The 128900-nt window shown below is 41.4% G+C and overlaps 2 protein-coding genes, 1 non-coding gene and 1 pseudogene across 4 annotated transcripts; all 4 read right to left on the reverse strand.

Moving 5' to 3' along the window:
- Window positions 1–18126: 18126 nt before the first annotated feature.
- Window positions 18127–29038, reverse strand: eri1 (exoribonuclease 1). Of its 2 annotated transcripts, none has more exons than XM_003224640.4 (7): window positions 28744–29038; window positions 26060–26247; window positions 24544–24754; window positions 23759–23842; window positions 22794–22903; window positions 21558–21672; window positions 18127–19581 (listed from the first exon to the last, which is right to left on the reverse strand). In XM_003224640.4, exons 1-7 carry the CDS (start codon window positions 28825–28827, stop codon window positions 19342–19344), a joined length of 1032 nt encoding a protein of 343 aa, XP_003224688.1. In that variant the 5' UTR covers window positions 28828–29038; the 3' UTR covers window positions 18127–19341. The 2 variants fall into 2 exon arrangements, with proteins under 2 accessions (XP_003224688.1, XP_062827779.1); XM_062971709.1 differs by lacking the exon at window positions 28744–29038 and adding an exon at window positions 28126–28681.
- Window positions 29039–45894: 16856 nt separating this feature from the next.
- On the reverse strand, window positions 45895–46085 carry LOC134297202 (U2 spliceosomal RNA). Its single transcript, XR_010003957.1, has one exon. It is a non-coding gene; the product is annotated as a U2 spliceosomal RNA (small nuclear RNA).
- A 1076-nt stretch (window positions 46086–47161) lies between these two features.
- LOC134297201 (U1 spliceosomal RNA) lies at window positions 47162–47269 on the reverse strand (annotated as a pseudogene).
- A 2989-nt stretch (window positions 47270–50258) lies between these two features.
- mfhas1 (multifunctional ROCO family signaling regulator 1) lies at window positions 50259–99631 on the reverse strand. Its single transcript, XM_008116636.3, has 4 exons — window positions 96177–99631; window positions 60879–61161; window positions 57774–58138; window positions 50259–53519 (listed from the first exon to the last, which is right to left on the reverse strand). The coding sequence occupies exons 1-2, from the start codon at window positions 99373–99375 to the stop codon at window positions 61031–61033; spliced, it is 3330 nt and encodes a 1109-aa protein (XP_008114843.2). The 5' UTR covers window positions 99376–99631; the 3' UTR covers window positions 50259–53519; window positions 57774–58138; window positions 60879–61030.
- Window positions 99632–128900: the final 29269 nt, after the last annotated feature.

Raw genomic sequence — 128900 nt, forward strand, 5'->3', positions numbered from 1 at the left:
GATGCCTGTGACTTCTTCCTAATGACATGGATTGGAACTTGATGCCTGTGACTTCTCCCTAACGACACGGATTGGAACTCGATGCCTGTGACTTCTTCCTAACAACGCGGACTGGAACTCGATGCCTGTGACTTCTCCCTAACGACGCGGACTGGATGTGGTGGCTGTGACCTCCTTTACGACGCGGATTGGCTTCAAGGACGTTTTGGGGCACGGTGTGGCCGCTGGTTGCTGCGGGTTGTTGCTGGTTGCTTTCCTGTGTTTGCTAAGCTCCAACGACTAGGTGGAGCGAGTTTCCAGCCGTTTCAGCGTAGTTTGTTTTAATCTGGATTATTTTCCAGGATAATCCGGATTATATCCCAAGTTGAGGTTTTTTGAGTTCTTTTTGGACATTGTTATTTCACACTGAAGAGAAAGTATTTTGAGCCCTTTTTGGTTACTTTCTAGGCTCTTTTGTGTTGTTTTGCAATAAACAGAGTTTTTTATATTGGCTGGCGTCTAACTCGTAACAATGCCAGTCATCGCATCCAGTAAGGAAAGGTTTCTAAAATTCCCTGCTTAATGCATTGTGTGAACCAGGTCTATATATACTGAAAAAAGAAAGAAAACATTGCTTCACTTTCTGTTACACCAGTGATTCGCAACCTGTGGTCCATGGACCACCAGTGGTCCCCAAGAACTAAAATATGGTCCGTGGCCTCACCGTTAATACATTGTTACGAGAGTAACTGGTCTTGCGAAACTCTTTTTTATTGCTGAGGCAAGAGGGCTGTCGGGAGGGGAAAGGCTGACTATGCACAAAAGGTGTGAAATAAGCCTCCTGACTGCTGCTTCTCTTCCCCCCCCTCGCCCTGAGCAGAGCCGTTCCATGTGGCACCAGGAAGCGGGGGCGCCTTGGTGTCTTTGTTTTTAGGCCTGTTCCTGGGGTTATTTGAGGTGCTGATTCAGAAAATTGCATTGGATAGACCATATCAGTTCCAGATTATTAAGTATGGTTTTCTGTGGGTGAGCAGATGGCGACTACTGGATGGCATATGTTTGTTGGACGAGTAGGCTTACAAACAAAAGACCCACCTCGTAAAGAAATTATAGTACAGTTTAACAGCAGCAATGTAACCCAGCAGTGAACCGAAAGTGACCAAATGAACAAAAACACACAGACCATGTTAATTTGCCTTTCACTTCCTTTGGAGGCTTTTTCATGTTACAAAAATAACACTAAGTCAGGGGTCCTCAAACTTTTTAAGCCGAGGGCCGGTCCACAATCCTTCAGACTGTTGAGGGGCCGGATTATCATTTGAAAAAAATACAAACAAATTCGGATGCACACTGCATATGTCTTATTTGTAGTGCAAAAACAACAACAACAACAATGAAAGAACAATACAATATTTAAAAATAAATTTTTTTAACCAACATACATTTTTCAGGATTTCAATGGGAAGTGTGGTCCTGCTTCTGGCCAATGAGATAGTCAAGTTAATTAGGGTTGTTGTTGTTGTTGTTGTTATGTGCCTTCAAGTCATTTCAGACTTTGGGTGAGCCTAAGTCTAAAATTTATTTATTTATTTGCTATATTTATTTACTACATTTGTATCACACCCTTCTCACCTCAAAGGGGACTCAGAGTGGCTTACAAATTATATGTACATACAATATATTATATTATTAGCATAGCACAATATTAGCATTATATATTACTATATTGAACTATACCACTATAGTAAAGGTAAAGGTTTCCCCTGACGTTAAGTCCAGTCATGTCTGACTCTGAGGGTTGGTGCTCATCTCCATTTCTAAGCCGAAGAGCCGGTGTTGTCCATAGACACCTCCAAGGTCATGTGGCCGGCATGACTGCATGGAGCACTGTTACCTTCCCGCCGGAGCGGTACCTATTGATCTACTCACATTTGCATGTTTTCCAACTGCTAGGTTGGCAGGAGATACCACTATACTGTAATATTATTAGTAATATTATATGTAATATAGAATATATTATTAGTAATATTATATGTAATATAGAATATATCATTAATATTATTATATGGTATTATTATTAGTGTTATATTGCATTACATTATAATATTATTATCAATATTATATGTATATATATTATATTATATTATAAAACTGAGGGCGGGGGCCAGGTAAATGACCTCGGAGGGCCGCATCCGGTCCCCGGGCCTTAGTTTGGGGACCCCTGCTCTAAGTATTTACAAAATATGGTTTCTTCCAACACAAAGGAAGTTCATTACATAGGCATAAATCCAATGCCTTATCTTCACCTACTCAATCCAAGGCTTTTTCTTCTTTCTTCTATCTTCAGCATCGGCTACGCCGAACACAGCAACCCATTCCTTCAGTATTTTCCCTCTCCCTCTCTCTCTCTCTCTCTCTCTCTCTCTCTCTCTTTCTCTCTCTCTCGCAACTCCACAGGCACACCTGCTTATAACAACCTACTCTTTAAGTGCCTGTACACAATTTTTGTAATTAAAAATACATTGTTAATTTTCAATATTTCTGACAATGTCCTGTATCAGAAACTAGAGCTGATGTGGTCTATCCAATGCAATTTCTGAATCAGCACCCCAAATAACCAAACCAAATCTAAAGTTGACTAAAATGGATTCATAACCCTTTTGGTGCTAATATTGGAGAATGGTCCCCGGTCAAAGTGGACCCTGGTGAAAGCAGTCCCCGGTCAAAATGGTTCCTGTTCAAGTGGTCCTTAGTCAAAAAAAAAAAAAGTTGGGAACCAGTGTGTTATGCAATAGCACCCCAAGGCATCGTGCTATTATTGTTGTGTGCCTTCATGTTTTTTTCTGTCTTATGGTAACCCTGTTGCAGGGTTTTCCAAACTTACAAGTATGAGACTTGACCTAGGGTCACTTATGACCTTACCACGAAGGTCCCTTCGCCTGGCTTTGCTGAAAAAAAGGAAGGGCAGCGGGGTGAATCTGTTGCCCCACGTGCAGCTCCCTCATGGCAATGCTTCCCCCATTACATATGGGGAAAGCACCCAAGCACCAAGGATCCATTCTGGCTCCATTGGAGCCAGCACAACACGGGCAGGCTCCCATGTAGGGAGAGAGGCATCGTACAACTCTTCCATTTTAGTTGTGGGCAGGACCTCTAGAAGTCCAGTGACCTCATGGGATGGGCAGCGTTCCCGATTTTGGGAACTTCCCAGTAAACAGAACAGGGGTGCAGCTGAAAACAGGACCGAAAATGGCAGAGGTTTTTGCCAAGTCACCCACACCTAGTGCATATGCAGACTGTGAATCCCTAACTTTAATTGCTAGAAGGTCCAGACATTTACTTTGAAGCCTGAAGTTGCACAGCAGGTAAGGGATTCAAATAATGTCTGAACCTGGAGAAAAGAATATTCCCTTTCAGTAAATCAGATGACAATTTCCCAGGTCGGAAGTGGGGTGGTGGTGATAAAGGTGATAAAGTAATATAAGATAAAAAACAAGTAAGAAGTTGTTCAGTGGTATAGGTAAAGGTAAAGGTTTTCCCCTGACGTTAAGTCCAGTCGTGCCCGACTCTGGGGGTGGTGCTCATCTCCATTTCTAAGCCGAAGAGCCAGCGTTGTCTGTAGACACCTCCAAGATCATGTGGCCAGCATGACTGCATGGAGTGCCGTTACCTTCCAGCCGGAGTGGTACCTATTGATCTACTCACATTTGCATGTTTTCAAACTGCTAGGTTGGCAGGAGCTGGGGCTAACAGCGGGCGCTCATTCCGCTCCCGGGATTTGAACCTGGGACCTTTCGGTCTGCAAGTTCAGCAGCTCAGCACTTTAACACACTGTGCCACCACCAGGGGCCCTGTTCAGTGGCATACTACATTAAATAAAATATTGCTTAAAGAATTGCTTTGGTCCTTTCTTTGATTTAAAAGAAAGAACCAAACATATGTGAGAAAACCACTTATTTTTCTGTGTGGAGATTAATTTTTGTGTGGAGAGTAATATAGGAGGGAAAGAAAACAGCCTCATAGGCATAAGAACACAACTGGATCAAGTTAAAAGGCCATCTGTTCTTTCCCTCTTAGCCTTGCAATGGTCATGCAGATGGCTTTTGGCATAGCATCAACTGGGCAGTGGGGAACAATAAGTCCATAACAGCAAATAATGAGAGAGTTACTGCCACACCACAAAGGGTAATGGTCTAATTTAGCTCTCACAAATGCCTCCAGAATTCATCTTCATACTGGATGTCAAGCAAAATGAGATAAGGGCCATTGAAACAGATTGTACATGGTTTTGTGTTATGCCGGTGGCCATTACGCAACAGTGAATTCTGTTTCATTTATTCACTATGTCAAAATATCTTTTTTTCCTTTTCTTGTAACCATTAATGATATTGGATACAAGGCTGGCTCAAAGTGTTTTATCCCTACCTCATACATGTCTTAACTGTTTAGTGAGCAACATAATCACAGCACACTGGATAATTAAATTGAGGCTACGGTTTTCTCATTTGCAGTATATTTTACTTCACCATTTCCTACTCTTTATGCCTGTGTTTATACTCTGGTTGGGATCAGGAGGCTCTTGATCATGTTCTCTAGAAGACAAAATATGTTGACCCAGCTGGCAAGCTGTCTTTGTGCAGCTCCTTCCCAAAGCACAAGGTCCATTTCAGTGTTTTCCCGAAACATTTACACAGTTGGAGAAGAATCCAGAAGTCCAAGAGTCACTTAGTTTGCTTCTGTAGCACAGGCCATGAGCGGATTCCAATTTTTAAGTATTCTGGGAGAGAGAAATGAGTAATTCTTTTCCACCCAGATCATCATTACTATATTTCTTCAATTGTAAGGCATCATCAATTGTAAGATGCCCCTTAATTTCAGTACCACCACCACCAAAAATACATAAGATATGCGCTTCTAAGATGCACCACATTTTTAGAGATATTTATATGGGAAAAAGTGAGTCTTAGAATTGGAGAAACACAGTATTTCCCCACTTACTGTATATTACTCTATGTAACACGATTTTTGTTCCTGGGTTATAACTGTTGTTTCCTAATTGGTTCTATCATAAAAACATGGAAAATTTATTAAACTGCAAAAAAATGTATTAAACTGTAGCTCATTTTGCTATAGTTTTTCAATGAATATCTCACAGATTCTCAACCAATTCAACATGTTTTTTAGCACCCACAAAAATGAAGTTTCTGGAGTATAACAACTACTTTCAAAGTAAGTACTGCACAATTAAACGGGAAATAATACTTTCAAATCAGAAACAGACTTTTTTTTTCCAGATTTTGTTACTTAGTATTTAGAGAGGTCATATTATCCAGAGAGAGATAAGCTTTTAAGCCTTTCTTTATATATGACTCTTCCACCTTTCCTGAAATTGTCAGTTTTTCTTTTCTCAGGGACCCCTCAGTAGCGCAGTGGATTAAATCCTTGTGCCGGCAGGATTGATGACTTGAAGATTGGGTTGCTCACCTGAAGGTTGTCGGTTCGAATCCAATCCGGGGAGAGCGTGTCTCATGTCCAATCCGGGGACATGAGAGAAACCTCGCACAAGGATGGTAAAAACATCAAAACATTTGGGCATTCCTGGGCAACGTCCTTGCAGAAGCCAATTCTCTCACACCAGAAGTGACTTGCAGTTTCTCAAGTCACTCCTGAAACACAAAAAAGGGGAAGCTGGCTCGAGTCTCATCCAAATGCTGTATCAAACAGAACATGATCCAGGATTCCTATTATTATTATTATTATTATTATTATTATTATTATTATTATTATTATTGAAATGAATATTAAAGTCAATATTTACTTAACAACCCTCTTTAGCATTAAATCCAGCAAATGCTTCAGAAAAATATCAACCATTGCTTTATCAGCTGACACGAATGCCTGTGGAACATTAGACCAATACAATGCTTTAGTAAAATATAACTTACGATCTCATTACACGCAGTCCGGGCTCAGTTTCCATGCTCTTTGGAAATTGAGGCTCCTTCTTTGGAGGCTTTTAAGCAGAGGCTGGATGGCCATCTGTTGGGGGTGCTTTGAATGCTTCTTGGCAGGGGGTTGGACTGGATGGCCCACAAGGTCTCTTCCAACTCTATGATTCTATGGAGGCCATCACATGAAGGCTCATGGGATAAGGTCATTAACAAGACATTTTTGTTGTTTTTTCTTTTGCATAGACATCAGTGACTGAGGCCCCTTCCACACAGCTGTATAAAATCCCACATTTTCTGCTTTGAACTGCAATATATGGCAGTGTGGACTCAGCTAATCCAGTTCAAAGCAGATATTGTGGGGTTTTCTGCCTTGATATTCTGAATTATATGGCTGTGTGGAAGGGCCCTGACTCAACAGTGGGTAAGGAAACATGCTGCATTTATAGCAATTAGCAAAGAAGTTTTTGGATTAGATAAATAGATCATATACTCCCATGATGAATGAGAATATTCCCATGCTAGAAAACTGAAGAGTTTCTTCCTTTCTCAGTGGGTTTTAAACCTATGACCTAGAAAGGCTGTAATTCCTCTCTGCAAAGTCTCCTGCGAAGCGGCCTACGTGGGTGCTCTTCTACAACTGGATAAAAGCAACTCCCTGTTAAGAGCTTTGCTGGCAACATCACTTATGATGAGGTCACAACAGGGCACCCAACCCTGTGATCAGCAGAAATAATAATAATAATAATAATAATTATTATTATTATTATTATTATTATTATTGTGCGGTTTTCTGGCATTGTATATTTCTGCCACTTCTGTGACTGTTGCTTTGTATTTTGATTCTGTAGCCCACTTGTCAATGGATGGCCGGGCTGTGGCTATAAATCACTACAGACCGAGAGGTCATGAGTTCGAAGTCCGTGTCGGGTTAAGCCTCCGACCATTAATAGCCCCAGCTTGCTGTTGACCTATGCAGCCCCGAAAGACAGTTGCGCCTGTCAATTAGGGAAATTTAGGGACGCTTTATGCAGGAGGCTAATTTACAACACCATAAAACTGCCAGCAAAACATGAGGAAAGGAATGAGGAAGTACAGCCACTACTGGACAGTGAAGCAACAGCTCCCCCTGTGGCCGGAATCGTGAAGCTGGAAAAATGTTAAAAATGCCTCTGAGTCTGTCTAATGTATGTTGTTTGTCTGTTGGCATTGAATGTTTGCCATATATGTGTTCATTGTAATCCGCCCTGAGTCCCCTTCGGGGTGAGAAGGGCATAATATAAATACAGTAAATAAATAAATAAATAAAATGTCCAGAACAAGCAGCATCCACCATGGTCTTTTTTAATCTCCAGTATACACTTCATTTGGGGGGTGCCACCTTGCCAAAAACAACGATCTGTCAACTGCAAAAGGTCACCTTCTTTGGATCTGCGAGCACCATTTGAAAATACATCACACAGTCCTAAACGCTTCGGAAGTGTTTGACTTAGGATTTTGTGATACGAAATCCAGCATATATATCTCGTTTACTGTGTCATACTGTGTTTTTGTGTCAGTAAAATAATAATAGCAGCTGGTTAGTAGCCAGCTGCAATAAATCACTACTGGTTGAGAGGTCATGAGTTCGAAGCCAGCCTGGGTACGGGTGAGTTCCCAACCATTAATAGCCTAGCTTACTGTTGACCTATGCAGTCTGAAAGACAGTTGCAAAGACAGTAGGAAATTTAGGTACCGCTTTATGCGGGGAGCTAATTTAACTAATTTACAGCACCATTAAAAAAACCTTCCAGCAGTGTTAAATTGTTAAAGTGTTAGTGTTAAATTGCCTCTGTGTCTATCTATATATGTCATCTATCTAATGGCACTGAACTTTTGCCATGTACAGTAGAGTCTCACTTATCCAAGCTAAACGAGCCGGCAGAAGCTTGGATAACCGAATATCTTGGATAATAAGGAGGGATTAAGGAAAAGCCTATTAAACATCAAATTAGGTTATGATTTTACAAATTAAGCACCAAAACATCATGTTATACAACAAATTTGACAGAAAAAGCAGTTCAATACACAGTAATGTTATGTTGTAATTATTGTATTTACGAATTTAGCACCAAATATCACAATATATTGAAAACATTGACTACAAAAATGGCTTGGATAATCCAGAGGCTTGGATAAGCGAGGCCTGGATAAGTGAGACTCTACTGTATATGTGAATTTTGATCCGCCCTGAGTCCCCTTCGGGGTGAGAAGGGCAGAATATAAATACTGTAAATAATAATAATAATAATAATTTTTATTTCTTTCCTGTCTCTCCTCACGGCTTGAGACGGGTTACAACATTGCTAAAATATACATTCATCTAAAAGCATTTTTTTAAATACACATATTAAAACAAGTTTCCACAAAATACATATTAAAATACACAAAACAAAGTTTAAACATAAGATGCAAGTTTAAAATTCGTCATTAAAACTGTCTAGGTTGGCCCCCGGAAGAAATGGGTCTTCACTTGTGCCTTAAATTGCGACAGCTGATCTAGCTGTCAGAGCTCTTTCAACAGGTCATTCCACAGTCTTAGGCCAGCTGGTGAAAAGGTCCTCTGAGTGATGGTGGCCAGTCGGACTGGATGCCACACACAGGACCTAAGTGTTCAAGGCGGATTGTACAGAAGAAGGCGACCCTGTAGGTAACCTAGACCCAAACCATGTAAGGCTTTAAAGGTCAAAAGCAGTACTTTATGCTTTGCCCGGAAACTAATAGGCAGCCAGTGGAGTGACTTTAGGATAGGTGTGATAAGTTCATTTCTGGATGTTCCTGTAACCAATCTGGCGCCAGCAAGGCTTTGCCAGGGAGCTGCTAGTTGCTGGCAAAACAGAGGTGTGTCTCTTGACATGTGGATACTGGACTGGGCTAGCTCTAGCATGATGCAGCTGCCCACACCTCAAAAAACACTAGGATCACCCCAGAGTTTCCTGGAAACTTTGGAGTAAATTGCAGCTCCCAATTAAATTTGGCTGCACTGCATGTTTCAGTAGCTGATATTAGGCCAAAGACTTGACATTTTACTGATGGGCAGGAGGACAATACATTAATGGCTACAGCTTGTGTGTCTTTAGTTCCCTTACACTGCCATATAGTAAAAGGTAAAGGTTTCCCCTGATGCTAAGTCCAGTCATGTCCGACTCTGGGGATTGGTGCTCATCTCCATTTCTAAGCTGAACAGCCGGCGTTGTCCGTAGACACCTCCAAGGTCATGAGGCCAGCATGAAGCACTGTTGCCTTCCCGGAGTGGTACCTATTGATCTAATTCAAATTTGCATGTTTTCGAGCTGCTATGTTGGTAGAAGCTGGGGCTAACAGCGGGAGCTCACCCCACTCCCCAGATTTGAACCACCAACCTTTTGGTCAGCAAGTTCAGCAGCTCAGTGGTTTAATCTGCTGTGCCACCCGGGGCTCTGACACACTGCCATATAATGCAGTTTCAATTCCCAAGTCCCAAAGTGCATTAATTCTGCAGTGTAGGTGAATCCTATGTTATGCAATAACTATTTATTTTTAAATTTAGAATTGCAGGCATTAGAGAAGCTAACCAGCTTTGTTACTGCTGTCCCTGAAAATCGTAGGCCTAGGAAATACCCTCAAAAGAACACATTTGTCCTCCCATTGTAAGTCAGCTTATTGCAGTAGCAAAGATAAAATCTTGTTGGAAATAGCAACCTTTTACTAGCCTCCTATACTAGTTATTTGTTATGTATATAATTGAGATTGCTTACTATATTGTATGTATATATTGGTATGCAGCTTTTCCCCTAACTCTATGTTGTTTGAGGGACTATAGAACATGTGGCCAGATCTGGGACGATTCAGACTGAGACTCCATTTTAGAAGTGAGCATGCCTTAGAAGTACAGTTGAGTACAGGATAACAGTCAGTATGCAGAAGTCAAGTCACTATGCATTAGAAGTTAGTTGAGTACAGTATGCATCAGAAGGGAGTGTTAGTCTGTATGCAACAGAGAAGAGACTGAAACAGAATGGTTAAAGAACAGACCTCACAACCTTTGAGGATGCCTCCATAGATGTGGGTGAAATGTCAGGAGAGAATGCTTCTGGAACATGGCCATACAGCCCAAAAAACCCAAAGCAATCCAGTGATTCTGGCGACAAATGGAGATGTGCATTCAGATTATTGTCTCAAGGGTAATGCTTGTGAATTTCTTTCATAATGCTTGTTGGTCTTTCATGAGTTCACTGTTTGCAAAATATTTTTTAAACTTAAGACAATGATGATGAAGGAAAAAATAAAGTGATTTGCATCCCAACTCCCCCCCCCCCAATACCTTTACATTATAGTAGATACAATATAGCAAAAAGATCAATATACCCAGGAGCCCCGGTGGTGTGATGGATTGAACTCTTGTGCCAGCAGGACTGCTGACCAACAGGTTGGCGGTTTGAATCCGGGGAGAGCTCCCTCTGTCAGCTCCAGCTGCCCCATGCGGGGATATGAGAGAAGCCTCCCACAAGGATGGTAAAAACATCAGAACATCCGGGCGTCCCCTGGGCAACATCTTTGCAGACAGCCAATTCTCTCACACCAGAAGCGACTTGCAGTTTCTCAATTCACTCCTGACACGAAAAAATAAATCAGTACAGTAGAGTCTCACTTATCCAACATAAACGGGCTGGCAGAATGTTGGATAAGCGAATATGTTGGATAATAAGGAGAGATTAAGGAAAAGCCTATTAAACATCAAATTAGGTTATGATTTTACAAATTAAGCACCAAAACATCATGTTATACAACAAATTTGACAGAAAAAGTAGTTCAATACGCAGTAATGCTATGTAGTAATTACTGTATTTACAAATTTAGCAACAAAATATCACGATGTATTGAAAACATTGACTACAAAAATGTGTTGGATAATCCAGAACATTGGATAAGCGAGTCTTGGATAAGTGAGACTCTATACGTAAAATATACAAAAAGTTAACAATAAATTGTAAACTTTCAATAACATTAGAAACAATTTAAAACATCCAATTAAAAATATTAAGCAGTTTGACAACAGCACAATTAAAAGTTGTACAAGGTCCTATCAAAAAACCTTTCCTGTAAAAATAGTGAGCTTTTGAAAGACTGTCAGAATAAAAAATGCCTGCCAACAGAAGAGCAAGTGCCATTCTAGCCTCCCTTGGGAGGGGCAGCCACTAAGAAGGACCTGTCTCATGTCCACACCAGGCATGCATGTATGAGACCAAAATCCCTTTCCTGAAGATTGTAGGGCCTGGACACATTCATATGGGAAGTGCAGTCTATTGGATAGACTGGACTTAAGCCATACAAAGCTTTGTAAGTTATAGCCAGCACAAGCTAGCAGTTAGTGGAGCTGCTATAGCAAGGAAGTCGTGCTCACTGTAGCCAAATCTGCGAATTTTATCATTTGAACCTCCAAATTATGAAATACAGTAGAGTCTCACTTATCCAAGACTCGCTTATCCAAGCTTCTGGATTATCCAACACATTTTTGTAGTAAATGTTTTCAATATATCGTGATATTTTGGTGCTAAATTCGTAAATACAGTAATTACAACATAACATTACTGCGTATTGAACTACTTTTTCTGTCAAATTTGTTGTATAACATGATGTTTTGGTGCTTAATTTGTAAAATCATAATCGAATTTGATGTTTAATTGGCTTTTCCTTAATCCCTCCTTATTATCCAAGATATTCGCTTATCCAAGCTTCTGCCGGCCCATTTAGCTTGGATAAGTGAGACTCTACTGTATATCTATCTATATATATAAAAGAGTGATGGCATCACGGCAATTCACAAAACAACAAAACTACAGGCCCCCCAACCTCAAAATTTGACAACACAACCCATCATCCACGCCTCAAGGTTGATACAACAAAAAGAAAAGAAAAATAAAGTCCTAATTAGAGGGAGAGGAATAATTTTTTTTTATCCAATTGCTGCCAGTTTAGAGGGCTAATCTCTGCCCACTTGGTTGCCTAGCAACCAAGGGACAGCCAGGTTTCAGTTAGGGGACAGGCAGATTTAGGCCTCACTTAGACTTCTTCCACAGATTATCTAATTTGCACTGGATTATATGGCAGTGTAGACTCAAGGCCCTTCCACACAGCTATATAACCCATTTAGAATCTTATATTATCTGCTTTGCACTGGATTATCTTGACTCCACACTACCATATAATCCACTTCAGTGTGCATTTTATACAGCTGTGAAGAAGGGGCCTCATATAATCCAGTTCTAAGCAGATAATTTAAGATTATCAATATACAGTAGAGTCTCACTTATCCAACGTAAACAGGCCGGCAGGATAAGTGAATATGTTGGATAATAAGAAGGGATTCAGGAAAAGCCAATTAAACATCAAATTAGGTAATCGTTATACAAATTAAGCACCAAAACATCATATTATACAACAAATTTGACAGAAAAAGTAGTTCCATGCGCAGTAATGCTATGTAGTATTTACAGTAGAGTCTCACTTATCCAACACTCGCTTATCCAACGTTCTGGATTATCCAACGCATTTTTGTAGTCAATGCTTTCAATATATCGTGATATTTTGGTGCTAAATTCATAAATACAGTAATTACTATATAGCATTACTGTGTACTGAAATACTTTTTCTGACAAATTTGTTGTCTAACATGATGTTTTGGTGCTTAATTTGTAAAATCATAATTTAATTTGATGTTTAATAGGGTTATCCTTAATTCCTCATTATCCAACATATTCGCTTATCCAACGTTCTGCCGGCCCATTTATGTTGGATAAGTGAGACTCTACTGTACTGTATTTACAAATTTACCACTAAAATATCACAATGAATTTAAAACACTGACTACAAAAACATTGATTATGAAAAGGCAGACTGCGTTGGATAATCCAGAACATTGTATAAGCAAATGTTGGATAAGTGAGATTCTTCTTTAATATGAAATAATTACTGGGATAGAATAATGCAGAACAATATAATCTCTAAAACCAGGACAGTAAATAAACAGGGGAATTCCACACAGGAAACAATCGGGGCCAGCTAACACCTCCCAACAAAGTATTCCCATCATCAAAGTCTGGCAAATCCTGTTTTCTCAGGGCCACAGACAGTAGAAGCACATAAAATATCACAAACAACATCACTCTGAAAACAAGGGAATTCCAGACAGGAAACAATCAGGGCCAGCTAACACCTCCCAACAAAGTATTCCCATCATCAAAGTCTGGAAAATCCTCTGTATTCTCAGGGCCACAGACAGTAGAAGCACATAAAATATCGCAAACAACACCACTCTGAAAACAAGGGAATTCCAGACAGGAAACAATCAGGGCCAGCTAACACCTCCCAACAAAAAATTCACTCAGGGAGGAAACAGCCAGGCTTTAAAGCTGCAAGGCCATTACATCCTAATCATTTTTCCTAATTGCAGCATTCATACTTGCCTCCAACAAACAAAAAAACCAATCAGAAAGATTGTATATTCACAACCTTTAGGAAATAATATCCCCTGATGGCGCAGCGTGTTAAAGCGCTGAGCTGCTGAACTTCTGGACCGAAAGGCCACAGGTTTGAATTGGGGGAGCAGAGAGAGCCCCCACTGTTAGCCCCAGCTTCTGCCAACCCAGAAGTTCGAAAACATGCAAATGTGAGTGCATCAATAGGTACTGCTCCGGCGGGAAGGTAACGCCGCTCCATGTAGTCATCCCACATGACCTTGGAGGAGTCTACGGACAACGCCGGCTCTTTGGCTTAGAAATGGAGATGAGCACCAACCTCCAGAGTCAGACACGACTGGACTTAATGTCTGGGGAAAACCTTGACCCTTGACCTTAACTACCACCAATTCCTCAATACTTTATTTCCCAGACCACCAGGCTTCGCCACAGCAACGCGTGGCCGGGCACAGCTAGTATATATATAAAAGAGTGATGGCATCACGGCAATTCACAAAACAACAAAACTACAGGCCCCCCCAACCTCAAAATTTGACAACACAACCCATCATCCACGCCTCAAGGTTGATACAACAAAAAGAAAAGAAAAATAAAGTCCTAATTAGAGGGAGAGCAATAATTTTTTTTATCCAATTGCTGCCAGTTTAGAGGCTAATCTCTGCCCACTTGGTTGCCTAGCAACCAAGGGACAGCCAGGATTCAGTTAGGGGACAGGCAGATTTAGGCCTTACTTAGATTTCTTCCACAGATTATCTAATTTGCACTGGATTATATGGCAGTGTAGACTCAAGGCCCTTCAACACAGCTATATAACCCATTTATAATCTTATATTATCTGCTTTGCACTGGATTATCTTGACTCCACACTGCCATATAATCCACTTCAGTGTGCATTTTATACAGCTGTGAAGAAGGAGCCTCATATAATCCAGTTCTGAGCAGATAATATAAGATTATCAATATACAGTAGAGTCTCACTTATCCAACATAAACAGGCCGGCAGGATAAGTGAATATGTTGGATAATAAGAAGGGATTCAGGAAAAGCCAATTAAACATCAAATTAGGTAATCGTTATACAAATTAAGCACCAAAACATCATATTATACAACAAATTTGACAGAAAAAGTAGTTCCATGCGCAGTAATGCTATGTAGTATTTACAGTAGAGTCTCACTTATCCAACACTCGCTTATCCAACGTTCTGGATTATCCAACACATTTTTGTAGTCAATGCTTTCAATATATCGTGATATTTTGGTGCTAAATTCATAAATACAGTAATTACTATATAGCATTACTGTGTACTGAACTACTTTTTCTGACAAATTTGTTGTCTAACATGATGTTTTGGTGCTTAATTTGTAAAATCATAACTTAATTTGATGTTTAATAGGGTTATCCTTAATTCCTCATTATCCAACATATTCGCTTATCCAACGTTCTGCCGGCCCGTTTATGTTGGATAAGTGAGACTCTACTGTACTGTATTTACAAATTTACCACTAGAATATCACAATGAATTTAAAACACTGACTACAAAAACATTGATTATGAAAAGGCAGACTGCGTTGGATAATCCAGAACATTGTATAAGCGAATGTTGGATAAGTGAGATTCTTCTTTAATATGAAATAATTACTGGGATAGAATAATGCAGAACAATATAGTCTCTAAAACCAGGACAGTAAATAAACAGGGGAATTCCACACAGGAAACAATCAGGGCCAGCTAACACCTCCCAACAAAGTATTCCCATCATCAAAGTCTGGCAAATCCTGTTTTCTCAGGGCCACAGACAGTAGAAGCACATAAAATATCGCAAACAACACCACTCTGAAAACAAGGGAATTCCAGACAGGAAACAATCAGGGCCAGCTAACACCTCCCAACAAAGTATTCCCATCATCAAAGTCTGGAAAATCCTCTGTTTTCTCAGGGCCACAGACAGTAGAAGCACATAAAATTTCGCAAACAACACCACTCTGAAAACAAGGGAATTCCAGACAGGAAACAATCAGGGCCAGCTAACACCTCCCAACAAAAAATTCACTCAGGGAGGAAACAGCCATGCTTTAAAGCTGCAAGGCCATTACATCCTAATCATTTTTCCTAATTGCAGCATTCATACTTGCCTCCAACAAACAAACAAAAAACCAATCAGAAATATTGTATATTCACAACCTTTAGGAAATAATATCCCCTGATGGCGCAGCGTGTTAAAGAGCTGAGCTGCTGAACTTCTGGACCGAAAGGCCACAGGTTTGAATTGGGGGAGCGGAGAGAGCCCCCACTGTTAGCCCCAGCTTCTGCCAACCCAGAAGTTCGAAAACATGCAAATGTGAGTGCATCAATAGGCACTGCTCCGGTGGGAAGGTAACGCTGCTCCATGCAGTCATCCCACATGACCTTGGAGGAGTCTACGGACAACGCCGGCTCTTCGGCTTAGAAATGGAGATGAGCACAAACCTCCAGAGTCAGACACGACTGGACTTAATGTCTGGGGAAAACCTTTACCCTTGACCTTAACTACCACCAATTCCTCAATACTTTATTTCCCATACCACCATACTTCGCCACAGCAACGCGTGGCCGGGCACAGCTAGTTAAATTATATGAAACAGAAACCATGGTTCTGCAAAACCTAGTAAGCCTGTGCCTTTCGCCTTACATTAATCAGGTGTATAAATTATCTCTAGAATGTTGTCAGGTCACACCCAAAACTTTAATTTCCAAAATCCCCACACAATGGACTAGGAGACAGGGAAAATTACTCAATGGACGTATGTGAATTCCCTAGGTCCGTTTCCTGCTCCCATTGATAAGATCGAGGCTATCTGTGAGAAAGATTCGGCACCCATGTCCCAAGCCGGTTTCACCTATTGAGATGGTCCATCCCCATATAACCATTGCGTACACTGGACTAAACCTATTGTATTTACCAGAGCTAATACATTAAACCTATCAAGGACTCATTATAATATTGGCACGCCACATTCCACGTCCCTTTCGGTGGCAGACACTTCAAATGATCTAAGACAGTCTATTGAATTTCTTGCCATATGAAGAGCCAATCAGCAAAGTCAGTCAACAGAGTCCTGAGCCATTTGGGACATGGATCCTAGCTGGAAAGTTTTTCAGCTCGGATGGGTTTTTTGAATATCTATCAAATGAAATAAAAATGCTCTTTATTTGCAATTGCGGTATATCAGTACTTTGGATGCTTTCTCCACTGATATCCTCTCTGGTCAGTGAGAATAAACCACTGCTTTTGCCTTCTACCCTGTCTGTGTCAATTTGACTTTCTGGAAAGCAAGATATGCTGGGCTTTCGAAACCGTAGCTTTAGCGGGTTCAACAAGTTCAGCAGGAGATCTTTGGCCCAACTAAAGCTTCTATGCAATTTCCAAAGACATCCCCACATGAAACACATGATCCAAACACGATGTGACTAAAACACATGTTTATATGGTTTGGTCTGAGATGTCCATTTATTCAAAGTGGAGGATTTTTATAATCCATTTGTTTCAGATGGAAATGAATTTATGCCTGAATTCAATTACTAGTGCAAAACAAAGCATATCTATTAACTCAATAGATGAATAAGTCAACACATATATAAAAAATTACTTGATGGATTTACTTTAGCTGGGAACTGCAACTGAATTTGAGGCAATCTGCTCACAGATCTTTTGCTGTAACCATGAGAATTTAAAACACGATTAACTGTGGCTGGATCCTAGCCCTTAAGAAGGGTTTAGCAACTAGTTTAACAAATAAATCAAGGCAACGTTGGGGAAGTATTTAAAAGCCTTTAACATACATATAGCATGCAGTTGTCTGCCAGCACTCTATTACCTGGAGTTCAACAACCTGCTGCTGACCTGCTGCATGTGATTTTTTATACAGTTTATTCGGTTTCATAAGAGAATGTGCCACCATGCTTCAGTGAGTGTGTGTGTTTTCAAATTCCCCTTTATGTAAGAATACAACGTCCAGAGGCTAAATCAGGGTTTCTGCAATGCAAAGATAACGGAGGAACATCAGTAAAATCTGGTTCAGTCAGACAAAAGGTCAATCTAGATTAGCAGTGGTGTCAAAGTTGTGGCCCTCTAGGACTTGTTTTGGACTTTAGCTCCCGGCATCCCTGGCCATTGAACAAGCTGGCTAGGGCTTCTGGGAATTGGTGGGAGTTGGGGGTCCAAACATCTGGAAGGCCACAAGTTTGATATCTTTGTGGTTAACCAAATGGTGTAATTCAGGCACTCTCAAGTTGCAGCCCTTCAGCTGTTTGGACCTCCAACTCTCAAAATTCTTGACTATTTAACAAGCTGGCTAGGGCTTCTAGGAGTTGGAGGCCAAAACAGCTGGAGGGCCATGGTTTGAGGATGCCTAGTGTAATTCTTATGTAAGTAAGAATTACATACCTCACAACCTCTGAGGATGCCTGCCATAGATGTGGGTGAAACATCAGGAGAGAATACTTCTAGAACATGGCCATACAGCCTGGAAAACATACAACAACTCTTATGTAAGTTGTAATTTAAATCATAGCTGTTTCTATCAGCATGTTTTCATACCAATTATGTGTTACCAGTAGTGTGTGCCATGAAGTTGGGATGGGGGATGCAGAGAGACTGGAAATACCTATTAGACTAATTGGAGTTGTTACAGTTGTGGTACACGAAGGCTAAGGCACACAAAGTGAAAGCTATTCTATGATTTTAATAAAAGAACATAAACCTGTAACCTGAATACTGATAAGATACACTGAAGAGATAGATTAGTGCAATAAATCTAAACATGAGCTGTGAATCAGTATGTCCAAGATTAAAATCCTAATCCAAACTCAAAATACAGATAGAAAAAAACTCAAGTAACATTATCTTAATATTCAGGACAAGATTCTATATTACACACTGAAGCATAGAACAAATACGGCGGACATGGAAAATCTATGCTAAAAGTGCTACTCAGACACAAAGCTCATTGGATGACCTGAGCCAACAACTTTTTCTTTGTTTATCTTGCTCTCTAGATAAAATAGGGTTGGTATAATCTTCTTTTAAAAGGGGAAGAATAAAAACATAATAAACAAGTGAGTGTAAAAGGCTAAATCAACTGTTTACGGCACAAGCAAATGCTATGCATTAAGATATTCAAATATTACATATGTAATGTTTTTCTGTATTACTAGAAACTGGATTTTTTAAATTAGGGCAGAACTTCCAAAATGTGACCTGAAACTTCAAAATAAGAGTTTATAGTCTCTTCCAACAATATAGTTATCATACACACATACACAAAACAGAGTAAGAAGTTATTTTGGTCATAGGAATGAGCTAATAAAATATTCACATCCAAATCATTTACTACATTGTCTATTAAATTATTAAAGAGATACGCCTATTCTCTTACATTTTTACAACAGAGGTAGAGTGGCCCTGAATAAGTCACACCACATCATATGTGTTAGCTGAACTTAATAAGTCTAAAAGGTGCCTAATTTTGGCTTGGCAGAACTCTAAAACAATTTTGGGAAAAAAACACCCTGTTTTTAACTGTATGAATTTTTTGTTAATTGGGTTAAAGATGGACAAAAGTAATCTGTGATGTTGCATCAAATAAACAAAGTTATTGGATACTAACAGATGGTAAGGCTCATTTTGTTTGGCAGTCAAGCATAAATAGTACATTTCAAAAGGGCACACCGTGCTTCATTCCTTAGTTTAGTTTATAAAAAATGTTCACAACCACCCGGATAACTTATATTAGACTTATTATGACCAACTGAGAGAGGCATAAAAATGGACAAACATTAAAAATGCTGGTGGCAAAATTTTAAATCCATGGAAATAGTCTTCCAAAGTCCTTGCTTGTCTTGGATATGAGCTTTAATAGAGTATAGCTCAAATATAGCCTATCGAAACCCAGGCATCTGTGGTACAGGAGCGCCTCCTATTGGAACAGAGGAAGGGACTGTCATCAGCTGTCCATCGTACAACGTCTCATTCACCCGGAGCTCACATCCATCCTGGAGCATACGAATTGCTATTTGTGCAATGTTCCTAGAATCATCAAGTCCACTGTGAGGCCGGCCATCATAGTCCATTCCAAGCTTCTCAAGCATGGTTGATAGTTTAGTTTGGTTTCTAGGAACCTGACAAAAAGAAACAAACCATTTTGAAGCAATCATTCTGATAGAAGAAAGAGCTCATATATGCACATTATTTGGTTGTCTTGTCTTAATAGATGAGGTCTAACTATAGGCTAATGCAAAAACAGGAAGTAAATCAAACTCTAATACTGGACAGAAGGGAACTGAAGCTGGAGTCACAGGTAAGACTTGACAACCTCTTATAGTATGCTGAATAATGAGGACACTCTATTTTAACTCGTGTCTCCACTAGAACAGAACATGGGAAATTCTTGTAAGCTACAATCCCTTGAAGATTCCCTTTCATTCTTCCTTCCTGGAATTGCAATGACCTCTCTTTGTGGGACTAGTAAAATTTTGAGTATTTGAAGGAGTTCTGATGGCATGGAGTTTATAAGTTAACTCAATGTATTTCTCAATACAAGGTGAGGTAGTACAGCTTGGGAATTAAGCAGCAAATATAAGCTTGTATTTGCTCCAAGATGGACTATCTCAGATTGGAATGCCTAACATCAGGCAAGACTTGTGAGCTTCCTCTTATTCTTTTTATGACCTTGCCTCTGTGCACAGGTTGAGATGTGTTTCCTTGTGCTCCCCTCCCCCTGATGTGAACTTGGTCTTATGCAAGGAACTGCTTGTAGGTGAATCAAAAGCTTATTTGGGCAGCAGGCACTGGAATAGAGGTAATACTTCTAGTAAACTACATTAATGTCTTTTTATTCTAATGTTAATAATTTTATTGCTATTGTGCTACTTCTTGTGTCATATTTTATGTTTTATATCGATTGGATGTGTTTTAGTTGTTTATCCCAGTCTATGGAATTTTCTGTATTGCAGTTATTGTATTGTATTATTATGTTGTAAGCCGACCCGAGTCCCCAGGGGAGAGGGGGCGAGATATAAATAAACTTTTGTTGTTATTATTATTATTATTAGAGCTGCTAGTAGATGGGCAGACATTACTTATAAGCTTTAGTGCAGTGGGTCCCCAGGTTTTTTGGCCTACAACTTCCAAAACTCAGAGGCAGTTTACTTGCTGTTAGGATTTCTGGGAGTTGAAGGCCAAAACACCTGGGGACACATAGGTAGAAAACCACTACTCTAGTGCCAACTTCTGAAAGACTGGTCTGGAAACTTTTCAATTACAGGCAGACCTCCTGACCAAACTAAGCTTTACCATCATTGAGCAGATATGTAAAGCTTCCATAAATTTAGAAGGCACAGTGTGAGAGATAATTCTGGTTAGGTCAAAACTTACTTTACTACTTCAAAAATGCATTATGCAAAGCTTACTAAATAAAATTGTTTGTTATGTTTATTAAGTTGAAAAACATAAATGCTTCAGTTTGAAACAGCCACTAAAAATATATCCTGGGCTGTAGAGAGAAAAAAACTACTGTCTTTAAGCCAACTGGAAAAATAGATGGGGATAAAATTTGAAACAGAAATCATTCACAATGAAGTAAACAAGTGTGTTTCTACTCCCAGCATTATGTAGCAACAGATAAAAATATCTGCATCATCAGTAATATGACAATGGGATAACTGTACATACTACAAGAAAAGCTTAATCTTTCTAACTGTTTCAAACTCTTTGAAGAACAAATAATGTCTTTATTGTCATGCTAGTACTGAAACCGTGTTCTTTCAGATGCCTTATTCTAAAATCCCTGAAGTTTCAGACAACATGCCCAATGATCAGGGAACCACTATGACGGTTGTAATTACTTGAAATGCCTAATAAATTAGGAATTGAGAAAATTCATCCTCCATATTTCTTAGGCTTCTACAATCGCCAGCTTGCACGGCAAAAAAGAATACTGGGAATTAACAGTCTAAAACATTTACAAGGCCAAACAATCTATTAACTTACAATTAGGTTCTTTGCTCTAACAAGGAAAAGAAACTTTGTGGACTTTGACATTTTGCATCTACTGAATGAAAAATAAGTGACCAAGATAAGTGACCAAGACACAAACCTTGTAGAAATTCCCATAGGATTTGCGAATATTAATCCACTTCTTAGCAAATGCAGGATATCTCAGACGGTTTACACGACACTGGATATTTAAAAATTTACTCATATCCCAAGATCTTTCAAAAGAAAAAGGAATATTTTAGATATTTAAAACAATTGATATTTTAAAATTTGCTTGTATTCTAACAACTTCACTTGAGAATGAGGCATGCTTCCACTTTGTTGAATTTCTGCTATTTTAATCATCATACTTCTTTTGTACAATAATTTGTGTCTCACTAACTAGTAACTATGATTTAGCATGCTGCAATCTTACTGGTGTTTTATTTTAATTTATCTCAAATCAACCATGAGGATTTGTGTTAAAATTTACAAAAGGCAGCGTACAAAATGTTTAAAAATAAGCAGACATAGGTAAAGGGTAAAGGTTTCCCCTGATGTTAACTCCAGTCATGTCTGACTCTGGGGGTTGGTGCTCATCTCCATTTCTAAGCCGAAGAGCCGGCGTTGTCCGTAGACACCTCCAAGGTCATGTGGCCGGCATGACTGCATGGAACGCCGTTACCTTCCTGCCTATTGATCTACTCACATTTGCATGTTTTCGAACTGCTAGGTTGGCAGAAGCTGGAGCTAACAGCGGGTGCTCACTCCGCTCCCCGGATTTGAACCTGGGACCTTTCGGTCTGCAAGTTTAGCAGCTCAGCGCTTTAACACACTGAGCCACCGGAGGCTCCATAAGCAGACATACAGATGAAGAATTGCTACATCAGAGGGAAAAATTACATGCTCATATACCTTCCCCAAGATCCTATAATTACCAAAGTCAAAACTGACAATATTCAAATCAAGCTATTTGAATCCTTACATATAGATCAACATGGAGTTGATCTATATGTAATGATCAACATGGAATTGATCAGAAGGTAAGTCTGTATTTAGCAAAGGATTTTATTCTAGATAAATGTTCCCATAACCATATTCTTATCCAAATATCATATGTCATGTCCCAAAGATTTTAATCAGATACAATATTTTCTGTTCAAGAGAAGCACTGTATAGCAAGGACTGCATGGATGGGTGGGTTGACAGCATACAGCAACATTTTGGGATTCCTTTTACCTAAGTATCACTTTCAGAATCTTATATACACCAAAATTAAAAGAGCTGCTTACGAGAATTTTTGTAATATACTCCCTCTATGGGTAATGATCCAGATTAAAATGTTTTCATTACATACCCATCAGTTAATATGGCATAGCTATATCTGCTTCCTAGTTCTTTCTGTTTCATCCAATCTATGACTGACTGCAGAACCTTTGGGAATTCATCGGCTTTGTCTACACGTTCCTGTAAATATGTAATACAACTGGTAAATGAAAACACAAATATTATACACTTAGGACCATTAAAAAAAACAAAATTGAGAGAAAAATACTGAAACCAGAGAGTAATACAAATTAGATTTTAGATACATTTCCGAAAACAAATAATCTTAATTAGTTTATTACATTCAGTGGGCAATATATACTTTCAAAGACTTCCCGTATAATGACAGACTAATTCTTCATGAAAGAGCTGCATGCATTATCCAGCAGTTTTAGGGTAGGAGGGGACATATACTTCTGTGAATGAGAACTACCTCTGCCACCATCTCTCCCATTTTTTCACCTTTCTTCCTGCAGCTTCTCCTCTACAGCCCATCTTAAAAGGGAACAATCTGAGATGTGTATGCCATTTCCCCCTAAGTCTAGTTTTTATGTTTGGAGAGGGAAAAGAAAGCTGGCGGGCCACACCTGATGACAATGTGGACCCACATAATATATGGACTGGTGGTTTCCTAGCTATCTTGAGAAGGGAAGAAATATACAGTGCTCCCTTGCTAATCCGCGGTTCGGCCTGCTCTTCCTCCTCAGCCGCCTGCAGGCAGTGGCAGTAGGCCCTGCCTGCACCTCGTCGTCTCAGAAACAACAAGGAATACAGAACAGTACATTTAAAGAGGAAAAGAGGAAGGGAGGGAGGCTATATTTATTGAAATAAATATAGTACCGCTATTTCACGGTTTTCCACTTTTCGCGGGCAGGTCTGGAACCTAACCCCCGCGAAAAGTGAGGGGGCACTGTACTCTGTTGCAGATTCCTGTCCTAGTTTTATGAACATCTTTCTTTTATGCTCATGACTTTAGTCAAACGGGGAGAAAGTTACCTGAGAAATTCCAGTCAGATTAATGCAGAAATCCGAAAGCTGTGGATTAATCACTGGTTTCACATATTGCTGAAACGTATCCTCCTACAAGTTAAATAAAAAGGTATCACTTGACAGCCCTGCAGAAGCAACATGTAACATCTATTCTTACATAACACAAAGATGTTGCAATTTCCATACAACTTTTAGAAAAGAGAAGTCCTTATACACCTGTTTTATGGATAATAAATTCTAAAAGCTTACACCTTAGTTATCTTTGCTGGTTCAAATGCAGTCTCAAGATTTTGACTATACTGCAGTCCTCCGGGAACCATCTATACTTTGTCATGGCCCCTGTGTGCTTTCATATCCAAATATCGGTACATCTTTTTTCCTTTCCGCTCTCCAGAGCAAGCTATACAATGTATACAAACTATAGATCATAAAACTAAACCTTTTTGGGAAAGATTAGACAAATCCTCAAGATGTTGCAGTTTTGAACAGATGAGTGGCAGAATGGGGTAGATAACTCATAATTATGTATTTTTCAACACAAAAACGTTTCCCTTTTTCTAAACTGTTTTCTTCCTGTGATGTTCCAGAAATCTTCTGCAAATTTACTCTTGTTGCTGAAACAAGTATAACACTGTTTTTATCAGCTAGATAAAACTTCTTTAAACTGAAAATGAATACAAATTAAACATTATTTTCCTTTGAATATAATTGCATTTTGAAAAAAGGTCCATGCTGCTCATATGTTAACCTTGGTTCTTGATACTTAAAAGCAAAGAAACGGGATCACTTACTATTTCTAATGTCCGGGTGTTTATTAAGACAATAGGAAATTCAATTATTTCATGTGTAAATTCAAGCTGATTTCCTTCTTCACATGTTGCTTCAAAGTCAATAACACAAATGTAATCATAATAATTCTCTGCATTTGCAGGTTGCTTCTGCATTAATTTCTCTTTCTTATAGTAATTTTTCAACCTTTTCTTTAATACATCCTTTTCTCCTCTGTCAAAGGAAACAAAAAATATCAGTGCTTATGTCTGCAAGCTACTTAAGAAGCAAAAATATTTATCACTCCATATATAGGCAGTCCGCAAGTTACGAACAAGATAGGTTCTGCAGGTTTGTTCTTAAGTTGAATTTGTACGTAAGGCGACCTAGGTTCATTTTTAGGTGTATATCCAGCCAAATACACACACACACACACAAATATGGATAGCACAGGGAAGAGTTAACTGGTGTTCCCAGTTCAGAAGATTTCACCTCACTTTCTGTCCCTGTGATAATTGGATTTTGCAAAATTTGATTTGTGGAAACAAGGAAAGGTGATAAAGCTTCAGTGGAGACACCTTTTCCCCATTATAATTTTATCAGGAATGAATTTCCCTTTCAAAGGGTAGATTTCTCTCACTTGCTGTTGTCTCACTCCTGTTCCTCACTATGTGTCTAAGTCGGGTGCTTGTAACTCGGGGACTGCCAATACTGGCTGTCCCTTGAAAACTTTAGTATGGTTTTGATAAATTACTATAATCTGCTTGGATGTAAAAGCCCATAAAAGTTGTTCCTAATATAAAATTTCTCCTGGGAAAGAAATCAGTCTTTAGATGACATTGAAAATAACCATATGATCCAAATAAAGCTGAAGAAGTCTAAGGACAGAGAATGTGCAATATAAATTACAGGAATAACAGAAATAATATTAATAAGAGATATACCATGACAGGATGACACCCAACTGGCATGTCAACCAGAGGACTTTCTCATCAGGTGCCGCTAGACCAGTGGTGGCAAACCTATGGTGCAGTGCCCTCTCTCCTGGCATGCAAGCCATCACCCGCCACATGCCACCTCCTCGCCTCATGTTCTCCCCCCCCCCCCCAGTTGCCCCTCCTCCCTGGTTTGGGCAGCTCGTTTCTAAAAGGTTTGCCATCACTGCCCTAGACTATGGAACCCACGTCAATCTAGTCATAGAATACCAGATTATGTGACAATTGTATTATGCTAAGGATCCCAGAACAGATCCCTTATGTAGGAAACATGTCAGATGGAGAGACCACATTATCTGTAGCTGTCCGATAATTCAAATTCTTTATTTCTAAGAAAAACAATCTCAAATTCTTTACGTCCATAAAGCCTTCAGTGTTATTCCAATCATACCGTATTCATGGTCATTCATAACTTCTACTCCAAATTGGAGATGCTTTTTAAATTAACCCCTCACAGAAAATGAAAATACTGGTCTCAGCCTTACATATGTAAATAGATTTATGTTCTCAAACAACAACAACAACAACAACAACAAATACTTACCTAGTATCTAGCTTGAATTCAGCAAGTTTAGCTCTAAGTTCAGGTCTGCTCATTCTATTGATATGACCATTTGTCAGAGAAATCTCTTTGTAAATTGGGTCACTGAAGTCACTTGAACTGGACATGGATTTCTTTTGATTATCGTCTTGACAATCCAATCTACATCGCTGCTTACGTTGATAAAAAGGCTAGGAGATAGGATTAGAAGAGAGAGAGAGAAAACCCCCACAAAAATGATTGAAATGAGTACGTTTCTTGCCTTCAAAAGGTTAAAATAATTTTACTGAAAGCACATATTGATGTACTGATACAAAAATAAAGACATTAAACCAGGAATATGCAGGTTCCCAGTTTCAGAGGGCCATAAACGAGATCTTGAATCTTCTGGAGTATTTTTAGGTGACTAGAAGGGATGATCACCTTGTCAGATTTCAGAATGGGTTAGGGAGGTTTTTGGTTGTCTGGGGACGGAGAGCTCCACGAAATGTTTTTCAAAGTAATTTCTGGTAATTTCAAAGTATTTTCCAGACATAAATGGGACAGGGAGGTGGGTGGGCACTCAGACTTCAGAAAGGTTGGAAGTCTCAAGATCTGAATCCACTAAAGATCTTCTTGTGGGACTTGGGACGCTCACTTCCAAAACTGTCTTATCTGGATTTAGTTTTAGCTTGTTGGCCCTCATCCAGTCCATTACTGATGACAGAAACCGATTAAGGACCAGGATGACATCCTTGATATTAGGTGGAAAGGATTAATACGAGTTGGGCATTGCCTGCATAAATTCAACACCGAACAAAACCCCGGATGATCTCTCCCAGCGGTTTCACGTAAGTATTAAATTGTATGGGGGACAAAATTGAACCCTAAGCGACGCTGCAGGCCACTGGCCAGGGAGTCGAACAGGAGTCCCCCAGCACCACCATCTGGGTGCAGCCTTCCAGGAAGGACCAGATCCATTGTAAAATAGTGCCCCTGAACCTCCATTCCAGAGAGCCGACTCAGAAGGATACCATTGTCAAGTTATTATTTGAGTTATTATTATTACTGTTTTTGTTCTTTTGAAAACAAAATAAAATAAAACTTACTTATAAAAGAAGGACACGCAGAAGTAGATTGCCCACAACAGAGGACCACTCAAATTAACTGACTTGACCTACCAAACAGGGCTGCTGTGAGGCTAAAGTGGAGGAGGAGGAGAACAGACATCTACAAGCAAGGCTCTGAAGCTGGGGTGGGCCATTAAACATAAACATATAAATAAGCCAACACTGATTCTTCCACTGCAGGAAACTTTTCCTCTGAAGGCAGTAAGAGCAAACCTACATGAAGTCCTTGGGAGAGCTCATCCAGAGTTTTGGAGTTCAATGTCATCTGTATGCAGATGAAGTTCAGCTCTATCACTCCTTTCCACCCTCTGCTAAGCAGGCTGTTCAGGTCTGGATGAGGGCAAACAAATTGAAATTGAATCCAGACAAGACAGAGGTACAGTTGGAAGGCTGAACAGGGTATAGGGTTACACAGCCTGTGTTGGACAGGCTTACATTCCCTCTGAAATCACAGGTTCGCAGCTGAGGAGTGTTCCTGGATTTATCGTTGAGCCTGGAATCCCAGGTCTCTGTGGTGGCCAGGAGAGCTTTTGCACAATTAAAAACTGTGCGCCAGTTGCACCCGTACCTTGAGAAGCCAGATGGTCCATGTTCTTGTTACATTTCAAATAGACTACTGCAACATGCTCTACATGGGTTTGCCTTTGAAGACTGATTGGAATCTCCAAATGGTCCAATGGGTGGCAGTATGATTCCTCACTGGAGCGGTGTACAGGGAGCACACAATCCCCGTTATGTCAGCTCCACTGGCTGCCAGACTGCTACTGAGCACAAGTGCTGACTTTAGCCTATAAAGCCCTAAACCAGTACTTCTCAACCTGGAGTCCCCAGATGTTTCTGGTGTACAATTCCCAGACATCCCAGCCAGTTTACCAGCTGTTAGGATTTCTGGAAGGCTAAAAACATCTGGGGACCCCCAGGTTGAGAACCACTGCCCTAAACGATTCCAGCCCAGCTTACCTGTAAACATGTATCTCCCTCTATTAACCACCATGGAGATTAAGATCTTCTGGGGAGGTTCTGCTCTCAGTCCCACCGGCTTCGCAAGTGTGGTTGGTGGGGATGAGAGACAAGGCCTTCTCGGTGGTGGCCCCTCGGCTATGGAACTCCCTCTCCAGCAAAAATATTGCATCCCCTTCCCCCTTGACTTTCAGCCAGAAAGTAAAAACTTGGTTATGGGACCAAGCTTTTGGCTAGCAAGTTAGTGCAATATGAGTATATGGAATAATGGAATTACTAATGGAACGGCCTTGGATTTTGATTCTGGATGACGTGATTTTAATAGTTGTTTTTAATGTTATTTAATTTTAGTTTAAATGTATATGTTTATTTTTACTGTGTGTATGCATGTTCATGGCATCGAATTGCTTGCTTGCCTTTCTGAAAGGCCGCTCCGAGTCCCCCTCTGGGGTGAGAAGGGCGGGATATAAATGGAGTAAATAAATAAACCTTTCCTGCGCAAATCTCGCGATAGGTTCGCCTTGGGTCACCACAACGAAACCGCGGCCTTGGACCCCTCAAAATGCTGACAAGGAGCCAGGAGAGAAGGCCTATCGTTTGAGCGGACGACTGACTCACCGGCGATGCGGCCGAGCCAGCGACGCCTTCCGACTCCTTCGCCTCTCCGGGAAACTCAACGTTTTCCTTCTGCTCCTCCATCATTTTCTTCCGGACCGAAACCTGCGCGCGTACACCCCCCACTTCCGGGTTCCCTCCCGCTCTCCCTCACCCCGCAGCGACGGTGGGCGGGGCCTTGAATGGAAACAGGGAGATGAGCGCATGCGCAAGGTCGCTCTGTATCTTGCCTGCTTTCCAGTCCTTTCCCTTTCAAGTTCAAGCCTGCCGTTTGGGACCGTTGGAAGCGCGCGCCATTCCTTTTGAGGCCCCGCCCACCTCGCCCCGCCCACTAGTCAGTCTCCTGAAGAAAACAATGCCCTCTGAGGGTTTATTACAGGCATGGTGGGCTGTTCGGAATTGTGGGAGTTGAAGTCCAAAACACCTACAGGGCCGAAGTTTACCCAGGCCTGCTTTATTATCTCAACCAGGCAGCCTCAATCTGTGGCGCTGCAACTCTTTGGGCCTCCAACCCCCAGAATTCCTGGCAATTCAACAAGCTGGCTAGGGCTTCTGGGAGTTGGAGGCCTTAACAGCTGGAGGGTCCCAGGTTAAGGATACCTGCTATAGACGAGTCTCACTTATCCAAGCTAAACGGGCCGGCAGAAGCTTGGATAAGCAAATATCTTGGATAATAAGGAGGGATTAAGGAAACGTCTATTAAACATCAAATTAGGTTATGATTTTACAAATTAAGCACCAAAACATCATGTTTTACAACAAATTTGACAGAAAAAGCAGTTTGTTGTAATTACTGTATTTACGAATTTAGCACCAAAATATCACGATATATTGAAAACTGACTACAAAAATGGCTTGGATAATCCAGAAACTTGGATAAGCGAGATTCTACTGTAATGCAATTTTTATCCCACTGTTCAATGCTGTAGAGTCTTGGGAGCTGTAGCTCGGTGAGGCGCCAGCACACTTTGGGAGAAAAAGTTAGAAGACCCAATAAAACCACAACTCCCATGATTCCATAGCATTTCAGAGGCATGGCAGTCAAAGTAGTGTCAAAACTGCATTAATTTTACAGTATAGATGTCTTTCTCTGTCTCCCCTTTTTTCTCATCCCTCAAGATTTTCAGACAGTATTTTTTCTTGTTCCCCTCTTTCTCCCGGTTCCCAAATTTTGGTCTATGGCTGGAATCCAGCAGAGGTCTAGTAAAGGTAAAGGTTTCCCCTGACATTTAGTTCAGTCGTGACCGACTCTGGGGCTTGGTGCTCATCTCCATTTCTAAGCCGAAGAGCCGGCGTTGTCCATAGACATCTCCAGGTCATGTGGCCAGCATGACTGCATGGAGCGCCGTTACCTTCCTGCCGGAGCAGTACCTATTGATCTACTCGCATTTGCATCTTTTCAAACTTCTAAGTTGGCAGGAGCTGGGGCTAACAGCGGGTGTTCATTCCGCTCCCGGGATTTGAACCTGGGACCTTTTGGTCTGCAAGTTCAGCAGCTCAGTGCTTTAACACACTGTGCCACCAGGGGCCCAGGGTCTAACCTCCTTTAAAAGAGAAAAGCCAGGGGACAGAGTATCAGGAGGCAGGATGCCTCCTTCTTTCCAACTGATCAAAGCAGAAACATTTTCAACTGATGTGTTCCTGGGAATGTGCCTGGGGGTGCTTTGATGCTAGGCCAAGTCATGCAGGAAAAATCTATCAATAGTTGTGCTGTTGTTCATTATTGGTACCTCTTTGGTGAACTTGCATTGGGGAAACTTTTACATGCATTCATCATGACTGGTTATGAAGTTCTAATATATCCTAGAGTTTTCCATAGGGATATTTATAGAATAATGCAAAGAGATGATCTAGAAGCTTCAGGTTTGTTTCTGCTGTTTTTGTCTGTTGTTTTTATGTTGGTAAGTAGTACATTGTCTGTAGCTGGAACAGTTGAGCCATTTCCACTTTGAGGTAGGGAACCTTCTTGCTGATTGTTCAGCACTGGTTTTCCATCTGTCAAACAGAATAAATGAATCATTATTATTTACTTGGTTTTATAGTCTCTACTGACTAGTCCTTTATTTTTTTAAAAACTGCCCTTCTAAGACATTGAAAAGACATAGAAGTTAAAAACACAGAAGCTGCATTGCCTGTTTAAACAAAAAGGATTAGGTTTTTATAATTGTTTGTTTATTATAATGTTTATTAATTGACTCTGCCCAATGGTTGCTCGTTGCAATGTACAATTTAAAAATATAACAATAATAATAGATTAAAATTAAACGCATCGAAGTTGGGAAATAGAAATCAAAAAGACATTTTGGACTAAACATGAAACTTGATGTTGAAAGCCAGGACAAGTTTGACAAATCAGTGCAGCCACTGAAAATCCGGTGAGGATCTGGTCTCCCTACTAAAAGAATTTCATTAAAAAATACCTATATGTGAACCACCAGCCTAACTTCTCTGGGTTGTGGGATATATAACTTTGGAAACACTTCTAAAATATTAGCAAATTCATGCAAAAGGGCACAGCCTTTTATGTCATTCCGACTCCCATGTAAGTCATTTAAGCATCTTTAACTGGGCTGAAAAAGAAATTGAGGTCAAGTGAATTTGGTTCAAGACTAGTGTTGTACAATTTGTGCAATGCACAACAACGTAATCACGGCATTTTATTCCAGGTATAGGTCTCATATACTATTCAAGGCAGCAGTTAATTAATTGGAATAAGAAATGCTTAAGACATGGATCACTGTGGATCCCTTCTCCAGAAAGGGATGGACTGGGAATGTAAGTCAAAGGCAAGCTTGGTTGCTGAAGTCATGTAACCTTCCGAGAGCAATGCTGGATCTGAGAGCACTCTACATACGATAATCTGATATTTTATCAAGGATAAACTGCATTTCCACTTATCTGCAAGACTTCTGTAATGAAACTGTTAAAACAGGCATGCTCTTTACTCAGAGCTCCCCACACTAATGAATCAATGCTATAGTTTATTTATCTACAGTGGAACTCATTTAAAATTGCAGCCTATTATTTAAAGATGTTGGCATGTTGGAAGATAATTTATAATTCTTGGAATATTGATTGCACCTGTTTTCTGTGTACTGTACTACAAAATTATTCCAAAGGCAGTAATTGTCCCTGATTATATTTACTAGGGATTTTTTCTGGTATTCCCCCCCCCCCTTTTTTTTTTCCTGGTGTTTTACACTATGTAACAAAATTTGAAAAAAAAATCTATTCCTGATTGGAAAGCGTTATTCTTGTTTAATTGTGTGGTACCTACTTTGAAAGTAGTTTTTATACTGCAGAATTTTTTTTTGTGGCTGCCACAAACTATGTTGACTAGTTTAGGACTCAATGAGATATTCATTGAAAAACTATAGCAAAATGTGCTGCAGGATGTCCCAAAAAAAACCCAAAGTTTTTGCAGCTTAACAAACCTTTTCCATGTTTTTATGATAGAACCAATTAGGAAATGACATTTAGAACCCAGAAACAAAAATTGTGTTACATAGTGTTTTATTGACCTTATTTTATCTCCTTTATGCCTTCCGGGAATCTCTTGTTAACATGTTGTTAGTGCTAATGAAGAGCATTGTCATTTCTCATGGCTGAAGTTTTTTCCTTGGGTCTCAATCTCTTAATAGAAAACAGCTGCTTCGTATCTCTGTTCAACATCCGTTAAACCTTACATAGCTGCCCACTTTATGTAGTGCAACTGCTGAGGTATATGTAAAAACAAATACCATTTCTCATCTTTAAGCCTCACCCCCTCCCCCCAAAACCCCCCCACAATCATCCTTTTGATTTTTCACCCAGTGGAAGTTAGAGTATTACAGGAACACAGAGCCATTGCTTATGGGCCAGTCCAGTGGCAGTAAAAATACAAGCTAGGCCCTTCAGAGGTGCTGGACTCCAACCCTATGATGGGCTTTAGTTCTAAAGCATGTATAGATTTTCTTTCTTTTTATTTATGCATTCATTTTATTGTCTAAACGGTTTTGAGTTACTCAGCATTAATGTTTATCAGCTGTTTTGCAGCTTTTTTAAAAAAAATGGATGGTGTTTTGTGTATGTGTGTGGTATTTTGCTTGTTATGTTAATATTGCTCACCTGTTTTAAATATTTTCTTTGGGGAAAGTGATTCATCATAGACAAGACTTGGCTTTGTAGTTTTGTGGTGGAAAATCTTAAAGAAAACATCAAAGAAGTAGTAGAAATTACTTTTATGTTTATTTCTGTTATGTTTGTTTATATCATGCCCTTTTCACAATGCAAGATTAAATTGGCTTCCATACGGCAAAAGATAGCATGCAAAAGTCAAAAATGTAAACTAACAATAACATTAAAAAGAGGTCAAAAGCATAACTACTTAAGAAGAAAACAACAAAGAGAATAGAACATTGTGAAACGCTGGAGGGGGGGGGGGCATTGTTCCATCTATGGAAATATAGTTAGGATGGTTGCAGTCAAACCTCTCTAGGTTTGACTGCAACCAGAGCCTGGGAACAACCACTGAGAAGGCCCTCTCCTTTGTTCCTACCAGATGTATCTATGAGATTGTGGGACAGAGAGATTATTTAAGTACAGATGATGTTCCTTGTGCAAACAGGACATGTGTGAATATTGTGCAAAATAGCTCCCCAATTATTGCACTGTCTATGTAGGAAACAGCATATTCTGCACAGAAAATAGTGCAGTTTACAGATACATTCTGTGCAAAACAACCATATGTGAAGCTTGCACATAATGTGTCAAGGACAGAACGCCACAAGGTTCAAGATAACAGAGTTTATTGGATTACAGAACTCAAAAATGCCCGTAAAATACAAGGGCCAGGCAGTATTAGCCTTTAGGAGCAAAAAGGGACAAGGAAAAACGTTCAAAAGATAAACCGGATTAAACCGGAGTTTAATCCGGGTAAAAACAAACTGCTTGCTTCAGCCTGGGGATAAACAAAACAAAAGCCGAGGAACAAAAGATACAAAAGAATGCAACTAATTGGCAGCAGATTCCTCTCTGCTGCCAACACTGTGCTTAGAGTAACTTGCGTCGCTCCCACACACACAGCAGACAGGATTTCCAACACGAACAGATCAGCCAAGGATTGTAGCAGAAGAGTAGACCAGTTCCTTTCCGTAGATCAAAGCCAGAAGCAGACGTTTGTAGATTCCAAGTCCAAGAAGGGGGAAGACAAGCCGTGGTCAGTTCAGTCCGAGTTTTCAAAGCAGGAGATGGCGTCCGTCAAGAAGACGACGGAAGGTCAAGCTAATAAGAGTAAGCACAGGTTTGCACAAACAAATGCCCACACAATTCCTCCCGCCGTCTGACCCTGAATTCCAAAACAACTTACGTATCAGCACACGAAAACACACCAGTCTTCAGGAAAGCGTCCCACACAGATCCCAAGCGTTCGTCCAGATTACCTTGCCCAACGCAATTTGCAATTGCTCCCAAGCCCCATTTTATGCCAGTTACAAATCCTCATCACTGTCAGCTGTCCTCCTTAACCCGGGCGTTTCCTCATCACTTTCCTCATCAGAGCTGGAACACCTCTGACTACGCCCCACAGCATCTCCAGCTGTGGATCCCGTCCCATCCCTCCAGCTATACCATGGGTCTAATCCTGAAGGTCCCCATTCATCTTCTATCCCATCATGACCAGTGGCACCCAATTCCTCCCTCACCCGAGTCCAATCCATCTCATCCTCCTCTGAGCTAACCAGCCCCTCCTCCATTCTCTCCGTAAACCCCTCAAAAGACTCTTCGTCAGATGGTGCTGCAAAAATGTCTCGCAGTCTTTTTCTTTCTCGCTCCTCGAGAGTATCTGACTCTCGAGGAGTCTTACGCCCACGTCTGTCAGTAACAGAGCCATGAGGCTCAATCATAACATAATGTGTCTGTAAACTGTGAAGATGCTCATCAGTCCAGGATTTTTCCCATCAAGGCTTCTCAACACTTGAAATGCATTTCAACCAGTTTTAATATTCTGTCCATAGCTATTTTGAAGCAGGTTATTTGAACGGTGTAATTGACAACCTGGTTAGAGTAAAACCCATCCCATATTTACAGTGACTGCATTTGTACATAATAGTTAACTTGATAGGTGTGGGAACCCTGGCTTAACAATCACGAAAAGCTTTAGTGATGCCCAGTTGTCCTTATAAGCAATAGAATAGCTAAACAAGCCACAAAATGGATGAATTATCTTGTCATCCAAACCTGATAGTGATCAGCATTCTGGTTTGTTTGGAGAGAAACAAACTTTCCTCTAAACAAGCCAGAGGGAGAACCCTGATTAGTTTGCAGGTTCTTACTTTGGCTTTTTGATGAGGAGTCCCGATTCAGACAACACAATAAACAAAACTGCATTGCTTATTTATCTTCTCAGAAGTAGAAGTGCACCAATGCAGTGTGCACCAATGCACTGCTATTTAAAAAGTGGACATTTCTGCAGTTCTCTGAATGATGATGAATTGACGATGATGATAAATAGCCAATGGAAACAGTACAAAGAGAAAAGCATATTAGAAACACATTAAAATATTGTTTATAAACTCCTAAAAGCAGCCTAAACTGAAATTTGAAACAGGTAAATCAGGAAGGCCATGCAGAACAGTACTATTTTGACTGTTTATCATTAAGTTTAAATGCAGCCAGTAGTGTGTTCAAATTACGTCCTTGGATTCATGAAATGTTGTGCCCAGGTTTACAAGTATAAAGCAAGGATAAAATGTTCAGATGGGTCAAAATGGCTGTGAAATGCAAAAGGTACAGCCTTACAATGTTGTTCAAAACTGAAAGAAAGTGTATCCCTGAAAATGTTTTGTTGTTCTCCTTACCACCACAAGGGGACAAGCAACACACTGATGTATATAATCGTACATCAGGATTCATAGATCTGGCTTGAAAATATCCCCCTCCCCTCCTAAAAAAAACATCAAAAGGCAACTTTATATAAGGAACCTCATTTTCTGTCTCTGTGTATAATAGAACTTGAGCATCCACGGATTTTGGTAATGGGGTCCTGGAATCAAACCCCAACATATACCAAGGGGCCACTGTATGTGCCTTCAACCCACCTGTCAATTTACAGCAATCCCATGGATTTCATAGGGTTTTCTTAAGCAAGGAATACTTAAATGTGGTTTTGTAAGTTCCATCTTCTAAAAAAATATCCTACTACAGAGGATATTCACTGGCAATCTCCCATCCAAGTGCTAACCGGAACTGAACTTCCTGAGCTTCTAAGATCAGGTAGGATCTAGTTCCTTTAGGATATTTAGTGTTTAAAAAAAAAAAAGTTGCAATACATCTTGTCTTCTGTTTCTCAATCCATTCGCTCCTTGGTGCATTTATAAGAAAAAAGCTTTTAAAATGAGAAGTTTCAATCACGTTTCTTTACAAAGAATGGCACTTACTTCTGAGTGTTTATCAGATAATCTGTTTTTAGCATCAGGGTAGCAATATAGATATCTGCATAAAAAGAAATACATATTATAAAGTTAGCCCGTTACAGCTATTAATGTCCCATTTTTTTCCTGTGCTGATCTTTGACCGAAATAAATGATTTGATGGTTGATTAATGCCCCATTTTCCCAGCAACATTCTGCACATTCTTGTGTTAACTTCAGAAATGGCAGAAAGTGCAACTTGGTCTTTGCCATTTGCCAGAGCTTTGAGGTATGTGAGCATGTATAGGTGCGTAAGAAAAGAAAAGAAGGTCTACCTATTCAGATTAGGTAGGTAGGTTGGCAGAAGCTGGGGCTAACAGCGGGAGCTCATCCCTCTCCCCAGATTCGAACCATTGACCTTTCAGTCAACCAGTTCAGCAGCTCAGTGGTTTAACCCATTGCACCAGATTAGATAAGAGGACCAAATTCTGAGGTTGCGTAAATTAAAGATCTGGTGCCTGAATTTATTTACTTTACTTTCCCCCCCCCTTCTTAATTTTATATAATGTCTTATAGATCTTGAGCCAAGAGAGAAGCACTGTCTTATCTTTGACCGTGTTCAGAAAATGGCATGTCTTTTGTAAGGGATTGAGGATCCTTTCCAACTATGTACTTTTATACACCTTTTGCTTCTGACAAAATTATAAACCTCAGAATTCCATAGGATACAGCCTTGGCAGTCAAAAAGGTAGGAAAGTGCTATGATGCAGTGTAGAAAGGGGCAGACTTTGTTAGGAAGAAAAATGATTTAAAGACACCTTTTAGGCAGGTATAATTTATGTTTCGAGCTGTATGTTTCCAAGATAAAAGCACTTACCTCTGCAGATAGGAATTTGCTGTGAAAGGCAGTGGCAAGTAAAGTTTCTGCCCTCCTTTAGGAAGCCATCGTATAGATGTGTTAACTCCATATCCAACACGCCCTTGAGCTCCTGAAGAAATTGGCATCACTTCCTCAATTAGAAAATGCTGCACAGGAATGTATCAACATTTGTCCATTCCAAACATTTTGAGGCTTTTGAGTTTTTGTTCTTGGTGGATGTCGCAAACAGTACTCCACCATGGAATTATAGACATTCACTTTCTTCCGGTCCTACTGAATGACTACTGTAGACTTGTTTGTTGTAGTAGCTATGGAGGCAATGCCTGAGTGACTCATATTTCATTTGGAAATGATTTAGCTACCAAGGAACTGAAAATCTAGGTAATACCATTTTACTCTTCAAAATTCCACCGTTTGAAAGGAAAGCTGGGGTTTTATTTATAAGCTCTAAGCTTCAAGGAAAAAAACACCCTACAAAAGTCATAGGTATTTGGACTTCTGTATGTTGATCAGAGTGAATTGGATGGCAGCTCACCAGGAAGAGAACGAACCTTCTTGGACTAGCTGCTCTCTGAGAGCATCTGCATTCAGTTATGAAATGGGAACATGACACAAAATACATTCTTTACATTATAGGTGAAAGGTGATAAGTGTATCCTTAGCAACAGCTACTGTATAAGCAAGCTCTATTTTAATGTATTATTCAAATATCAATATTTTTGTTGGGGTAATTTCAAAAAGGATAAAATGGGCGACTAAAATGATTAAGGGTCTGGAGAACAAGCCCTATGAGGAGCGGCTTAAAGAGCTGGGCATGTTTAGCCTGCAGAAGAGAAGGCTGAGAGGAGACATGATAGCCATGTACAAATACGTGAAGGGAAGTCATAGGGAGGAGGGAGCAAGCTTGTTTTCTGCTGCCCTGCAGACTAGGACACGGAACAATGGCTTCAAACTACAGGAAAGGAGATTCCACCTGAACATCAGGAAGAACTTCCTCACTGTGAGGGCTGTTCGACAGTGGAACTCTCTCCCCGGGGCCGTGGTGGAGGCTCCTTCTTTGGAGGCTTTTAAGCAGAGGCTGGATGGCCATCTGTCGGGGGTGCTTTGAATGCGATTTCCTGCTTCTTAGCAGGGGGTTGGACTGGATGGCCCATGTGGTCTCTTCCAACTCTACTATTCTATGATTCTATGATTCTATGAGCAACAGCAGTAGCAGCAGTTTAGCAGATTAGAAGTTTCTTGAGCCAGCAGTAGAGCAAATGAGCTTCAGCAATACAGATTAGGCATGGGCCCGGATCAGTTTGAACAAGAATGATTTATAATATTCAGTGGTCCATTTCAAGTAATCTCCAAAAACAGAACAGGAGGGGAGGGGGAAGCAAAACGGATTAAGAGAGCCTGATTTTATTGGCTACTAGAGAGGATGGGGGTAATTCTGCAATATAACTAAGGCAGGGGTCTGCTGCAGGGCTCCTGGAGAAGATGGAATAATTCCAGTGCATTTTCTCTCTCTCTCTGGCAGCAGTAGTGTCTGTCCATTTATTTTTGGAAAGTTTCCTAGGCTCCTCCTCCAGAGAGGGCCCTGTTGGGAACTTGCTTTCCCAGCAACACTTGCATGGAGCGGGCATTGAAAAGTCTCTGAGTTCCCCTTGGAGCATGATGGGAATTGAAGTTTCTCCCTCTCTCTTTCTCAGCCAACACAAAGCCTGGTTGTGTCCATGCTCTGACTGGCTGATAATGGACACAACCAGTGACTACAATTCCTAGAACTCTCTCTTGAAGTTCGTCTTATTTTTAAAAAATGTTATGGTTAAATCTTAAAATAATTTTAAAAAATCAGTAGATTGGTGAATTGTTTTGAAACTTGACAGGCCTGCAGTTGTAAATGGGGTCTAAAACTGAGGTAGGTTTTGTGCAGATAAGCCTTAAAATGACTGAGGATTGAGCCTTTAAATTTTCTCATTGTCGCCAATGGGCCGAATCTTAGCTGAATGAAAATGGCAACACCCCTCCTGATTCGAGTAACTTCCCGATAAACACAATGAGGGGTTAGCTGAAAATGGACCCCGAAATGGCATGCCTGTTGGCCAAATTGCACACCTCTAATACAGAAGCAGAGTCAAACAATTAAATTTCTAGATAAGGAAGTAAAGACTCTAGCTATCTAACTATCTACACTCTGGAGACATCATGTCTCTCTCCCTTTTCACTGGAGAAGAACAAAATGGGGGACTCTGAGGCTTGCCATGTGCTCATATAATTTGTATAGACGGGTGGTTCCCTAAGAAGTGCCAGTCAACAAGCAAGAGATAGGAGAGAGAACAGAGAGGTAGGCAGACAGAGAGGACAATGGGAGAAGGGCTGACAGCTAACCCATCTGCCTATCTATTTTCTTGATGCGGACTATAAGGTGTGCAGGATATTTATTTATTTATTTATTTACAGTATTTATAGTCCGCTCTTCTCACTCCGAAGGAGACTCAGGATGAATCACAATGTACATATACATGGCAAACATTCAATGCCATTAGACGTACGACACTCGTGATACCGAGTCCTTGATGGAATACTTTCTCATCTTCCGCATGCATGCTGCTGGACATTTTTATGGTGACATAAATTAGTTAAATTAGCCTTCCTGCACAAGCAGTTCCTAAATTTTCCTACTTGACAGATGCAACTGCCTTTCGGGTTGCTTAGGTAAACAACAAGCTAGACTATTTAATGGTCGGGCACTCAATCCGACCCGGGCTTTGAACTCATGACTTCTCGGTCAGTAGTGATTTATTGCAGCTGGCTACTAATCAGCTGCGTCACAGCCTGGATATGGTTGACTTCTGATCATTGGTGGTGGCATGATGTGTGTATGTATGTATGTATGTATGTGCCTTCAAATCTACAACCCAAGATATCGCAGTCAGCCTCTCCTCCAAAAAAAAACCCCTTGTCTATAGCAGAGGGCCTAAAATCCCATGTAGCATATGTGCTGAAGGGATCTGAACACAAATGATGGCAACCATTGAATCTGTTTGATACATTTTGTTGCCTGCTGCATATTGCTGAAGAAGGTCTGCCACTCACTTCTTGTTTGCTCTGTTAGCTGCTTAACTGGGTTTCACACAGATTTGGGGCCTGTTGCCCCAGATCAGCTGACAAATAAGGAATTCCATGACTTCTTTTCTCATTAGTATTTTCTTTAATCCATCTATGACTGAGGAAAAAGTAATTGGGGTTCAAAAGCTAGCAAAATATATTTTGCACCTTTTTGTTTGGCCTGACAGAAGGGTCTTCTTTCTGATTTTGTTTCATGGCCAACAATGTTACCTTTGTTCATTCCTTCATTTGAATATTCTGAATTTAGGTGCTGAACAGAAGAATCCTAACCTAGATGGAGCACACTGATTGAGGAACATTTATTTATTTCCACACCTAAGAGTACATAAGCTTCTTGAAACCATTCTGTTTATGGAGTGGCCTCACACAGATTCACTTCTTAAATGAAAGCTGTTGGGAGGGCAGGGAGTATTGAATTTCTTTTACTGCCTTTTTCCAGTTGCCTCCCAGCCATTTGGTCTAATCTTTCACCTGCATCAATTCTGCCTCAGGACCCTTTATGCAAATACCTCAAACGCAGATTGACTTCAACATGGTCCATTAGCTTCCCTTATGAATTGTTAGTATGTTTGGCTGATGATGAAACCAGTGAGTTTGAAAAGCTAGTATGGTGGATTTTGTGCCTTTTGGTTGGCCGAAGAAAGGTGCCAACACAATGTGGATTTTTTTATTACATATTCTGGCAGTGAATTATGTTGTCATTTGTGAGAGGCACTTTTGGCTATTCAGTGGTTCTGTCAACTATTTATTTATTATTTATTTATTTACAGTATTTATATTTTATGATTTTATATTTAGATTTTATGACATCGTAAATTAGTTAAAGTAGCTTCCCTGCATAAGTGGTACCTAAATTCCTACTTGAAAGATGCAACTGTCTTTCGGGTTGCTTAGGTAAACAATGAGCTAGGCTATTTAATGGTCAAGCACTCAATCCAACCAGGGCTTCGGACTCGTGACGTCTTGGTCAGTAGTGATTTATTGCAGCTGGCTACTAACCAGCTGCGCCACAGCCCTATCATCATTAGAGTGGTCTAAGAGAGGAAGGAAACCATGACAAGGTTTCCCTAAAGCTGGAAAATTTGAAGACAATCTCTTATCTATTATACATGAAATTGAAAAGATGGGAATTAAGGATTTTAAAAAAATCCCCTTTAAGGAATTATTTTTAGTAGGCATATTTGATTCTTATTTTCTATGAGAACCGTATATCTTTATTTGATCTGAAAACTGTTTTATAAAGTTAATTTTTGTGATAATTATTACAGTGTTCTTTATTACAAAAAATAAATTATTAAAAAAGCCAATGGGATTCTGGCCTGCATCAATAGGGGAATAGCGTCTAGATCCAGGGAAGTTATGCTCCCCCTCTATTCTGCCTTGGTCAGACCACACCTGGAATACTGTGTCCAATTTTGGGCACCACAGTTGAAGGGAGATGTTGACAAGCTGGAAAGCGTCCAGAGGAGGGCGACTAAAATGATTAAGGGTCTGGAGAACAAGCCCTATGAGGAGCGGCTTAAAGAGCTGGGCATGTTTAGCCTGCAGAAGAGAAGGCTGAGAGGAGACATGATAGCCATGTACAAATACGTGAAGGGAAGTCATAGGGAAGAGGGAGCAAGCTTGTTTTCTGCTGCCCTGCAGACTAGGACACGGAACAATGGCTTCAAACTACAGGAAAGGAGATTCCACTTGAACATCAGGAAGAACTTCCTCACTGTGAGAGCTGTTCGACAGTGGAACTCTCTCCCCGGGGCTGTGGTGGAGGCTCCTTCTTTGGAGGCTTTTAAGCAGAGGCTGGATGGCCATCTGTCGGGGGTGCTTTGAATGCGATTTCCTGCTTCTTAGCAGGGGGTTGGACTAGATGGCCCATGTGGTCTCTTCCAACTCTACTATTCTATGATTCTATGATTCTATGATTACACTGTTACCGCAAATCCTGCCTCTGTTTAAGCCAAGCCTCCAATAATCTCAGCTCATTCTAAATAGATAAATCAGCTGCAGGATTAACCTACATAACTATTATGTACACAATGGAAAGTTGTATGAGTGACAGTATAGACATATGTAGACCAGCTGGGATGTGGGCATGGATGAAGCTGCCTTATGGCCTTGTCTATAGTTTCTCTGAACAATGCAGGAGTTGATAATTGACAGCAGAAGATCTGCACCCCTCTATTGAAAGCAAAAAAGCCCATCTGGTTAAGGGAGGCCAAACCTGGAAATATGACACAACGGGCCTGCATTCACTTAGTAAAATGATATTGTTATTAAGAATAAATTATTAATAAAAATAATGTATACTTTATAATGAGTGACACTATTACATTAGGACTCTGGGGACCAGAGTCTGAATCCACTTTCAGCCATTGTAACACACAGGGGAAGTCAATGCAGTCTCTGAGGAAAGTCATGGCCAACCTCCTCGGAATAAAGAAAACCCTATTGAGAGGTTGCCATAAGTTGGAGTTGATGTTAAAGCATAAAACAACAGCAGTAAACAGCCTAGATCTTTGAGCATAAAAATAATTTTACATATACTTTATCTCTCATATCTTTGTAATAACCCTGCTGGTTATTATGAATCTACAGTCTACAGTCATCCCTCCATGTTCTCTGGAGCTAGGAGCACAAGTCCCCTGTGACAAGTGAAAAATTGCAAATTTTAAAAATGTTATTTTTTATCTGAGATAACATCTCTTGAAAAATTTCTAGGTCTTGATGCATGATTTTATGATCAACTGATGGCAGAATCGCATTTGAGGACCTAGAAATGTTTAGAGATATTCTCTCTAGAAATCTCTGGGTCCTCTAGCTTGCCTGGGGGGGGGGGGGGGGTGGCATTGGAGGACCTAGGAACCCCTACAAAAAATACCATTAATTCTGCAAACATCAATATCTCAAATATGGAGAGATTACTGCATATTGCAAATGGGAGTGGTAGGGATCAGAAGGAACAGGTTGAATTAAATCATCCAGGGAGTTCATGGCAGAGGTGACTGCTGGGCAAGTGGCATATTGATCCGTAACTCACGCATCTAGGCGCTACACTTAAACCAGCTTTTTTTTCAGATAGTTACTTCCAATGAGAGCAGCTTTTTTTTGGGGGGGGGGGGGGGGAGCTTGAGCAGAATTTCTTGGTGGGTTACCTAAAGGTTTACTGCCCAGGAAGAACTGCGCAACTGGGGGCAGGACAATAATTTGATCTCTCGAAACACATTCTCTAGCTGGACACATGTCTCAGGTAGTGGAAAGAATTAAGAAAAACTAAGGGTACAAAGAGTATGACCACATTGTAAAATTAATGCAGTTTGACATCACTTTAATTGCCATGGCTCCATGCCTCGTCTGCCAGAGTTCACCAAACTACAAACCTCAGGATTCCATAGTGTTGAGCCATGTACTCTGAGCATTAACTACTTTGAATGGTTGGAACTGCGGTTCTGAAATGATAACAATGAAATTCCTGGTTTCCCTAGCAACTTGTTTTTACTTTATCCTAGCAACCAAGAATGCTTGTATCAGTTGCTAAAACAACCATGTGAAGATCTGATTTTTTTTAGCACTTACTGCCTAGTGCCAAAACTGATATTTCTTGTGAGACAAACAGATAAAATCAATTGATTAGAAAATAAAAATAAAAATAGAATTAATGTTAGTAAAACACAGAGAAATCACTTGGAATGGTTTTGCGTGGAATAATTTATAATGCAACAAAATCATTGTTTTCTGAAAGATTGCTGCTTGAAAGGATAATAGCTCTCTTTTATAATCTACTGACTAGAGTATATTATGTGTTAGATTAAAAATTGGGAATCAAAATAAAAATACATGTTTCCTTTGGAGAAAAGGGTTATTTCTTCAGTGAGACTCTTGATGCACAAAGTTATGGCTTTGTGGAAGCAATTTAGAGGAAAATTTAAAAAGGTAGGCATCTGGCTAATTTGTGAATAACAATCAACTATCTACTTGTGCTCAATTTATTTCCATACACACCTAGAGCTATATCCTCTAAAAGGAAATGTGAACAATACATTAAGTATTCATACCCTGGCAGAAAATGTTCTGTGGGCATTGCCCTTTTCACTGTTCCTAATGATAAATCTGAACAACTGCCAGCATTTGCATTTTCAAAGATCTAGATAGCTGCCTCTTATTGTAATACTAGCTTGGGTATCCAGCGATGCCCAGGTTATTTGAAAAGGACCTTGTTTGTGAGGTAACATCAATTTGGTCATAGGTTACACTATGGAGAGTATGTGTGCCAAGTGTGGTCCTGATCCGTCATTAGAGTAACAGTGGTCTGTTGGAGACAAAGCGTTTGAAAGTACTGCAAATCCCATAATCCTTGGAGCATCTTCCCCAAAGTGCTACAGCATGTAAAGTGTGTCATTTGGGATATGTGTGCCATGTTTGGTTCAGTTCTGTGATTCTTGGCAGTTGCAGTGGTCTCAAGAGGTGAGTGAAGGTACTGCAAATCCCCCAATCTGCACCAGGATGTAAAGGGGGTCATGGAGGTTCTGTCTGCCAAGTTTGGTCCAGATCAGTCAGTGGTGGGCATCGCAGTGGTCTGTGGGAACTGAAGCGATTGAAAGTACAGCAAATCCCATCATCCATGGTCCACCATCCCCCAAATGGCACCAGGATGTAGAATGGATCATAGGGATTATGTGTGACAAGTTTGGTCCAGGTCCGTCCTTCCTGGCAGTGTCGGTGGCCTGCGGAAGTGGCGGCCAGTCAGAAAGCTGCCACATACCCAGATACCCACATACATACAAACACTGACTTTTACTATAGACAAGAATTACTTCTCTCTCCCTGGATATTCCAGATACAGTAGGTAAAGGTTTTCCCTTGACGTTAAGTCCAGTCGTGACCAATTCTGGGGGTTGGTGCTCATCTCCATTTCTAAGCCGAAGAGCTGGCATTGTCCATAGACGCCTCCAAGGTCATGTGGCCGGCATGACTGCATAGAGTGCTGTTACCTTCCCGCTGGAGCGCTCATTCCGCTTCCGGGATTTGAACCTGGGACCTTTTGGTCCACAAGTTCAGCAGTTCAGCGTTTTGGTCCGCAAGTTCAGGAGCTCAGCGTTTTAACACACTTTGCCACCAGCACCCCCCCCCCCCCCCAGATACAGTAGAGTCTCACTTATCCAAGGTTATGGATTATCCAAGGCATTTTTGTAGTCAATGTTTTCAATATATCATGATATTTTGGTGCTACTTTTTCAGTCAAATTTGTTGTATAACACGATGTTTTGGTGCTTAATTTGTAAAATCATAACCTAATTTGATGTTTAATAGGCTTTTCCTTAATCCCTCTTTATTATGCAAGATATTCACTTATCCAGGTTTGTGCTGGCCCATTTAGCTTGGATAAATGAGAATCTATTGTACATACTGTAAACCCCACTTGACTGCCTAGTTCGTCACATACTTAATTACTTCTGAGAATGTCTTCCATAAATGCAAATGAAATATTAGAAAGTACTGTAGTCCTTTTCAATCACCCAACAACAGTAATCTTAACAGCCTTCAACAGCGTAATAGGAGCCTCGGGTAAGTGCAGATGAGCTCCCTCTATCAGCTCCATGCAGGGACATGAGAGAAGCCTCCCATAAGGATGGTAAAACATCCTGGCATCCCCTGGCTAATGTCCTTGAGACAGCCAATTCTCTCATTCCAGAAACAACTCAGGTTGCTCCTGACATGAAGAAATAAAAAAACAGCACAATTCTCATCTATCTTTGCACCATTATAATTTCTCCCAGAGGGAGGTGCACCGTTCCTGGAAGCACTGCAATACCAGGTCGATGCGTGGAGTGGATGGAGCAAGCCCCTATTCCATCTCCCAAGTCCAAAAATCCATTTAATATATAGTCCTCAGATAGAGGACATATCAGATATTAAACTGATAAGAACAGATACTACACTTGATCTTAGCCAAAAGGCCGAGAAGCGATGCTGAATAATTTCTGAGCCGCCTAAGTCCATCTTTTCAACAATCTTTCAAGTTACTGGGAACGCAGTAAAGATACTGAAACTCCTGAAAATGTCTTCGAACTGTCCGACCCCTAACTCCTGCCAATGTGTTCCACAAACCCAATACTTTCCAATACTCAAGTGCCCACATTCATATAGAGACAATTTAATCCTATATTTTACGCGTTTTGTCCACTTTTTTTTCCATTGGTAAAATTTGCATGACCCCGCCCACTTTCTCTTCCGCGAAGCCCTGGGGTGATTGTGTTCATTCCTTGCCGCCCTTTCCAGTGTTTCTTTCTCTATCTATTAAGTATATATTAATAACTGGGGGGAGACAGGGGGAGGGGAGGGATTCTTGGTGTTAGCCAACAATTATTAATCATTATTAAATCATATCTATTAAGTGCTAAGCTTTACTTACAGAGAGGCCAACGAAGGCTCCCTTAGCAACCGCCAGCTGAACTGCTCCGCCTTGGCCCCGCCTACTTTCTGGGCCCGGGCGGTAACCATGGCAACCCCGAAGATTCCAAGACCAAAAAGCACACCTTTCTGTTCAGGAAGAAGGCCTTGACTGCTTCGCCTTCATCCTCCATTTAGTACTCTTGCAAATGCAATGTCTTGCATTGCGTGGAAAGACTTCAACATTACTTTTTTTTGCATAACGGACACAAGGTCAGTTTATCACATAGAAGAGATCCCAATATTATATATTGCAAGCAGTGTTACTAATTGTATTTTAGTATAGTGGTATAGTACAATATAACAATATAAAATACTAATACTGTATTATATATATTAGTATTTTATATTGTTATATTGTACTATACCACTATACTATACTAAAATACAATTATATATATTATATATATATATATATATAATTGTATTTTAGTATAGTATAGTGGTATAGTACATGTGGTATATATATATACACATACATACATACACCCAATTTGGGGAAATCGCAGGGTGAGGCTCATCCATTGCACTCCGGGTGTGCTGACCCCTGCGATTTCCTCAAATGCGGGAAACTCGACTGCATAATTTGTGGTATATATATATATACCCAATTTGGGGAAATCGCAGGGGTCAGCACACCCAGAGTGCAATGGATGAGCCTCACCCTGGGAAAACCACCTTCGTGATCATGGTGTCTCCCTATATATATATAGCTTGGGGACCCGACCGTGCCCAGGTCATTTGAGAAAGGCATTATATATGTCTTTGCATGTTATGTATTCTCAGGTTGGAGTGGGAGAATTACAATTCCCAAATTGTGGGTCAATCCTCCCTAAACCCTGCCAGTATTCAAAGTTGGCCATTTTGGGTCTGTGTCCCAAGTGTGGTCCAGATCTGTCGTTGGCTGGTCATCGCCTGGCTGCAGTGCTCTCTGGATGGGGGTGAACTACTACAACTCCCAGATTCCTGGGGCGATTGTCCCGAAACATCTGTCAGTATCCACAGCAGGATATGTTGAGTCTGTGTGCCAAGTTTGGTCCTGGTCCATCATGGGTTGGGTTCAACTGCAGGTGAACTATAAATCCCAGTACCTACCACTCCCAAATGTCCAGGTTATTTCCCCTGAAAACCCACCAGTATTCAAATCTGGGCATATCGGGTAGGCATGGCAAGTTTGGTCCAGACCCATCATTGTTTGGGTTCATAGCGTTCTGGGTGTAGGTGAACTACAACTCCTCTACATTCCCCAGTAGGAGTCACAGTGCTCTGACTTGATGCAGGGTGAACTACAACTTCCACCATGTAGAGTCAATCCCGCAAACTTCTCCAGTAAGTTTAGTTGATGCTCAGTTCTGCTCTGTTTGTTACACAGAAAGATTTGAAAGGGAAGGGCAGTAGGCGGGGTCATGCAAATTTCACACCAATGGAGAACCCTGGGATGCCTGCCTGTGGTGGAGGAAAATGCAAAATCTAGGATGAAATGGTCCCCAAATGAAAGCATTCCTTGGGTGGTAGGCTGTAGTGTTTGGGGAGGACATTGGCAGGGGTTGGGCTACATATTCATGGTGCTCACTGTAACCTTCAATGTCAGTTGATGGAATGACTTGGTGGCTCCACAGCACTGGGAACTATAGCCTGTTTGTGGAGGCTGGAGGTTGTGTGAGCAAACATCTGAGCCACATACACACATATGGGTTTTCACTTTTATTATAGCTAGATATATACAAGATATATAGATAGATAGATTAGCAGTTGCATTGCTTTTATACTTCAGATCCAGCTTTAAATCAAACAAGCTAATTTATATTGTGTTGTAGTCTACTTACCTAAACCCAATGGGACCAATTTACAAGTTAAGAAATATAGGCTAGCCTTGCACTGCAAGTCTTCATAACATTTCTCTATTCTATCAGGAATTCTTTTTTGGGCAACTGTAGCAGTCTGCATGCAGCGCATTTTTTAAGAATTTATTTTAAAATCCAGCCATTTATAATTAATTTTAATGGGGAGAAATGGAGGAGAGAAATGTTTACCTGCAGCCTAAAAACAGTTCTCCTGACATAAAAACCTTGGTCAGCACTTTATGGCTTTTTTATTGGCCCTCAATAAAAACATAAAATACTATTGCTGTTCAGCTTTTGTACTGTACGTTTCTGTAGCAAAAAAGAGATGTGTTTGAAATCGATGGCAGAAATCAACTATATCTGCAAAGCAACCTATTCTGAACAGCTTCATGCATTAACAAAGGTACAAGAATATAATAATAATTTTATTTGTAGCCCACCCTATCTCCCTGAGGGAACAATGGGCATGCCCAGTTTTTAACTATGAATCTTAAACTCATGTCCTTTGTTTGATGTCTATTTTGTGTATATTAATGTATTTTATAGAAATACAGTTTTAATGTGGATGTTCTATAGAAATATGTATATTTGTTGAATTTTTGCATTGTTCATTTTTGAGTTGTAACCTGCCTCAAGCCAAAGAGAGAGGTGGGTAAGAAATAAAATTATTATTATTATTGACACAACGACATTGTATGACACAGCAAACATGTTAAGACATGCTGGATTTCATATCACAAAATCACAAGTCGGACACTTCCCAAGCGTTTAGGAATGTGTGATGTATTTTCGGATGATGTGTGCAGATCCCAGTAAGGTGGCCTTTTGCAGTTGACAGATCATAATTTTGTCAATGTCTATTGTTTCGAAATGCCAGCTGAGATTTTTTGGCATAGCACCCAATGTGCCTATTACCACCGGGACCACCTGTACTGCTTTATTATTATTACTATTATTATTATTATTATTATTATTATTATTATTACTACTACTACTACTACTACTACTACTACTACTATATTGAAACCAGTATTGAAGAAAGTGGCGTGGCTGTGCAGATTAGATTGCAAACCCTGGAACATTTTTATTAAAAGAAAATAATGGTAGTGGAATAAAAAAGACTGATTGGTCAATTTTTGAAGATTATCTTATGAAACTTTAAAGCCTGGAGAGGGAAAGAAAACTCTTTTTTTCAAAGATATTATTTAGTTTAGAACAAACTGGCATTTAAATAGAAGGAAGAAGAATGGAAGTTACAAACTCCCCCCCCCTTTTTTTCCTCTCTTTTTTCTCTTTCTCTTAAATATTCTTTCCTGCTTTCCTATACTTGTATTGTTCTCCCACTTTTTATGTAAACCAAAACCTCTATTTTTTCAATTTCAATAAAAATTACTTGTATATATATATACAAAAGATTGCAAACCCTGGAATCAGTTTAAGGTCTGGATGGTAATTACACACATGCAAAGGCTGGCCTTGAACTGGTTTCAGGATCGACAGTATACTGGAACCATTATTTTAATTTTTCCCCTCCAGAATGCACATATATGCATCAGAGTAGTGCTCTGCAAATTTTGCTGTGCGATCTGGTTTCTACCACATTTTCAACCTTCCCATGCCTTTGCTTGTGTTGGATTTCTGTGCTTAAAATATGCTGCAGCATGCTTTTGTGGTGTGTGTAGTCTAGCCTCTGCATTTTGAAGCTGCACTAAGTGGTCAGTGTAGATGGGTCCAAAGACAGTGAAGATCAGATGTATTTTTTTCCTAAACCTTTGCATTTTAGAAACCAAAGCCAAAATTGATCCTGAAAAAAATACAGTTGTGAGTAAATGAATAGACAGAAATGAGTCAAATTTAAGATGATTTTTTTATTCTCAGTGTATTGTTTGGGTTGATCATTTTTTTCTTCTTTTTGTAAAAAAATGTCTGTGCTGTAACATGGAGAAGTAACAGACAGCTGTTAAATATAGTACCCCCGCTGCCCTCTATTGAACAAAACCCTTCTCCAATTTCCTGTTCTCCCAGGAGTGAATCACCAAGGTGGGTCATAGTTAAACTTTTTGATAAATTAAAAGCCAATGACACATGTTTAGTTTGGCAGCACTGTGACACAATTCTAGAAAACAGCTTTTCCCTGTCATAGTAGCTAGGAACAGGAAATGTGACTGCTTCCAAGGGCAAGTCTCCAGCAGTTAAGAGTAATGCCTGGAATGACGCTTCACTCAGCAAAATCTCACCCTCTTCCTGGAAGAACAGATAGAAATCCTTCATTGATTCTCCCACAACCGAGTCCTCTGCAGCATGGTTTCCCCCAAGTTGCTCTCATTGGAAGATCTGCCTGTCTACCTGGTGCCTGGCAAATGAGAACCTTTTTGGAAAAATGTACTTGCTCTTAAAATTCACAACTCAAGTAAAACAATTATTTATGTTGAGTCACACATATGATACTGAGTATTTTAAGTTACTTTCCCAATAACAAAAAAGGGAACAAAAGTCCATCTGTTTGTGGGCTGATAGCAGGGAAGGTTCAATTTCCAACTGCTTTCCCACTCCCATTGATTGTGCCAACTTTTCATTTTGGTTTTACACAGGGAAACTCAAACCAATAGAAGCCCTCCCTAAAAAATCCAGTGCTACATGGAAAGTTACATCAACGATGGGGTGCATTTAGACATCTAACCATTAGACGCTATCTGCCAGTACTCAAATCCTGTAACCACCATTTGTTAGCACTGCTGTTTTGGCACTTTACCACAGAATGATCTTGTTTACTGGAAACTGTTTAAGGCAAACCTAAACACTACAGTTCGGAACGCTAATCTATTTTATTTTTAAGTAATGTCAAAATTGACTTGTGAACTTTTCTTCACCATTAAATCCAGCACTAGGCTTATTCCAATTAAATCAACCCTAGACCAGAGTGTGCCAGCAAGATCCATCATACAGAGAATTACTGCAACGTCCCCAACTAAACGTTTTGTACAGAGAGCTGTCCATTGGACTACTCTAGAGAAAACACCATGGCCTTCAAAATACACATGCACACCTGCACATACAGAAGTCACTGGCATTAGAAATTCACGCATGATACCAGACACAACACCGGTTGACACATATCCCCTCTTTCCATTTTCTTTGCGAAGCGACTTGCAAATTCTCAAGTTGCTCCTGACATGGAAATAAAATTATAAAACTTAATCATTGTTTAGGTTTTCCTCTGAACCTCATGTCATCTCAAAATTACATCTTCAAATTCAGGCAGAATTTTGCACAGGACATTGAACATAAGAATGGATGCTCCAGAACTATGTGAATTTGTCTGAGCAAGGGACACTAGCTGCCTCTACACTGTTACTGTTTTCAAGGTATTCCAGCAAAATAGTATCAGCTACTATTGTTACAGTTTAGGGCAGATTGTATTGTAAAGAATGACATACAATTACACCTGCCCAATCTGGCAGTTGTGGTATATATCTAACATACAATCTGTTTAACCAGCTGAGCAGAATTTAACATCAGAGTAATAAAGTAGCAATTATGCCGCTTGGGTTAAAATAAACTGGGCTGCAACTAAACCTATTCTTTTGAATCCAAGCTGCAGTATTCTGCAAAGCTTGCGCTTATCAGCTTTCCAAGATTGACTGAGATTTACTCAGAAGTTAATATGCTTGATAATTATGGGACAAAAAAACCTACATGAAACAGAGAAAGTTAAAAAAATCAATTGCAAGAGTTGCATTTACCTGCTTGTTTTTAACGTTTAATGTTAAAACACGGAACATAAACCAATGCCCCTTTTACATCACACAATGATAGCACTATGATCCCACTTTTACTGCAGTGATTCCTTCCTATGTAATCCTGGAACTTCCGTTTAGGGAGGTACATCTACAATTCTCAGCCAAAGGGATGTTGTGCCTCTCCAGACTATAAAACCTAGAAGTTTACCGGCTGCAACTATGGCAGTTAAAAGTGACCAAAAGGGCCAAGAGTTCTCTACCAATAAAGGCCAATTGCTGTGGTATGTTACAACCAACAGTTGAAACATATTCTTACGTTGGATCTACACTGCCATGTAATCCAGTTTCTGAATCCAGATGATCTGCTTTGAACTGAATTATATGAGTCTACACTGCCATAAAACCCAGTTCACATCAGATCATCTGGATTCAGAAATTGGATTATATGGCAGTGTAGATGGGGCCTTAGACTCCAAGGTTTTAACATAATGAGCTCTGCTACTTTCAAGGTATTGATATGTATCTTTCCTCATGTACTTCCTTGCTCCATTGGTTCCCTGCCACTTTTTTTTCCTGTGAGACCTACTATTGTTTATGAATAAAGAATTCCTAGCTTACTTTTCTGCCATCCAACATGTTCTAAAAAAAATTGAAACTACCTTCTCTCATTCTCAAAATGTGTATTCCTCCACTGCAAAGGAATTCCAAGAAGAACCTATGCTAGAATTTTAGGTGGGCTTATTATACTATGGAACTTCACTGTGAAACTGAAGTATATATTTGGTGTGTACATGTGACAAACGTTTTACGAGTGAGGATACATACATGCATTATATTGATGACAAAACCATCAAACCAGCTGGACCCATGCAGAATTTTGCACCCAGTGTGAACTTAAGTCTAAACTGCATAGATAATTAAAAACTTACAAAAATAAATATAAACATTTTTTTTCTTTTTTTAAAAAAAACACAAATTACTGAACAGCAGTGAACTTCAGCAGTGATCTCTCTTTCACATTTGACAGACTTGGAAACGGAGTGCCCCCGATATTGCTGTCATTGAACTGCAGCTGTGGCTTTGAAACTGCACACTAAACATAATCCCTGAGAAGCTTTTCAGCCCATTCTGTTGGCAAGCAGCTCTTTGCTAGAGAATGATCCTGAGGCTGAGGGGTCAAGCAATGAATCCTTTAGTCCATCTTTCATCCGCAAGTTAATATATTACTTTTAAAACCAGGTCAGTTTGGGGTTTCAGTTATATTTCAGTCCCTGGGAAAGTGTCCTTCGGAAGAGGTATTTTCCAGTTTGATTCTGCTTCCTTTTCCACAGCACATCACAGCCACAGAATTTTCCATTTCTTGAGGAAACTAAAAAACAAAACAAAAAGATGTTTACATACAAGGAGCAAACCACAAACATTTTCCAAACAACATTCTCATAAGTGGAGTGCCACTTTTGAAGAGCATGATTTTTCACTGTTTCTGCTCTAAGAGATTGAGGGAGTCCAGGTGAGCAAAAAATTAAGTACAGTAGAGTCTCACTTATCCAAGCTAAGCAGGCCGGCAGAACCTTGGAGAAGCGAATATCTTGGATAATAAGGAGGGATTAAGGAAAAGCCTATTAAACATCAAATTAGGTTATGATTTTACAAATTAAGCACCAAAACATCATGTTATACAACAAATTTGACAGAAAAAGTAGTTCAATACGCAGTAATGTTATGTTGTAATTACTGTATTTACGAATTTAGCACCAAAATATCATGATATATTGAAAACATTGACTACAAAAATGGCTTGGATTATCCAGAAGCTTGGATAAGCGAGGCTTGGATAAGTGAGACTCTACTGTATTTGATTCTGGCCCTCACCATATTACCAACTGATGTGTGTAGATGTGTAAATTAGTAACTAGACTGAGGCTTTGCAAATGTCTAGCTTAGCAGCAACTCATCAAGCATTCAATGAAGTATAAGTAAAAGCATTTTTGAGAAACATTGCGAAGTCTCTCCCAAAAGATTTCAATGGGTTTGATGAAATTATTTTATATACATGTCCATTATGACAAATTCTTTGGAGAGGTGGTTATTACATATGGTTAACTTGTGCTATTAGCCTATTAACCGGTGGCTTTCCAAAAAGTTCTGAAATATCCAAAACAAATACTCAAGCAGATACTGAGGAAACATGTCTGAAATGTGGATATGAGAAGGAGATAACAATCAGGAACTTTCTTAGTATAGCTTCCCTATCCTTCCAATGACACTCACGACCACTAACCTAGTGGTTCTCAACCTGTGGGTCCCCAGATGTATTGGCCTACAACTCCCAGAAATCCTAGCCAGTTTACCAGTTGTTAGGATTGCTGGGAGTTGAAGGCCATAACAGCAAGTGAAACTAGAAAAGGACTGGCTATGCTCAGTTTTCAAGTTGGCCACTACCTTCATACATTCTTCCCCCATTTATGACTGGGTATCTATTGGGATGGTAGCTTTGCAAGCCTGCTAGCAACTAAACACTCCATTGTCTGCCAGGCCTGGAATCGCCATGCCCTTAATTGACTGGAAAGAGCAGACAGCATCTAGCCTAGTTTCTCTTCCTGCCCATAATACTATCTTGGTGACCAACATTTTCTGGATTTCCACAGTTCAGCAGCCTCATTAGAATCCAGCCATTTTTGCAATTAATTCAAGCATGCTCCTACAGACACCAATAATGGAAACAAGAAGCCTTAAGAATTAAACAAAGCAATAGAAAATAGAGGGGAGAGCAGTCCACCCATTGTTCCCTAGACTTCTCCAAAAGACTGCCAATCCCTACCCAAAATAAGGGAAGAAGAGGGGAGAGGGGATTGCCAGGGAATAACCTTTCTTGCTTCTAAGGCAATAAAACCAGAGCAAGTGTTTTCCTTTCCCAAAGCGAGCTCAAGGAGCTTTTAGGAGCTTATAATCAATATCCAGCTGATCCCTGATCCAGGCTTTCTTAGTCAGATTCTGTGGTGTTATAACTCTGGTATGCCAGGATTTATCCAGCTCCTCTGCCCCACCAACCCATTTCCAGTCTACTGAAGCAAACTGAACTGGAGTCAAACTTCAACTTGATGATCAAGCAAAACTAAAGAACTGTACAAAGGAAGATGCTGCTCTTTCCAAATGAAATTCAGTGTAAATGAATAAATAAGAACATGGTTTATTAGATAAAGGGGTTGGAATGTACTCAAAAAAATCAAGATGCCTGGGTAAGAAGAAACCTAAATCTCATAAACTGTGAGCAACGTAAATACAATTTGTTTCATAAGGATCAAGTAGACAGAACATATTGTAAAGAACAAAAATAACTTTCTGGCCTCGCATCACACATTTTAATGCAAATATTAAGACACAAATAGTGTTCAATTCAGCAAGTATTGCAGAATGTCATGCCACAGTTCCCTTCTCTGGAGCAGGTTTCTCCTTACTGAACATGCTTTGGGAAAGAGTTTGGGAAACTGGCTAGCACCTTGTTAATGACATGCATTTGCATGTGTGTTTTGATCACTGTAGAGTCTGGTATTATTTCTCCCTTTGCAATAACCTATGCAGACCTCACCATTTCAATGTCTGGAGACACAGACATTTCCCTCTCTTCCCTCCCTGTAGCCAAAGCACAAAATGTGCATAGAAAAGGTAAGGAATGTAAAAGCACCTTAAATGTATATTTAAACATATAATTATGTATCTTTTTATTGTATACTCTTAATTTTATTGTAATTTTTAATCTCGATGGATTTTTAAATCTGATGTAAACTGTTTTTTTGATGTGTATGTTTATATTGTAAGCAGCCCTGAGTCCCCTGATGGGTGAGAAGGGCGGGGTAGAAGTGATGTAATGAATAAATAAAATATTGTAGGTCTGAATTCTCCCAGAAGCTTGCCCTGGTCCTGAGATTCTTGAGTGAAGCTGTTCATTCAGTTTCCACGATCTCTGGGAAACATCTGATAGGAGAGTGGGACAAGGCCTTCTTGGTGGCTTCTCCAAAGCTCTAGGAATGTAGAATGGCTTCTTCCTTGCTGTCCTTCTATTGGTAGATAAAGACTTTGTAAAAATGTCAACAGACTTTTGGGAACTATTTTTCAAGTTTAGGTCTTAAGAGAGTGTTGACTTTCAAAAGAAATTACTCTTATTTTAAAGTATGTTTTAAATTGGTTTAATGTAATGTTATTATAGTTTAATGATAATCTTTTGTATGTTTATTTTAATGTTCAAAGTCCATTTCTAGGAGACAAAGTAGATTATAAGTATTATTTCTTCTTCCCCTTCTTCTAGGCTCATCTAGGGAAGCCCCATGTTGAATATTATAGCCTTTGGCAATGAAGCCACTTTCCCTCAGGAGTTGGACTCTCCTTTTACTTGATGAGTTTATTACAAAATTCTCTCTTGCACAAGTCTGACCAGCTATTCTCTCCTTGGTAATAATTTATTTTGCTTTTAATTTTACTATTTCTGGGTGATGAGTGTGTTGTCTTTGCTCTGAATTTAATTTAGCTAACTGTCCTTCTGTATTTTTATAAGCCATGGGTGTCACTTCTTTAAAAAGTGGAAGAAGGGCAGCCTGAATATATACTGTTTTATCATTTTGTGCAAGTATGCAATCATAATAATTACACGTATATTTTTCCACTGGCATATTTACTGTAGTCCACTGAACAGATAGTAAGCATCAATTTATTAAGATTTTTTCCACACTATCAGCCATTCCACACACATGCGTGCCCACAGACATACACATATACACTTCCTCTTAATTGTGTTTTAAATGTGACATTTAAATTGTTCTCCGGGACAAAAAGATATTAATTTATGTTTGCACTTAGCGAATGTTTCTAATCCCCAAACCTGAACAAAACCTAGATTTATGCTCACCAAAAAAATGAAGCTATCACAAAACTAGCCAGATAAGAATCTGAACATCTGCAAGGGAACACAAAAGCATAGCAGAAGTAGCTGCCCTACGTTTGCATTTCATGTGAGCTATTTCCTCTAGCACAGTGGTTCTCAACCCAGACGTTTTGGCCTTCAACTCCCAAAAATCCTAACAGCTGGTAAATTGGCTGGGATTTCTGGGAGTTGTAGGCCAAAACAACTGGGGAGCCAGAGGTTGAGAACCACTGCTCCAGCATATTCTCTTTTTCTGATGATACTAATTTGAAAATCAATGTATTGATATTTCCCCTATAATCACAAATGGACCCAAATTGTACTGTTTAGATTGACACTGGGCAACATGGAAAGTTCTACCTGTGGTTCTACTAACTGATGCCAGTTCTTTCACGTAGGCAAGACAATCTCATGGTGGTGGACATATATATTTAAACCAGCTGTATATAGTTCATATTAGTACCCATCAAGAGTTGCGTACTTGGGCTGGAACCCATAGGAGAGCCACCTGATACAGTGCAACCTCTAAACAGTTGTTCCTATGGCTCTCCTGAAGCTCCAGAGATTGGTTGAGACACAAAAAATCAACAAAAGGTATGTGTTACATTCTCTTTGGGTAGGTCTCTTGTCTGCAGAGGAGGCCAACTACATTGCCCCAAGAACATCTAAAGCATACCTAAATATAGTGATGCATTCAAAACATACCTGCATGGGAACTGCCCACAGAATTAACAGTTGAATGGTAACCGTGGTGAGAAAAATCTTACATTCATGAAAGTGTCCAAACAAGTACGCATGACAGGTCCAGAGAGTTCTCAGATTCGGTGCACTGCTGTGAGCCAGCAATGCTCTTGTCTGGGTACTTGTGAAGCATTTTAAAACATCCAGAGCTTTCAGAACGTAGTGTGTCCAAGTTCAAAAGTAGATCAAAATGGGGTTGCTGTTTCCTGCTTCAACGAGCCAATGCAGAGAGTTCTTAGAAAAAAATGCCCAGTCCCAGCTGTGGTAAGGATCAATTTGGGCAGACTGCAGTCTTGTGCTCAGCTTTCAACACATCTGCTCCCATTAATCTACATATTAAAAAAAGACAGAACAGAAGCCTCTAAGATCACAATGATTACAATTCCAAATATACATTATCTTATCAATCCCCAGAAGAAGAAAAAATTAGAAACATTAAGAGATGAGAGATGAAGCATTTTTATTTGCCATAAAAAAATTCAAAACTAACCAGTATTTATTAGACCTGTGGTTCTAACCTGTGGGTCCCCAGGTGTTTTAGCCTACAATTCCCAGAAATCCCAGCCAGTTTACCAGTTGTTAGTATTTATGAGAGTTGAAGACCAAAACAGTTGGGAATCCACAGGTTGAGAACCACTGCATTAGACTGAACATTTGGTTTCAAACAGGAGCTAACCATATAGCCTGGGGAAATTTGTATGTGTGGTGATGGTCATCTTCTAAATCTCACAGATACCAAGTGTCTGCCATGGTAAATGCACTCAGTGGGTCTATTCTCCCATGGATCTCACTCAGAAGTGTCCTGAAAACAACAAACAGATTTTGATTATATCTATCAAAAGCTCAAAATGCAGTTAGGAACATTCCTCATTGGTTGGCCACTGTGACCATTAAGAATGATTCAATGTTATTGCTTATTTATTAACTGATACCCAATTTTTGCAATGATATTTAGCTAAAAAGGTGAGCATTAGATTTGAGTAAATATGGTATTTCAGTGGGATACCACAGTTTGCCCATGGTTTCTTCATGCGCATTGGGATATGCTTCCTATGGAATTTCAGGAATGTGTGCAAAACAGAATCATGTTAGTAACAGGAAATCATTCATCACTGAGGTACATCCTCCTCTAGCACCTACAATTTGCCTAGAATATGATATGCAGGTGGAATTTCAAAGCATATGCAAATCTGCCAAACAAGCACATATCATTACAGGATACATTAAATGATACATTAAAGTAACCCATTTACATGTACTTTTATGGTGTAAATTCCATCAAAGATGATTCAACATAAAATACTGGCTCTCAATTTAGCTCCACCATAAAATCCAACATAATACAGGGTGTTTCAAAATGATGGAACAATGTCAAAGTAGTGTATTTCATGATGTCAACATGTTACAATTACACAAAAAGTTACAAATGGTTTGATGAGTTATCAAATTGTCAAGTATTATTAACCATTTTAAGCCAGAAACAAATCTTTAAAATTGTCAAGTTTTACTAATCATTTTGAACCAGAAATGAATCTGAAAATTAACTCCACAAATGGAGAATACATCCAGTCTCCAAGTTACAAACAAGAGAGGTTTTCTAGTTTTTTCTTAAGTTGAATTTGTATGTCAGTTAGAATAGGTACTTTTTTATAAGTGTCTCCAGCCAATAATATATATTGTTTACCTTTGGATAGCATAGGGGAAAGCAAACACCCTTGTGGTGCTTGTTTTTGTTGTATCCCAGCCTGTACCTGTGCTGTCAGGTGAGCCTGAGGTTGGGCCTGTTCAGCCTGTGATTGTACCTGCACCTGACCTGTCAGATGAATCTGGGTTGGGGCCTAGGATTTCCATGCAGCCAGAGTTGAATGAAACTGCTGTTCCTGGACAGCCAGAGTTTGTTTCAGAGGATTCTGGGATCAAGCATACAATGGTTTCAAGCAGGCAGCTTGAACTGCATTCCTTGGAAGAGTCAAAGTCGAACTATCCTGATAAGAGTAATGAGGTTGACAGAAAGAAAGCAATCTGTCAACAGAGACAAGAAAGGGAGGTTTTTAGAAGGAGCAAATGGTTGCTAATGAGAAAAGGTTTTGAGCAAACTTCCCAAAGAAAGAGGCCTTGATTTCAGCTTTACGACAAACTGCTTCTGAGACAGATTTTCAGAGGTGGTAACTTTGCTCATCCAGAGTCCTGTTCATGGACTCATGTTTCATGCATCATAGAATCATGTTTTATGTTCCTGATGACTTTCATGCCAAGTTCATGTAGCCTTGTCTCTTGAGTTTTGTTCCAGTTCTTGTTCTTGCTCTTGGGGAATTTTGGATTATCCAGTCATTGTTCCTGAAAGTTTTGCAGTTTGGATCCTTTGCTCCAGCCAAAGATCCTGTTCTTTGTTCCAGTTTTGTTCCTGTTCCTTGGACTAATTTTGATACCTTGTTGGCGTTTATTCTTGTGTTTGATTTTCATGGACCCTTGCTTCAAGACTCTCAAATATCTTGTACCTGGTGGATTAAAACCTTGTTTCATTGACTTTGAACTTTGATTTGCTATTGCTTACATATATTCTTCAATAAACTGGGGCTCCAGCGTGGTCTTGAGGTGTCTCTGCAGTCTAGGGGTGCAATAGTTTTGCTGTCTGTGCCCCAGTTCAGAAGATTTCACCTCACTTTCTGTCCCTGTAAGAATTGGATTTTGAAACATTTGTTGAGGAAAGACAGCTTGGTGATAAAGCCGGAGACATCTTTTCCCCACGATAACTTTTGATTTATTCCAATACCTGTTCTCTCACTCCCATTCTCAGGGACTGCCTGTATCTCATTAGGCCTTATCTTGCAAATGGCTGAGGCCAGGGGCTGTTTGTGTGTCAGGAGAGGTGTCTGGCAGGAATCCTTTAAGCTTTATGTCCCACCTTTTCAAGAGGTAAGTGTCTCCAGCCAAGGGTTTCATTCATGGGCAGTTCATGGTTGTGGAGATATAACGATTGCAAATCTGGTCCATCTTTTTGAAACACCTTGTACAACAATTCCCCATTGCAAATATTCACCATTCACAGGGGAAGCAGCCTTACCATACCTTTCTTTCCCAAGCTGTGATGTCCCGGTGCTACGGATCATCAGAACCATCTCTGGGCTGCACATCTCCAAAAACGCTGCGCAAGGGCTTATTTGATTAAGGGGTGTTTGGTGTGTCCTTGTGGAAGGGCGAAGGCAGGAGTCTTCCAGAGGTCACTTGGAACAAGGGCTGATCACTGTTGGTGAAGGGGGGTAAACTAAAGCCACATTCACTCGCTCATTCCCATTCTTCGGGCAAATGATCTCCGTCACTCCTTCTGGCCTGGGCTGACTCAGCAATTCTCCTGGGAGAAACAGGAGAGACACAGAGAGAAGGATGTTAGGATGGCAATGGCACATTCAGCTTCAAGTCTTGATTTGCATGGAAAATACGTTCTCTGTTCAACAGGGAGAAACCACAAGATGCTCTTATTAACCATTTGAAGAGATATAAAATATATACAAAAGTGTCACTCAACACAGTTTTCTGGAGAAGCATGTTGTAAAGGTTATAAACATGTCATTTGCTTTCTTCCTCCCATCATATGCACCTTTAAGACAGAGACAGGCAGATGGACAGAGACATTTTTTCCCTAAATACTGTACACTAATATGTGTACTCCCAGAGTCTAATGAAAAAATGACTAGCGGGGCAGAGGGAGATTGCAATCAAGAGGCAGGGCAGATGGGCCTGGAGGTTTATCATGGAAGCCTTTCAACAAAGGCTTGTATAAATAGGTTTAACAACAGCTGTCAATAACAGAGCTGAAAAGAGTGGGAGGCAACATACACATATTTTTTAGGCCTGTCTAGAGACAAACTTAGGATTGCTTAATACTTAAGACATAGATCCGATTGCACTTTTGCTTAAAATGTTAGCATCTTGTTAGAGCATACCAAGAACACTTATTAGTATAGAGTCCAGCTTTCTTTGCAAATATCCAAGCAAATGCTCAACATGTCAACACTATGTGAATTATAATGTCAGTTTCATCATGTAGAAAATGCCTAGGGGGCAAACACAGTAACTGTCACATTATGAAAGGGGTCAATGAAAATCTAATGGGAGGCATAAAACAAAGCCCCACTTTTTAGTTTACCTAGGTGTGGGCACTTTCTAGCATAATTAAAAATGGTATTCTGGGATACTGTTGTCCCAGGGTGGTACTTCTCATTTTACACAGAAACTGACAGTGTTTGCTTACTTATATGACCCTCAAAGAATCAGTTGCTATCTTAGAACACATTGGCAAAGCCCGAGTCTGAAATGAGGAGTGCAGAGATTGTTGTGCATTTTCCAGTTCCACTGAACCAGTCACCAAGAACATCATAAATACAGCAGCACTATTTGAACACACTGAACACAGAAGTCACGCCAATTGGGCCAATGACCCATCCAGTCTCTAAAAATGACCATCTGTTATGGTTCTGGAGAAAATGTAATTAAATGGCTTGTGTTCAGCTTAGTGCACAGTCGGGCCTGATGGGCCTCAGCATCTCCTCAGTGAAACTATCATACAATGAGTCATAGAACAACTGCCTATAGAACAAGTGCCTAAAGGCACCAGATCCTGTCTCATTTTGGAAACTAAGCAGAGTCAGCCCTCACTAGGAGACAACCAAAGAGTGTTCAGGTATTGTGGAGTATATTTCAGAAGAAGAAATGGGCAAAATCAGCTCTAAAGTATTCCTTGCCTAAGAAAACTCTATGAAATTCATGGGTTGCCTTAAGTCAACAAACACCTTTATTACACACATTCAGAGAATGTCTATATCTAAACTCCATTCTAAATCTGTATACTGCAGAAAAAGACCTGTGGGTAGTTGTGGAGAGGAGTGGAGAAGCATACTCTTTCTACAATTTCTATCCTTGGAGAAGCTTCCAAAAAATCCTAGGGTTCCTGGATATGAAGCCCCCTTGAATCCCATCTTGGGAGAAAGCAGGGATAAAAATTCAAAAAATAAATGCATGCATATTACTAATACTCATGACTATTTTACATTAGAATGACAGGTGTGGGGCAGTGAATTGTAACTGAGGTGGAGGACTTCAAGGTGAGATCATGGTGTTTGTCAGGGACAGATTATCAATATCAGTAGTTCAATTGGCACAATTTAGCTTAGTCCTGCACAGACTGGGGTCCTAAGTTAGTGTGTGTTTGTGTGTGTGGGTGGGTGGGATGTAGCATGCTGTAAATCTTCCCATTACTTCCTGTGCCTTCCACTGTTCCTATTATTCATTTTTATGTTGCTGTAGCAGACCGTCTCAAACGAGGTATAGGGCTAAAAACGAATTCTCACTTGAAGATTTTCCTCCTTCACTCTATTTTGAAATTTAAATAGTATTCATTCATTTAATTTCTATGCTAAAATAACTCTCACATGCACAAAGTGGAACAGATTGTCAATTTCCTTAATCCAGCCTTGATCTCTACCCTTGAAAATCGCCATCTCACTTGGGCTTGTCGGTGTCTCTCAGTGTTAACCTTCCTCACAAATGATCCCATGGGGGACAATTGAAGTTCCTTGTGGTGAGAGAGGAGAGGGGTAAGACCACACTCAAAATGCTCTCCTGAGCTCTTTGGAGGAATACTGGGATAAAACTGTATTAAACAGACCTGTTTTTAAAACAGAACAATTTCTTCTTTTGTATAAACCACAACGGGAACAATGGCAGCATCGCCCTGAATGAAAAGTGATGTCACTGGAGTCTTGAATATTAAAAACAGAAATTGCCAGACAGTTTTATCTGATGTTCTAAACACATTAGACAGGCATCCTCCATAACTTTTGCATCTAGCCCACAGCTTCCTGGCTGAACCAGTTAAGAAAACATGGAACAGCAATTTTAAAGATTTCAAAGGATGGAACATTTGCAACGCCTATCTATTTTCCCCCCAGTAGACAAGTGCTAATTTGTACAGGTTTTCCATAGCCTTTCATTTTGAGACACAGTAATTATGTAGTTTCATTCAATCATTTATTTATTTGCATTTTGAGTCTTGGAATTAATAATTTAGAAACATGGAAAAATTCTACAGAACTCAATATGAATGTGAATGCATTGTGGCCACACCCTGTATACTAGCGTCCCATTAATACTTCTAGTAAGTGATGGCAAGGAGATCTAACACCAAGCATTTACATCAAGCATAAACAAGTCAAAGAAACTGCAATTGTCATAGAAGAAAAATAGAAAAAATACAACTAACCACTGCAGAATATTATACACAAAAGCATGCGACACCATTATCTTTGTCACTGCTCTGCCTGACTTTTATCCACTCATGCATCCTCTTTCCTGTTCTGGTTACTATAGCATAGTGATAAGTTAACCTTGTAAAGAAACTCTGAACAATAAATATTGTAACACAAACACATTGCCAGTGCTTTGGGCTATTTATAGTGCCTATGATCCCGGAGAAATGCAAAATAATGCAGAATGAGTTTTTTAAAGGGTGTGATATCAGGTACTGAACACAGCTTTCACATATATTTCATATATATCAGAGAAAATTTACATGTTTGTCTGCAGCGGTCATAATTCATCACATATCATGTTGGACACTTCCAATTTGACAGAATTTAATTGTTGTCTAAAGCTGGCCCTATGATCCCAGTGATTCCAGAGCACTGAACCATGGCAGTTAAAATGGTGTGAAGTTGCATTAATTGTAAAGTGTAGATCACCCCAAGTTGCAATGCCATATTTTAAGCTAAAATTTTAAGTGCGGAGTTCACAAGAAGGAGAATCGGAGGGTCAGCACTCACAGAAAATTGTGGCAGATGCCTTTTAAGAGCAGGAAAAAGAGATACAGTCCTTTGAGTGACTTTGGGTAAGATTCCTGATATGAAAAAGCAGAGAACGATCATGAAAACAAGAAGCTCTGTGCATCTCATTAGGGAGTATCAGGTACAGACTAGGACACTGGCAAGCAGGCCTGTAGCGAGGGGGCGGTTTTAGGGGTTCAACCCCCCCCCCCCCGAAATTTTTCAGGTTATAAAAAAAAATCTGGTTTACTCATGAATTTTAACTGGTTAACCAAATCCCCATGCTAAGTCTATGAGACGCAAAACATTAAGAGTCCCTCCAGGCACTATTTCAAGCAGATATTGACAGGTGTGTAGCGGGGAGAGGTGTGTGCTAGGGGTTCAACCCCCCCCCCAAAATTTTCAAAACCCCTCCCGAAATTTTTTTCTGGCTACGGCCCTGCTGGCAAGTAAAATTCAGCAAGAAAATAGAGGAGAAGTCTCTCTAAACACTGCTGTTAGAATTCATGAGACCAGGAGAAAAATGGGCAGGAAACCAAGAAAACATTCCTTGTTGGATTTTAGGTTCAGACCCAAATGGGAACAGGCACACTTCTTAAAGAACTTAAGATATACTTGACAATCTGCATGTAAAGTATGCTGCGTTCTTAAAAGACAAAAAAGTGGTCTGAAGATTAACAATTGGTACTGAGACAGTCTTCAGGGTTCTTGATTCTTTCCATAAATCAGAATAAATAATGAAAAATGTTGTTGTCACTGCCCCGTCATGGATAATGTAAACAAAACACAAGAAAATCTAAATCTACAAAATGTGTTATAATTTACTAAGATCACAGAAACCTACTGGGGTTTTTTTTGGCCAAGTTACAATATTTTGGTAGCACAGAATATTTACAATTCCTGCCTATTGCTACATAAGGGTATAACATAACCTACATCTCTGTAAAGTTTTAATACAGGTTGAGTATCCTTATCCAAAACGTTTGGGACCAGAAAAGTTTTGAATCCCCCCCCCACCCCAAATTTTGGAATACCCATATTTTCATATATGTACATAATGAAATATCTTGGGGATGTGACCCAAGTCCAAACACGAAATTAAGTTATGTCTCAAATAAACCCTATACACATTGCCTGGAGGTAATTTTATACACAGTATTTTGAATGAGTTTGGGTATGAAACAGGTCTAGGTGCACTAAATCCTAAGAAAGCGAAAGGTCATTATCTCAGCCACTGTGGGCAATTTTGGAGTTTTTCAGATTTTGGAATTCTGCATAAAGAATGCTCAATGTAATTTATGATGGGTAAGGGAGATGCTGACAAGCTGGAATGTGTCCAAAGGAGGGCGACTAAAATGATCAAGGGTGTAGAAAACAAGCCCTATGAAGAGTGGCTTAAAGAGCTGGGCATATTTAGTTTGCAGAAGAGAAGGCTGAGAGGAGACATGATGACAGCCATGTATAAATATGCGAGGGGAAGTCATAGAGAGGAGGGAGCAAGCCTGTTTTCTGCTGCCCTAGAGACTAGGACGTGGAAAAACGGCTTCAAACTACCTGAATCCACCTGAAAATTAGGAAGAAATTCCTAACTGTGAGAGCTGCTCAGCAGTGGAACTCTCTGTCTCAGACTATGATGGATGCTCCTTCTTTGGAGGCTTTTAAGCAGAGGCTGGATAGCCATCTGTCGAGGGTGCCTGGAATGAGATTTTTCTGCTTCTTGGCAGGGGGTTTGGACTGGATGGCCCACGAGGTCTCTTCCAACTCTATAATTCTATAATTCTATGATTCTAAGGAGTGTGAATTCGTCCCTGAAATCACTACCATCTGTCTCACTATCATCACACACCTCTGCTTGCCTGCTTTACTTCCCCTGGTAACCTTACAAGATGTCTCTGGCCAAGACTGAAAAATGCCATGACAGCAGCGTGGCCTGGGATAGTCAACTGATCACAGTGATTACATTTCCGAATAGCTTTTTGCAACCTCATTTGTTTCTCCCCTCCCGCACACTCCCCATGACAGTATCAAGCCTACCACATGTCCAAGTAATCAGTGCCAAGCATTATATAAACTCAACCTAAAAATCAGAACGGGTGGGGGTGGGTCAGTTTCCTCATCCATCCAAATTAAATCCCAGTGGAGTCCCTGTGGAATTAGTCATGCCTTGTAGATCAAAGGCAGGAAAGTCGCACTGCCAGAGCAAGCCCTCAGCTCCTCTTCCTCTTAAAGCAAAAAAGGGGGAATTGGGGAGGGAGATTTCAAAATCCTTTAGCTGACTCACTGCTAGCTAGACCTCTTTCAACCAGGACATGTTTGGATAGAGCATTCTTTCTGCGCCAGGTCACATGCCATCAGAAAATCCTCCTCTTGGCCTCAAGCCATTTCATAAAATTAAGAGATAATAAATTAGTTGTGCTCTATTCTCGGAAAAGATTTCTCTTTAAACAACACAGAAGCACTGACTGCAAGCAAATACTGTTCTTCCAGTACCAAGAGCACATGATTCTACAGCTTTTATGTATGGAACTATTAAAAGTAAAAACCACAAAGGCACCAGATCTCATCTGATCTTGGAAGCTAATCAGGGTCAGCTTCAGTTAGTTCGGCGCTTTGGACTACATTTCAGAGAGAAGAAATGGCAAAACCATCCCTGAAGATTCCTTGCCTACGGAAACCTTGCGAAACTGATGGATTGCCCTAGGTTGCAGGTGATATGAAGGCACAACACATACTTACACTGATTTGAAACAGATATTTGCCTTTAGTAAAAAAAAGAAAGAAAAGAAAGCATGTCAGAATTAATATTATGAATAACCAAATTGGGAGAATGGGTCATTTAGGGCCCCTGCCTCCTTGCTGCTGGCTCACACCATCAGATCCAACACTTGATTAACACATGTAAATGAGCTAATTTCTGGTTGGCAGCTACAAATAAACCAGGACAATCACCTTAAACATCATGCTTTTTCACAACTTTCAGCCTACACATGGATGAATGAGTAGCAACTGTAGGCAAACAGACCCTATCTCTTTAATTTGATGACCCAATTATCTCTGTATGATCAAAAATGAGGAGGAACACAGTTTTTAAGTTTGATAAAGTAGAGTCTCACTTATCCAACATTCTGTATTATCCAACGCAGTCTGCCTTTTAGTAGTCAATGTTTTTTGTAGACAATGTTTTCAATACACTGTGATGTTTTGCTGCTAAATCCGTAAATACAGTAACTACAATATAACATTACTGTGTATTGAACTGCTTTTTCTGTCAAATTTGTTGTAAAACATGATGTTTTGGTGCTTAATTTGTAAAATCATAATGTAATTTGATGTTTAATAGGCTTTTCCTTAATCCCTCCGTATTATCCAACATATTCACTTATCCAACGTTCTGCCAGCCCGTTCATATTGGATAAGTGAGATTCTACTGTACTTAGAAAAAGATTCAATGACTTGATCTGAGACTTGGCAGTGTGAGAGAGGTAGGTCTGTGGATGTGCAATGAGCATTTTGAGGTATAGCGTGTAAAAATCTGTTTGTATAGAACAGTTTAATTTTTTATCACTGATGTCTAGCAATTTTCTCCACAGCCTTTGCTGAGCTTAGACTCTGAGGTTTAACATTTCTGTCTACAGTTTTGGATTTCTTTTGCAAAATGTTTTTTGTTAGGTCACTCCCCTGATAATAGTTGATTTTATACCTAGTAACAGATTTGGCTGCCAACTTAGCAGCTCAAAAACATGCAAATGTGAGTAGATCAATAGGTACCGCTCCGGCAGGAAGATAACAGCGCTCCATGCAGTCATGCCAGCCGCATGACCTTGAAGGTGTCTATGGGCAACGCCAGCTCTTTGGCTTAGAAATGGAGATGAGCACCAACCCACAGATTTGGACACAACTAGACTTAATGTCAGTGGAAAATCTTTACCTTTACCTAACAGATTTGGCAACAGCTTTAAATGAGTTCAGAAATGCTTAGGTCAGAACTGATGAGGTCATCGAGTCACAATATCTCCAGAGTTAATACCTAGGAATGCCACTGCATGTTGGCTAGATAATATGTCTGATAAGGGCAGGCTTTAGGTCCTCCCAACAGTTGCAGTTTCCTAGTATTTTGGAAACAGAGTAAACAAGGAATATCATTAATATGACAAGGTCTTCAAAGCCTTTCAGCACTTCTATATTTTTGTTGGAAACGGCACAGGCACGAGTAAAAGTAATAATTGCTTGTGTCTGAGAGTGTTGTGTGAGAGTTTGTCAGCAAGCTGGCTGACCTTGCGGTTTAGTAAAAAGTAGTCACATCGTGAAGATGGCTGCAAAAACTGCACCTAAGAATAAACGTTCTGTTATATGCTTTTTGTGGGCAGATTGTTAGCCGCCTTGAGTGTCTATGGGGAGAAAGGCAGGATAATAATAATGATGATGATGTTGTTTTCCAGAAGCACAAATTAATATCCAGATATGCGCTGTATAGGGATAAAGCTATCTTTTGTAGGGTTTATGAATTGATTGACAAGCTTGATGAATGCAGAGAGCTCTGGACATCCAGCTACAGCCACGAGAATGAAGAAAGAACTATGGAACTGATTTGTAAAAAGAGAAGAAAAACACTCAAAGAGGTTGTGAAGTTGAATTTTCCTATGCCCTGATTTATGACAACCTTAAGTTCAGTAAAGTGTGTACCAGGTGGGTGCCTAAGCAACTATCAGAGGAGCATAAGCACAAGCAGCAAGCAGATGATCTGAAAGTAGCAGTGCATCAGTGGCTACGCTCTCAACGAAAAACATTTTTTGCTGATGCCATTAAAAACATGGTACAATGCTGGAAAAAATGCATTGGAAATGGAAGTGACTATGTAGAAAAGTGATGTAATGTGGTGTTGACATTCTTAATGAATACAGTAAAGTCTCGTTTATCCAACATAAATGGGCCAACAGAATGTTGGATAAGCGATAATGTTGGATAATAAGGACGAATGAAGGAAAAGCCTACTAAACATCAAATTACATTATGATTTTACAAATTAAGAACCAAAACGTCATGTTTTACAACAAATTGATAGAAAAAGCAGTTCAATACACGGTAGCGTTATGTAGTAATTACTGTATTTACGACTTTAGCACCAAAACATTGCAATGTATGGAAAACATTGACTACAAAAACATTGACTACTAAAAGGCAGACGGCGTTGGATAATACAGAACGTTGGATAAGCGAAGGCTTGATAAATAAGACTATACTGCAGTTTTGAAAAGTGCAGAAACTTTTTGGAAAACCCTTGTATGCCTTACTAATGCAGCAATAAATAACACACTTGCACACCTATCTATTCTCTACACACAACCTCATTTTACAACAAGTAAACACAGACAGAGCACACCAGGGGCAATCCTGCTGTCTCAAATCCCGCTGGCTTAGCCCAGCATGTTCAAAGTGCCTTCCCTCATCAAGCACTGTCAGAAAAGCTCTAGATTGGACATAGAGATAATTGCCAGGGAACACAATTACCAGAATTAACAATGTGCTATGTAAGTGCTTTAAAAGAATACTGTGACACTTAATGCCAGTGACTGAGCACATCCACCAGAAATCTTCCATTCATAGATCCTTCTGTTCTATTGGAATTTCCAAACAGAGAAAAAACAAGGAGAGTTTCGGATTTGCATAGTTGTTGGTGTATGTTAGGATTAATTGAGGAGTTTTTAATCAAAGTGTTGTTTTTTCTGGTGATTTTGTTGGTTGGGTCCTATTTTAGTTTTTTATATGCCGAGAGATCCAAGAGTTATCTGATTTTTTTCCTTGTATTGTTCTGATTTCATGATCATCCTCTGAAGATGACGGCCACAGATGTAAGTGAAACGGCAAGAGAAAATGCTACTAGAGTATGGCCATACAGTCCGGAAAACACATAACACTCCAGTGATTTTGGACGTGAAAGACTTTGACAATACATTGAACAGAAATGTACCTCACAACCTCTGAGGATGCCTGTCATAGATGTGGGCGAAACGTCAGGAGAGAATGCTTCTGGAACATGGCCATACACACAACAACCCAGAAATGTACCTTATGAAAGATAAAACCATTGAAAACAGCAGTATTTCCAAATGATAGGGGAAAGCTACATAATCAGGAAGCTCTTTCTAGTGTCTTTTATTGAATGAAATATGTGTTTTGCATACTCATGTGCTACAAACATACACATTCATTCAACCTCTTGTTCCTATGGCTAAATCTCAGCCAAGACTTCCAACGGATTAACATGGGGGCACTACTTAAGTAGACATCTCTGGGAAACAAATGAAAATCACAAACAAAATCTTTGTAATATTTGATACATACTTGAAGAACATGGATAAACCAGCAGGTACTGAGTTAAAAAACAACAACTTGTCAATGAGGAAGTGCAAGCCAGCAAGTTAACTAAATAATGCAGATTTATTCATGATATTGTTGTGCAGCTTCACAGCCAAAAGATTTCCATATGGTTTCCTCTGTTTGCAAGTCTTCCCAACTCCCTTGAAAGGGAAGTGGGTGAAGAATGAATGGAATTTGGCCTTTGCCACACCGAGTACAGTCAGGAAGTCAGGTTCTGGATCTGGATCTGACTTAATTAAAAGAAATACATTTCTGTTTCATGTTCTGACAGTCAGGCTGCTACCTAAGTGTGTCTTTACTGTGATGGTTGCAGGTCTAGAGACCTATGCTTCTAGAGAAGTTCAGTTCTTCTTGTTCATGCATGCCTTTCAGAGACAACCCATTAATATTTAATCACAAGTTAACAGTAAATTGCAATAAATCATCACTGTCATTCAGCATTCTTTTTACATATTTAATAATATATAAAATGTATATGCTATGTCTTTATCCTAAGAGGTTTTACAATTTGAAGCCACTGTGGTTTTACATAGAAATGATGAATTTGAGTATTTTAAATAAATCTGGTTATTGAAAATGGTACAGTGTTGAAGATATGCTTCTTAGAGAGGCTGATATGTGAAAGTAATACATATACCACTTTGATGGCTGTAAGCGAGGAGGAGCTGAAGAGCTTTATAACCAAGGTGAAAGAAGAAAGTGGAAAAGGTGGGTTGTAGTTAAACATCAAAACACCAGGATTATGGCAACTGGAATTATTGATAACTGGCAAACAGAAGGAGAAAACGTGGAGGTAGTGACAGACTTTGTATTTCTAGGCGCAAAGATTACTGCAGGCACAGACTGAAGCCAGGAAATCAGAAGACCTTTACTTCTTGGGAGGAGAGCATTGATCAATTTCGATAAAATAGTGAAGAAACATCACACTGGCAATGAAGGTCCACATAGTTAAAGCAATGGTATTCCCCGTGGTAACCTATGGATGTGAGAGCTGGACCATAAGGAAGGATGAGCAAAGGAAGATAGACGCTTTTGAACTGTGGTGTTGGAGGAAAATTTTGAGAGTGCTTTGGACCGCAGGAAGATCCAACCAGTCCATCCTCCAGGAAATAATGCCCGGCTGCTCACTGGAGGGAAGGATATTAGAGGCAAATATGAAGTACTTAGGCCACATAGTGAGAAGACAGGAAAGTTGGAGAAGTTAATGATGCTAGGGAAAATGGAAGGAAAAAGGAAGAGGGGCTGACCAAGGGCAAGATGGATGGATGGTATCCTTGAAGTGACTGGCTTGACCTTGAAGGAGCTGGGGGTGGTGAAGGCTGACAGGAAGCTCTGGAGTGGGCTGGTCCATAAGGTCAAGAGTCGGAAGCGATTGAATGAATAAACAACAAAACACACACACACACACACAGATTCTCGTTTCATATTACCCACTGGGGCCTGATCTGCAGTTGGTAGTTTGCTTTATTACTGCAGTCTTCATCCAAGATAATTTATTCAGTAAGAATTTTCTTCTTTGCAATTTCATTCTGATTAAGGTGCATCGGAATCCAAATTAAGGTTAGTGAAATTTATTAGGGCCCTTTCACACAGCCATATAACTCAGAATATCAAGGCAGATAATCCACAATATCTGCTTTGAACTGAATTGTCTGAATCCATACTACCATACTATCCAGTTCAATGTGGATTTTATACAGCTGTGTGGAAGGGGCCTTAGAGGCATGACTATGTATTTCCTAATGTGAAACCATGATTAATCCTGTGACAAACCTTCAAGTAATGCAGAGAAAGGCCAGTGAATATTAACAGAGTGTATGCAAAAGTAAAGACACCGGGATGGGTACTAATAGATGACTAACCAAGGCAAATCTTGTATTTTAACTAGTGAGGCTGTAATTGCCATCTTCCTGTGCTTATCTTATGACACTCCTTCTTTGTCCTTTTGTTTATTTATACATGGTAATCCCAACCTACTTTTCTTACATTCTGGATAGCTAACTAAAAGCTGTAAGATCCATTGGTACATATCAATCTACAAACGTTAATAACTTTTGGGAAAATGCCAAATTATAGTATAATTGTCAATGTATCCCACATTGTCTCTTTGCCTTATTCTTCCATTCAATTCCATTTTCTGCAACTGTTCTCAAATCACAAGGCCTTAAGGACAGGCCGAGTTTCTCTACACCCTCTCTGAGCCTGGCTATATAATACATAATAGACAGAACAAGAATTCTAGATCAGCGCTGTTCAAAACTATTTCACCAAACCTAAATTCCTATGAAAGCAAGTATGCCAACAAACCAAGCATTTATTACAGTATCATATGTTTTTATTTCAAAGCTAGAGTCAAAATTGGTACATTTCTCCTAATTCCATGCAAAATTGCTCATGGCTCCAAATCATACTTGACAACCATGAAAAAAATTATCCTCAACAAGAAGTTGGGGAAGTCAAGAAAGTTTCACCAAAATCAGCTCATAGCTACATTTTAAAATTATGTTGCTACCACCCCAGAGCGGTGTGTAAATAATGCCACAGAAAAGCAGAGGAATCACTTAAAATATGGTATAAGAGAGAGTAGAATTCATCTTTGTGAATATTACCATTTTACTTTTTTAAAGAAAAAAGTAAGATCCAAGCCCCTGTGTTTCTAAAATATATATATCCTTCAAAATACACAAGCAAAGACTTCAAAATCAGAAGTTCAATCTGGCAGCTAAATAAGGTAAGTGAAAGGGAGCATCCTTATTTTTGCACACTATCTTTCTTCTCCTCCTGTTTATCAGAATAATTTATCCCAGAATTCTTGCCATTTGTGTATTTACACTATGTAAGACATCATACAAATGTGGTGTGTTTTTTAAAGAAACTAAAGGATTAAACTTTCTTCCTTATGACGGGCTATACATAACCTTTCAATACATAGAAGCTGCAGAAAATTGAGGTGGCAGGAAATTTCTGCTGTATATCAAATTGGGTTCTGTGCTGGAAGAAAGCTGGGAAATTAATGCCATTAATTAATTAATTATGCTGCTGTCTATTCTAGCAACTGAGGCAGAGATACGAAAAAAGCACTTGCTCATGATAGCAAAATACACATACAACGTTCTCCTCTTTAAAGGGTACCCCCAAATCTGCTACTTGTACACTTCCTTCCTCACTGTGCCTCATGGTACAGGTGGCTACAAATATGTAGCTATCTAGTTGAACAATGCAGACAAGAGGGAGAGGATGAAAATGCATCTCTGTAGGATGTGGTTTTCAAGAGGTGGTGGCTTGTGAATGCAATCCCTCTGCAATCCTGAGCACATTAGCAGCAGACACAAAACAGTACTGCTATCTCTAGCACCAACATCATTAGAAAGTAAATCAAAGTGTCAGAAAGGCTTTTTATGCCCTGAGACACAGCTGCCCCTTTTAGTTTTGGCCAGTTGAGGCAAGTATCATCAGACAGACATCATTTATGACTCAAGCTTCATCACCAGCTATCTTGTTATCACCGCAGGTGAACTGAAAAGGCACAATGTTACAGAGAAAAGTGATGCTAAATAAAACTGGCAGAACTTCTGGTTCTCAAGCAGTGGCAGCCTTCCAATGCAATAATGACTGGTGACTTGTAGTTGAGCGTACCACTTTGACCATCATTACTCAGACACAGGCAAGGAGTAAAATTATCCGGATTCAGGATTACGGGCACATATATACAAACTATATTAACAAAGACTATTTTGAAGCTACAGTACTGCCACCATATACATGGAGGTTATGTTCCAAGACTCCCTGAAGATACCAATAACCACATCTTATATTTTGCCTAAATATGGGTCAGAAGCATGCCACAAAATCTTACTTGAGGACCTAACGAGGCCCATGAACACTTCCAGATGAGTATAGGTAAATGAAATCATGGATGTCTAATCTGTGCATAAGGGAGTCAGTCATAATACATTTTAAGATCAATTTAGCAAAGACTCAATGTTACGTTTTGTTTTTGTTTTTAACATAGTAACTAACAATCACAGAATCATAGTTAGAAGACACCTCATGGGCCATCCAGTCCAATCCCCTGCCAAGAAACAAGAAAATCGCATTCAGAACAGCATTACAGATCCTAAACTACTCTTTCATATGGCTTCAAACTGACGTAGGTCTTGAAAGGACATGCTCACATGATTAATGATTTTGGAAACTATAGCTCTGTGTATAGCAACACTCTCCCTCTACATAATAATAATAATAATAATAATAATAATAATAATAATAATAATAATGATAATATAACTTTATTTTTATACCCCGCCCCATCTCCCCGAAGGGACTCGGGGCGGCTTACATGGGGCCTAGCCCGATAAAACAATCAAATATCAATGATAAAACAATAAAACAATTATACCAATAAAACCTCAATTATCAGTAACCTTTCACAGCCTAGCATGTTACTAGATAAGATAGCTTATCCACACTTGAGAGCCAATCTAACATGCAGCACAACTATGCTTCCCTAGTAATGTATCACACCAGTTTTCACAGGGGTTTGAAATACGGTCACCCATGTAAAGTGGGAAAACTCCAAATACTTCCTGGGGTGAAGCTACCAACCATGGTCCCATGGAGAAGAGGACGAGGAGCCAGCCTACAACATTACTTATCCTGCGGATCCAGGTCCTCTTCCTATTCCTGAGTGCTGTGTCTTTCTATTCCTCCAATTCCGCTGTCTGGGCAAAATAGATATATAACACAAAAAGAGGAAAGTGAGCCAGATCCTCAGGTAAAGTGGTGTGTTGGACCGGCTCCTCCTCTTACCTGCAGGAAAGGTTTTAGTGATTTATTTTAATGCTTGATGTTTTTAACTTTTTGGTTTTTAATTAATTTATTTTATTTGTATGTATTTGTGTGGCATCAAATGGTTGCCCATTGTAAGGCCCCTCTGAGTACCCTTCAGAGTGAGAAGGGCAGGGTACAAATGTGGTAAATAAATACTAGGGAAAGCAGAACATGCAGCATCATGAACTTAATGAACAACCTGCTGAGGAGGTGGCAACTATGAGATGCTCACATGGCAGCCTCAACTTCGGAAAGTGTGGTGGTGGTACAAGCTCGCAAATACAGTAATAATAATAATAAAAAACCTGCAAAAGTGGCAGGATGGCTGCTCACAATGATTGAGCTATTGTATTGTTTGATTGTCATGACAAATCCTATGGAATCCTGACATTTATAGTTGGGGAAAACATTACAACTCTCCAGTGACACTTCTAAACACTCCTTGTCGAACTGCAAATCTGCAGTCCATTGTTTATTCCATAGAACAAAATAGTACACTACAGTTAAAGTGGAATTGTGGTACTATAATTGTGTACCATGAAAAGGCTCTTTGTCAGGGTCTGCATTCATTCCATGACCCTTCCTAGTCTTCTGTATTTTATGGCAGAATATTCAAGCAAAAGCTCCATAACAAATGTTGCCTATTACCTAGGGCTGATTTGCCTTTGGAGAACCTTTGCAGTTTGGACCACTCACAATTCCATTTATAAATTACTTTGGACCTATAAGCTTCTAAGTAACATCAACATAAAGCAATGCCATTCTGTCCCAGAAATAGGCCACATTACACTGCTCCATTAGCTTTGTAGGCCAAGCCAAATGTGTATGATAATACTGTGGTGCCACTTAAAGGCTTTCCACATTTTCCCATGAGTTAAGTGCTCTTCCCCATTACACGTACAAAAGGGATAATCGACCATCTTGGAAATCATTGTAATCACTTTCCATTCCACCCAAATACAGCTTTATGGTTTGGCAACCACAGGCTAGAAGCTGGTATGATAAAGCTATTACTGAAAGTGGAAACCCTGTAGCTTTCTGAGGAACCTATGATTTTTTTTAAAAAAAAACAGAGACTTAGAAATTTCTGAAAGCCTAGCATTCTCTCACTGAGGGAGTAAACTAGTTTCTGTTTGAAAACTTCAGGCAGGTTCATATTTACAGCTTCTCTATACACAACACCATTTCAGAAACAGATGGACGCCCACAGTGAAAACCAGGGTCCATACACCAATCCACACATTTTAACAAGCATATTATGGTAAAATATTGAACTGTTTCCATAACTAGTCCTGCCTCTATCGCATAATTTAGCAACAGGAAAAAAAGAAATGGCAGGGAGATAAGGATGCTTTGGAACTGATAGAAACTAGCACAGTATTCTGTAACAGGTCATGAATTCTCAACTAAACACATCTTTAAATTTTAATGGAACTGTTATTTAAGCACTGGTAATATAATACTTGCTGTCACCTACAGCATGTTACCTTTTCCTCATGAAGCAGCTAGCTAATAAGAACTCCTTGTTCTCATTTACCGGTACATAGAAAAGCAGGGTGTAGAAGCTTAAATGTTGAACCAGGACACTAGAAGAGCGAAGTTTGAATCCCCCACTCTGCCATGGAAACTCACCGGGTAACCTTGGGCAAGCCACTCTCTCTCAGCCTGAGAGGAGGGCAAAGGCAAACTCCCTCTGAACAAATTTGGCCAAGAAGTTGCCATGTTATGTCCACCTTAAGGGCACCATAAGTTATAAGGCCACACAACGACAAAGGAAGAGATAGGCTGTAGGTCCAGAAGGTAAGGCAGAGCACAGCTGCCCTTAAGGCAACTCCCAATGTCAAGGAACCAATATTCAAGCACTTTGTTTCCACATCATATGAAGCACCTCCAAAGAGAAGACAGCCTTGAACAGAAGCAGACAGAATTACACCATAGATTTGCTACAAGCACCTTTGAAGTATATCAAAGTGGTGGGGAGAAACTTTGCTCCTCTCCCCAGTTCCAGGGAGAAATGCCATGGTTTAACCATAAATTTTAGCTGGTTCCCAGAGCTAGCCAGCATTTCTAGGCCCTTGCAGGGTAGTTCTGATTGCATTTTAGGGAACATTCCCAGTTCGTGCAGTACATCGCCGAACACACACCAACCTAGGGTCCTCTACAACAAAGAGAGAATTGCATGCCAGAAACTCCTTCAATGTTTTGTCCATGTGGGAAAATGAAAGTGTAGGAGAGTTCAAAGGACTCCAGCAGAGCAACCGCCCTTTAATCCTGTTCTTGATTTAAATCAGGGGTTGGCAACAGTGTGGAGTTCTGAGTCCAATTTCACACACACAATTTATTTATTATTTATTTACAGTATTTATATTCCGCCCTTCTCGCACCATAGGGAACTCAGGGCGGATCAGAGAACACATATACAGCAAACATTCAGTGCCAATTATAACAATGACAAAACAGACAACAGATAGAAGTATATGTAGGCTTTCCGATCTTTTGGCATCTTTGGAGGCTGTGCTAGGTTCCAGCCACTGGGGGGTACGGTCACTCCATCTCCCTGCCAAAGGGCTTTCTTTGTTCATAAATGTTCTTCTTTTTTCTGATCAAACGTGGAGCCTAAATACCTCCCCGTTTTAATGTGGTTCCTATTTATCTACTCATATTTGTTTTCGAATGGCTAGGTAGACAGAAGCTGGGCTAAAGATCAGGAGCTCACCCTGACCCAGGCTTCGAACTCTCAACCTTCCAGCTGGCAAGACTTATTGCAGCTTGGTGATTAACCTGCTGTGCTAAAGCCCGGCACACTAATTTTCTTTCCATTAGTCGATTCTTGTCACCATTTTGAGGGACACAGCAGGGAAAATGGAGGGGGGATACAGGGGCAATAAAAGGTTCTGCAAAGCTTATGGGAATGGGTTGTGGGTATTTGTGAGTGTTTTCAAAACACTCAGTGGGATCCATAAGTTACATGCAGCCCTTCAAACATAATAATTAGGATAAAGATTGTCAAGACAGTGAACCATTGAATTAGCATGTTTCAGACATAACATGTTAACAGAATAACAAATGAGTAGCTTCAAATAAATGCACAGGATGCAGTAATTATACCAAAATGTGGTATAAAAGACATACCAAAAAAAACCCTGCTTCTAAATATATTTTCTCCACTCCAGGATATTTTTATTCAACCTTGACTGGAAAAGAAAAAAACAATACAGTTTCTGCTGTCAACCACTGAAAGCTAAAGGACATTTCGGAAAAGGTTCCTTCACATGCCACTTGCTTCATATTTTTAATCAATTTCAGTTCAAAAAGGATCCTCCAAGGAAAATTTCAATTAACTTTCAATTTAACTCCAATTAAAAACTAGATCCATATAATTTTTAGTCCAGAAACATCACACACTTATTGCAGGAATTAATCACGCTGCTTCTAAGCAGCAAACGCTGCGTTGACAGCAATAAGAGACACAATTCCCACATTACCTTTTAAAACAACGACTGACTGGCAGCATTCACACAAAACAGTAAGCCAGGATTCTGACAAAAACTGAATTAATGTTCTTTCCAGATGTATTCCTTCTCCTGCTGGCTAGTAGAAAAAGAAAGCGTCCCAGAAATAATCGAAAGCTTATGATGATCCTTGTTTCTTGCTTCCAAACAAGAAACATGCTAGCATCCCATATTTCGATTTAATGATAACATTTTGATTTATAATTAACTTAATTTATAATTAACTTAACTCTGCCTCCCTCAGTTGTTAGACTGCAACCCTCAACAACCCAAACCAGCATAGGATGGTTAGCATGTTGAGATTTATGCTTCAAAAACATCAGGAATATTAGGTTTATCCACCCATGGTTTAGGTGTCAGCAAAATGCATGTATAGCAAGTTGTTGCTGTTGTTGCCATTATTCATTTGTTTAGTGTAGTTCAGGATTTTCCAAAATCCTGGTTTTCCATTCTGCAAGAACACAATCAGAAGACCATGTAAAAGATGATAAATCTGACAAACTTTTGACATTTCAATTTTTAGCACACCAAACCAAAGTACTATTGTGAACTATCTTTGGTTTTTCTTGTAGAAAGTAAACCAGCAAATATATGTAGAGGAAGCTTAAGGAGTCAGGAATCGACTTTACTCCTGGGTTATCTAGGCCTATTCTAAAGGTTACCTGAATGGAAACTACAGACAAGACACCTTCTCAGCTGTTCCAAGGCAGGACAGGTCTATGTGAATAAACAGATCCGTTAAAATACTGTAACTTCTTAAGAAGTATTTGTAGAATTAGATAAAATTACTTTGCAGTTAAATTACTTTGTTTCTTTACCTGCAGCTTAAACTGTTGAAAGAGAACACAACACAACCTATCATGCTGGCTCAACAAGTATAGATTTAGGGCAGAGCTTTCCAAACGTTTCATGCTGGTTGTGTGTCTTTTTAGACATGCATCATTTCATGACACAGTAATTCAGTTTTATGAGCAAACCGTAGCTTTAAACCAGTGATTCCCAAAGTGGGCGCTACCGCCCGCTGGTGGGCACTGGAGCGATCCAGGGGAGCGGTGATGGCACCTATTAGGACATGGGGGCAGGGCCAGGGAAGGGGCGGGGCCTCTTCCCAAGTGCCAGAGACAGGGCTGAGCACCTGAGGCGCCTGTTAGGACACAGGGGGCGGAGCTAGAAGAGCGAGCGTGGCTTCTTCCCAAGAGCCCGACACAGAGCTGAGATCTATACCTCTCCTGAGGCACTTGTTGGGACACAGAGGGTGGAGCTAGAGAAGGGGGCGGGGCCTCTTCCCAAGAGCCCAAGACAGGGCTGAGCCTCTGTACCTCTCCTGAGTGGCCTTTTAGGACGAAAGGGCAGGGCTAGGGGGCGGGGGTATGGCCTCTTCCCAAGAGCGCCAGACAGGGTTCAGCCTTTGTATACCTCCAGAGGTGCTTGTTAAAACATGGGGGCGGGGTATAGAGGTTCAGCCCTATCAGGCACTTCGGAAGAGGCCCTGCCCCCTCCTCTAGCCCAGCCTCCTGTGTCCTGGCAGGTACCGCAGGACAGGGATAGAAGCTCAGCCCTGCCTCAGAGCTTGTAACTCCGCCCATCCTAGTCCTGGCCGCCCATTTGTGGCCCCACCCACTTCCATCTCCCAGCCCTGCATCTTGGACTAGGGGAGAGGCTCAGCCCCGCCCTCTTGAGCAGGAGCCACGCCCACCCCTCTAAGCCACACCCCCCTTTCCAGGGGGCACCGAGTAATATTTTTTCTGGAAAGGGGGCAGTAGGCCAAATAAGTTTGGAAACCACTGCTTTAAACCAAGCCCTTTAAGACATACAGACACATACATAAATTGCTACGATGAAATGTATGAGAGCACATATCTCATGAAAATGTTTCATTTATATGTTTTTATAGTATATGATTCACATGGACTCAGAGGTTTCTTGCTGCATTTGCATGAGATACCTACACACTGTGAGCTGCAGTGGTGCAATTGGTTAAAGCCTTGTGCCGACTGAACTGCTGACCTAAAGGTTGGGTTGCTGACCTGAAGACTGCTGGTTCGAATCCATGATACGGGGTGAGCTCCTGTCTGTCAGCTCTAGCTTGCGGGGGCATGAGAGAAGCCTCCCAGCAACACATCCGGGCGTCCCCTGGGCAACGTCTCTGTAGACAGCCCAGAAGCGAATTGCAGTATGTTCTCAAGTCACTTCTGACATGATAAAAAAAAACCAAAATTGCAGCTGACACACTAATGTGTCATGACACATAGTTTGAAAAGCTTCCGTTTAGAGGAGCACACTGAAAAAGACACAACTGGCTTAGATGAAACAAAAGGATTTAGTCTGAATCTAGCATGGTTAAGTGGACTACATAAAATTCAAATGTGGATAGAAGACTACAGAATTAGAGATTCACAATACAAGTGGAGGTCTCTCAGATCAGACACAACATTTGGCTTGTGCCTTTGGTTTTAGTCAATATGCTTCCCTCTCTCAAATGAAAACGGGTAATGCAGAAAGTCCAACAAGAGAACCAAAATAACTAGAAACGTTAAGGCTTAAGAGCAATTTAAATGATTAGGTTTATTTATATTGGCAAAGAAATGAGTAGGAGTGGAATTCCATAAACCTATAATTGCTGTTGAGTGCCTTCAGGTCATTTCCAAGTTATGATGGCATTATCTTTGCAAGATTTGTTTAGAAAGGGTTTGTCTCTTCTTTTCTCTGAGGGTAAGAAAATGTGACTCCCCCAGGGTGACTCAGTGGGTTTCCAAGGCCAAGCGTGGAATAAAAGCCTATTATCCAGATTCATAGTCCCATGCTCAAACCATGGTAACATGCTATATAAAACAAATATAGAGCACACTGCTATTTTAGCTTTACAGGTATTCCACACATACCCCAGGCAATATAGGAAGCTTCCTATACTATAAGGGCTTCTCAAATAATTGAATACCCTTCTTCATATTTTTCCCGTTGAGCTTCTCAACATACTATTTGTAGGGGTCATAGAATCATAGAGTTGGAAAAGACCTCACAGGCCATCCAGTCCAACCCCCTGCCAAGAAGCAGGAAAATCATATTCAAAGCACCCCCGACAGATGGCCATCCAACCTCTGCTTAAAAGCCTTCAAAGAAGGAGCCTCCACCACACTCAGGTCATCTTATCCCTTAAATTTAATTATGTAGATAAGTGCTTCACTCACACATACTCAATCTAGCAATAATCTACATTAACATTTCCCAAACAGGGGCTGATGTCTCAAACATCTGAAGCGACCCACATTGGGGAAGGCTGAAAGACAGATGCACAACGTTGTTTTTGTGTAAACAAAGAGAGGAGAAAAAACTATTCTGTTTCCTGTACACTGTATATATTAGGTTGTAGAACTGCAAAGTGTTCAATTTGCCAAAAACTTCAGTAACAAGAAAACAGGCTACAACTAATTCTATGGCCAAATGAAAGCCATTAATTCTACTTACTGAAGAATGAGGAGTGCCCAGACATAACCAAATAATAATAATAATACTTTATTTTTCTATCCGGCCTCCATCTCCCCGCAGGGACTCAGGGCAGCTAACACGGGGACAAGTCCAGAGAACAAACAATAAACAAAATAAAACACATGTAAAGACAACAGACCAAAAGCAGGCAACAATGTAGAACTGGAGGAACTAAAAAGGCTCACAAATATTTTGGGGGGGGGGGAGAGGAGAGATTTTTTAGAACATGAAATGCGAAACCATGGATATTGAATCCATTGTTATGGGGTTGTACTCTGCATAGATGAGTGTTAGATTATTTAGATGTCATTGGAGCAGAAGTTAATAACGAAGTGTTCAGGAACTCTGTGAATTACACCAAATCACTTTCTAATTGTGAGTACAGTACTGTTGATGTGGACAAGCTGTTGGGGCATGTAAGGAGGACAATTTGTTTTCTTGATCCCTGCCCCTCTTGAATGAGCTATCAGAATTTAAGATCCAACTGAAGACCCAACTCTTCTGGCAGGCCTACCCAGTCAACTTTCAATTATGGATTTTGGGTTTGCATTCTATTGCTACTATATGTTGATTTTTGTACCTCGTGTGCCTGGTGTATTTTTTATAATGGTGTGTTTTGATGCATGCATTTTATTGTGTGTATTTTATGTTGATATGCTTTGACTTTGTTGTACCCCGCCTCGAGCCACTAGCAGTTCAAATGTATTATTATTACTATTATTATTATCATCATCACTATTATTATTGACACAAAGACATAGTATGACACAGCAAACGAGATATATATGCTGGATTTCGTATCACAAAATCACAAGTCGAACACTTCCCAGTGTTTAGGACTGTGTGATGTATTTTCGGATGATGCGTACAGATCTCGGTAAGGTGGCCTTTTGCAGCTGACAGATCGTAATATTGTTGTTGTTGTTGTTATTATTATTATAGACACAACAACATAGTATGACACAGCAAACAAGATAGTTATGCTGGATTTTGTGTCACAAAATCACAAGTCGAACACTTCCCAAGTGTTTAGGACTGTGTGATGTATTTTCGGATGATGCGTGCAGATCCCAGTAGGGTGGCCTTTTGCAGTTGGTAGATCGTAATTTTATCAATGTTTATTGTTTCCAAATGCCGGCTGAGATCTCTTGAGATCCAGTGTGCCGATCACCACCGGGACCACCTGTACTGGTTTCTGCCAGAGTCTTTGAAGTTCGATCGTGAGGTCCTGAGTTTTTCCTGTTGTTTTTAATCAATTCGACTGTCACCTGGTATGGCGACATCAATAATCCAAACCTTTTTCTTTTCTACAACTGTTATATCTGGTGTGTTGTGTTCCAGAACTTTGTCAGTCTGGATTCAAAAGTCCCACAGTATCTTTGCGTGTTCATTTCCCACGACCTTTGCAGGTTTGTGATCCCACCAGTTCTTTATTGCTGGCAGGTGGTACTTGAGGCATAAGTTCCAATGAATCATTTGGGTCACATAGTTGTGCCTTTGCTTGTAGTCTGTCTGTGCGATTTTCTTACAGCAGCTGAGGATATGATCAATGGTTTTGTCAGTTTCCTTGCACAGTCTGCATTTTGGGTCATCAGCTGATTTTTCAATCTTGGCCTTAATTGCATTTGTTCTGATGGCTTGTTCCTGGGCTGCAAGGATCAGGCCTTCTGTCTCCTTCTTCAGTGTCCTATTCATGAGCCATAGCCAGGTCTTCTCCTCATCAGATTTTCCTTCAATTTTGTCAAGGAACTTTCCATGCAACGTTTTGTTGTGCCAGCTGTCAGCTATAGTTTGTAGTGCGGTTTTCTTGTACTGATTTTTTTGTCTGCTGTGCTTTGAGGAGTTTTTGACTTCAATCAAAGCAGGTTCTTCACTTTGCTTTACATATTCTGCCAGGGCATGTTCTTCTTCTTTGACTGCTTGTTTTACTTGTAAGAGTCCTCTGCCACCAGATCTTCTAGGCAGATGATGATGATATTATTATTATTATTATTATTATTATTATTTGATACACAGTAAGATTACTACACAGCAAACAAAATCACTATGTTGGCTGTTGTATTGGATCACACGTCAGACACTTCCCAAGTTACTAGGACTATGTGATGTATTGCTAAATAATGCGTGCAGATCCAAGTAGGGTGGCCTTTTGCAGCTGACAGATGGTAATTTTGTCAGCACAGGTTGTTTTAAGTGCTGGCCAAGGTCTTTGGCACTGCACCCAGTGCGCTGATCACCACTAGGACCACCTTTTACTGGCTTGTACCATAGTTATTATTTTGTAATGACATTACACAGCATGGCCACAATTTATACCTGCCCTTCTGTCATCCAAGCAAGCATGCTAAAATTAAAACAGGTTATGTCATTTCCAGAAAAAGCCAAGATCAGAACTTGGATAACCTCCAGAGAAGAACAGATGAGAGCAAGGTATCAGCTACTCAGGAACATATGTGCCTCTGGGATTCTTGAACTGAAAGGCACCTTTCTGAAAGGTGCCCTTAGCAGTCTGCTTGCAACAGAAAAAGATGAAGGAGGAGGCTTCTTCAGCATACACTAAGGCAGGGGTTTTCAACCTGTGAGTCCCCAAGTACTTTGGCCTACAACTCCTGGAAATCCCAGCCAATTTACCAGCTGTTAGGATTTCTGGGAGTTAAAGGCCAAAACATCTGGGGACCCACAGTTTGAAAACCACTCCAATAGAGCAAGGGAACCTTTCTCTGTGAAGGGCCACATTCCTCCAGGGAAATTTCTGGATGAATGCTTGCTGCTAGAGTTTAAGGCCAAACAATACAATGAGCAGAATGTCTCACCCACTTCTCTCTCTCTCTCTCTCCCTCCCCCCCCCCCCCCCCCTCTCTCTCTCTCTCTCTCTGAAGACCCTTTGCTTTACAACCCCAGATGAATGTCTCCTGGGGATAGGACATGGTCCGAATGTTTGACTTCCATACAATGTTTAAAATTCGACTGAAGGTGAGGGGTTGCCCATTTAGGTTTCTTTAAAATGTCAACATCACCAGCAGAGGTAGGGGAACTGTGTTCCTTCAGGTGATGAAAGAATGCAACACCCATTAGTACAGTGGTTCTCAACCTAGGGTCCCCAGATGTTTTTGGCCTTCAACTCCCAGAAACTGGCTGGGATTTCTGGGAGTTGTAGGGCAAAAACACCTGGGGGACCCAGGTTGAGAACCACTGCATTCGTATGTGCCATTATAGCCCACATGAAGACTGATGGGATTGCAGTTTAAAAACATCTCAGGCATCACAAGTTGCCTGATCTGGAGACTTATATCAAGCACCTAATGAATCAAAGAGCCCTATTCACAAAGTGCTAAAGTATCTGTTACTGGTAACCCATTCAAATTAAGGGCTCCATCTACATCATCTAAATAGCTTTCAAGAGCAGTACAATAAGCAGCACATTGCTGCAGTTCATCCTTTGAATTTCCAAAACCACATACTTGGCTGACCAATGCATCTGTTCCATACTGAAACCACAAGTTTACAAATAAGTAAAATGACATCTTATCCATTAATATAGGTAATGAACCAAAGTAAAAACTACATGGACACCTTTAAAAGGTTTTTTTCTTGTCAAGAAAGCCCACCATATACTGCAGGTTTTTCTCTGCCATGCATCTTAAAAAATCATTCCTTAAAAATCACACAGATAACATATTATGCCTCACAAAACCTTGCACTCAAGTTATTTGTATTTTTAGACATAAATTACAGTTCAAATTCTAATCTAGACAACTGCAATTGCACATAGGTTGCCACTTACTCTTGCTTTCTAATAGAAGGGTAAGTAATTTTTAGGGCTATAATTCACCATTGCCCTCCCCAGGTCATCCCTCTGCTATCTCTAAGCCATGATGTTCTGCTTGCAAAACACCGAAAAGAGAAATGCATCAAACAAATCAAATTTCTTTTAAATTGAGTACTCATTAAGCCAGTGTTCAATCTACAGGGAATGGCAAATGGATTAATGATGTCATGCATTACACAAGCACAGCCACAGCAATATAGAAAACAATTCAAAGGCAACTTAACATGATCTCTCATCTCTTAACTGCTTTCCCTTCAAATAATGCAGATGATGGAAAGTGGTATCACGTGTCATGCTCAGATTCAGCCTCCTTTGCAAACGGCAATAATGACATATTTATGGGATGACTGATCTAAAGAAGGGTTTGGTAAAGCACAGCCCTCTAGACTGCAATTCCCATCACTTCTCACCACTGGCTATGGCAGCTATGGTGATGGGAGCTGCAGTTCAATATGTGGAGGCCACACACTGGCTGACCTACAGAATAAAGCTGACAAGGAAGCACTTAAAATGTAAAAAGAACTTGAATGCCTCCATTTTTTGAGATTAATTCTCAACATGAAACAGCATTTCTGTAATCAATGTTGCAGGATATTTTTTCAGCAGTGTCCCAATAAGCTACCAGAAAGACCTTACTTTCATCCAAACAAGCAAAAAGAAAGAAAATAAGGCCAGTGTGCTAGAAATAAAAATATGACATTATATTACTTTTTTTTAATCCATCACTTTTATGCCTAAAATTATGACAACTTAATTGCTGTAAATTTAGAATTACAGTACATTGTGTTGTCGAAGGTTTTCATGGCCAGAATCACCGGGTTACTGTGCGTTTTCCAAACTGCATGGCCATGTTCCAGAAGCATTCTCTCTTGATGTTTCGCCCACATCTGTGGCAGGCATTCTCAGAGGCTGTGAGGTGTACACTGTAATCCAAAGTTCTGTGTTAAAGTATCCCCAATGTAACATTTTCAAGTATACTTGTGTGAAATATGCTTTCTTTATCCAGCACCGCAAAACTGCTCTGCATCTGCTTTGATTGCATAAGCCCATCTTCATAGTTGATCAAAGTAAAGGAACTCATAGGTAAACACAGAACTAAAATGGGGCACTTTTGCCAGCAAACAACTCTTATGCTTCTGTGTCGAACACAAAAAGATTCTGAGTTAGAGAGCTATGTTTCAAATTAACATTATCTCCTATTTACTATTTAAGTGTCTGCTGCACTACTGATCACTAGCTTCCAATCTGTGCAATGAAGAAAGGGAAACATGCCTCTACATTTTGTGAGCATAATATATTCTGGCCATATGCTGAACTGAGCAGTACAAAGTTTGGAGAATTTGCAATCAAATAATTATTTATTTTAAATTACCAGATTTAAAACAACTTGCAATCAGATCTCCAATAGGTCAAATAACGATTACTGATCCACTCAGTGTACGATGATAATAGACTCAGGAGAATGGAGAAATGTATTTTAGTCCCTTTCAGAGTATCCAAAATAGAACAACATGGAAAACCGATGAATCAGTGTTTGCACTAGTTACATTAAATGCACAAAGATTAATGCCTCGTCACTTGATAAACAGTAATAGCAAGATCACAGAATGCAGCAGGAATAGCGTTTGCACAGAATGGAAGGATTCTAGTAGTAATCTGGGATCAAACTCGCCAATTTCTTCATCTGAATTTCTTTCACAGTGACAAGGAGTATGTGATCACGTATGCCTATTTCTACTTTCCCTATCAGGGATATTGTAATTTACCCTTCCAAATCCAAGGGCTTATGACTTGGGACTTACTCTAGCTTTCCCAAATTAAACAGCTTGCCAGGTTTCTTGCCCCTAAGTAATACGAGATTATAAACATTATGTTTCTGATTCTCTTGGACTGAGGAGTTGCAAAAATAGAAACTTCCCAACCGCTCAACCTCCATTCTGGAATTACAGAGGAACAGAAGCCCATTTTTAGCAGATGAGCATCTTAGTATCCAGTAAAATTCATATTTAGGGCTTTGTGGCTTGTTTGATGCTATTCTACAGGAGTGAAGAAAGGACCAGGAACATATCTAGGGTTCTCCCTGACAAGATAAGCTCTTATTTTAAAAGTAAACTTCCAGTCCTTTTGGCTATGAAGATAGACTTGAAAATACGCAGGCAATTTCAGAGGTGGGGTCAGAGATTGGTAAAGTTCAAGGCAAAGTTCCAATGCCATGCACAGTTCCTATTTCATAATCATAAATTAACTAAATATTTGATGAATGACAAATATTATACATAGTTGCTGTCCTGAATTTGGATACCATGTAGAATTCACATAATCTACTACACATACAGAATACAGGCATCCCTCAGTTAACACAACAGTTAACAAAAAGGCCAGTCTTCAGTGTCTTAATTTCAGGCTGAGTTTCATTTTAAACCACTGTATTCCTGAATGCATCATGTGCACTGCTTTCAGTACCATTTGGGCATTTCTCCTATTGCCCAAAATTATATTTATGGGGACTCGCCATTGAGATTTTGCTTTTGTTTGTTTGTTTAGTCTCTATAAAGACCCTTGCACGAAAGGCAATAAAATATTTTCAGACAATGAGCCTTGCTGTATTTCCTAGGCAATCCTGCAATGCAGTAACAGGATTCCTGTCTTCTGAAGATGAGCTAAACTATTCAGTACAAACAACAACAAAAAAAACTTCATTGACTCTTTTCATTTAAAAGAAAACAAACGTAGCTCCTCATAAAGATTCAGCTCTTCATTAAAAAGGACAAATCCAACAGAGAAAACAAGCAGCTTCAAAAATGCTTCTTCTGTCTTTCTTTGATTGCTTTCAGCTTGTAAACAGATTATGAGCACAAAGCTCCAATTCTGGAACATCACTACAGACACCAGTGATAAACAGTTGACCCACTGTATCCACGAATTTTGCATCCATAGATTCAACCACCGATGGTGTGAACATATTTCTAACTTTGTAAAAAGCAAGCCTTGATTTTGTCATTTTATATAAGAGACACCATTTTACGATGGAACTGTATATAATGGGCCTTGAGCAATTATGGATTTTGGTGTCTACAGGAGGCCCTGGACCCAAACCCCAGGAGATACTAAGGGTCCAATGTACTTTGTTAAAATTCCTTTATTTTGTATACTGTTTCTGTAAATGTAGCTGCATTTGAAACAAAAAAACCAAACAAACAAAAATAGCTTGCATTTGGAGAACTATTACATCAGAGCAAAGAAGGCTTTTCTGTGGTTTTCTGAAAACTGTGCATGATTCATCGCTCAAAAAGTTATCTAGTTACTGGATGAACCATCTGATCTTAAGCCAAGAAAACATATCCAAAGCTAGGATTCTGGGTTCAGCAAAAAACCAATTGCCCTAAATGGCAAAGAGATTAAGAAGCCCTAGACTCAACTGCTTAGATTTGGGTCCCACCTCCAAGATAGCTCATTAGATTATGCATGTACAAATACAAGTATTCCAAAATACAAAACATTCCAAAATCCCAAACACTTCTAATCCCAAGAATTTTGGATAAGGAATACTCAACCTTTCCTGTCCTTCCATCTCGGCCTTAACTGGAGTCCAGCATTTTATGTGAGTCAGCACAAAGCACAAAGAATGTGCATCACAGTTCCCTCAAAACCCAGAAATTCATATGGTTATGTTTTCAAACTAGTCACTGTGCCTCAGCACAGGTTATCTAACTTGATTTTATCTTAATTTTTCTAGGTTGGCTCAAGCCAACCATTCAACCCTCAAGCCAACATGATAATAATTAAACTCTGCAAAATCTTATGACTAATCTAAGAGAGAGTTGAACATGTTAAAAAGTGAGGCAAAGCCCAGACAGAAAGGAGAAAACCTCATAAGGCTGGGATGAAGTTGGATGGGGAAAGAGGAAATTCATTTTTCTGCAGTAATTTTCCCACCTCAGGATCTCAGCACCTGTCTGCAATAGTAAACACAAAACTAGAAAGAACGGATTAAGCATTAGCAGACCTGCATCGCTCCACTTAAGAATGCCCCCAGTTTCACTGCCAAGGTGCTGTTATTTTCCATTTCTCTTTTAAAAGGCTCCCAGTCTTCATTATAAATAAACTGTGCACAATGTAAATTTAAATCACACTCTAAAACATATTTCTCCTCTTCTTAAAGAGGAAAAAGTAAACATGTTGCAGGAAGCAAATATCCCCTTCTCTCTCATACTGAATGAACTACTTTGTCCTCAACCGCATGTCCCAGCACTTTAGTTTTTTTAGGACTTCACTAATCTCTTCCCAGGAAGAAATTCCCTCTATTGGTAATCCAATGATGAAGGTAGCCTGAAAATAGCAGAGCCTTTAATCAGTAACCTCTGGGCTCAGAGGGCTTGCCATGTCCTTGAATGAGTTCAGCTTGAGTCCAGTTGTCCGTATGTGTGTTTGTGTGCCTATCCTGAAACCAACTTAATAATCGTCTATTAGATGCACGTGGCCAAAAACAAGATTTCATTATCGTATGCCTTTGAGTTATTTCTGTTTTAGGGCAACCCTATAAAGGGGATTTTTGGTAGAATTTGCTCAGAGGAGGTTTGCTCTTGCATTCTTGTGAAACTGAGAGTGTGTGACCCATGATCACCCAATGGGTTCCCATGACTGAGCAGAGATTTGAACCCTTGTCTCCAGAATTGTAGCCCAACTACCAAAGATCATGTTGGTTCTCCAGCAAAATTTCATGCCTACCGACAAATAGGTGTATGGGAGGACTAGAACAGTTGTTCACTATAAGTTCTTAATTTTGTTCTCACTAGTCTCTGCAGTACACCTCTGAATACACTTGCCACATCCTTCCAGGTCAAAGGACAGACTGTAAATTTTATGGGTAGAAGAAACTGGTTTTTTCCCTTCTTTTTCCCCTTGTGCCACTTGTATAGTAAAGCAATTGCTATACTATACTGATGGTGCTATGTAAGTAACAAGAGATGCACCGAGACAAGAACAAAGTCCACCAGATACTAGGTAGATTTTCTGAGACAGTGTTATCTGCTGCTCCTGTACACTTATGTACATAAAGAACAACCAATAATTTGGTTACAGGTCAGTAAACAAATCCTATGTTAATGTGAATATGCACCATATCACAAAACTAGTCGAGGATACTGGAAAAATCCCAGATGCCACTTTCTGTAAACATGAATAGGATGGTTAGATATCATACCAAACACAGTGAACTCTGTGCTCCAGTTTATGCAGCTACCCAGCCATGGGAATTCTCAGTTATTAAATGGGATACATCCTAGAGGGGAAATGTCTGCTTCCATACAATCTAGCACATTAGCAAACCTGGATCCTGATCTTGGTATATCTGCAAGAGAAAACTCCATGTTAACCTAATTCTGCAAAACAGGAGGAGCATGTGACATTAATGCTTATTATGAACAGGATCACCGAGTTCTCTGAAGACACTTGCACGTAGTTTACCTACAAATACCTTCTTACTAGTTTTAGTATTACTAGCAGCATCAACCTGGGTCAAAAGAACACTGCCTAAATAAATACCTCATTAGTAAAAAAAACCTAATCTACAGTTTGGATAGGAGTGAAATCTGTTCAACTCTCTCCCAATCCAACTTTTCAGAACACACTCTCCACTACTTGAGACAGTTGAAAGAAAAGTCCCATTGCTTATTAAGGTCAGGAGTTTGACTTGATTTTATGCCAGCAGTACGCTCTGCTTGCCAACAACACTCTGGCGTTCTGACTCAACCCTGCATTACAAAGCCATGCAAGTATCAGCCAGTTACATACAAGCAATGAATTCAAAATAAACCCACATCAAGAATAATGTCTGCTACCACAGTCATCATCTCTTCAGAGTGGTTTCTTCTCTCCTCCGTTCCCATCACTAAATCTTGGCTGGAAATTGGCAATATTTGCAATTCTCCATAGTGACTCGGGGTCACATTTCAGTGGTACTCAGAGGGGAGGGGACAATATTGCAAATAGCCCTCACACCTTAGGAAAATATCATCCCAGTAAGCCATTGCACTTGTAAAAGGAAATACACCTGTCCCTCATTCTCCAGGTGAGATCCAGTGTGGCACAGGGTACTAGATTAATACTTGTGAGAGAGCTGGGTTCAAATCCATGAGTGGCCATGTAACCAGCTGGATGACCTTGGGCAAGTCACACAATCTTAGCTTCAGAGGAAGGTACTAGCCATCCCATCCCATCCCTGAACAATTCTTACCAAGAAAAACCTATGATAGTTTCCCCATAGGCAGAAAAAGATTGGAGGGGGGTGGGGTTTGAAACCTTTTTAGCAAATCATGAAGAGTAGTTCCATAATGCAAATTAATTTAGAAATCAGACTCCCTTGATAAACTTCAGTGGACACCCAGGGCAGGTAAACTTCAGTGGGTACTCATGGGGATTTGGTTAATCAGTTAAAATTCATGAGTAAACCAGAAGTTTTTTTCCCAAAAAACCTTAAAATTTGGGGGGGAGGGTTGAACCCCTAACCTTCAGCCCTGCCCATAGGGTTACCATAAGTCAGAAACAACCTGAAGTCACACAAGAACCACAACAACATTCTTAAGTCTAGAACCTTAAGCTCCATCACAATGAAGAAACCTGACAGGTCTGTGGAGATGGGGCAACAGACTTCTTACTTGATCTCTTTTGAGAGCCACAGGACACTGTAAACTAAAACACTACTGAGACCCCAAAACAGATGACACAGGCCCTTCTACATTGCCATGTAAAATCTAGATTATCTGCTTTGAACTGGATTATATGGCAGTGTACACTCATATAATCCAGTTCAAGGCAGATAAAGTGGATCATCTGCTTTGATAATCTGGATTATATGGCAGTGTAGAAAGGGCCACAGGCATCCACCCACCCACCCAAAAATCTCAATTACTTACTTTCCTTATTTTTTTTTCTACATCATGGCTGCCACCTTCTTCTCCAGGAAACGAATATAGTCCTGTTATTTTAGATAAGGCCCCATAGTGATTAGAGGGGAGCAGCCATTCACACTAATGGAAAGTTTAGGTAGATGATCATCCTGCCATATGAGGGCACCTAATATGAGGTAAACCCTTCAAAACGTGTGGTAGGATGATACAGAGGAACAAGGCACATGAGGATAAGTGTATTTAATCTTAAATAAGCTCAGGATCACCATGAAAGGGCAAGGTACACTTGGGCTTGATTATGGACATAAATGTTTTAAATGTGCCAACAAGGATGCACACATCGATATTCTGAAGAAAAAAAGAAAGAAAAGAAAAAAGCTCAATGTCTGGTCCCTATTTATATGACACACAATCTACAAAACCTGATTACCAGAGGGTTTTTTTATCGTGTCAGAAGCAAATTGAGGCAAGTCACTTCTGGTGTGAGATAATCGGCTGTCTTCAAAAACATTGCCCAGAGGGGGGCCTGTGTGTGTTACCATCCTGCATCGTGTCCCTGCATGGGAAGCTAGGGCTGACAGGCGGGAGCTCACCCCATCTCATGGATACAAACTGCCAACCTTCAAGTTAGCATTTCAGCCGGCACAAGGGTTTCACCCATTGCGCCACCGCAGCTCTCATTACCAGAGGTGGGATATATATACATTACCATAGGCAGAAAATTTAGTTCAAACAGGTTGGGGCTTGGTAGAATTATCTCCATGCTAGGTCATGATTCAAACAACATTTCCCTTACTGGAAATGTAGATGAAAAATCTGATAACATCTATGTTTACACATCTTTTTCTGTACGTTATGAAAACCATTATTTTTTAAAGCTCCCCTGGGACATTTTGTTTGATGAGAAGAGAAAAACATTACAAATGCAGTCAGCTCTCTGTTTTCATGGATTTGTAATCCAAAAAACCAACTATCCACATCTTGAAAATACCTCCCCCCCCCTCTAAATTTCAAAAAGCAAGGTTTGATTTTGCCACTTTATAGGCAGGAGAACACCATTTTACTATGCCATTGTTTGTAATGGTATTTCAGCATCCAAGGAGTTTGATATCCACGGGGGATCTTGGAACCACACCCCAAGGATACCAAGGACCTTGGACCCTTCCACGCAGCCATATAACTCAGAAAATCAAGGCAGAAAATCCTACAATATCTGCTTTTGAACTGGGTTATCTGAGTCCACACTGCCATATATTCCGGTTCAAAGGAGGTAATGTGGGAATGTATTCAGCTGTGAGGAAGGGGCCCTAGTGTACATTTACATGGTAGACAACAGGCCTATGCAACTTGTGAGCAACCAAGCTGGACAGCCTTGTGTTTTGATATGCCAAGCATCCTTGTCCTTCAAGGCTCAGGAAATAACAGGAAGGGTTGAGGGAAAAAGTGCCAGCCATTTGGCTGACCAAAACACATGGCAGATACACTGCAACTTTTGCAGGCCCGTTAAGATTGAAAGAAATAACATAATGAGCACACATACAGTTAGTTAAATGTTGTAAAAGCATTTAACGCTAGTCAGCAAAAACACACAGTTCTAATAAAGATAATCATGAACTGTGTGCATGGAAACATGCAGAGGAGCCTGCACAGCTAAACAAAGACACACCCAGTCATTCTACTTCTTTCATACATCAATATATGCTACAGAAGCACAAAAGATACAGATTAACTCAAAACACTTCCTGCTGAAGAGTAAAAAATTATTTAAATACAAACAAGATATGAAGTCCCTCAGTCTGCACATAATTGTTTGAAAAAGATGACCAAATTATCCCAGAGTATCACAGTTCTCTGTGGGGAGAGACTGACAGCCATTTTCTAGCACAAACTACCCAATACCTGCATCCAGTGTGAAGAAGAAGCTCCTCTTGGCAGGGAAACACTACTGATCAAGCTATAAAGAAATCCTGCCTGATTTGAATTGTTACTGAAATGAGAATTTTACTACATATCTAGTGCAAGTGAAATGGTAAAACGATCCTACATAGCAGTAAGGAGAACTGTACCCCATCTCTACACCTGATCAAAAACTTGGTGAACTAGGAAGTGCTCATCACAACCAATGACCACATTTCTCTTGAAATAATTTTTCTGATTGTCAGTTTGAGATTGTTTACATTTTTTTTCATGTCAGAAGTTACTTGAGAAATTGCAAGTTGCTTCTGGTGTGAGAGAACTGGCCGTCTGCAAAGACGTTGCCCAGGGGACGCCCGGATGTTTGATATTTTACCATCCTGTAGGAGGCTTCTGTCATCTCCCCGCATGGGGAGCTGGAGCTGACAGAGGGAGCTCACCTGCTCTCCTTCCAACACAAGGGTTTAACTCATTGTGCCACCGGGGGCTCCTTGTTTTGTTTGCATAATTTTGCCAAATAGGATGTTACACTTGTAGTGTGGCAAAATGGTTGACTACAGTATTCATGTACCCACCATTTTATGAGGCACTTGCATATATATAGGGGAAGCTGCCAGTTCCTTATACATCTGTATTCCTTGTGCACCCAGTTACAAACACTCATTATAGCTAACTATTAAAAGGTTCCTTACCCGGAAAGGTGTGTGGGCGGGGTGACCCTCTTTTAAGGCACTTGGAACAGAGGACATGCACAGTATAGTACAGGCCTGGCCATTCTTGAAGCAGTACATTCAGTTCTTCCACTAGTGGGGTTATGGCTTGCCAAGCTGTCCATATATTTGGTAGGGATGCATGACTAGCAATCGACAGAGTTTCTGGATGCTGGGTGCCTTTGGCTGGCCTGTAACTCACCACCACAGGCACCTTTCCCCGATAGGCATAAATCTGGTATTTCCCATCGGACCGCTGAACCACATGACTGTTAATCTGGACACTGTAGCGGGCAAACAGCCCAGGTGGGAAAATGAAAGGAAAGCTGTACTCAATCTCCAGCTGCTCAGCCACAAAAGACTGTCCACCCAGGTTGGTCCCATTGATCCAGGCCTCAGCATGGGGCATCTCATTCTTCACATAGCAGGGGAACTTGTACCACGCTGTGGCTCCATTTAAGGGCTTGCACTTGGGCTTATTGACACAGTAGCAGAGCCCCATCTTTTCCAACAGTTCGAGGATGAGCTGCAGGTCCTCTCTGCTCTGGATGTGGGGCTTGAGAAGCAAGCGAATAATGTGGGCCGGAAGGAGTCCATGGAGCAAGAATCCTTCTACGTAGTGGTGGAGTTGGTTGGCCTTCAGTTCATCGACATGGGTATTGGTGAGCAGCTTCTGGAGCAAGACCGTGGCATCGCGCTGGCAGAAAACGTTGAGGATGTCAATGAGCCGGGGCAAGTTGTGGAAGACATACTCCCGCAGGGTGAGGTGCTCCTCAAAGTACAGCAGCTTGCCACTCTCGTGCAAATAGGAGAGGGCACTCTGGAGACGGTCCTCCGTCAGGCCTGCCTGCAGGCCCAGCCTAGCCGAGTCCCACCAGGTCAACCACAGCTGCTGAGCCCGTGGCTGGAAGTGCAATTCCTCCAGCACCTGCCAGGACCTTGGCAGCACCCGGTGCAGGTTGGGAAAGATATCCCGGTGCTCTGCCACTGAGAGGAGCTTCTCTCGCAAGCGTCGGACCTGGCAGCAATCCCAGCAGCTCACAGGCAGCACCGGGGAGAGGATCTGAGGCCGGTGATTGAGCAGGTACTGGAACTGAGCTTTCTTGCGCCGGAGGTTCTTATCCGACACCCCATAGAAGGCTACGTGCGGGCTGGAGCAGCGCAAGTCAAAATCCTGCCCCAGGGCTTCGTCCACCTGCTGGGCCAAAGCTTGAAGGCCCTCATAGTCACACTTCTCCTGCCAGGCAATCTGGCGGTGGATATCCAAGCACTTTTCTTCCACCTCGCGCTCAGCACACAAATCCGCATGGGTGCCCACCATGCACACCACAGCGTGGGGCACCTTGGCCCCCAGCCAGTGCAGGAAGTAGCCCACTGAAGGATAAAAACACTGGGGCGCGTAGGTGCTCAGGTTCACCGCTAGCACATAGAGGGCTCCGGGGGAGAGAAAAAAGGGCTGGATGACATCGTAGCTGGGGTCTCCCGCCAGCTCATACACAATGAAAGTCAGGCCCCGCTTAGCATCAGCGGTCCAATCCGCCACCTCGATGCCCTTGCTGCCTTTTGGCAGTCCAGCTGCATGCGGAACTGGGGTTGCAAGGGGCTGCGGCAGAGGGTAACGCCCTAAGCACATGTCCCCATTCATTTTGGGGGACGGGCACCGTGGAGAGTCATCAGAGAGTGCATCCTGCTCCTCAGCAGAAAGGAGACATTTAGGGGACAAAGAGGGCATTGGTGACGGCTCTGGCTGCTCCACAATGGGACGGCGGTTCAGCTGTGCTTTGGGGGGCAGAGGTTGAGGCGGGTCTCTCAGGGACGGCATGAAACAGCCCCTGCCTTTCCCCAGTTCCCTCCCAGTTCCCAGCTCCTCGCTCTCCTCTTCCTCCTCCATGAGGCACTTCCGAAGCAAGGTTTTCCCGGCATTCTTGAGCCCCATGAGGACCAGCTTGAGCCGGGGCTTCAGGGCGGGCCGAGAGTGAGCCAGCTCCTTTTGGTAGGCTGCGATGTAGGGGATGCCCTTCATGCAGACCTCGTAAGGGGGCTGGATCAAGGGGTTGTCCTTGATCTTCCAGAGGCTGACCCGGCTTAGTTGTCCAAATCCCTCTGGTAGGATAGCGATCTGGTTGCCCTGCAGTACCAACTCCTCCAGCTGCCGCAGCTGGACAACAGCGTCCGGCAGGAAGCGTAGCCGGTTGTTATCCAGCCACAGGGTACGCAGTTGCTGCAGCTGGCTCACTCCGCCGGGGAGCAGGGAGAGCTGGTTGCGGCTCAGGTAGAGTTCCTCCAAACCGGGAAGGGCCAGAATAGCGGCGGGAAAATCGGACAACAAATTGGAAGAGAGGTTGAGCATCTTGAGGCGTTGGAGGCCGCCAAAGCCGGCCGGGAGGGCAACAAGGCGGTTCCCATCCAGCATGAGGCTCTCCAGGGCAGCCAAGCGACACAGGCCTTCGGGGAGCGCTTCCAGGCCGGTGCCACTGAGCCAAAGCACCTTGAGGCGGTGCAAAGCGGAGATGCCTTCGGGCAAGGCGCGGAGGAGGCGGTTGCCAGAGCAGTCCAGCTCCTCCAGGGCACCCAAAGAGAGCAGGGCATTGGGGAAGGCGCCCAGCTGGTTGTGGTCCACGTCGAGGGCGCGCAGGCGCTGCAGAGGCGCCAGGGATCTCTCTGGGAGGCGCCTGAGGCGGTTGAAGCTGAGGTCCAGCTCCTCCAGGCAGCGCAGGTGAGCCAGCCCTGCCGGGAGCGCGCCCTCGCTCTCGGCGCCCAGCTGGTTGTGGCTGAGGTTGAGCTTGCGCAGCTGCCCGCCCAGCAGGGCAAGGGCCCGGCCCTCGTCGCGCAGGCCCCGCAGGCGGTTGTGGCTGAGGTCCAGCTCGGACAGGCGGACCAAGTGGCGGAGCGCGGACGGAGGGGGCAGCTGCGCGAGGCGGTTGCGCCGCAGCGAGAGCGCGCTCAGCTCGCCGCCCACGGCCGCGCACAGGCCCTCCGGCAGCTCCTCCAGGCCGCGCCCCACCAGCGCCAGCGAGGACAAGCGGGACGCGGGAGGCTGCGGCGGGACAAGCCCCTCCGTCGGCGGAGGAGCCTTGCCCGCCACCTCGCCCACCGCCTCCGCCGCCACCTCCTCCTTCCTGGCGCGCAGAGCGGACTCCTCTCTCCAGACGGCCTCCTCCGGGCGCTCCGTCTGGGCCATGGCAACGCCGCCGCATCAGTCCGAGGGAGGAGGAGGAGGATGGGGAGGGAGGAGCGGAGGAGGGCCGCCAACGCCGGGCGTCTCTCTGGACAAGGGCTCAGTCGCCATGAGGGGAAGAGGCAGCGGCCCTTGCCGGGGCGTCGGGAGGGGAGAAAGAAGCCCCGTCCTCCTCACCTCCGCCGAGCATCCTTTCTCCTCAGAGAGCGAAGAGGACGAGGCTGCAGCGGAGGGGAGAAGCCCCGCCCCCTTGACACGTCAGCGCGCCTCCCTGGACACGCCCCTTGAGCTGGAAAAGAGGGAGGGGCCCTCTCTCTGCCTTGGCCTCGCCTCTGCTGATGTTGCCCCCCCACCAAAAAAAAAAAAAAAAAAACCCAAGCCAAAACCCAGCCTCTAAACCAGTTCCAACGTTATTGAAAACTTCTCCATGACTGAAGTCCACTGACATAAGTAGATGGCTCTCCAGGCCCCTTCCAGAATGAATGAAATTTGGCCTGTATCTACCCTGTAAAGCAGGCATGGGCAAACTTTGACCCTCCTGGTGTTTTGGACTTCAACTCCCACAATGCTTAACAGTCGGTAAACTGGCTGGGGTTTCTGGGAGTTGAAGTCCAAAACACTTAGAGTGCTGAAGTTTGCCCATGTCTTCTCTACAGGGTAGATACATCCTAAATTTCATTCATTCTGGGAGGGGCCTGGAAAGCCACCTGCTAATGTGAATGGACTTCCGCCATGGGAAAGTTCTAAATAATAGAATGAATGGAAGCAGGAAAACTACTATGTTCAGTTTAGGATCTCACATTATAGCTCCACTAGCTGTGCCCAGCCACGCGTTGCTGTGGCGTTGTCTGGTGGTGTTGGTGAGAAATTGTTGAGGTACTGGTGGTATTGAATGTCTGTTGTATGGTTGTCTTTATGTTTAGCATGCATTTGGTTGTTTGTGTACTGTGAAAGTGGTGAGGGTAGAGGGGGGTCTATGTCCTTGTGTAGTATTGTATAGTATTTATACGTTGTCCATGTGTTGTGAATGCTTGGATTGTGTCCTGCTGCATAGTAGAAAGGGTTGGGCTGGATGGCCCTTAGGGGTCTCTCCAAACTCTTGTGCCTGTCCCCTGGGCTGAGTAGGTTGCTAGGAGACTAAGTGGGTGGAACTTAGCCTTGTAACTGGCAGCAATTGGATAAAAACAATTATTCCTCTCCCTCTAATTAGGACTTTATTTTTCTTTTCTTTTTGTTGTATCAACCTAGAGCTGTGGATGATGGGTTGTGTTGTCAAATTTCGAGGTTGGGGGGCCTGTAGTTTTGTTGTTTTGTCCGCTGCCCTGATGCCATCACTCTTTTATATATATAGATTATATGCAATAGCACAGTATAATTATAAATGTCATATGAAATGGCAAAATCAAAGTTTGATTTTTTGCTTCTTTTTTTTTTATATATTTTGAGTATTAAGGATGGTTGAATCCATGGGTGCATAATCAATGGATACAGAGAGCCAACTATACTAAGAATCCAGACATGCTAGAATTTGGAGCCACACTGTAGAGTGACTATGATGTCTTCCAGTTGTCTGCAGCGCCTCTTCAGCCCAACCAGCATGGACAACGGCCTAGGATTATGGGAACTGGAGTAGCAGACACATGGAGAAGCATGCATCTTTAGAATAGTTGATATACAGACCAGAGGCAGGAATCAGGCAGCCTCCAGGAATTTTTGAACTGAATTTCCCAGACTTTTCCCCCATTGCCTCTGTTGAACCATGGGACTTGAAGTCCGGTATCTGAAAGTTTACACAGTTCGCACCCCAGTGCAAGTTAATGCTTCCAAATTCTGAGCCTAGTTAATCTGCTTGCCCAGGATTGGCCAATACTAGGAAATAATGGGAGGGATTTTCATTTCCTGTTTCTATCAGAAGGAAGCAGCTGGCAGAACTCCAAGGATATAAAATGAGCAGTATGATCTGTTTTACTTAACAACATCTTCTGCATTTTCATCCAGACTGGGAATCTAAAGATGGGTGAGTGTATGGTGAACAGAACAAGATCTAAAAGATAATCAGAGAGCAAGCTTGACTCAGCAGAGTGAGGAGTACAAAATCTGGCCAGTTTCCAGGTACAGTACTTACAAAGAAATATTTCAACATTCATGTCCAAGCAAGTTAGGTGCTGTCACATTTTCTTTTCCCCTTCCCTCCCTTTCTGGATAGTCCATCACCTTTGTCAATGAGCATTTTTCACTAACAGTACTTGATTCAGAAGCTATGAGTTTCTCATTTTCCCCACTCTCAGGGCTCAAAGCGCCCTTCTACATAGCCATATAAACCCAAAATATCAAGGCAGAAAATCCCACAATATCTGCTTTTAACTGGGTTATCTCAGTCCACACTGCCATATATTCCAGTTCAGAACAGATAAGGTGGGATTTTATTCAGCCATGTGGAAGGGGCCAAAGACATAATAAAATTGGTGCTGGTGGAGATTATCACTGGAATGGTGGAAAATAGCTCAAATCTTGGTCAAATGGCAGTTCTGATTCTGTAAATTTTGGATAAATTTTACGACTGGATAAAATTGTGATGAGTTTGCTGTGAAATAAGAATGAGAGAAATGAACGTGAAAGAAAACTTTATTCCACTGTGGTAGAACCAGACCAGAATCAATAGAATCAAGAAACAGTACAAACTCTGTATCTACTGGACCAGTAGATGGTTTAATTTGCTCAACATACATCATCTCTAGGCATTTTCTAGTTCCTCCAGCATGACTCTGTGGTATTATTGGGCCAGGAGACTTTCATTTCAATCGAGTTCACTATTTTGCATGGTTTTGCATTTCCATATTAACTCTGGGAATGTATCCCTCATGGCTATGGGGATCGTACTGTACAAAAAATGAGATATAATGAGGAATGTCCTTATGGCAAGAGCTGTTAATAAGCAATAAACTCCCTTGGAAGTTGCTGAGTTCTCCTTCATTGGAGGCTTTTAAGGAGTAGTTGAATTGCTACCTCTCAAATTTATTTGGTGGTAGATTTCAGCAAGGCATCTGATACCTTCCCACTTTCTGATTCTGTTACTATGCACAGTAATGCTGTGATGATACCTCTTTTCCCAAGGTTAGAAAAAAGTGAAGTGCAATGTTCTCTCTCTCTCTCTCTCTCTCTCTCTCTGTGTGTGTGTGTGTGTGTGTGTGTGTGTGTGTGTGTGTGTGTGTGTGTGTGGTTTCTGGATGAGGATCTTTGCCAGACCAAAGTACTGTAAGTGCTCTTCCAGCGAGCAAAGGCCCTTGTATTTGTATAAATAAGGAACATGTCCTCTATCAAAACCATCTATTACAATTCCTATCCCCATGTAAAAATTGTATTTTGGTCAAGCAAAGGACATGCTTGGAAATGTTGAACATGCCTGTGCAACTCAAGGCAGAGATTTAGAAATGATGAAAAAGTAGATACTGTTCAGTCACTCCCTCTTCCTGGCAGTGAAGACCTTAACAGGATTAGCAGCAGTGTTTCGATTCAAGCCTGTTTCTAGGTTGTCTCTTTATTTTTGCTTTCAGAGATTATAAGAATTCTGATCATGATTAGAAATGAATTTTAAATTAAACCAGTATGTTTTCAAGCTAAATGACTGTGCCTTGAATTTCTGAGTAGAGTGAACAGATGACAAAAAGAATCCTGATTGTTTAATATTTGTAATAAAATTAGTGTCTGTGCAGCTTTTTTCTCCTTATACAGCCGCACTTCCAACAAAACCTCACCATACACTACAATTGCATTTCATCATCTAGTATCCTGATTATATTTGCCTCTAGCGGAATTGTAAATTCAGCATTGGTCCCACATTCACTCATTAATAGAATATATACAACAAAAAGGAGATCACATTCCTCATCTTGGAAGTACAGTAGAGTCTCAATTATCCAACGTTCTGGATTATCCAACGCAGCTTGCCTCCTGCCCTGATCCACAGCTGTTTCTCTAGGCAGCAAGGATTGAACTTTTTATGGATTTAATTTCTGACAATGTTGCTACTGTAAGTTCATTTTATGCAATTTTATCTTTATTTGTAGTCAATTTATTAGTTGCCAATGTTTTTGTAGTCAATGCTTTCAATATATTGAGATGTTTTGATGCTAAATTCATAAATACAGTAATTACTACATAATGTTACAATGTTTTGGACTGGCTTTTCTGTCAATTTGTTGTAAAACATGATTTTTTAATGCTTAATTTGTAAAATAATAATGTAGTTTGACATTTAATAGGCTTTTCCTTAATCCCTCCTTATTATCTAACATTTTCGCTTATCCAACTTTCTACCAGTCCGTTTATGTTGGATAAGTGGGACTCTACTGTATATAAGAATACAGTAGATTACTTTTCTGTCTGGCCTTAGTCTTCTAATAATGAGAAGTGGAGCTGAACAGCAGCAAACCACACTGATCTTACAGACTTGCTCCCTAGGAAGTGTGCTGCTTTGAACAGGGCCATAGCTCCGTGATAAGATGCCTGCATGCTTTCTAGGCAGAAGGTCTCAGGTTCAAGGTCTGGCATCTTAAGGGAATGTTTAGAAACCCAACTATTGGCTGAACTAGATGAATCATCGGTCCAATTTAACGTAGGACAATTTTTAACATGTTCCAATGCTTATGAGTATGTTTCTGGAGACAAACTGGCCTAAATAGAATAGAATAACTTTATTGTCATTGTACAACAAAATTAAATGCTTTCCCCAGCACACATCACATAAACAACACATCCATTCCTCCACTGAACAACCTCCACCGAACAACCCCCAATGCCGCATCAATGTGAAACCATGGAATTCAATATAGTTACAGCTCTAGGATAAAAGCTATCTCTTGGTCTGTGTGTGTTTTGAGCTTTCTTAAGGCTGCAGGACTTATAGTTTTTCCAAAGAGGGGAGAGGGCAACCACTTATCCTCTGTGCAGAAGTGGTGACCCTTTGAAGCGCCTTCCTATCTGCCACTGTGCAGCTACCAAACCTTGTGCAGATGCAGTAGGTTAGGACACTCTCTATAGCACAGCAGTAGAAAGTCACCAGCAGTTTTTCATTCAGTTGTTGGGTCCTTAGAAGTCTCAGGTAGTACAGTCTCTGCTGGGCACTCTTAACCAACGCTGCCGTATGAGTGCCCCAGGTCAGACCCTCCTTAACAGTGGCACCTAGGAACTTAAACCTTGCCACCTGCTCCACTTGGTCTCAATTTATGACCAAGGGCTGGATTTCTGGTTGGTTCTTTCTGTAATCCACTGTGAGCTCCTTGGTCTTGTTGATGTTAAGAACCAGATTATTTCCCTGCACCATGAGAGTGCAAGGAAAGTATTGGGATGATTCACCTCATCCCGATAGGCACACTCATCCCCTTTCCCTTCATTTGGAGGTACTTCCTCCTGTTTAAGTATTACGAGGGTTATCCAGAAAGTAGATTACGTTTTGGAATTAAAAATGAACAAAGTATAGGAAAAAACATTTACCATATGTAGTTGAAAGCCACACCCAAATACCACTTCTCAACATAGTCGCTATTCAAATCTAGGCACTTATAACGATGAATGAGCTTGGCAACTCCTCCCCACCAAACTCTTCCGCTTGTGTCCTCAACCAGCCGGTCACCCCTTTCCACAGCTGCGCATTGTTGCCAAATAGGCCAAGATGAAGGAAAATGGGTAGGGATTAGGGAAAATAAAAAATACAGCTCAAATGTGCTGGGTAAGGCAATAACAGCCCCTGGTGGTGCAGCGGATTAAACCGCTGAGCTGATGAACCTGCTGACCGAAAGGTCAGTGGTTCGAATGTGAGGAGTGGGGTGAGCTTCCGCGGTTAGCCCCAGCTTCTGCCAACCTAGCATTTTGAAAACATGCAAATGTGAGTAGCTCAATGGCGGGAAGGTAACTGCGCTCCATGCAATCATGCCAGCCAAATGATCTTGGAGGTGTCTACGGACAATGCCGGCTCTTCGGCTTAGAAATAGAGATATGCACCACCCCCCAGAGTTGGATACAACTAAACTTAATGTCAGGGGAAAACCTTTACCTTACCTAAGGCAATAACAGTATGTTCTTTGCTTAAAGGACAGAATTACCACAAAACAACAGGCTGGTGTGATAAGCCCTCTGTCATTGATAGCCCTTGGAGGCATAGGGCTGTGGTTTCCTTGGTTTGAGATTTCATCAGACAGATCTGGGGAAAATAGGGAAAGTAGAAGAAATCATGTTTGTGTGTGTGCAGAATTGTCTTCTTTGAGTATTATTCCATCTTTAAAGAAGACGGAGAATTTACTTACCCACAGCTCACAAGATCACCTCCTACCGTCTCTAGCTTAACCATCCATAGAAGAGACAAAAGCCATTGTTTTTAAGGCAGATACCACTTCTCTGGGCTGCTTTGCTTTGTCTCCCAATCTCCTTACTCTCAAGGAGACAGAAGACCTCGTTCTTAAGGCAGACAATATTCTTTGTATGGGCTCCTTTCCTTTCCATTCCAATCTCCTTGCTCCCAATTGTGGAATGCCAAACCTACTAGGTACTAGAACCTACTGTAGTTGGAAAAATACAAAATTAAAACAAAGTTTCTCACTGTGAAGGCTGTTCGGCAGTGGAACTCTCTCCCCCGGACTGTGGGCTTTTAAGCAGAGGCTGGATGGCCATCTGTTGGGGGTGCTTTGAATGTGATTTCCTGCTTCTTGGCAGTGGGTTGGACTGGATGGCCCGTGAGGTCTCTTCCAACTCTACTATTCTATGATTCTATGATTCTAAGTTAAAAAGCTAGCAGTAGTGCAATGCCTAAAGAAAGCCAAGCTTACTATGAAGGAGAAATGACAGGAAAAACTAAGTGGTGAAATGTCATGAAATAATGCTTCTGGAACATGACCATTCAGCCTGGAAAACTCACAGCAACTCACAAAGTGGTGAAACCTTGAAATTGTGGCATTCCTAATGATTAAATTAATTTAAAAATGATCATGCCAGGCTCATGAAGCAGGATTTGGGGCAAGAAATGTCAATGATCGATAGGAGACCACCCATAGGAATGCCCATTACTCCACAACACTGAAGCGATTCAACATGGGCAAATTTGTCAGATCCCGTTCCACATGTTTCCTATTGCTTTCCTGTTTCTACGCGCATCGGGAGCTCATTAGAAGCTTACTAGCCAGCCCCAGTTTTGCCCATTTACCAACACTTCAGAGACAATTCACAGACAAAGCATAATAATAATAATAATAATAATAATAATAATAATAATAATAATAAGCAAACTCAATGGAGGCAACACCATCAAGGCCATAAACACCTGGGCCATACCTGTCATAAGATATACTGCTGGCATTATAAATTGGACACAGGCGGAACTGGACAATTTGGACAGAAAAACAAGAAAACTCATGACCATTCATCATTCACTGCACCCTCGCAGTGATGTTGACCGGCTGTATCTGCCTAGAAGATCAGGGGGCAGAGGACTCTTGCAAGTCAAACAAGCAGTCAAAGAGGAAGAACATGCCCTGGCAGAATATGTAAAGCAAAGTGAAGAACCTGCTTTGATTGAAGTCAAAAATCAGAAACCCCTCAAAACACAGCAGACAAAAAACCAGAACAAGAAAACCGCACTACAAACTAGAGGTAGGAGCCCCCAGATGGCGTAGTGGACTAAGTGACTTGAAGGTTGGGTTGCTGACCTGAAAGCTGCCAGGTTCGAATCCCACCTGGGGAGAGTGTGGATGAGCTCCCTCTATCAGCTCCAGCTCCATGCGGGGACATGAGAGAAGCCTCCCACAAGGATGGTAAAAACATCAAAACATCCGGGCGTCCCCTGGGCAACGTCCTTGCAGTCGGCCAATTCTCTCACTCCAGAAGCAACTCCGGTTGCTCCTGACACGGGGAAAAAAAAAAAAAAACTAGAGCTGACAGCGGGCACAACAAAACACTGCATGGAAAGTTCCTTGACAAAATTGAAGGAAAAGCTGATAAGGAGAAGACCTGGCTGTGGCTCATGAATGGGACCCTGAAGAAGGAGACAGAAGGCCTGATCCTTGCAGCCCAGGAGCAAGCCATCAGAACAAACGCAATTAAGGCCAAGATCGAAAAATCAGCTGATGACCCAAAATGCAGACTGTGCAAGGAAACCGACGAAACCATTGATCATATCCTCAGCTGCTGTAAGAAAATCGCACAGACAGACTACAAACAGAGGCACAACTATGTGGCCCAAAGGATTCATTGGAACTTATGCCTCAAGTACCACCTGCCAGCAGTAAAGAACTGGTGGAATCACAAACCTGCAAAAGTATTGGAAAATGAGCACGCAAAGATACTGTGAGACTTCCGAATCCAGACTGACAAAGTTCTGGAACACAACACACCAGACATCACAGTTGTGGAAAAGAACAAGGTTTGGATCATTGATGTTGCCATCCCAGGTGACAGTCGCATAGATGAAAAACAACAGGAAAAACTCAGCCGCTATCAGGACCTCAAGATTGAACTTCAAAGACTCTGGCAGAAACCAGTACAGGTGGTCCCGGTGGTGATGGGCACACTGGGTGCCGTGCCAAAAGATCTCAGCTGGCATTTGGAAACAATAGACATTGACAAAATCACGATCTGCCAGCTGCAAAAGGCCACCCTACTGGGATCTGCACGCATCATCCGAAAATACATCACACAGTCCTAGACACTTGGGAAGTGTTCGACTTGTGGTTTTGCGAAACGAAATCCAGCATATCTATCTTGTTTGCTGTGCCATACAACGTCGTTGTGTTGATAATAATAATAATAGTAATAAACTTTATTTTTGTACCATGCCTCCATCTCCCCAAAGGGACTTGGGGACGAGCCCGATCAACATAATTAAAATAACACACTGAGATACATAAACAATACCATAAAGCAGAATAAAAACAACAACATTATAACAGAGTATAAGGTAACCATTGAACCAACAATCAATGAACCTGAAATAACAATCCGTTTCTGGGCATGGGTGCGTGGACTGGTGCAAATCAATTTTGAGGATAGGACTGATGGATATAGTGCGTAAGTCGGAAGACAAAATTAGGGATGGAGGACAATGTAACATGAGGCATAGTATCTTTGGGTTGAGAAAAGTAGTAAAGTGTCAGCCCAAGACTTTATGTCCTAATTGGGGCCAAGTTATCTAGGGGATTGCCTAGTTAAAAGCACGGTAGAACATCCACTTCTTTAGATCTTTATGGAAGATGGACAGGGTGGGTGCTAGTATGGGCGAAAGGTGGAAGTCCCTTTGTGTTGTATGATGCGATCCATGTTGGTTCACCTATGAACTGATTTAGAAGTACAGTAGAGTCTCACTTATCCAAGCTAAACGGGCCGGCAGAAGCTTGGATAAGCGAATATCTTGGATAATAAGGAGGGATTAAGGAAAAGCCTATTAAACATCAAATTAGGTTATGATTTTACAAATTAAGCACCAAAACATCATGTTAGACAACAAATTTGACAGAAAAAGTAGTTCAATACACAGTAATGTTATGTAGTAATTACTGTATTTATGAATTTAACACCAAAATATCACGATATATTGAAAACATTGACTACAAAAATGGCTTGGATTATCCAGAAGCTTGGATAAGCGAGGCTTGGATAAGTGAGACTCTACTGTATGTGGAAATGAGGGGGGGGGGGAGGACTTGCATGTGATTAGGTCCTAAGTCTATAGACCTGCAATGTTTCCTACTACATACCACTTTACAAGAGTCACCATCCTTTCCAGTGAATCACATCTCATTATATGTCCAAAGGCTTCTAGAGACAGATTTGCTTTGCAACACATTCATTTGTCATTTTAGCAGTCAGTGGTATCGGTAAACCACTCCGCTGGCACCATATTTCAAATGATTTGATCTCTCTTGCTCACTTGTATTTACTGTCAAGCTTTCACGACTACACATCGAAATCACAAATATGGCATGGATGAGTCTGACTTTGATACTGATAAGTATCTCTCTTTATGCCTAAGGAAACGCACACACGTGCATGCCTTTCTATCCATTTGATCTAAGATATTTTCAGCTAAGCTAACATGAAAGAGGCAGTGGCTACAAAAGAAACCAAAATCTGTAATGATTTTTCTACTTCTTCACACTAGCTGGGAGTGGCTTCAATTAACGCAACTCCCAAACTCTGGAGTGATGATGGATTTGGCAAGTTAGCCTGGGAACAGCTGCCTCAGTAACACCTCCAAAGTAAATAGTCATCACTGTTATCTGAACTCGCAATGGCACCCAAGAGCTGTTACAATAAATGGTGCATGTGCTAATATCAACTGATATCTTTACAACAGTGGAGAATTTCTCTCTTTTTCTAATGCGCCAACGGTTCAGTCCCAGGGCACCAGTAGGATTTCCTCTCTTCCCCCTCATTCCCTTGGGAGTCTGCCGAGTGCAGCTGAATGGAGGCAGCCCTGGATATATTATTCATATATTATTCTGAAAGACAAAGGTAGGAGTGGAGTGCTTGTACAGAAGACATAAGACGAGGATCCCTGGTTTATGTTTTGCTTTGTTGTACTCAGGAACGGAAGAGATTTCTGGACATGTTGGGACAGTGCTTCATTTTATACTGTCTGTAACAAAGCAAAGTCATAATAGTATAAACCTTTCTTCCCTTTTGCTCAGTTAAAGCAAATTAACTGACTGTTTTCTCCCATTCAACCATTGTTATTCATGCCTCACATTTTCCTATATTCCTGCTCCCGTCTCTCTCTCTTCTGTTGCACATACTGCTGGAATTTCGCTAGAGACAGGGAGCTGATATCTCTTAGTCAAGGTAAAGTTTTTCCCCTGACATTAAGTCTAGTCGTGTCCAACTCTGGAGGTTGGTCTCATCTCTATTTCTATTTCTATTGTCCATAGACGCCTCCAAAGTCATGTGCTGTTACCTTCCCGCCAGAGCGGGATCTACTCTATTGATCTACTCACATTTGCATGTTTTCAAACTGTTAGGTTGGCAGAAGCTGGGGCTGATAGCAGGAACTCACCTGCTCCCTGGATTCCAACCACTGACCTTTCAATCAGCAAGTTCAGCAGCTTAGCAGTTTAATCTGCTGCATCACCAAGGGCTCATCCTTTAGCTTTGACTCCATAAAGCAATAATATACAGTACTTGCATAAACTAGTGTCAATCCTCTATATTTTCTGAGGTAGGGGTACAAGACCCCCCACGAAAGTAAAAAAACTGCTGATTAAAAATACTAATTTTTGTTGTACATTGTAGAAATAAATAAATAGAAGCTTTACCACTGTTTCTGAATCAAGATACACCCTACAGTATAATAAAATGTCACTCAGCTTGTGCAACAAATAACAAATCTTTACTTCAGTTCAAAAATTCAAACAGTGCAACAAAATATATAACAGTCTTTCTAAATTCACACAGAGAACATGGAGAAAAAAACAGTCCCTTTAAATATTCCTCATTTGCCTTATAAATAATCAGGCTTCGGGGAGTATGGTAGCCTTTTCCTCCCTCTCTGAGATGAAAGTGGCAGTTAAAACCGTTTGCCTCAGCACCAAGCTAGAGACAGCAGCCAATCAGAATTCTTCCCCCTGACTAACTCAGCCAATCAGCTGTCGACACATGCCCTTTCCAATTAAATCACCACATCATGGAGCCTCTTTTACAAATCCTCACAATCTTTACTTGTGATAACACCTTTCTAGGAACCTCTAGCTCAGTGGTTCTCAACCTGTGGGTCCCCAGGTGTTTTGGCCTACAACTCCCAGAAATCCCAGCCAGTTTTCCAGCTGTTAGGGTTTCTGGGAGTTGAAGGCCAAAACATCTGGGGACCCACAAGTTGAGAACCACTGGGTAGAATGAGTGCAGTCTGGCACCCCTTTAACTGCCATGACTCAGAGCTGTGGAATCATAGGAGCTGAGGTTTTCCAGTCATTTTAGCCTTCTCACCTTCAGAGTGCTAATGCCTCACCAAATTGCACCTTTCACGGTTCAACAGCATAAAACTATGGCAAATAAAGTGGTGGCAAACTCCATTAATTTTACAGTGTACCTCTTCTTTCCTTCCTTTCTTGGTGTGATGATGAAAATGAGCAAAGAGAGGGTTTTTTTTTTTCAGCTACACTGTACTGTACTAAGAAGTAGATAAGAAATGAGTGGGCAGTTGTGTTAATCCTAGAACTATGCATGATATGTTGGGAAATACAGTTGAAACCCAATCCAGGTGCATCAGAACTGCCATATAGCCTGGGGCCAAGGCAAGTTCAAATACGTCAGTTTAAAAGGATGATTACCAAATGTAGCCTGGGAATCTTACAGTGTAGATGTATGCTTGGCTGTTTTATCAGTCTAAGGATTGTAATATGTATTTATTCATATGCCACACACAGGGCCCTTCCACACAGGCCTATATCCCAGAATATCAGGGCAGAAAATTCTACATTATCTGAATGTGGACTCAGATAACCCAGTTCAAAGCAGATATTGTGGGATCTACGTGTTGCAATTCTAAGGCTGGATCTACACTGCCATATATTTAGGGCCGGCCCGAGATAATTTTTCATGTTAAGCGGGGGGGGGGGGGAATTGCGCCCCCGCGCTGCGGGAGGCGTGGCCATGTGCCGCGGGAGGCCCCGCCTGCCACGCCCTGGCCCCGCCTCCCATGCTCTGGCCCCGCCTCCCGTGCTGCTCGCCCTGAGCCCGCCTCTCGCGCAGCATGGGAGGCGGGGCCAGGGCGGCTGGGTGGGAGGCGGGGCACCGCCCTGATGGGACCCCGCCTCCTGCCCCGCGCACCCTGCCCAGCTGGCTAAAAAGCGGCGGGAAAGTCCCTCCAGGCCGCGGCAACCGCGGCCTGGAGGGACTCCCTCTGCATCCTGGCCAGCTGGGCAACGCCAGTCGGGACAGGGCGAGCAGCACGGGAGGCAGGGCCAACCCTGGCCCCGCCTCCCGCGCTGCTCACCCTGACCCCTCCTCTCGCGCAGCATGGGAGGCGGGGCCAGGGCGGCTGGGTGGGAGGCGGGGCACCGCCCTGATGGGACCCCGCCTCCTGCCCCGCGCACCCTGCCCAGCTGGCTAGAAAGCGGCGGGAAAGTCCCTCCAGGCCGCGGCAACCGCGGCCTGGAGGGACTCCCTCTGCATCCTGGCCAGCTGGGCAACGCCAGCCGGGACAGGGCGAGCAGCACGGGAGGCAGGGCCAACCCTGGCCCCGCCTCCCGCGCTGCTCACCCTGACCCCTCCTCTCATGCAGCATGGGAGGCGGGGCCAGGGCGGCTGGGTGGGAGGCGGGGCACCGCCCTGATGGGACCCCGCCTCCTGCCCCGCGCACCCTGCCCAGCTGGCTAGAATGCGGCGGGAAAGTCCCTCCAGGCCGCGGCAACCACGGCCTGGAGGGACTCCCTCTGCATCCTGGCCAGCTGGGCAACGCCAGCAGGGACAGGGCGAGCAGCACGGGAGGCAGGGCCAACCCTGGCCCCGCCTCCCGCGCTGCTCACCCTGACCCCTCCTCTCATGCAGCATGGGAGGCGGGGCCAGGGCGCGCTGGGCAGGAGGCCGGGCACCACCCTGATGGTACCCCGCCTCCTGCCCTGCGCACCCTGCCCAGCTGGCAAGGAAGCAGCTGGAAAGTCCCTCCAGGCCGCAGCAACCGAGGCCTGGAGGGACTTGTTCTGCAGCCTGGCCGGCTGGGCAACCCCAGCCGAGCCAGGGTGAGCAGCGCGGGAGGCGGGGCCAACCCTGGCCCCACCTCCCGCTCTGCTCACCCTGACCCCGCCTCTCGTGCAGCGGGAGAGCTCGCTCGTCGCCGAACAGGCCTTCCTGTTCGCCGGCGAGCGAGCCCATGGTCCCCGCTGGGGGGGGAAGCTTGACGGCGCCCCCGGGGACCTGCGCCCGAAGCGGCCGCCTCAGTGGCCTCCGTGTTGGGCCGGCCCTGCATATATTCCAGATTATCAAAGCAGATAATACACATTGTCTGCCTTGGACTAGATTGTATGAGTCTACACGGCCATATAATCAAGTCCAAAGCAATTAACCTGAATTTGATATCGCAGTGTAGATCCAGCTTAAGGCGAAGTGGACTTAATGTCCCAGCTGAGGGATCCACTGTACCCCCATTTCCCGGCACTCGTGCATGTTTAATATGGGAATGGTTTCTGGGTCCTATGTGATGAATAGCATGAACTCGCTGGGTGGGCTAAATGCTCCGAAGGAAAACATCACACTTCTAAGTATGGAAGAAGTTCAGGCTGAAACACTTTCCAGAGTGTATCTCTCAGAACACAGAATCTGTTTTCAAAACATTTATAACACTTGGAATGTGTTGCAGCTGCCTTCATGGTGTCAAATGATCTTCATGACTAACACTATGGTTGAAACGACAATGTACTTTTGTCATTTTAGTTACGCTTGACATCCGCGTTCAGTTTTGTGTTAAAGTAGCAGTCTTTGAATTGGTTTTAACGACTTATTAGCTGAGATCTCAGAGCTGAGTAATTGTTCTGGGTAGATGAATACTCAGATGCACATTTGCCTTGGAGGCTGCTGGTTTACATTTCTGGGCATGCTGCCGTCTGTACATCATCAATAGCTAATGTTTAAACAGTTCCTTCTGTTTAGTCTAACTCATCTGGGTGTTGCCTGAAAGGCATTCCTCCATAATGTAATTTGCTGCTAAGATATGACCCTTCATACTAAACTCAGACCAGATTTTGTGACTGCTTCTTGAAATTCAGGAGATAAAGAGGAAAGCCATTTCCTTGTGTGTAGGTCCTGTGTACTAGAAATAGAGTGGAACTGAGTGTGTCAGCATCCATTTCCAACCCCGCCCCAGTTCCCGTACATATGGAAGGCAGCTGTATGGAAAAGAAAGCCGCCTTATTTCTTTATCCTGTCCTCAAGATTGTAAAATCCAGGTTCTAAATCTTAACAAAGAAGATGTTTCTATTTGCAGAGAATTTCCTGTGTACTAGGCATGTCCGATCAATGAAAAAAATGTTTCAATTCTCATTTCTAAAGTAGGGGGTGCCAGCACTTCAAAATAGAAACTATTTCTGATTTTTTCACCCAAAAATTACGGATATTTCTGAAAATTCGTAATGATTCTTAATGTTTCTAAAATGGCGGGTGCGCATGTGCAATCGCAAAAAAAAAAAAACGGCACCCAGGGGAAAATTTTACAGGGCTCTCCCACCCTCATTTCTGGAGCTATCCTCATCAAATTTGGTACAGTGGGAGAACACATTCAACACTCTTAGCTCAACAAATTGCAGAACGTTTCCTGTATCCTACGATTTTTGGCAAATTTTAATAACTTTTTATAATACACTATTTTTTAATATTTGAAGAAATCTGTTCCTGGTTTGAAAGTCTTATTTCCTGTTCAATTGGGTTTTTATCACTGTGAAATGGACCAGTGACTACGCCAAGCAATGCTCTGACAAGGTGTGCAAAGAAACTTTGAAAACTAGAAATTCCCTTGTTATATTTTTAAGCAAGAAGGGCACTGGAAATCAATGGTGTCTCTGGCTGTGTGATCCCACAAGCCTCAAGCCAATGCCTTCAATTACCCAAAATTAACACACTCAGTCATTCCCAAGAGAAGGAACCAGCAACAAAAGCCTAACCCAAACCCAAACCCAAACCCCTCTGTCGGAACAGCCAGAACTGACCCCTTCACCCTCTCTCCCTCAAGACAGGCCTGCTTGCTCTCCGTTTGCACTGCAGACCACCACCCTCTCCGCGCGAAACCCATCCCAGAATGGCTCGCCTAGGCTACGCAATGGGCTTTTATGCCAATCTTCCACGTGGATGCAGAGGACCCTAGCCCCCACCTTTGCGTCCATCGTGGAAGCTTCTGATTGCCCGGGGAACGGCAGCCATGTTAGGCTGCGCTAAGGTTGCAGAAACAAAAAAAAATTAATTTTTTTTAAAAAAATATATTTTTAAAAAATTTGGGGGGAAAAAATTAACGAAATATTAAGAGACAATTAGAGAATGGGCCAACGATGATTCAAATTACATTGCCAGTTGCGCCATGAGACAATGTCTCGGAACGTGTATCAAAACGCGAGAACAATCCGATAACAATCCGATATAAGATTCAAAACGATTTTTTGGACATACCTACTGTGTACACAGGGGGCAACAAGAACAACGGAAGGGGCACAGAGCCAGATCACTGTCCTGTATGGTTGGGCTCAAAGCCTGTTTCATCAGTTTCTTTCGTTGTTTTGCACTGTTTTGTCCATTCAGATTGCAGGGAACAGTACAACCCCACAGGAACAAAAAAACAGTGAAATGAAAGGCAGAGGGGAAAGGTAGCTGTTTGGTTGGCTGATTTTCATCGCTTGGCTGTAGGCCGTAGCTTGCAGGGCCTTCAGCCATGCGCCAGGCACTCGATGTCTCATAGGCCCAGCTCACAGGGCCTACAGTTCAGCGCCAAACGCTCGATTGTAGCCCCTGCAAGCCAGGCCAATGAGCTATCGAGGTTCACAGGGCCTACAGTTGAGCGCCAAATGCTCCATTATAGGCCCTGCAAGTCAGGCCTATGAGCCAGCTCACAGGGCCTACAAGCATCGAGCGCTCTGCACTCGCCTATAGGACCTGCGAGCCGGCCCTAGGAGACATCAAGCACTCAATGCTTGTAGGCCCTGTGAGCCAGGCCTATGGTCAAGCGCTTGACGGTAGGCCTGGCAGCCAGAGCCTACGAGCATCGAGCGCTCGATGGCTTGTAGGCCCGGCTCGCAGGGCCTGGCACTTTGCTGTCCAAGGCCTGATATTTTTTTAGGTTTTTTTGGACCTTGGATGTAAAAGCCCATTTTCGTAAGCAGCAGATGGAAATGGAAATGGGGCCATACGAATTAAACAAACAGAAATGATGAGTGATTCCATACAAATGCACAAACCTACTACCCTGATCACATTTGAAGCTTTATAGAGGATTTGAATGCATGCAGAGGGATAAAAATGATGTAAGTTTGGTATCTGGAAAAATGGCTTTCTTGGTACTCAGATTCAAAAAAACAAGACAGTGACAGGTCTATTGATTCAAGCCTAGCAAGAATGCCACGCTGCCCCTTCCTCCAACAAACTCCAAATGATACCTTGGGTGGACAATGAACTCTAGTCAACAAACTCAGATTTGATAGTGGGTTGCTGTGAGTTTTCTGGGCTGTATGGCCATGTTCCAGAAGCATTCTCTCCTGACATTTCGCTCACATCTATGGCAGGCATCCTCAGAGGCTATTGAGGTCTGTTGGAAACTAGGCATGTAACGTTTATATATCTGTGGAAGGTCCAGGGTGAGAGAAAAACTCTTGTCTGTTGGAGGCACGTGTGAATGTTTCAATTAATCACTTTGATTAGCATCGAAAAGCCTTGCAGCTTCAAAGTCTGGCTGGTTCCTGCCTGGGGGAACACATCAGATTTGGTACTCTGGTGAAAGGTTGGTCAAGATTCACAGAGGTCAGACAAAAGAAGCATAGCATACAGTATCTGGGTGCTCCATCATATACTTTTATTCCTCCCAATTAAAAACTTGATGTCAAAAAGATGATTGGGCTAGAGCCTGCCTCACTAATATGGTAAGATATATGCACAGGGATTTTATCACTTATAGTATGGAGGCAACTGCTTGCAGGACACAAATGCTAAGGAACACTTTTGGGAACACAAAAGCTCATGGAATAAGCACATAGGGGCCCACAAAATATTTTTTCAAGATCCCATTTCTCCTAGACTAGTGGTTCTCAACTTGTGGGTCCCTAGCTGTTTTGGACTACAACTCCCCGAAATCCCAGCCAGTTTACCAGCTGTTAGGATTTCTGGGAGTTGAAGGCTAAAATATCTGGGGACCCACAGGTTGAGAACCACTGGCCTAGGCAGTCAAGAAATAAGTCAAGAGAGAGGTAAAAGGTAAAGGTTTCCCCTGACGTTGGTCCAGTCGTGACCAAATCTGGGGGTTGGTGCTCATCTCCATTTCTAAGCCGAAGAGCTGGCGTTGTCCATAGACACCTCCAAAGACATGTGGCTGGCATGACTGAATGGAGCGCCGTTACCTTCCCGCCAGAGCAGTACCTATTGATCTACTCACATTTGCATGTTTTTCAACTGCTAGGTTGGCAGGAGCTGGGGCTAACAGCGGGCGCTCATTCCGCTCCCGGGATTTGAATCTGGGACCTTTTGGTCCGCAAGTTCAGCAGCTCAGCGCTTTAACACACTGTGCCACAAGGGAGAGAATTGGGCAATTCAGAGGTATTCCAGTTAGGAAGCTAGACAAGAACTTCATTTCAACACAATAACTGGAAAGCCTTGACTCCATCCAAACCAGGGGTAGAAATCATGCATCTCTTTGGATGTTGATGGACTACAGCTACATAATATTTTACCATTGGCTATGCTGGCTAGGACTTCTGGGTGATGCAGTCCAACAACATCCACATGGCCACAAAATTCCCACCCCTGGATGTGCAAAGGTCTAGGAGGGGCAATGGCTTTGTAAAACAATAAGATATTTTTGTTGGCTGTCAATAAACATTGCCAAGGGCAAGCTTATAAATAAATTGATATGTCAATGACAATTAAGCCGAAATGCTTGTGCCATAGATTTGTTGATTGGCTGGCTGGTGTATACAAAGTGACCTGTTTTTCTACCATCACCACTACAATGCAGGCTGCTCCAGTGAGGAAGGGTGTGTCTATAATGTGGTGAGAGGGGTGTACCTATAGGCTAATATTGATTTAACAGTATCACGAGGACCTCACAATGTATAAAACTATATAGTGTCCCAAAGCAGAAGAGAAAAGGTTTCCTCTTCAACTTCTGTGTAGAGGATATTGGCAAGTGCACTCAGTTGCATATTAAAATCCAAACTGATGACCCTAAACTCCCGTCATCCTTTCCTTAACAGCCCGTTACCTAGAAATTCAGGCACAGCAGCCCTTTAGATATTGGTGGACTACAACTCTCAACAGCCATAGATGATGTGGTTTGTGGCAAGGCAGGCTGGGAGATGCAACCCAGCAATCTCACACCCCGATAAACTACCATTTACAGTATTTTTATTTCATTTATTCATCATCTGTCTTCTGGAGTGGAACCCAAAGTGACAAAAAAGAAAAGAAAAAGCTTCATAAACTGAAAGTAACATTACATGATTTAAACACAATCAAATTAGACCTTGCTTTTGGATGATGTGTCTTAACATTGGAATGTATTTTAATTATGTTTTATGTATGTATTAATTTTAATTTTAATCTTACTTCATGTTTTTATGTCCAAGGCACTATAGTAGTACCATTTGTAAGCCGCCTTGAATCCCCCTCTGGGATAGAGAAAGGCGGGATATCAATATGGTAAATAAATGGATGTGGGACCAAGCCTTTGGTTAATTTATCAGTACAATACATGAATGTGGAATGGTGCAATGATAACTGGAAATGGCCTGGACTATGATATTGGATTATGTGATTTTAATCATTTTAATGTGGAAATGTTATTAGTTGTTTTAATCTGTTTTACTTGCCAGATATGGTTGTATGGCTTCGAATATGGCAAATAAATAAATAAATAAATAAATCTAGTGCTATAACAGAATAAATGTTAAAAGTGCACACTGAAGAGTCAAATATCCCCCAGTGTGGGCAGTAATAACTTTTGGAAAGTCCCCCCCCCCCCCCCACAACCTGAAACAACATAGAGTTAAGGGGAAAACTGCACACCAATATATATTTACATACAATATAATAAGCAATCTCAATTATACACATAACGAATAACTAGTATAGGAGGCTTGTAGAAGGTTGCTATTTCCAACTATATCATTTGAGTGACTTGAAGTGTCCTTACTCATTGTTGTTTTATTGTGTCAGAAGCGAATTGAGAACATGCTGCAAGTTGCTTCTGGTGTGAGAGAATCGGCCATCTATAAAGAAGTTGCCCAGGGGACACCCAGATGTTACCATTCTGTGGGAGGCTTCTCTCATGCCCCCGCATGGGAAGCTGAGGCTGACAGACAGGAGCTCACCTCATCTCACAGATTTGAACAACCAATCTTCAGGTCAGCAGTTCAGCTGGCACAAGGGTTTAACCCATTGCGCCACTGCGGCTCTTTCTAGCACAGTTCAGCCAGTGCTTTTATACTAAGACATGCACAAGCATTTTTACAAGACTGCCTTGAATTGAATGTTTTGTTCTGTGCCAGATCATTTCAAAATTATTTCACACTAATCCTTGGCAATCAAGAAGTTGGAAAACTTGATTTCCAGGATCAATATGGTATTCGTGAAGTTGCAGGAAGTATGGATTTGGCGTTACATCAAGACACTCAAGTAGAATGGATTTATAAAATATTCAAATGGATTATGAAAGATGGAAGTGAAAACCAAAATGGCTCATAAGTAGAACCACGTGCTTTGCAAATGGCATGCAGTAGAAAGAGTTTGGAAGTGTGTGGTTTGTGGAAATTCATTTCTGGGGCTTTGTTGATGGCATCCTACATCTCGAAAAGAAATCCCTTTGAAGAATAAAATTCAACCCATTCAAGTTTTATCTGTTAAGCAGCAATCCAATCCCATTAATGCTGCTTCTAAGATGTGCATATTTCTGAAATGTTCAATTCATAGCTAAAACTTCATCAGCTTTGATAAAAATGTGGGGAATACTGTCCTTTCTGCTTAACTCTATTCCCTTTAATCTAACCCCTTATTTCATACCCTTGTTTCGTACTTTCACTGGCAAGACTGCTGCTTCAGGCTGCTTCCACACTGTAGAATTAATGCAGCTTCAAAAACATGCAAATGTGAATAGATCAATAGCTCCATGCAGTCATGCCGGCCACATGACCTTGGAGGTGTCTACGGTCATTATGGATTACAATCCAAAAGGAGCTCCTTCTGCATTGGTTTTCAACCTATGGGTCCTCATGTGTTTTGGCCTACAGCTCCCAGAAATCCCAGCCAGTTTACCAGCTGTTAGGATTTCTGGGAGTTGAAGGCCAAAACATCTGGGGACCCACAGGTTGAGAACTATGTCCCTACTGGGTTCCTAACATTATCATTCTCACATGAAAAAAATTCAGAACAATGTTGTTGTTACTCCTGCCTTCAAACATTCTTGAAATTACGTCTATGCATGCAAGACAAATAGACATATTTCTCCTTCTCTTCTCTCATGCATATACGCCAGAAAGACTCAGCTATGACAGGTAAATAGGACAAGATAGTGGGAGAAGGGCTGTTTAGACAAACCTTTCTTTCTCACCCATCCTCTCCCCCAACTAGTTGATCGAGTGTAAACTGTTATTACACTTTTAACTCGGTTTGCGAGAACTGGAGTAAGCCCAGGAAAAAGTGGGGAAGATTGAGGTGCAGCAAGAAACTATAACATTTTATACACAGGTGAAAAATTGGAAATTAATCGAGAGGATTGAGATTGTCCTTGTCAGATCAACAGTTGAAGGCTCTAAGGTAGGTAAAGGTTTTCCCCTGACGTTAAGTCCAGTCGTGACTGACACTGGGTGTTGGTGTTCATCTCCATTTCTAAGCCGAAGAGCCGGCATTGTCCGTAGACACCTCCAAGGTCATGTGGCCGGCATGACTGCATGGAGCGCCGTTACCTTCCCGCCGGAGCGGTACCTATTGATCTACTCACATTGGCATGTTTTTGAACTCCTAGGTTGGCAGGAGCTGGGGCTAACAGTGGGTGCTCATTCCGCTTCCGGGATTTGAACCTGGTACCTTTTGGTCTGCAAGTTCAGCAGCTCAGCACTTTAACACACTGTGCTGCCACCAGGGGCCCAGAAGGGTCTACCTCTCCACATTTCCTCTATGGATGGAAGCCTGCAGATTTGTGCGTGCAGCAACAACAGCTCAGGGCTGAAAAGTTGAATTTAGGCCACCCTTTTACTGGAGCCCCGGTGGCAAAGTGTGTTAAAGCACTGAGCTGGAGACGGAAAGGTCCCAGGTTCAAACCCCGGAAGCGGCATGAGCGGCCGCTGTTAGCTCCAGCTCCTGCCAACCTAGCATTTCTAAAACTTGCCAATGTGAGTAGATCAATAGGTACTGCTCCAGCAGGAAGATAACAGCGCTCCATGCAGTCATGCCGTCCACATGACTTTGGAGGTATCTATGGACAACGCTGGCTCTTCAGCTTAGAAATGGAGATGAGCACCAACCCCCAGAGTCAGTCACAACTGGACTTAACATCAGGGGAAACCTTTACCTTACCTTTACTGGATTTACATCCATCTCCTCCTTCACGTCTGCCTCCACAGCTTGAAGTTTTGGCCTCCTGTCTGAAATGGCATATACAACTGTTGCACAGATAAAATCATGGTGGCAAACCCAACTGGTGCACCTCAATAGTGGGTCCCAAGCCAGACCCACTATTGAGGTGCAACCATGGAAGGTACCTATGGTGACAGCTTCAGCATAAATAACAAGGAACACATCAAAATGCACAAAGTGCCTGACCTGGACTGGCTGGCTTGCACAGTTAGGAGGCTTTCCCAAGTGGCAAAAGCTTTGCAATGGGAAACATACTCTCCCATGCTTGGATCAATCAAGCATCCGGGAAATGGGGACAACCAAATGGATAGTGACTTTGTTGCCCTCCAACACCAGCTGTCTCACTTGCCTAATAGTAATGCCAAGTTGGTGTGTTTATTGAATTCATATCCCATCTTTCTACCAAACTGGGATTCAAGGGGCTTACATTAATTCTAAAAAGATACAGCTAAAAATTAATTACAAAAGGAATTCAATATTACAATCATTCAAACATGATTAAAGACAACCAAACATGTTTTTCAAACAGCACAGCACTTGCACATATATTATAATTCTGTAATTAAAATTCACACTTCAAAGACTACTTAAATAAAAACATCTTCCACTGTCAGTGGAAAGAGAGCAGAGGGGGTTTGAGGATCTGGAAGAAGCCATAGGGAAGACTCTGTCCAAGTCCTCACCAGACATGCCTGTGACCATGGTGGGATTGAGATCATGCAGTTTTGGAAAGGCATGACTTTTTAGAGACCATAACTTTTTGGAAATACAAGATTTCCATAGCCATTTGGAAGCATGACCTTTTTTGGAGATCAATTGGTATTTGCACTATTTAGAATAATCATCTTTTGTAAAATATGATCTTCCTGAGAAGAATTAAAAACTCGCTTGAGTCAATCTTCTCCTTAGTGGTAAATATCCATTAGCATTCATGCAAGGCAATTCGCCAGAACTCAATTGACAGACCCAGTCTTTTGAACTTGAACTTGTCCATTTGTATTTTTAGAAAGTTTTTATGAATGTTGATGTAAGTTAATAATTTTTAATCTGATTTATAGTGTATTGAATAATTTTTGTATGTGTGTTTATTGTAAGCTGCCCTGAGTCCCCTCTCAGGTGAGAAGGGCGGGATATAAATGTTGTAATAAATAAATAAATAATAAATTTAGGTTTCTAGTTTGTTTGACTGATATGGCAAAAATATAATGTGCAGATTTGATAAATTGGGATTTAATATGTGTAGGTATAAATGAGTTGAATGGAAGGAAGGAATGAAAAAGAGCTAATTTTGGAGACACCATTCAAAAATATTAAGGCCTGCAATAACTAACTACCTGCTTGCTGAATTGTAATTAAAACCTGCTAATGAGACCTGAAATGGTTGACCTGCCTGGTAAACAGTGCGGGCAGTAATAACTTTTGGAAAGTCCCTCCCACAGCCTCAAACAACATAGAGTTAAGGGGAAAACTGCATACCAGTACATACAATATAGTAAGCAATCTTAATTATATACATAACAAATAACTAGTATAGGAGGCTTGTAGAAGGTTTCTATTTCCAACACCTACAGAACCTAACACTCGCACTGGTATATATAAGCAGATGTGGTTTTTCAGTAACACGGGACCCAAGCCTTTTAGGGCTTAAAAAATCAAAACCAGCACTTTTAATTGTGCATGGAAATGGACTAAGCCAATGCATCTGTTTCAACAAGAGAGTCACATGATTCCTATAGCTAGCCTGGATACGGCATTTTGAACCCACTGGAGTTTCTGAACAGTTTCCAAAAGCAGCTTCAGATAATACATTACATTAGTTCAGGTGGAATATAATTAAGGCATGTGTCACTGTAGCCAGATCTTACTTCTGAAGGAATAGATGCAGATGGCCAATCACAAATCTGGGCATCCAGGATAAGATCCGAGTCAGGGGCACACCCAAGTTGCAAAACTATTATTTGGGGGGAGGGGAGTATCTCACCTATCCCAAACCAAGGTCCCTTCCACACAGCTAAATAAAATCCCACATTATCTGCTTTGAACTGGAATATATGGCAGTGTGGACTCAGATACAGTAGAGTCTCACTTATCCAACATAAACGGGCCGGCAGAACGTTGGATAAGCGAATATGTTGGATAATAAGGAGGCATTAAGGAAAAGCCTACTAAACATCAAATTAGGTTATGATTTTACAAATGAAGCACCAAAACATCATGTTATACAACAAATTTGACAGAAAAAGTAGTTCAGTACGCAGTAATGTTATGTTGTAATTACTGTATTTACGAATTTAGCACCAAAATATCACGATATATTGAAAACATTGACTACAAAAATGCGTTGGATAATCCAGAACGTTGAATAAGCGAGTGTTGGATAAGTGAGACTCTACTGTAGCTCAGTTCAAAGCAGGTATTGTGGGATTTTCTGCCTTGATATCCTGGATTATATGGCTGTGTGGAAAGGACCCATATTCAGTATAAGAATAGTGGTATGTTCTCATTTTATTTCCTTAACAGGAGAAAGAGAGGGAGAAGGAGGACTGCTGATCTCATTTTCATGCATAGTCTGATTATTATGGAGCATAGCCAAGCTTTTCTTGGCTATACTTTAGGGCTTCAGAATGATTTCTAATATTGGTGCTTCATGGTTATTGAAATATCACACCCACTGATAAAACAATCCTGGGCTTCTGTGGTTCTCTGCAATAAAATGCTGCATGACCTAATTAAAGCCAAACTTGGAGAGTAATTTTTGAATTGCACTATTTTTTGATAAGTACTTTATCGATATAAATACGATATAAGAGTTGCAAGCTTAAACATTCCACACACTGTGAAGGGATACAAATTAAAGCAATTTTTTAAAATCCTGCTGAGAACTGAATCCAACTTGATCACAGATGCTGTGCCAAGTCAGCTGGTGTCCACCACAGCTGGCAGAGTGGAAAAATGCAATCTCCAGAGGTGGCGTTTTTGAGGGGTCACCGGAGCCAGACTGGCATTCTGAATTTGCAGCAGTCCATCTCACTGAAGACAGAAAACGGGGCAGATTTAATCGCATGAAAAGCAAGATCAACACAGCACAATTTCTTTACATTTTTACAGAGTATCACAGCAGCTTGGGTATATTATTATTCAGATTACAACTTCTAAAATCCCCCCCACCCCCACCGTGTGCCCAAAAATTAACATTTCCATGCTCTGAAACTGTGGACCACCAGCAATGGGATTCAGTCTCAGATTGATGAGGAACTGAAAAATATGAATTTTTAGACATATATTGTATGCACATTAGAAGCAGTGAAATATAGAAAAATCATACTCTCTCTGTGTTAAACTTTAGGGATGCACAAGCTGACAGGACAAGCTGGGAGAAGGGGGGGGCTGTTTTCTATACATTCCAGTGTGAATTGGTTCCTAGTACAGCTTGACAGGCCAAGAGTGGCCTCTTGATGGATCTCTCCTTTTGGTGTCTGTAACTTACTACACGCTTTTAAGAGTTCTTAGATAGGAAAATGCTGATTGTGCATATTTATGTCCATGTATGTAAGCTTGTGAAGTGACGTACTAATGACGAGATGTATGTAGAAGCATGTTCTTTGTCTGAAAATGTATAAAAGGCAAGTCAATGCCTTGATCGTCTCTCTGGTTTGCTTTTTGGAAGAGATTCCACTTCCAGGGACTCCGCTGAATATAATAAACCGGACTTTTTGGCCTCTCAGAAGGATCTCTCTTGTGTTATCTCTCCCTTCATCTACAACAAGATCAGCTGGAAATTAAGACTTCTGTTTTATACATATTTTTCCCCCAAATGTATCCCATGGAGCTCACATGAACTATTCTGCCAACCTAGCAGTTCAAAAATATGCAAATGTGTGTAGGCGGGAAGGTAACGGCAGTCATGCTGGCCACATGACCTTGGAGGTGTCTATGAACAACGCCGGCTCTTCGGCCTAGAAATGGAGATGAGCACCAACCCCCAGAGTCGGGCACGACTAGACTTAATGTCAGGGGGAAACCTTTACCTTTAGCTCATATGAACTGATTTCTGAGTAGACACTCATACATGCAACGGCAGGCCTTGGACCTGTCATTAGGTTCAGCACCCAATCTCTTGAAATCTCTTTGCCACCCTCCTGAAATAGTGCCCTTGTGTTACGCAGACATGCTTACACTGTGACCTCAGTGGACCCAGATGGAGGAAATGGCTATGAGGCAGCTTTCTGGAACAGTATTACATCCAATGTTATTTCAATTTCCTCGACTTGTCTGGAAATCTTCTTGCATAAGTCAGTTCGGCATGCAATTACATCAGCAGCATTTCAGCTTAAGTCCCTGAAACGTACTTTTTTCATCAGCACAACATGAACCAGCACGCTCCAAGCAGCTGCTGAGAAACTGTAACTGAGGGCAAAGTGGAGAGGCAGCATTTTGTGATGCAACCCTCAGAGTCACTCACATAAGATCCCCCTCTTCCCCGCTTTAATTTCCCATCTGTTCTCGGCTGCCCATTTGAAAGACAGTGTCTCCATCTCCCATTAATATTGGCATGGATTGTGTACAGCATTTCCCATTAAGTCGTTTTTAGTGACTGGCAGGCATTCAGATTTAATTGGTGTTTCTTTGGATGTCTATCAAAGTTTTGTTTGTTTATATTGATCTGCTGCTACGTCTCAGACTACAAAAGACAGGCAGTAGACCTAGGAGCAAGGCAATGTCAGCAGCTTGTCTCTACTGCTATGCATCCTGCATTTGCTTAACAAATGCACTGAAGGAAGGACAATACACAGACACCACAACAGGGATTATTTCTGGACTGGTAATTCCTATTGCTATCAAGTTGTTGCTTACCTACTGTAAGTTGCATGTGGAATTGCAACTGACTTTTCATCCTGAGAGGTATAGCTCTCTGTGTGTATATATCACACAATAATCTACATAGGATATATAAAGGTAAAGGTAAAGGTTTCCCCTGACGTTAAGTCCAGTCGTGACCAAATCTGGGGGTTGGTGCTCATCTCCATTTCTAAGCCGAAGAGCCGGCGTTGTCCGTAGACACTTCCAAGGTCATGTGGCCGGCTTGACTGCATGGAGCGCCGTTACCTTCCCGCCGGAGCGGTACATATTGATCTACTCACATTGGAATGTTTTCGAACTGCTAGGTTGGCAGGAGCTGGAGCTAACAGCGACTGCTCACACCGCTCCCGGGGTTTGAACCTGGGACCTTTCGGTCTGCAAGTTCAGCAGCTCAGTGCTTTAACACACTTCGCCATTGGGGCCCCTAACATGTTGTTTATGCAACAATAATGTATAAATTATACAAATAAATGGGAAAATAAAAAAGTTAAAAATAAAAAAACCCTTGAAGGCTCGAATGGCCTTCAGCTGGAACTACAGGTCAAGAGCCCTTTATCTGAAATGCTTGGGACAAGAAGTTTTGGATTTCAGGGTTTTCCCCCCAGGTTTTGGAGGACCTGTAATTACATGCACATGAATGATGAGGATAATTTAGAGATAGGACCAAAGTCTGAACTATATATACACATACACACACACATTTACATACACACACCTATACACATGCCTCAATATTTCTTAATTTTGTGCATGAAACGAAGTGTGTGTGTGTGTGTATCTATATCTATAGAGAAAGAGAACCATTAGTAAGGAAAAGTGTCACTCTCTCAACCACCTATGTGGACGATTTTGGAGTACAGTAGAGTCTCACTTATCCAAGCTAAACGGGCCAGCAGAAGCTTGGATAAGCGAATATCTTGGATAATAAGGAGGGACTAAGGAAAAGCCTATTAAACATCAAATTAGGTAATGATTTTACAAATTAAGCACCAAAACATCATGTTATACAACAAATTTGACAGAAAAAGTAGTTCAATACGCAGTAATATTATCTTGTAATTACTGTATTTACGAATTTAGCACCAAAATATCATGATATATTGAAAACATTGACTACAAAAATGGCTTGGATAATCCAGAAGCTTGGAAAAATACTTTACTGTATTTTTGAATTCTGGGTAAAGAGAGAGGATATTTGACCAGTTGCTTTGGTCAAATATGCCCTCTGGTGGTGAACACAATGCACAAAAGTAGGAAGACAAGAACCAACTGGATATGTTAGACCAGAGGTCCTCAAATTTTAAAAGCAGAGGGCTGGTTCATGGTCCCTCAGGCTATTGAAGGGCCGGACTACAGTTTAAAAAAACATGAACAAATTCCTGTGCACACTATAAATATCTTATTTGCAGTGTAAAAAACCATGAAAGAAAAATACAATATTTAAAATGAAGAATACTTTTCACCAACTACCACTATTTCAATGGGAAGTGTGGGCTTGCTTTTGGCCGATGAGATAGTCAAGTTAGTTAGGATTGTTGCTATGTGCCTTTAAGTCATTTCAGACTAAGTAAGACTAAGTAAGTTACTTTATCATTGTGTTGTTGAAGGTTTCCATGGCTTGAATCACTGGGTTCCTGTGAGTTTTGTGTGGCCATGTTCCAGAAGCATGCTGTCCTGACGTTTCATCCACATCTGTGGCAGGCATCCTCAGAGGTTGTGAGGTCTGTTGGAAACTAGGCAAGTGGAGTTTGTATATCTGTGGAAGGTCCAGGGTGGGAGAAAGAACTCTTCTCTGAACAATTCTGCTTGAACAAAAAGAGGAATTCCAGACAGGAAAGAAGATTTGAAGCTGCAAGGCCATTCAATGCTAATCAAGGTGGCCAATTGCAACATTCACACTTGCCTCAAACAGACAGGAGTTCTTTCTCCCACCTTGGACTTTCCACGGATATATAAACCCCACTTGCTTAGTTTCCAACAGATCTCACAAGTTCTGAGGATGCCTGTCATAGATGCAAGCAAAACATCAGGAGAGAATGCTTCTGGATCATGGCCATACAGCCTGGAAAACTCACAGCAACCCACTACTTTATAATTACTTTTAAGGAGTAGTTATCATTTAGTAATTTGATTCGCTAGTTACCAAATATTAACATTACAATTACTATCTAAGTTACTTTATCATTATAACTACTTTAAAAGTTACTTTATAAGTTATTTTTAATATCTTTCCTTTTTATTGTAATTTACAGTGACTTTTAAGAAAATGTATATTTATTAACTAATTTGAAATATAGCTGTTTCTTTTCGCATCTCTAAATCAAATAACACTAGAAATTTTAGTGGCATAAATGATCCCAGGTTTGCTGAATTCATTA

This window comes from Anolis carolinensis, chromosome 2 (assembly GCF_035594765.1).
Source record: "Anolis carolinensis isolate JA03-04 chromosome 2, rAnoCar3.1.pri, whole genome shotgun sequence".
NCBI lineage: Eukaryota > Metazoa > Chordata > Lepidosauria > Squamata > Dactyloidae > Anolis > Anolis carolinensis.

Excerpts from the sequence above, each read along its gene's own strand:
- eri1 (XM_003224640.4), bottom strand. The coding sequence starts at position 28,827 with ATGATGGAGGAGCAGAAGGAAAACGTTGAGTTTCCCGGAGAGGCGAAG. Across the intron at positions 23,843-24,543 it reads ACACCCGGACATTAGAAATA|GAGGATACGTTTCAGCAATA; the intron begins GTAAGTGATCCC and ends TTTAACTTGTAG. Across the intron at positions 19,582-21,557 it reads CCTATGGGAATTTCTACAAG|GTTCCTAGAAACCAAACTAA; the intron begins GTTTGTGTCTTG and ends TCTTTTTGTCAG.
- mfhas1 (XM_008116636.3), bottom strand. The coding sequence starts at position 99,375 with ATGGCCCAGACGGAGCGCCCGGAGGAGGCCGTCTGGAGAGAGGAGTCC. Across the intron at positions 61,162-96,176 it reads CCGCCCACACACCTTTCCGG|GAGAATTGCTGAGTCAGCCC; the intron begins GTAAGGAACCTT and ends TGTTTCTCCCAG.